This window comes from Podarcis pityusensis (assembly GCF_964106645.2).
Source record: "Podarcis pityusensis genome assembly, chromosome: 15".
Classification (NCBI taxonomy): Eukaryota; Metazoa; Chordata; class Lepidosauria; order Squamata; family Lacertidae; genus Podarcis; species Podarcis pityusensis.
In genome coordinates, this window is record NC_138040.1 from 34,695,633 (window position 1) to 34,839,811 (window position 144,179).

The following is a 144,179-nucleotide window of genomic DNA, read 5'->3' on the forward strand; positions in this document are numbered from 1 at the left end:
AATAAAACTGCCACGCAGGCCTGTGTGCCTTTTGACAGCCCAGACGAAGACTATTAAACTCCCAAGGGAAGTCCATTGGGTTTCTAGGAGGCTTGGGGAAGTAACTTGAGAACTACCTCTTCTGTTATGTCTGCACAGCTGCTGGAGGTAAGCTAGAGACTTACCATTTCAGTTTCTTATTATTCCCCACCCCCCAGCTCCAGCAGACTGTTCCTCCAAATTGCTGTGTTGGCCTAATGCTCAAGCCCTCGCCCCTGCTCTTGCCAGCATTGATGCTGCTTGGGGCTACCAGAGACAGGCAAACCACAAAGATACCAACAAGAAGCAGACCGGCACTGGTGGTACCAACGGCAGGATGCAGACATTACCTGCCATAACCCGCATAACTGACCAGTGCTTTTAGAGGCTTATTTCGGGGGGGGGGGGTCGGATGGAGAGCAGGAAGAGCAAATAGTTATGCACACATTTCACAGGTGAAAATAGGGACAATCTTGTACTCTCCCAATTGTCAAACAAAGGTCACATTCACAGCATACATTGAAAGCACTGTGATGTCACTTTAAACAGTCTTGGCTCTCCCCCCCCCCCCAACAATTCTGGGAGTTGTAGTTTGTTAAGGGTGTTGATCGGTGATCTCTATTCCCCTCCCAGAGCTACAATTCCCAGAGCAGTTTAACAATCAAGCCCTCTTCATAAGGAATTCTGGAAAACCATGCCCTGGTTTGGAGGGAGCCCTTAAACCACAGTTTCCTGGTTCATGGGAAACAGTGGCTTAAGAAACTAACAGGGTCGTTCCTGGGCTGACTTAACCATGACGTTTCAGACCAGGATCGTTACAATTGAACTGAGCCAATGGGATGGATCTAAAGAACAGTTTTCAGAAAGGACGCAGCCCCAGAAATGTGCTGCAAACGCCTGAGCAAGAATTTTCACAAGCATATGCTAAATGTTGTAATGGTATTTCTTACACATCCACTTGTGCAAGCATTTGACAGGCAAGAATCTGTACTATCAAAGGCACATCCTAGAATTTAGTTTCACTTTTTCTTCAAGCAATTCTTATGTAGTGCAAGGTGTAAAAACAGCCCTTCCACAACCAGGAAGCACCTTCTGTATGCAGAGGGGTATACTCTTTTTCTTTTTAACCATCCCATCCTCTGCATGAACAAGTTCACAAACACTGGGTTGGTAGTTCACACTTCTCAAATGCTATAAATAGCACAATCAGTGCCACAGGCTCCTCTTGGGAGGACTAATGTTGTTAATCTGCTCTTGATGTTTTAGCATGCCTAAGAGAATAGCAAACTTCTTGGGAGGTTTAGGCAGCAATCCTGTGCATGTTTACTAATGAGTAGATCCCACTGAAGTCAATGGGACATGCTTATGAGTTGCCATGCACATAGGACTGTGCTGTTAGAGAGCCAACAGACACAACCTATGATGCCAAGAGACAATGATGCCTATGGTAAACATATTAAAAGAGCTAAATTTCAGGGCCAGTTTCACAAACGTTACAAGTCTAAAACCATTGTGTGCTGTCTTTTCCCCCCATCAATGCCATTAAATGCTGAAGAAGAGCCATAGGTCTGTAGAGAAAGTCCCAGGCTCAATCCCCATCAGTCCCCTACCTGAAAACCAGGGGAGCTGATGGCAGTCAAGTGTAGACAATTCAAAGCTAGATGTCCCAATGGTCTGACTCAATACAAGGCAGATTCCTAAGTGGATCACCAGGAAGAGTATCCTACAGCTTCATCCGGGATGTCTCTTCAATGCCACATAACCTGCCTAATTTGCTTTCATGGAGATATCACACACAGACAGTTCCTAGTGCACATACACCCTGAGGTTCTGCACCAGCTTTCACCAATCAGGTGCCCTCCTGATGTCTTGGACTACAACTCCCAACAGCCCAAGCCAACCCTGGCTGGGACTAATGGGAGTTGTAGTCCGAAACATCTGACGAAGGCTGTTCTACACACAAGCAGAATGCAGGAATACTAAAAGCAATAGGCGTCAGATAAATAATACAAGCTAATGAGAACAATCATTCCAAAAGCAAGAACACAGGACTGTTATCACCAAAACACACAAATGGTATGAGCTTTAGAAAACCCTTGTTGGAGATTAGCAGACGCTTCTTGGAGGAGGCTTTGCAAGAGAACATTTTATGTGCGGCTGCTACAGCTGCTACTAGTTTTCTGGGGCCCGCAGGCCTCTCTCTCTCTTGGTTGCTGCTGTTGAGACAGGCTCCTTACTGTGTGTTGGATCTGGCTAGTAATTCACTTCCTGAGCTGTGACATCAGAGCTCTGGCTGGTTTTTTTCGTCCTCTATGAAAACAATGAAGTGTTGTGTTTCCTCGCAACTCACCTGAGAATTGAATTCTATTCAGTTCAGAAACATAGGGAAAGTGCCTGAAGGACTACTCTCATAGGGGCAGTGCCCAAGCTGCAAAGCCAGTCATGAATGAAATCATGTTATTCAGCAACAACTGGGATATCAGAAGCTGCAGAGAAATAGCAAAGGATCTAGGTAGATCTTAATTTGTCTTCATTTGGGGGGTGGGGGCAGGACGCTCCCTGCTTGGGATGTGGTATGAAAAAAGGCTCCAGAACTTGGAGGTAACTCAACTCAAATGGTAACCAGTTAGGTTGCAGTTAAACTCTACAGATGCTCTTTCCAATGAGAGCTGTGGACAGCATCATCAGTAAAAATCCAGGATTCATAGAGTTAACATGAGAAAAGTGCAGTACTGCTAAGATTGAGATGCTGCTTCTGAGCTTTTGAAAAATAACCAGCCTGCCATTTTTAGTATTCATCTCTGTAGGTTCCCAGCTTACTAAATAGTAAGACAGACTTGTTTGGGTTGCCTGGTTGAAAAAAATGGCAACCATACTATGCCACTTTCGTGATCAGCTTAAAGGCAAGGGAGTGCCTAGAACAGCTTCCCCCAATCTGCTGTCCTCCAGATATTTTGGAGTGACAAACACAAGCCTGACTATCTTCTTAAATTAACTGGGGCAATTAAAAGATGTTTTATTACTGATGCACTGGATGGAAATCTGATATGTGGAAACGTACCCAAAGACATTTGTACCTGGTAGACTGGAAATTTGTTTTCTTCCACTTCCTCTTCTGAAGGAAAAATACCAGTCCAAAGGTGGAGCACCGGGCTGCTCTAAGTGCGAGGAGCAAAGAGAGGAAGAATGCAGGGACTCTGTGGGCCAAGCAGCTTTTCTGAGGGTGTGAGACTAGAGAAACTTAACAACTAAGTGACTTCATGCCATGCTTCCTACTCCAGCCGCTCCGGAAGCAGACAATGTGCTCCTTGGCACAAAGCAGAGCTGTGGGGCTATTTTGCCTGTTGCACCCCTTTAGCTGGTGGAGAAGCCGGACCCAAGAGAGCAGAGGGGCTGTGCAAAAATCCTCCAAACAGATGTTCTTTTCCGTATGGGAAAATGCAGTGTAAAACAAAGAAATATTCTCCTGCTGAAGCCCAACATCTGTTTGAAGCTGTCTGGCCCTGGGTCAGACTTTAATTATTCTGACAGGTCGCTTCATGCCCTTAATTTTCCATGAAATCTGATTCAAGAGGCTGCTTGTCTGCAGGCAGCTCTTGGGGTTCTCAGAGCGAGGTTGCACATGACCCAGGTGCTCCTTGCCAAACAGCCAATGTTTTCTTGAGACAAGACTTCTTCTTTTCTTTTCTTTATAAAAATCAACTTGTGCTTCTCAGAAAAAAAGGCCATTGTTGAACGGTTAACAACACGGAACCCTCGAATCCTGTTTTCTGTGGAAAAATAAAAATGATGGAGACACACACATACAGTTTCAGTAGCGCTTGCTGGATGATCTTCTTGCCAAGGTTTTGATTCCTTCTTAAAGCTGCATCCCGAGACACTGTAGAAAATTCAGATAATTTGTTCCTTTGCCTCTGGACCTGGCTTGTTTCTTCTTCTTTTACTGAAGATCAAATTACTGATATACGAAGTTATTCTGCTTCCTTCCTTCTCTCTCTCTTTCAGCTCTTTCTTCTATCAGGTACTTTTCTGAGGCAATAAATCACAAGCCCTGACATGCAAGTGTGCTCTCTGCTTTCTCCCCCTGGTGTAACTGGCAATGAGCACTCATCTTTTTCAACCTCAAAATCCTGGCTTGGGTAAGTCTCATCTTGCTCTAGGAGCATGAAGAGCTTTCAGGAGTGGCTTTCTTTTGGCACAGAATGAGTTTCAGAGTCTCGCAGCCATAAGCTTGCACACCGAAATTCTTGGCAGAAGCCACTGAAATGCAATTTGGAAAAATATCCTTATAAAAGAAGTAGCTATAGTATCATATTTGCCCATTTGCAGCCCTTCCAAAGTGCCAGGCTAATAAAGTATTTCATTAAAAGTGGTAAGGCCAATTCACCCGACATGGCCAAGAATGCAATCCTGCAAAATCTTGTAACATTAAAGAAGTGGAACCATACCTGCAAACATGGGAGGGATTCATGCCATGGCCAATCAGGTCTCGTGTGTGTCCAGCATGTGCCCTCTATCTAGGTAACAGGTATCTACTGGGACACACACAGCGGACAAGTAGGAAACTGGCTGTTGTGAAAAGTGAGGCTCATTTTCAGAGGGTTAAAACTGCCACGAAGACTGCAAATCTCCCACCCACAACAGGCAAACTTGAGCAAAATGACCACAAGGTTACTCCCTTCCCCGCAAAACCTGTACTCACTTTTAGCCAGGAATGCCTGTAGAAGAGGTGATACTTTACTACCAGGTGTCACAATCGTAGATTTTCACCTTGCTGCAGCCTTCAAAAACACTGCACATTTTCTAAATGGAAAGCACTTTCTAGTACAACTTTCTAGTACTATGTCAGCAGATTCCCCATGCATAACAAGCACATGTATTTAGCTACATACAAATACAGCAAGGAGCTATGTGGTACCTGATGGTCCAAGAGTGGATCGTTACTGGAGAGACAGATTGAGGGTAGCGGAATGCAGCAAGTACTGAGTATAGAGAGTGGGTAAGCTGTTAACACTGAAGAGCTGGCAAGCAGTCTTGAACATTCTGATAGCAGTTTGCTTTCATGCTTAAAGGAGCCAAAGCAGAGTCTATGAGGTAGATTTCTACTGGGCAAACGCTCTCTGTAGAAGCACTGTCACCTGGCCAACTGCACTGGTGATGCCCAAGTATAAATGGATAGCTGGCTAATAGCTTTGCCTTCTGACGGCAAAACAAGGCACTGGAGTCTGCTTATCAGACTCCCTATTTCAAGACCAATTACAGTTTTCCCATGTACAATAACTCTGCAAAAGACACATGTGCAGTCACCCCATGTTGCAATCTACATACATTTTCCACATGCTGTTTCTAAACGGAAGTGCTTTCTGCACAAGGAAGTCACAGCATATGAAATGCTCCTGCTTTACAATTCTTCATGGCCCAGCCTGCAATTAAAATGCTGTGCAGACTGAATCCAAATCTTAAGTTTCATTTCTCAAGCCTTCTAGCCTTCTTTTAGCCCTCCAGTTAAGCAGCTGCGGACCAGAGGAGTATTGGGATGGAAGGCCACTGGGAACCTCGCAGAAAGCACTTCTTGACATTGCTGAAAGGAGAAAGAGAGAGCTACACTGAACTAACCCAGCCTAGCTTTTAAAGCAAACAAACTATTATATGCTAGTCAATCAATTATATTCATCTTTGGTACCAAGCTACATGACTTTTTAATTTAAAGAATTCAAGTAGTAATTTTTGTCCAGTTGTGAGACTACAGCACTGTAGTTGCGGGACTACATTGTTAAGATCAGAGATAAGCCTCTGTAGACTTCCATGGATCAAACTTTGAATGGTAATTAATGGATAGGTGCTTGTTAAAAGGGCCTGCAGAAACTGGGCCAGTTCCAGGCTAGATGCAATTACCCACACTTTCTGTAGTCAACTGAGATACATTTTAGGCTGTGGGGTGTGCATGTGTCATTTTACAAAGGGGCACTTACATGCAATATATTACTCACTTGATTGTACTATTAGGGTTGGAGAAGAGTGGGAATTCAAATTGAAGTCATTTTTTCTTTCTTTAAAGAGAACAGTTTTACATTACATAAACTGAGTAACCATATTTAGTGATTAATAAGATAGAAGAGTAGTCACAATCTAGAATAAATCACATCTACCAATACCCAATGAAACAGCATATGTGTGCATGAGGGAAATCCTCTTTTTTTGTGCTTAATACTCAAGTCTGTATGATGAAAGATGTTGTCTAAGAATGTTAAGGGGTAACTAATGCAAGTTAAAGCAAAACGGAGTGAAATGAGAAATTCCCTAATCTGGCACATATTATTTAAGGCTTAGTTATAGTTCATATATGGTAAACTATTATGGCTTTGCAGTAGAAGGCTGCCTTGCCAGGTAGTTACTGGAGCCTCATTATCTTTCAAATGCTTGGTGACCGCTCAGGCTCATTATCTTCCTATTTACATAAATAAAATGTAAACTAATGCAAATACCTATTAGTGCTGTTCATACTGGTTCAAACCTGGCTGTAGCTTTTTTTTTATGGCTCATTAGTGCTTCCTAAAAAAAACTGCAAGAATACCAGGAGGCAAAATCTATTCAGTGACCCTTGAGAAGGGTAAGACTAACCTTTCCAAAACATGCCTGGGTACTGCACCTATTCTCTACTAATTCTTTCTCCTTTCATGTAGCCTTTGAAAGGGAGATTTACAGTGGTGCCCAAAGCAAACAGGGAGAAGGATGTAACCTAGTTGTGGTTCTTGAGAATGAGGGGAAAGGGGTTCATCACTTCTGGAAAGGGATATGACAAATACCCATTATCTCTCTACGACACGACTAATGCAGATGCTGGAGAGAAAACTGTTGTGGAATATTAGAAGAGGAAGAGCAAATAAGAAGGAAAAAATGCCAGTGGTCCACAGGATAAAAATAATCAAGGCTACACCTAGAATGCAAATGGAGTACAGGATGGAAATTCTTCCAAGTTCATGTCACTTTCTCATTGAACACTCGCACACAGCAAATTAAGATGCAGATTTATTTTCCTTCGTTAAAATAACAGGCGATTCCCCAAAGCCTTTTCCCCTACTTCCTGCTACACAAAATAATTCTGTAAGGAAACAGGATGGATTGTCCTGCCATTTTCACGGATCACTCCAGAAAAATATAGGAGCCTCCCCAAGGCTGGGCAGATCTCAACATGACAGCGAGGCACTGTATTTATCTGGTATTGTGTCTTCTAGTAAATGTTGGAAGTCTTTTATAAAAATGATGGCACTGCAGGGTGGCTGGAGCAAGTAGGTAAAATCAACACTTCGCCTGGCCAAGGGAACGGGGAATAGTAAAAGCAATATAACAAAACATGCAAACACCGTTGAGAGATGATCCATCTGTACAAGTCCATGTGCCCAGGGGGCTCTGACAGGAACATAAGGCTTGGCTTTCTTTCTTTTTCATCCTGTTCAGGGTTTCATAAAAAAAAAATTGTGGGGTTTTTTTTGTTTCTGTTTTTTATAAAAATAAAAAAATGGTCTTTAGATAGACTACTGAAAACAACTCTGAGAGTAGAGCACTTTCTTCCTCAAGAGTCACCTTCTGGAAGAGTTCAGAAAGGGTCAAATATTGACCAATAATGGCTTGTCTGCTTTGTAATCTCAATTGCGGCTTCAGCAGGGAGGCGGGATGGAAATTCTTCCTCATTCGGCCGGTTTGGTTACCAACGAGAGCGGCTGGGCCTGCAACATAGCCAAGGCAGCTTGAGGAGATGGAATGGCTGCAAAGGAAGGAGGCGATGTCAGGAGGGCGGTGTGGGGCATGGAGGCAAAGGGAAGGGGCCTCGAGAGGAGTGACGATTGGCTTGTCAGGCTAGAGGAGGAAGAGGAGGAGGCAGCCTTGCTTGACAGGAAAGAAGCAGAGTGCAGAGACAGCTGGGCTCTGGCTTCAGGCTTGGTAGTCAGGGAGAGAGGCTGAGCCTGTTCAGAATGGGTGGCAGCAGGAGCTGCAGGTGATGCCAAGGCTGTGGAGGGAGTGGCTGGAGAATCCAACATGCTGCCATGAGAGGATGCAGGGCTGTCACAGGATTTGTCAGCTGGCAGGTATGGCACACAAGGCTTCTTGCTCTTTGACACCACAGAATCTGTTAGTGACAAAAAAGAAAGTTATTTATCGGTTAATTTCTATCCTACACGCCCAGTGACTTGCTCATGGCTGCCCCATGAGCGACATATGGCTGTTCAATTCCAAATGCATTACTGTGTTGACAATGCTAGATTAAGCGGCAGATAAATGCCACTTCTATGGCCAGGTAGTAAAAGTAGCCAAATGGTTAGATGAGGGAAAGTTCCTTTGCTACAAAAGCCTATTTCGCCTGTATTTGAAAGAAGGTATACCCAGGCAGTGTTGCAAACCGGTGTAGGGACTGGCTTGCATCAGAGCAGTCTTTCCACAACACCAGAAATATTATTCTCTGGAAGACTCTCTAGAAGGCCACACTGAAAGCCCCTTGAATTCAACTTCAAGGATGCTAGACAGTTTTAGGGATTTTGTGAGTTTCCTTAGCTTTATCTCATAGAATTGTAGAGTTGGAAGCGATCCGTCAGGGTCATCGAGTCCAACCCCCTGCAATGAAGTAATCTCAGCTAAAGCATCCATGACAGATGGCCATCCATCCTCTGTTTAAATATCTCCAAGGAAGGAGAATCCACCACTTTCCGAGGGAGTCCATTCCACTGTTGAACAGCTCGTAAAGTCAGAGAGTTCTTCCCAATGTTTAGTCGGAAGCTCCTTTCTTGTAACTTCATTTTATTGGTTTGGGTTCTACCTTTTGGAGCAGGAGAAAGCAAGCTTGCATCACAAGTTTTTGCTCTCACAAAAGCTAAAACTGGTCTACAATTTAAAATGTACAGATCCTGGAAGTTCTTGCACGAACTCTAAAAGGTTTGGAATTACCGACTTCTGCACCACATTCAAATCTGGTTTCTTGGATTCTCAGTTATTTGGAAGTGGCAGCCCTTAAATAAAATGAGAGCAACTGTTCAAAAGTTCAAATGTAGCCATTTGATATTAAGTGCATATCTTGTTCATTATTCGGCGGGGGGGCGGACTTGATCAGTGGCTAACTCTTTTCTCCTCTCCACCTGCCTCCTCCATCTGCTTTTCTAATAATCCTATTGGCATCTTGCTATCCCTGTGTGTAGAAGGAAGCTATATAATGCTTGTTCTTAAGTGTTTGTCCTAGGATGGGAGTAATTTACACTTCATTTTCTATTTTACAAGGATTGGAGAGGGGACTGACAAGCAGTAGCAAATATTAGGAATTCCAGACTCTCAGTTTCCCTTCACAGTGAGGGAAAAATTAGAATTGTCACGCCCATTATGGACTGGGGCCAGACTACAGAAGGGCAAGGCATTGGTACTTACTCCCTGTTTCTTGGATTTGTTGCTGAGGTTGTTTCTCTCTTTTTCTCTTCTTTTTCTTACCCTGAAAGGGATAAATTTACAGAAAGTTGTGAAAGGAAAGGAAAGGAAGTCAAGAATATATAAGACTACTACAGAGTTTCTCTGAGTTGTAAACTTGAATTTTAAAAACAACAACTGTGGAGTATAGATAAAGAAAGATAGCAGAGAGAAATACTAGGCCATTAAGAAGGTCCACATACTATCATAACTACATTTATTTTGGTTATAATTATGCTTGGAAATCCAGCTGTTTTTTGCTTAAATAGGAAGAAGACTGCTATGACAAAGAACCGCCATCCAACTGGCAGCATACATCTTGAAGAAACTGTCTCTTCACAAGGACAATTTCTTCAAGATGCATGCTGCCAGTTGGATAACGGTTCTTTGTCATAGCAGTCGTCAATGTGGAGTTCCAAGGAAGCATTAAGCAAATGCTTAGACAGTAGTTAGCTTAATCCCTTTACAAAAACCCTTGGAAACGTATGTGCAAGGGTTCAGCAAACACTTAGAGGTGATGGTTACCAGCAAGGCTTTGTTTCCAGCTGGAACTCACTGGAATTCAGTTCCGGCACATCTCAGGTGGGCACCATTGCCATTATAAGACGACAAGAGAGTCGTTCATGGTGAGTTCCACCACCTCTTTTTCTAGAAAAATAGCACTGGCTACAAGGGTTATCTTCCCCCTCTGCTACTATTCCATCCCGTAATTGGCCATCTAATCCCATACTTCCATTTCCTTATTTTAACATTGTCATCATTCCTCTGCTTTCTCCTTGTTCCACTTCTCTCTCCCCATTTTTTAAAATCTCTCCAATAACAGCAGCAGCAGCAGCAACAGCAACAACAACAGTGACAAAATCCATGAAATGCAGCTTAATTTGTATGATCACAAAGGCACATAGATTTCCTGGAGCCAATTATTTATTTTTTGTAACAGAATACATACATCCCTGATTATAAACTTACATAGTTATCTCGTGCAGACCAAGTTGGGTAGAGCTGAGAATGAAGTTGTCGCTCCTTGCGGGCTAGCTCATAGTACTTGGCTTGCTCCTCACGGGACAGCGAATGCCACTAAAGTATGATGTTAGCAGAAAAGATACTGTAGAAAGTCATCTAATGAAATTTGGGGTGCCACCTCCCCTCTCTAAAAACACGACTGAAAACTTTCCTTTCTACATAGCTACACAGTTTGAAACAATATGCTATGTTTCGCTCAAGGCCTACATATGAGCAACCATCTTTAACTAGAAGCTTGTAGCCAATATATATATATACGAAAGCCATCCACCGCCCTGCTTTTTTGTTCCCTTTTCCATCTGGATCATCAGATCACAACAGTGCAGCAACAACTGGTAGAATGACTGCTCTGTGCAACTCTTAAAGGTACAGGAGCCCTTCAGAAGCTATATGCCTCCCTGGAACTCAGTGCCCAGCCTTCCTAGTTTGTCCACATATTTCCTGCTGACAATGCACACCTCATGCCTCTAGGGCCTCTGTGAAATATTGCTTCAGTCATATATTCTCTTTGATCTCTCTTTTCTTCGATGTGGTCTCTGTAACAGGTCCCTACTTTTCAGAATCCTGCCTGCATTGTCCCATCTTAACATTTTCCACAGCACCCCATCCCTCCACCCATAGCCTACAGGACCTCTAGACTTTCCATACTGTGAAGTTTCTCCAGGGCTTCCATGTGCCCCAGTTCCAAGCATCCTCTGCCATTTTCCTCAGGTTTCTCCCCCCTCCCCCCCCCCACACCTAGTTTTCCTTCGGGTTCTCTCTTTGGTCCACATTGCCTCCTCCACACCCTTCCTTCAGTCATGTTGCGATGGATTCCCTGCCCCTGGGGACTCTGTCCTGGCCTGTTCCACAAAACCTCTAAGGCTTATATGCAAAGTCTTCATCTCGGCCAAACTGACAAAAATCTGCCTTTCCCCACAAGGTGGACTTCGAACATTCTAACAGCTTGGTTCCCTGAACAGTTCCTGGACATCCTAAACCAATACAGGAGCTCAGCAAATCGGTACGTGAGAATCCATTGTCACAAGAACAATAGAATATGGATGAAACTGCAAGCCAACTCTGCGCATGCAGCCCAGTAGCCTAGATGTCGAGTGAAGAAGCCAATAATTTGTTTTGTACCCTTCTTCCTAGAATCTGGTTGATAGCTGCACTCTCTTTCAGTGTACACTCTGCCACCACCTTGGCCCGCATCTCCTTCATGTACAACATGAATGCATTCAATGGTTTTTTTATATGGGGTTTCTTCTCCTCCTCCTTCTTCACAATAACAGGTGTTTTTCTGCAATAATAATATCTTTCATTACTGTCCCATAGTCCCAGTCATAACCCACAGGCTCTCTCCTACCAACCATGTGCAGGCAACAAAGAATAAGATGTTCGGAGTGAAGAATGCTCTTTCTAACAGGCAAAGTACAGTGGTACCTCTGGTTGCGAACAGGATCCGTTCCGGAGCCCCGTTCGCAACATGAGCAGAACACAAACGGCGTCTGTGGGTCGTGATTTGCCACTTCTGTGCATGACATCATTTTGAGCATCTGCACATTTGCGAGCGGCGAAACCCGGAAGTAACCTTTTCCGGTACTTCTGGGTCGCTGCGGGACGCAACCTGAAAAGACGTAACCTGAACCGAACGTAACAAGAGGTATGACTATACCTCTACTAAAAACCAGTCAGGTGGTTAGATCACATGCATATTGTAATGCTCTTTCCATTTATTCCATATCTGTGAATTAAGACAGCACGCTAGCAATGGAAATGGCACCCTTGCAGCAAGTCGCCTATCCCTCAAGTGTAACATTTAGGAGCTCTAGCTGTGTGAAGTATAGCAGTCATGTTTTGAGAATTCTTGCTCTTGGGTGCAAAAGAAAAATACATGCTGCATAATGGCTGTAATCATATGTAAGATTTAATAAGTGTTACAGCTGGAGTTGGGCAGAGAGATTGTGCATGTGGGCAGAACTTGTCGCAAGGATGCAGTTCTTTTGCAATACCTCCATGGGAAGAGTAACTTGTGCTCCAGTTCATGCACACTCCTTCTTGCAAGACCAAAACCCTGCTGGTTGCTATCCTGTGATATAAACTAACTGAACAAGCAGCCTGCATGAACAAAAATCTCTTCACCTACTGCCAAAAATAACAGAGAGAAGGCAAGCCTCTAGGGAGGCTATTCCATGACTGGGGTGCAATCACTTTACAGGTCACCCATCCCACTTTGCTTGATTAGGGCCTCCAAAGAGGATATGTGTTCTGGAATGTGAATGCCTCTGCCATGTGTCAGTTGCTTCAAACATCTTGTATAGACAGATCTTTTTTGCCCTGGCTTTCCCTGACCCGTACAATTTGACCCTGTTACTACTGAATTATTATATTATTTTTTTGAGGAAAAACCTACAGTGTAGCATAAAAAATGGCAGTGATAGCAGCCTTCCACAGCTAGACTAAGTTGTAGTGACCTTATGAGAAGGGGTGGAAATTCAAAAAAATAAGGTACATTGAGAAATAATAATTACACTACAGTGATAGTGGCCCCTTTCCCATTATATCTCCTGACAAAATAAAGTATCCAGGCAGCACCTGGCTAGTCTATTACTTACGAGCTTCCTTCAGGACTCAAGCTGGGTTGTGTAGGCTCTTGTTTTACAATGGGTGACACAATGGTGGGATGTGGGATTCCTGAGGGATGAAGTCCATGACCAGGAGGAGGAACCATATGAGGAGAAAACCTGCTAGACATCAAACTGGAGCACAATTGCAAGTGAGATGCTGAAAGCAAATACCTCTAAGCTTAACCATTTCAGACTCTAAACATCATCCTCATGCTCCTATTTCCTCATGCCCTGCTTTCCAAAAATATTGAGTGTCCTAAACATTTCCTATCTCTCTTTTTCGCGGTACCTTGCCAAGCTACTAGAGAACAGTGAAGCAGATGACCCAAGGATTATGCAGAAGGTCAACGGCAGAAATAGGAAGCAATACTATAAACTATCAACTTATTACTGCCCCTACTGAATCACAGATAACTTTCATCAGAGCTAACACTTGAACTACCGGGGGGGGCGGGAATGAATATACACCTGTACATTCTATCTTTTTGCCTTTATTCTGAAGCAACTCCATACATTTCTCATACTGAATATATTTGAATGCTAATTTATATCTGTTCTGTTGATCTCTGTTCATTCTTAGAAAAATGTGTTCATTTTCCTTTACAAGCCTCACTCACTGTTAGTCAAGACATCTATCTGTAAATGCATGCAGTGCTCAGCATGCCACAAGTACAAAATTGCCATTGAGTATAAACACAGGATCATGGGCTGAAAAGTGTTCCAGTTTCTCTATCCCTGTGGCTTTATTTCCCATTCAGCATGCAGTCCTTTTGCTGAAATGACAACCCCATGCAATCTAACAGACAGTAGCATCTACTAGAGAAAATGGATGATTTACACACACATGGAACAGCAACCATTTCTGTAGGTGGGAGCTCACATGTCTGAATGCTCCTCCGTGGGGGGGGACGGGGACCCTTCACAGAGAAAACAAGATGCAAGGCAAGAGACACACAGTTTTTCTATGTGCTGAACTCTTTTTCATGAGAAAGCATGTCCCCATGTGAGCTCTTCCCTGCCATCTAAAGTGGTAGGTGCCAGACATAAGTTCACCACCTCAGTGAGAATAAGGCCTCTTTCTCCTACTTGAACCCACCTGGACATTGAGGCATTCATAGCCAAGGCAGGGTATGGATGTCTGAACCCACCTGGAGGAATGGAATACACTGGCTGTCCTTGCCTAAAACAAACAAGAAAAATGAAATCAAGAGCAGGTTCTGCAATGCAATTGCCAGCCACAGATCCAAATACATTTATAATCCAAAACTACCCAAAATTACAAATTTTTATCACTGTCTATGAATTTAAGCATCAATCTAGAAAATGTTTGTGTGTTAAACTAAGATTAAAAAGGTAAAGGTAAAGGACCCTAACCCTAACCCTAACCCCTGACAGTTAAGTCCAGTCGCAGACAACTCTGGGGTTGCGGTGCTCATCTTGCTTTACAGGCCAAGGGAGCTGGCGTTTGTCTGCAGACAGTTTTTCTGGGTTATGTGGCCAGCATGACTAAGCCGCCTCTGGAAACCAGAGCAGCGCACGGAAACGCCGTTTACCTTCCCACCGGAGCAGTACCTATTAATCTACTTGTACTTTTTGGCGTGCTTTCAAACTGCTAGGTTGGCAGGAGCTGGGACCGAGCAACGGGAGCTCACCCCGTCGCAGGGATTTGAACCGCTGACCTTCTGATCAGGAAGCCCAAGAGGCCTGTCAAGATTCTACCCAGCCATGGAACCACTGAATATGCATGGAATCTCCTATCAGGCAACAGTTTTTCTTATTGAGAATCACAGCTTTCAATGTTTTTAAAAATATAATTTTTGCAAATAATGTGGCAGTTGTTTTGACTTGGAAAATATGGTATTAATGGCCAGGAAAGGCTTTTATATACATTAGCTGTTTGTTTATATATTGTAAGTTGCTTAGAGTTACTTGGGTAAAACAGTGACTAATAAATTTAATAAAATAAAATAAATAGCTCTCCATATACTCAATATAGTTAGTGTTGCTGATCCTATTCATCATCAGACTCCAAACCACACATCTTGCCTCCCACCTCAACTTCAATCCTCTCCACAACCACATTCCATGGCCGAAATGACAAGTTAAGTGAAAACCTGAATTTTGCAAACAAAACTTATTATACCAAGTAAGTGAACATATACATTGACACATATATACACTTACGTAATTTATTCCAAACACACTTGCTAAAGCAACTATCACCTCCAGCCAAGGACTCCTTGAATATATGAGAAGCCCAATACACATACAGAGCTTCCACAGATACATACTCTATTCACTTCAGTGAAGGGGGTCATTCCCTACATGCAAAGGAATACATGCATAGAATACTCATGGAACTCGGAATAAGGGCACTGTCTTTTAACACTTTATGGTGTCTCCCCATTGAGCAACACGCTCAGTTACAGCTACATCAAAATATTGGATTTCTCCACTGATTTAAAGTGAACATGTCTCATATCCTTTATTGGGGGCATTTAAAAATAGTTTCTCACTGTAAATGAGGAAATATCCATATTAAATTGTTTATTCTGTCCTTTTTCATAAAGCTATGCCTCTTTCTCCCTTTCTAGTTACTCCATTCCATTTAATTCCACCTTCTCCTTGGTCCCCAAGCTTTCAGGTTGTTTCCCTTTTAGTCAGTTAGTATCCCATGGCCAATGAGTCCTTCCCTTGATTATTTTTTCCTCACTGAAGATTTTTCTTAATATTCCTGCAAACCTCAGAGTAACCCTGAGTCTGCCAATACCTCCCTCTTCTCCGTGAGTAGTACCATTTTTGTTACATGTGGATGAGCACGGGAAAGCTTGAATCGAAAACAGAAGAAATGATGCAACAGACTCAAAACTTACCATTATTTTTTTTTAAAAAAAACACCACCACTTAATGGTCACTTCTAACATTTTTATAACAATATTTTATTCTTTTTTCCATATAGAAAATTACATTTGTTACTCAACAATTATATTCTAATTCAACAAAACTAGTGACTTCCTCCTCACCCAACATGAACTTCTGACATTTTTATTGACAGGAAAATAATGACTTTCTTGACAGATAAGTAATTTGAAAATTAACACCTGTAGAAGGCAATAGAAAGACCACTAGCCATGTCAAAATATAGCAAAGTAGTCTTTGTCTCTAAATGCTCTTGATGATCAGAAATCATTTTTTCCCATGAATAAGGGACTGGGCTGGCCTAGTCTGTGCTGTTCCAAAGCTCTAGGGAATTTTGGAACCTTCAAATCTTCAATTACTCAATTGGGTGAAGAAAGCATAGGATACAAATGTGATAAGTAAATAAATAAAATCTAGCTCATCATATTAATCTATAAGGTTTAGTACCTTATGCATGTGACTCATCCTAACAAAGCAAAAACCACAGAGGTCCCTTGAGCAGATGAAGAGCTAAGAACCAGAGATTGTGGTTTGATGGAACTGCAACAGAAACTTATTTCAGATGCTCGCTGATCATTTAAAAAAAGGGGGGGGGGGATTTCCACAAGACCAGAGAGGAACAGTTCCTACTGGGCAGGGGAGCAAGAAATGAATAGATTTAAACTGGTGGTTCTTACTGTGGTACGAGCCACCCCAAGGGATGAGGAATTTGCCCAATGGCACCAGGAGACAATGGGTAATACGGAGACAGCTCTGAAGGGTGAGGTGGTCGTGGAATTCCTGGTGATGGAAAAAAACCAATGGATGTTAACACAGTTGTGATGCCCCCAGTCCAACTTTCAGTTTCTAACTGGAATCCTACCTTACCTGAATCTAGAAAAATATAAACATGTTTTCCCCCAGGAATTTCACACGGTACTGTTCAATAAACTTGCATGCTTCTTTTGACTTTGTTCTGCTTCAATTCACATAACTATCTAGTTAACAATTATCTGGCAATTTACCACATGCTGGGTGGGGTTTTTCTGGGGCGGAGGTGTTTCCGCACGTTCTTAAAACTCACCTGTCTTAGGGTCAATTTCAGGGGAGAGATGGGAAGGTGGTGAACCTGGCGAGAAGTGGTCATTACTGTAGGTGATGAGTGGCGTCAGCGGGTGCATATGATGTGGATGCTGCACTACAGGAACTTTGTTTGACTACAAGAGAAAAGCAGGACTTTAATGCACAATTTAGTTGCGTTTCAAAATCTTCTGTTACCTTAGTCAGCTGAGAAGAGAAATAAGTAACTTTTATTCATACCACACTTCCTGTAATAATATAGAAGAACTTTTCTCAGGTAGAATGTCCATTATCAGCCTTGGCAGGGATGTGTGCACTATTAAAATGGGCTATATCATTTCAAAGTATTTTGTCATGTATTAAATATAAAGTAAATGTTTAAGTTTTCAAAATGGCAAAGAATGGTTTTATTCAGCTAAAATCAGTAATCTAATTCTTTTCTAAAGGACAAAATTACCCAGTTTGGAGAGATCCTTCTGGACCTCTTGTAATCCACTAAGGTTTTCACAATCCTGAATCTTGCCACCAACTCCAGATAATTTATGAACAAGTTAAATACTACCAGTCCCCACATATATCCTTGGAGAACTCCACTGCTTACTTCCCTCCATTGTGAGAGCTGTCCATTTACTCTTGTCCTCTGCTTCCTGTTTAGCCAATTACAAATCCATTATCCCATGACTGCTAAATTTATTCAGGAGCTTTGGCAAGGGACACAGTCATAAAACTTTTTGGAAGTCAAAGTATATAACGTCTACCAGATCCCGGATCAGCCCTATTTATTTGCTTCATACTCTCAAAGAATTCCAAAAGTTTGATGAGCTGGGTTTTGTAGAAGTCATGCTGATTCTTCCACAGTAACATTTGTCCTCCTGTGTGCTTAATAATTCTAGTTTTAATGTTTTCCAACAATGTACTTCAAGCAGACATTATGCTCACTAGTCTGTAATATCCTGGCTTCCCCCAACTCCCTTTTAAAATTTGTTATGTTGGCTAGTCTCCTCTGGCAATTCTTTCACTCCTTTGTCATCTAGTGGTTCAACTGCATACATTCTTTTTCCACTTATTAATTCAAATTTACTTTGCCATAGTTTGTGTTCCTGTTTATTCTCCTTGCTTGGACAAGACTTCCACTTTTTAAAGGTGCAAGCCTTCTTGGCTTTCAGTATCTCCTCTACTTTGCTCATGAACCTCACTGGCATCCTCTTGAACTTGTCCATACCTTTCCTAATCTGTACAAGGCCTGCTCTGGAGATTATCCCCTAATTCTCCTGCACAATCCAGGAGTAGAACTCAAAATGAGACCTTAAAATCACTTCATGAGAAAATCATGAAACCAGACAAAAAAATTGGGAAGAACTTTATACAGGTTCCTTACAACTGGAGATGAACTGAAGTATAATTTTTTTAATGTTCCACCTACAAAAGAAAATGAGGATCATAACCTGCAATACTCATTCTCTTTAAATCAACCTGCTCCTGGTAAAATTTGGGTCATTTGACAAAAACTGTATAGAATATGATGGAAGAACTTTTGCTTTCCAGTTACTAGCACACTGTAAAACTGGTTGAACAGCACACAATATACCAGTCTTGAAACAACTCTGTCCACTTCTGAGCACAGTTCAGTACTGGTTCTCAAAATCCAAAGTAGCTCAGGACTTTAAAAGACACCTTCTACTGCATGAACATGCCTAGGTTTTGAGATGGTTTTTGCAGGCTCTGTACCATATTCATCTGTCTTTGGAGGCAAGGCAGGTGGTGACCAAAGTTAGGACCTTTTCAGTGGTGGTATCTTGATTTGGAAGTTTCTGTCCAGGAAGACAGTCCTGGTACAATGCCCTTACAATGCTGAGTAAAGGCCCTTTTATTTGCAAATGTTTTTAAATATTTAGTTTCACTTTTCTTTTATGCAGTAGGTTTCGTTTGTTTTGTTTTAATGATTTCAATCATTTTACTGACATTGTTTATTATCATTTTAATTTTTAAAAGCTGTTTCTAAAGCTCTTTGACTGAAGAGAGGGTAATCTAATCAAGTAATTGTAATAAAACAAAATGAATATCCCTCAGTAACTATTCTCTTGCAGTACTCGGAAACGGGATCCATGCCAAAAGACATGCACAACTCCAGAATTGTGCCACTCAAGGTGACTGCCATGACTGTAACAACTACTGCGAAATCTCCCTGTGATGGGGGTTTCTCCATACTATTACAAATTTCCTAATGATTATTTTATTATTACAACTTTACTAATGACAAAGGGTGCAAAGGGTTTTAGGGGAGGGGTAGTACCTCTGTCAGGGGGCACACTGTGCTCCTTCTGGAATAGTTTGTCCACCTTTGGTCCCCACCCTGCACTCAGCTCTCACCTGTGTCTCCTAGAAACTGTCAGCCTGCAACAGCAGCCACACCCTGGGAAACATCTTTGACTGGCCTACTAAACCAGGTGAGGGTAGTCAGTGGGTCTCAAACCCTTGGTGAGTTAGGGACTTCCCCTGTATGCGAAGACAGGCTCCAGTGGATTGAGCAGACAAGACCAATAGTGGGCCCAACGGTCAAGAAGGAGGTAACTGCACATGCTGTAGTGAAAAATGAGGGGCAGATCGGGCTCATCAACCTGGGAAGGTAGCCCATCTGGTAGAAGGAAAACTTCTGCTGCCTTGCAGCTATTACTCATTCATGAAAAAGCCTTCAGGAACCCTGAGGAAAAATCTGCACCTGCTACCTTGTGGGACATCTACAGGAGAAGAAAAGGCTAAGGAGTGAACCCTATAAAAATCTGGAGTGAAGTCCCTAAGACAGCTAGATGGCACCTTGTATGCCTCCTCCTAGCAACTCCTGCAGCCAAGCTGGTGCCAAACATATTGCTCTGCTTTCCTTTGGACCACATCAGCAAGGCTGAAAGTGGGGTATTGTCATCTGGGCAGCCCAGGACCTCCATACACCCTGCCCAGGCTTGCCCCCCAGAGAGGTCACTTTGGTGCTGCTAACACAGTGGTTTGACTTCACACCCAGAGGCACACTCCGCTGTCTCAAGACAGACAGATGCCAACAGCAAGTGCAAGTATGCAGCATGAATTTGTGCAATTTCAGTTTCAATACAATGTAGTCAATACTTGTGCTTTCTCAAGAAGGTTGCATAAGGCAACAATGTGATTTTCAAGGAGACAAACAATCCCTATATGACAGTAATGGTAAAGGTAAAGCTAAAGGGACCCCTGACCATTAGGTCGAGTCGTGGCCGACTCTGGGGTTGCAGCGCTCATCTTGTTTTGTTGGCCGAGGGAGCCAGCAAAGCCAATGAAAATAGTTTGTCCACACATATATGCCATGTGGCATTTATCTATATGCTTCCAACTTTCCTACCACCAAGCAAACATGGATTCCTGATACTGGGTCAACAATTTACCAATTTTAAAGATGGGAAAGTGCCTAGTTGAGCGTTCCTAGTTCAAAAGACAATCTGCTAACTGCATAGCACAGAGGTTTTCAACCTTTTTGAGTCCACAGCTCCCTTGATCAACTACATTTTTCTGCGGCACCCCTGTGGGGCTCAGGAGCCCCATTATGTCACCGCTTGCTTGCAGAGCTGTCAGCCTCTCACCCTTTTTCGAACACCCTCCCTTTGGGAGTGTTTCATCAGCCTCCTCTCCCATCTCCTTGGGAGTCCTCTGGGCAGCCACAGCTGCCGCCCCTGGTCTCTGAGATGCTCCCCGTCCCAAAGAGAGGTGCCTCCTCACACTGCCCCACAGGGGCCTGGGACTTGTTTGTCCATTACCAACAGCAAGGGTTGGCAGGCTGGCTGGGCTCCCTCACTCATCTGCTTGCTTACTCCAAAGGCCACCTCAGCTCCTGGCAACCAGCACCCCTTGGCCAACACCAGAGGCACCATTCACCTGGGGAGCATGTAGCCAGGGCTGTTGCAACAAACAGCTGTGCAAGCCTTAGGAAGGCAGAGACGCAAGAGGGCAAAAGAGGAGGGAGGGAAGGAAAGACGGATAGAGGCCAGTGTTGCCCTGCAGCACCCCTGACGATCATTCAAGGCAACCCAAGGTGCCACGGCACACTGGTTGAAAACCACTGGCATAGCAGAAACCTCAAAACCAATGCAAAGTAGAATCCTCAAGCGAGTGAGCCAATAAAGCAAACCCACAGCAAAAACCTCAAAACTCTTTCAGACCAAATCACTCCAGAAAGCAAGCTACATTATCCTCAAACTGCCAATAATATGCCATTATATGATCAAGGAATAAACCTCCTGAAAACATTTCTGTTTACATGCATATTGAACTTTCATACTTACATGTTCTTCCCCTTCATACAAACACTCCTCTTCCTCCACTCCCACTCTGAACTCTCTTTTTGAAACCCACTCAGCCAACATGGTTCCACATTTCTCAAGCTTTACCTATCATAAGCTATCGTAGATCACCCAATGCAAAAGGTAAAACTTTACATTAAGATTTAGTTCATGGCGGGATTGGACCTATTACAAGTGGTGATTTTAGGTGTGGAAAGTGTTCCGGCTGTGCACAATCTCAGTAACTAAAACAATCCACAATCCTAAATATGGAAAGGTCTTTACACTTAGAAATTCCACCACGTGCCAATCCATTAATGTAAAATATGAGATTGTGTGCCCTTGCTCCTTGGTATATGTAGAACAAACGAGCAGAGCACTAGGATTACAAATCAGTGTGAATATAAAAGTAGAATTAGAACCAAGAATATTGGAGACCCCATTAACAGAATATATGAAGTTCATAGCTTCCGAACAGATCCACATATGTACTCATAAAGAGGAAGCTCAGCTTGTCAGCAAAAAGCATGTTTAGATTTCCATGTTACAAAAAATAAATTTAAATGGTATGAATGAAAACTTTAATCTAATCAGCTTATTTATAAGGAAATTATTGATATTGCATTAAATTCATGTACCGTTTTGGTCATCAGTCTGCTGTGGTTGTCTTGCTCACAATAACTGCCACCACTTGACACTAAAAAGGGATTGTAAGGTGACCTGAGTAAGCCTATCTTCATTGCCAGTGCTTCAGATGCCCATTACAAGTGCAGAAGCTACTATTTCCTATGGCTTTTTAAATTGTATTGGGGGGAGGCATTGTTTTTGTTTGTTACTATAGTATCCAATTTTTGTGTTTTCATATTGTAAACTGCCTTGTGATCCTCGGACGAAGGGTGGTATACAATATTAATTAATTAATTAATTAATTATCGGTTCTGTCTGCTACAGTGGTGGTAGACGTGTGCATAAAACAAATACAACATTTTGAAGTAAATAGGGAGTTGAAGGTGTGAAAATGGTTCAATCCCACTTTCCCAGAAAAAGGGAAAAGAGAAACAGCGATAAAAAAAATCAACCAAGCAAGTAGTTGCATGCCTCCCCATCTATATCATTTATTGGATCAGGAGGAGAATAGCACATAGGCACAGGTTGCAATATAAATTGCATTTATGCAGAAGATGATAAAGTAGTCTTTCAAGACAAACTCAGGCCAACGAATGTGGACTTGGAGAATTTTGAAATAAACTGCTTCACTAGCGAAGCTTATGGGTTGCCTGAATGGGGAGTATGCCTCTTTTCACCCTTCAAGAAGGGTGTTGATGTTGTTGTTTTGGTTGGATCAAGCCATCAACTTTTCAAACCCCTCTTTTTAAAGGCAGAATTTGAAAGTTTTGTACCCATCCTTTCTCCACAGTAAAACATCAGTAATATTAATTTTCTCAAACAGTTTCGCTTACTTTTTTATATTGATTTTAGATTAATTGGCAATGGACTACAGCTGGGAACACCTCTCTCAACATAAATGCATGGACTGCATTTGTCAACAGGTTTGCAACTGTAGTGGATACAACAAGCAAGCAAATAATGTCTGTGAGGATTGGCGCAAGAGGGCTGCGGGAGAACTAAAAGGTACTTTATATCACTTATATTGAGAATAGAGGGGTGGCTTTTATCATTCATTCAAACAAAGCTTCCAGTGATGTTTTTGCCTCATGAATTCCCAAAGCCTAAGTCAAGGTATCACGGCTTGGGAATGAAGTGCCTCAGTTTTCACTCTTTTTGAATACTTGTGCTAACTTTAAAAGTAGCCCATGAAGTTAACTATTGCTGAGAAATGGTCATCAATTATTTTCACATGGGAAACTCAGGTTCTGTCTATTCTACCTTACTCTGTGGTAAGTGCGGGGGGCGGGGGGGGGAGAGAGAGAGAGACTGAAATGATTATCACAAAAGAGGAACCTGAATGCTTAGCAACTTATTATAAGTTTTCAATGACTTTTACTAAGCATTGGTACCTTGTACTATACAGGCTCTTGAAAAAAACAGCTAAAGACTGCAAAAGAACCCTGAATATTCACCCAAATGTCCAGTTCAACAACAACTTTTTTGTTTCTTCTAATTTCTTGAATTATTATTTGGTGGCAGAACTTAACAATTTAATTTAAAACAGCTTTTCTATAGACTGACATTCTCTTTTATCCCTAAAGAATCAGGATTTGGGTGCTCCCTCAACAAAAGCAGACGCTGAAGAAGAGTGTTTTCAGCTTTTCTGTTGTATCTGTATCTTTGTGCAAGCTCCTAATACTGTCAAGATCCAACAACGATAGTGATTCTAATCTGACAAACCTTCTGATTTTCAACAGTCTTCTTTTTCTCTCCTTTAGGCAGAAACTCCTCCAACTTTTTTTAGTTTGCATAAGAGTATTCCTATAGATACTGTCTGACCAGGAAGGGTTAACGCAAAACCAAGCAACAAACACTTACCAAGTGTGCAGGAGAGGGCGACCTTGCATCCTTTAGTGTAGCTCCAGCTGGTACATCTAGAAGTGGCCACTTTACCTGCAGATACTGAAAGATATTGAAATAAAGAAGATAAAGCCACAAAAAATCAAATTGACAACAGATTTCACAATAACTTCATGGCCCAAGAAACCAAACAAATGCAACTTTCAGCATTGTTCAGATACAAAAAGGCTTGAAGCGCAGGATTATGTTTTTCATATCAAAAACCTCCTCACTAGTTATGATGCCCTTTTAGTCCATCTCACAGGTCACAAAGATGGCATCATAGTAATGGGAAATCTCTTATGGTTGCCTCCCAGATCACCTTGGTAGCATATGGAAGCTCAGATCATATGGTTTCTTCTTCCAACACAAGCTACGGACACTGGATTGGAAAGAAAAAATGTGACTGGCCCAACTCCATATATTAAAAAGGTCTAAAATGTTGCAGATAACACTGTGTCTAAAATATGTAACCCACATGCAATGACATTAAGGCAATTTCACAATTAAAATGCCGCTGATGTTTGTTTGTTTTTTACCTTCTTGCTCATCTGTGATTTATTGATCAGCAATGCTGACTAACACACACATACACAAATATACACAGAGAGATTTGCAAGATAAGGATGGAAGTGTAAAGGAAGAAAGAAGGGGGAGCATATAACCAAACTTATTCCCAGCAATATTAGTGTAGATGAGCTACTGACACTAACTTGAGAATAATACCGTCCCATTTAACTCAACAGGGCTTCTGAGTACAGGCACAGTGTCTTGTGAATGTGCACAAGTATTGTGAGTATAACACAATGATCCAGCAAATTCTTGTGTATGTTGGCGCTTCCACAGAATTTAAGATTAGGGAACTCCGTATCTCAAAGACAATAAACGTGATTTTCCAGAAAGTATTTAGTTGATTATTTTTTAACACCAACTATGTAAAACAATCTGCCAGTTTTGTTTTTTAAAACACTGACATTTAATACAGCATGGCACTAAATTTAATTTAGACCAGTTTCAATGTAGTGCTAACATGGAATTTTTATTTTATTTTCCCGACACTTTGCTAGGAAGAATACTAAAGCAATTTAAATTAACTTGCACCATTGGATCTCTCACACAATCAGTTCCTCTAACTGTAAGACATAATGCATCTTAGAATTACTAGGTATTTTGTGTTTTTAGCAGAGGAAGAAAATTATTCCATGCCCTATAGCTGAACGCAGTATGTCCTGTGAAATGTGGAGATTTGGGAATGTGGAGTGGATGAGTTGCAGCTGTGCTCTGGAATTTCCCTAGCACACAAATCTTCATGATGTAAAACAGCTGGAAGGAAATCCCAGCATGCTCTATTTAGAGGCAGAACAACCAATAATTTAAATGGAAGATTAACCCTTCAACTTAAAACAAACCTTCACATTTCCTCCAACATATATTTCTACTATCTGTTGCAAGTAGAACGTGATGAATAAGTGCTGATCTGTTACAACAGGCCATCGGAACAGATTCAATCCTAAGAAGGCCACTATCTTCTGAAAAGCTTAAGTTTGGCAATCACAGAACAATACAAGAGAAGCAAAAGCTGTTTTGCTTCATCAGATGGGCTGCATTTGTCCTGCCACCTAGCCCATCCAAAAGACCACTCGCACTATACATTTAAATCGCTATATCATTTTAAGCAGTCAGGGCTTTCCCCAAACACAAAAGAAGCTGTAGATTGTTAAGGGCACTGAGAGTTGTGCATAGACCAATATTCCCCTCATAGGGATACAATTCCCAGAGTATCCTGTCAAAGGACTGTTAAACCACTCTGAAATTCTAGCTCTATGGGGAATAGGGCTTTTATGATGTGAACTGCCCATAGAACTTCTTCTTCTTCATCATCATCATCATCATCATACCTTATAGTGCTCCTGTACAAAAAATTGTGCTTGTAATATACGCTGACTTTTGTAGTGCCAGAGACAGTATGCCTTTCAGTATCAGTTGCTGGGAATCACAAGTGGAGATAACGCTGATGTGTTTGTGTCCTGCTTGCAGGTTTCCCATAGGAATCTGGCCACAATGAGAGCAGGAGGATGGACTAAATAGGCCAGGTATGGGGAACTAGATCTAGTTTCCTCCAATAAAATCATTTCTCCCATTGAGGTGCTTGGCTCATGAGATAAAAAAGGAAATGAAACAAGTAACAAGAAGTTGAATTAATAACAGCAATATTTTACAATCTGTACAAGTTATCCTTTTTTGGTTGTGGAGACACTTTTTGCTTGAAATGCAGTAAAGGGATCACTGCTGTTGTGCCAATGCTGCCACCCACCACCACTGCAGCTCACCCTAGACTATTCCTCTGAATTTGCTTTAGTTGCTTTTATGTGTTTTACACTGCCGCTTTATTGAGTTTTAGGCTATACACTGCTTAGAGATTTTTGAAATATTAAGCCTTTTATCAATGCTTTTAATTAATTAAAAATATACAGGCCTTTCTAGCAGAAGAAAAATGAGGTAGAGCAAATTTCTGATGTGGCTCTGACCCCTTTTGAACCCCTCTTTCCTAACAGTACCCACCTTCATGCAAGAAACTATGTGGAAAATGAGAGAGGGCTGCAAAAGACAAACATATCAGCACATCCTTGTATATGCACAATGCTTTAGGAGACATCTAGGGTTATACAAAGGATAGCTAGCACTCAAAAAAACAAAAATAGTTTTCACCCTCTTGCAAGAACCCTCCACACACTGCACTGTGCCAGGAAAGGCATAAAAAGTCCAGAGGCCAAGCTAATGATCCATCTGGTTTCACTCTGTGTATTGGGACAAAAGCAGGAAAAAGACAAGAGTTGTAATGATGCAACAAGCCTAGAAGCAGAAACTTACTGAAAGGGTGAACAAATAACCTTTGGGCTGACCCATGAAAAAAGTCCAGAAAATCAGGTGGCTGGACAGGAGATTATCTGGGAGTTGAAGCAAGGGCTTCCCATCTTGAATCAGCACAGGGCATAGGTGGAAGAGGCTGTAACAGAAGTTCCATCTCTCCACAAACAGATGGGGGAAGTTTTAATTGTAGCCTAGGTGTGTTTCTAGTGATTTCTCAATATTTCCCCCATATATTCTTATTCCACTTACCTTAACCTAAAATAAAACTCCAAAATGTACCATGAAGAATGAAGTGGCCTAGACTGGGAGAGGGACAAATGTGGCTTCCCTGGGAGCAAAGGTCAGCTAGGTAAAGGCTTGAGTAAAGCTTCAAACTTCAGACCCCAAGTGATATGATATTTAGGAGGGCAAGTGGAAGTTCAATTATGTCAAAGTGGATCTCCCGTATTAAACGGCCATCTACTGAAAGCAATGGGAGGATGATTATTTTGCAACTGCTACAGACAAAGGGAACCCATTCCTTTACACTCTGATTAGGGTCACCAGAGAGACGTTGATACACTCTCCATTTGTTCTTTACATCACTCAGCCAGTGTGGTGTAGTGGTTAAGAGTGGTAGATTCGTAATCTAGTGAACCGGGTTCAAGTCTCCGCTCCTCCACATGCAGCTGCTGGGTGACCTTGGGCTAGTCACACTTCTTTGAAGTCTCTCAGCCCCACTCACCTCACAGAGTGTTTGTTGTGGGGGAGGAAGGGAAAGGGGAATGTTAGCTGCTTTGAGACTCCTTCGGCTAGTGATAAAGCGGGATATCAAATCCAAACTCTTCTTCTCTTCTACTGTATTCTGTGATGTCTATTACTTAGTAGAAGGAGAAACACTGAAAAACATTGCGGGGTGAAATATTTATCCATACACCCTGTTCCTGTAATCTGAAATTTGGAAGAAGATGCAGAAATATGCATTTTCCTCTGCAAAAAGGAAGCGAGTCCAAGGCCAAATATGCATGGCTGTGAAATGTTCCCAAGACCCAAACAACATTACACATGCCATGGAGTTTGACAAAAACATCTGGTTTGGGTTGAGTTATAGCGCATAAGACATATGAATGCTCCTGACATTGTCCTTACAATGTATGCATCCCTGCCATCTTCAGGCAATGATCTGGCTGTGACATAACGTCAAGAGAGAACATGCACAATGTTCAACTCCAGCCCAAGCAAAATTATACAACCAATATTACTCCATAAATGCTATTGTGTGTACTGAGAAGCTTGATGACTGTTATGGTGCTTGAGCGTGAAAAGAATGGTACAGCTACGCTGACTGATTAATAGGAGGCATGATGTGTTGGAACTTCCTGTTTTTCTGATTTAACGCAGCCTACCAGAAAGGTGAATATTGGGCTTTTCTAAGGTTTGTAGTGGACAAAGACCTCTCTGTACTTCTGAGATGTAGTAAAGATATAGTTAACACCTCCACAGCAGCGTTGAGCTCCTATGGAAGGCTGCTTTATTTGCTAACATTTGCACCGTATCCAGGCCAGATTCACATTCCTCTGCAGGAACAGAGCAAACATTTTAAAATAAAGAGCAATTGCCAAAGGTTTCCGAACACAGAAGATTCTGGATTCCCCCCCCCCCCCTGCTTTGGAGATTGAGAACAAAAAATTGGAAGGCAACCAATATACCAAGCACCTTTGGACAAAGGAAGCAGGATTTGTGTACGTTTGACATGGAACAGGAAGAGAGCTTATCTCATTCCTATAAAACATACAAACAGTCCACTGTGACAGACCAGTCTTGCCCACAATGCAGAACTGTTTCCCTTCAACCTTTTACATTTTAACTGTAAAACTGAGCCTCCAAACTCAAAGCAGAATATGGCCAAAACTAACAACTCCATAGCACAAGTGAATGAAACATACAAGCGAGGGCCCTTGCCCTGAAAGAAGGAAAAGACAACTGTAACAGCAGCCGCTGCCACCTGTGAGCCAAGAGGAACGTTTCCCGAGACAGAGAACTCTGGAAAATATTTAAAGAGTACTGTTCACATTTTACAAAACCTGTCTTCCCTCAGGAAAAAGACAATGCAGGCTACTGCATTAATTAGACCTTATTCATATAAAATTGGCACCATTGACACTTGTAAGCACTGGTTTGCAAAAGCTTAAGGCAGAGCTTTCCAAACTGTGTGTCGTGACACATTAGTGTGTCGGCTGCAGTGTGTAAGCGTGTTGCATGAACGCTCCCCTCACTCCTCTTGGGGCTGAAAAGGGGTTAGTTTAATCTCCGGTTTGCTGGTAAAACTGAATTACTGTGTCGCGAAATGATGCATGTCTAAAAAGTGTGTCACCAACATGAAAATTTGGAAAGCTCTGGTTTAAGGAGATAGTCTCCACAACTGTATGTGTGTTCTCCTAATTCACTCACTGCAGTGATTTACAGAAGCTAGATGTCTGGCTGTACAATCATAAAAAGTAAATACATATAATCTGGCAGCCTCCAAATATTATCCCATAGTCCTTCAAAAGCTTACTTGCTATGTGCTGTTTACTCACTCACTCGCCTTAAGAAGGTATATTGTGAATGTTAAACCATAACTCAATTTTAATCCTACATACATTCCCATGTAGAGTATGGAAATTCAACATGGGCACAGACACTACTTGTACATCTTATGCTTTAACCCAGTTGTTCCAGCAGTTTTTGTATATATATAATTCCCTGCACACAAAAGCACAAACTGTGGAATGTATCCATGTAACCGAATCCCTACCTCAAGATGTGTGTGGTTAAAGAAAGTTCTCAATACACGGTGGCTCAAATCATATACTATTATTGTTAGTATTACAGAGTATATTTTCCAAGTTGCCCTTCTCCTACTACTAATTTGGTATTTCTGGAAATGGTTTTTCAATTGTTTAAGTTTGATTTATATGCTTTTATTGCATTTTTGTCTATTGTTAAATCATCTTAATGCTCTTTTTAAAAAGAGAGTACAGTCCATAACAGTTAGGCAGAATGAAAGGAGCAAATACTTTAGGCCATTACTTTATGACAGAGTGGAGAATCCGTAGCCCTACATATGTTTGCTGGACTAAAATTCCCATCATCCCTGGCCACGGCCGTGCCAGCTGGGGCTGATGTGAGCTGAAGTCCAGCTACATCTGGAGGGTCAAGTTCCCCACTCCTGCATTAGGAGGACAATGAAGTGAGAGAAGGAAACGATGCATTTGCCCACTGGAAAACTGTGATAATAAAATGTTACTGCGAGATTCATACAGCTAGTGTTGAATTCTTGCCCTTTACATAAAACTGGGCTGAGGATCTGTAATCAGATCTTATTCTTCAAGGCTCCAATAACAGCCAATTGTGGAAAAGGCAGGGAGCCAGGGCTGTCATCTGTACAAGGAGTATGTTTGGTATGCAGCTGGCCCCATGACCCCCAACTAGCTAGCGCAATGACCTACAGTACACTCTGGGCTCTGAGTACAGTAGAAGTAGTTTCCTAAATGACTGCCTTTGATCTGCTCTCCAAGCCCGAAGATCAAAGCATCTGGTTAGATTGGGGAAGTCCCTGGATCTGGCTGCTGTACAGCTCCAATCTGTTTCCAAACATTGAGTGGTGATGTGAGCTCACTTGCAGTTTACTGCAGAGTCATTTTCAAAGACACTCACACCACCCATAACTACTAGGACACAGTGTGCACCACCCCATTTGGTGAGTCAGCTTTCTAGGAAGCACTGGCAAGAGCTGAGAAGCCATGAAACCCAAAATACCCACAGAAGACGTGCAGAAAGTTCTACCCAATTAAAAGTTCTCTGTGTTGTCGTTTTCCAGCTGGTTTATTTTATGCTCCACCCTTCAACACTCTTGGTCACAAAGGGGGCTTTCTAATCCATTTGGTAAGCAGAGAAGCTGCTGGCGAATGAGGCGGGGGTGCCTCTATGAAGGTTGTATAAAGGCTCCTTCTCATTTTAAACAATTTAAGAGGGCAGCATGTGGGGGTGGGGAAACACTCCGAAAAATATACAAGGAAAGAGACTAAGCTAATGGTACAGGGGCAGTGTGGAAAACTGAGCACCCCTCTAAGTGCAAGACTGTGCCTCAAACAGACGTTCACTGTACAGCCATGTGTGTATAAAAAAAAAAGAGTTAATGGCATATTGAAGCTATAAAAGTTTCAAAATGGTTACATTCCAGAGAGATTAGAACAAGCCCTGGTTGCTTGTTACCTTCCCTCCTCCTCTGCAAGTGGGGGAATGAAAAGGATTTTAACCATTTCTCTCCCACATGCTGTTGTGCCACACACACAGTACAATGCACCCTGCTGTCTGCACATTAACCTGCCATTTGCCAAATAGCTTCCCCTCAGCTGGGGATTAACATTCATCAATTCAAACAACAATCCAGTGGTCCTGCAATCCTAGGCAGGAACAATGGGGTGCAGACAACAGGCCTTGGCTTGCCCAGGACTGCTGTAGTCACTGCATGTCAGCAGTCTCTTCTTTTGGCGAAGAAGCCTGCAGCAAACCAGGAGGCGGAGGAAAGGAAAAACAAAAGAAGAGTTGCTACAACCAATTACAAACGTTAATGACCAGATTTCCTGCCCTTGCTACGCACATGGCGTAGATGTTATCTGGACATGAACAAATTTTACTCTAGTTTTAAACACCCTAATCTAGGGTATTCGGATCTGATTATATATGTTCCTCTCTGTGTAGACCAGGCACTCACAAGCACCATTCACACATCTCATATTGTATGACATTTAGTATTATTATTTTTTGCAAACAATTTTAATATTTCTCTCATATCTGTCTTCACAGTTGGGCAATACTATAGATTTTGGAATTGTTGAAAAAAAACTCTCTATAAAAGCCAGTTCTCTGTGAAAATAAATGTACTTCGCTTGAGTAGTGGGGGCAGAGGAAAACCTCCTACTGGCAGCTTCAACAAAAATCACTGGGGAAGAGGATTGTCCATCCTTCAGGGTAACTGCAGGGAGTTGCATAGGGAGGCAAACTATTTCAAATAGTTTATCATTGTTTTCCCCCATTCCCATCCCAAATACGGTTTCCTATATATCACAAGTGATACTTACAGGCTCTCCAGGGCCTAAAGACAGTGTTCTGTTTGGAAGTAGAGGGAACAATGAAATATTTAGAAAGCAGGGCAGAAACCTGCACTGCCAGTCTCCTGAAAGAAATATGTACTCAATTACACTGTTTTCAGGATAAGATGTGCCTGGGGCTTACAGTATTCTGAATGTTGGCTGATGAGGATAACTGGATTACTAAATTGCTACTGACTCCCCTTAGTGAGTGAAGATGGTGGCAGTTCCTATGGGGTCTTGCTGGGTCTTCCCAGTTTCCACGCCTCATCTATTTTTAGTGCTATTCTAAATTATAATAGCCATTTTTGCTGCAGAGTAAGATCAAGTGATGTAACCTGGCTGATATAATCTAAGAAATATGTATGTATAATAGAAATAATTACATTAGGTTTCCCTGTTTACCCCTGCTTCCCCTCCCCCCACTGTCCCCCTTGCCCAAATCAAATCTAGATTGCAAATCCTAACTTGGATGCACATCTATGAAGCGCTGTATGAAAAAACAAACAGCAACAATAATGCTTGAAGACTTTGGAGGAAGCTGAGCTTTTTTTTCAGGAATACTAAATTAATCTGCCCAAATTCTTGCCAGATTTGTTTGATTTAGTTGCCCAACATCCCTGTACATGAGTGAAATATGGAATCACTTTTCCAGATGTAATTGTTTAGAGGGAAGGGCTGAAAACCAATTCAGTGGAAGTTAATATAACAAGTTTCACCAAGCAAGGTATTTCTGTGAGAACTGCCCTCAAATCAGAAGTGTAGATAGGACTGGTTTAATTCACTAGAGAAAACAACATCACTGGTTGCTAACATATCTCAATTGGTTGCTGGGGGGATGAATTGGGGTGGAGGGGGGGAGGTTGCATCTCCAAAAATGGCTGTTGGGGGAGAAAGGCCTACCACTTGTCCAAATGTCCTTGGCGTTTTAGCCTCGCCATTCATTTATGGATACATCTTTTCTATACATCATGGTTTCTATTTATTTGACCCGGCAGAGGAAAGAGATTCACCACTGCTAATGGTTTTTTAAAATCATCTTTCAAATTAGCACTAACACACTCTTTCAAGGGATATTACATAAATGTTTCAATATATTTTAAATATTGCCAGGGAAGCATGTAATTTAAAAAATTGGTAAAAATTATTACTGATGACATGGCACCAACAGGAAAGCTAACTCTTTCAAACTAAGAACCAGTAAGTGTGAAGATGTGCTGAGTGGCAATAGGTTCATTTCTTGATAATGTCAAATACGTATGTTGAAATCCCAACCTTTTATAACAATTAAACAAAATCACACTAAGGCTATAGACACAAAGAGAAATCACGCCAGCTTCCAGTCTTCTAAACAAAAACCCAGAGTTTATGCAGTCCAAGAAAAGATGGGAAAACCACAGGAAACACAGAAGGACAATGACTGGATGGTGGTGTTATGTGGAAGCCCCATTAAAAATGAGTGAACAAACCTTGGCAATTCCATACCAAAAGTCTTGTGTAGAAGTACCCAAGTCTTTAACAAGCCAACAGCAGAAAAAGTGAGGATTAACACTCTTTATAATAAAATTTATAACCAGCATTTTCTTCTCCAAATGGAACATTCAAAACAGCTAAAAACACAACATATAAAAAGTAAATCCAGTCAATTAAAATACAAATGCATGCACTCGCACCGAAAAATGATTTTTAATATAAACCCAGAAAGCCAGAGCTAAATAAATAAATAAATCACAATTAAACAACAATAAACTTGAACTGAACTGGAAAAGAAATGTCTTCAAATGCCAGCAGAACACAAAGAGAAAAGTCAAGGTGTTTTACATATGAGGTGCTACCACAGTGAAAGCCCTTTTCTGCAATGCCATCAACTATGCCTTGGAGAGCAGTGGCAAGCACATGATGTCATCATCATCAATCTTACGAAGGTGGGCATGTTCACATAGAAGGAAGTGGTCCTTCAAGTAGCCTGGTTCTAGGTTGTTAAGTACTTTAAAAGGTTGTTAAGTAGAACTTTGAATTGCACTTGAAAATGAACAGGCAGCCAGTACTGCTGATATAATAATAAATGGGTCACATGATCTCAATGCTTGGCACCAGTCTAAATTTTCACAGCATCATTCTGCTCTGATAGAAGTTTTTAAATGGTCTACATAGAGCATGCTGCAATAAAACAGTATGGTTTCAAGTTAAAATCATTCTCCTTCCTAACACCAAAAACAAAGGACAAATGCAAACCAACAGTACTATCAAGACATGGCAAAAGATACTGGGTTGTATTCAACAATGGTCACACAACGGTCAATAGATCTGCTGACATTAATAGATGTGTCTAACTTGGGTCTATTAATTTCAATGGGTCTATCACAAATGCAAGTTAGCTGGATGCAACCAATATTACACAAAGTTTCAGAAAAAGCAAAGTTGGTACACTATTTTCTAAAATAACAGCCATAATTTTGCAACCAAATTCCTATAAATTTCCAGTGCACTAGTAGGGACAAAGAAGTGATTAGGAATTCAATAGCTTTGCAAATTAAGCTATTATGTTTTTAAGCAGCTAGCCTAAAACGTGTCCTCAGTGCCTTTACACCACCCAACCCCCCACACCCACAAGAGGCACTTTCTTTGCCTGTTTACATAGCTACAGTATTAGCTGCTGGGTCACCAGGTTTTCACCCCCACCCTTAACAATTAAATAAAGCATTTGGAGAGGGTGGCGTAATTCAGCAGAGCATATTTGCTCCTTGAGGGATACAAGCTAAAGTTTAAACTGCAGTTTGTTTGTTGATGTAACGTGACAGATCACAGGTCTGCATCCTAACAGCTGCAAGAGTTCTACCAGGACACTCTGCCTCGGGACTATTAACCCTAGGAATGAAAATGTTTTAGAGCTGTGAATTCCAAAAGCATAACAACAAAAGAAAAACTTTTCCAAATTGGGTTATGTGTGAGGAAATGCAAAATTCCAGGTTATAAACCCGCAGAGTCGCTTACATTCCTTAACAACAGCAAATAGACGGAATCCTTGCGCCTCTGTGGTTGTTCATATTTAGACCCTGAAGAAAATAAGTGTGTGCGCCTCTCTCTCAGTTTTCCATTATGGACAGCATAGACGCTTGTTTTTAGATTTTCCTCCCCACCTCACAAGACAGTATACCATGCTCAATTGCACTTGCCTCAAATGAGAGAAAATGTTTGCCCTCCCTGCAAATGACTGTTAACTTCTAAGGCAAAACAAAAACCCTCCAAAGGTTTCACAGCAACTATCCCTGCTGCATGTCAAAATTAGGTCAGCTATTAAATTTAATATCAAATCCGCTGGGTGAAGTGAAAAGCTTGTCTCTTATGTGCAATGAAAGGGCTGTATGACCTATGAGGAGAAGATACACTCACTGGGGGAAGGACTGAAAAAACTGATGTTGTGGCCATAGGCAGAGCTGCAGGAAGCCTCTGAAAGGCAACAGGGCCTCTCAACCCATGGGAAAAGTGAAGAGGCAGAACACTGGAGCTTCAAATCCAGGCATACCAAGGTTGAACAGGATGGTGGCAACAAGTGGGTCAAAGGTCAACCAGCCAGCCTGCTCTGGTTTCCATGGATATGTGGCCTATTCATACAGTGCACAGAGGGCTCTTCACAGCCACTTACACACAACTGAGCTTCTACTCCAAGCTCTGCAGGCCTCGTCTTGGTAGCACAGCACATTAGATGGTAAAGTTTAATGGAGTCAATTAAAGCAGAGAATTAGCACTGAACTAGTCCTAGAGAACTACAGAGACACTGTCAGAATTGTCTCATCACAGGAGAATGCCAGTGTAGCGTGGACGGAATAATCTGAAGATTTTACTCTGGTATGATATTACCTGCATGTTATGTGTTAAAACCAAACCTGGTATCATCAATAGCAATAAGTGTTTGTGGGACCCTAGACCCTGGTAGAAGGCATTTTTTGTGCCTTGAGAAAAGCTTTCTTAAAAAATGGGGAAAAAAATATTTAAATTTTTAGGCTGTTTTACAAACATCTAAAGCATCTCACAAAGGAAGTATGAAGAGTGATAAAATTTTGATTCTAATATACAACACAAAAACATTTCCAACATTTTAGTTCATATTGAAACAAAAAGAATCTTAGTTTTAAGAAATCTTGGGAGAATAAAAATGTGTTTACAGCAAACTCAGGAAATTTCCATGGGGAGGGAATTACACAATGAAGGTGCAGTAGCTGGGGGAAGCTATTTTTCTATTAGATGTGAAACTTATCTTCCAAACCAGGGTTCTAGAACCCTCTTAGGCCTTGTGGCTCATTTGAAAATCTAAGAAATGCTTGTGGGCACCACAAAATACCTATTTCACAAAAGAAAAACTGGTGATACTAAGAACAGCCCCAACACACACACACACAACAGGCAGAACACCTACACATACACACCAAAGGAAGTAAAACAGACAAAAAGAGAGAGCAAGCAAACCCCCAAATCAAAAGAAAACCAGGAAGCCCACATTCAAACAACCAGTAAAAAGCAAAAGCCTCAATTTTAAAAAAATTAATTGGGAAGGGGAGGGTGCTTTGGCACATGCCATGAAGAATGTCTGAGAATTCTGTGGTGTCCACCGGTGCCATACCGAGTTCTTCAACTCCAAACAATGATTGCACGCAAAACATGTCTCCTGCAGAGGAGTAGGGGAAGAACCTATATGAAATCATATATTCCTTTTAATATCCTGGGCCCATACCATCTAGGAATGGGGAACCAGTGGCCCACTGATGGCCATCACCCTCAGACAGCTTGCCCAACAACCAAGGGTGTTGGGAGTTGCAGTCCAGCAACATTTAGAAGGCCACATGTTTCCTACTCTTGATTTGAGCCATTAAAGATAGCACTCTGGATTTTTGGATCAGACTTCCAAAAAGCAGCATTTTCAGTTCAGGTTTCATGCAGATATTCAAGAGACTACAGTACAGTACTCCAGAGATTAGGTCCGAAGCTTCAAATGTCAACATTTTTTAAGCCTACACAAAGCTTTCTCCCAGGGACCATGGATCACGTTTTTAATCATATGTTTGTATTTAAGACATTAAAACAATTAAAATTAACCCAATGAAAGAGTTTAAGACTTCTGAAAAAAACGTAACATATACTTTAACAAGCTACTGGTGCATGTTTACCTAGTATGCCTTTGCAGCCTGCAAAATACAAAGCTCTTTAGAAGTGCCAAGTCCTAAAATATTTGCTAGACTTTAGCAAAGCTGTCACTTTTCTTGATTAATCAGGAAACAAATCGTAAGCGGCAATTAAAATTTACCCCCCTTCATGTCCTTTACTTATCTCCCCCTCTTCCCTATTTTAGACCATACATATGTCTACATTGCCCCCCTTCCAAAGCCTTTAATAATCCTTATCCTCTCTCCTCAAAAGAGGAGAGCTTGTAGTTGTCTGTGAAATTCACAATTTCACAGACAGCACCGGCAGTAGGGAAACTCTATTATTTCCTTTCAGAGGATTTTGCAGAGAAACATTCATGCCAGTATCATAGACCCAGTAAGACTTCATGATCCCATGACACTGTTAAGCTCTCTGCAACCTCTCGAGAAGCAAATGACATTTACTACCAGTGAAACAGGAGCAACAGAAAGAGCCTCCCTCCACTTCACCCCAGCTGAGAGAATGTGCAGTACTGTGGGCAGCTTCAATAAACCACCATTTCCAATCCTGTAGTCGGTTTTAGGCAGTAGGATTCTTGCCATTCCAGTCACAAGATCCTCCTGAGATAAGGGGACAATGAGAGTACACCCCTCCCGTCCAAGATATAGATTGCCCCACCTCCTCATTCAAAGCCTGGGGAAATGTCATTCACATAAAGAGGGACTGCGTCTTGCATGATTCCCTTTTGTTTTATGAAGAAAAGGCATCATGGTACACAAGCAGAAATAAATACATACCAGTGCTGGGCCTTAGGCAGCAGCTAGGTGAGAGCCAGGAACCAGGCACCGTAGGTATTATTTTGCACATGTGAAGACCCAGGCTCCTTGGAAGCCTTTCCATTTCTTCCAGGTCAGGGGAGATGCACTGCAGACCTTATAAAACAGGGTCGATTGTTTCTGAACTACAAAACCTATGATCTGACCACAGGCCATGCTGGCTGGGCCCTGTGGGAGTTGTAGTTCAGCAACATCTGGAAAGCCATAGGCTAGCCACCTCTGCTATAAAACCACTTCACCCCACAAGAACTATTCAACCTATGTAGTGGCTGACTACACAGGGCATTAAAATACAGATCTATAAGTTCCATATTCAAGTACAGGCAGTTCTTGACAGCTTGCCACTTTCTTGAAAAGCTGGTTTTTCTCAGATCCAGAGAGCTGTAGGGGTGTGGGGAGTGGGTGAGTGTATTACTCCCCAAAAATATGACCAAACCCCACTCCATTAACACCTCACCTCCCCTTCTTCCATTAAACTTGGCTGCAGCAATGTTTTGGGGGGTAAGCTTCACAGAACAGCTTGCTAAGCTGTTTCCCCTGCCCAGTTAAACCTTCCTGCAGCAGCGTTTAACAGGAGGGGAGGTGTTTCATACAACAACTTTCTAAACTGCTGGGCTCTTCACCCTTCCTTGAACCTTGCTGCAGACACATTTAAAAGAAGAGAGGGTGCTTTACAACCCCTCCATTAAACAATTTGGATGGGCTGTCCTGCTATTCCTCAAGCTGCAGTTGGCATGGCCACCTATTGGTGGCCACATGAGCTGCAGAGCATGACAATATTTTACATTTTTATGTATATAGGAAAAGAACATAAATCAAGGTTTCGTTTATGTGAACACTAATGCCACAAAATCATGTTCTAAGTTTCTTTAGCTATTGATAGTTCCTCATCTTGAAGGGTAACATTATTTAATCCAAGTAAAATTATTTCAGTTTTACATAAAATATTTTTGCAGCCAGATCACAGAATCAACCACACAGAGCTAGAAGGGGTCTTGTAGGCCATTGAGCCCTAACCCCTTAAAATCCAGGGCTAGAATATCTCCAAGAGAGAGTTGTCCTCTACTTCAGGACCTCCCAAAAGGGTCTGCCTGCCTCCAGCTAATTGATTTCATTGCTGTGCTGCTTTTACTATGAAGACATTTCTCCCTAAAGCCCATTAGATCAAGCCCTGTCCCCTGGAACAGCAGAGAAACAAGTCTTTGCCTTCTTTATGTGACAGCCCTTTTTGTATCTGAAGAATGCCACCACATCTCACATCTGTATTTCCTTATTCAGACTAACCATACATATCTAGCTCTTTTAATCATTTTTTAGTAAGATTTGTTTTCAATATTGCTGACCACCGTTGCCTTCCCCACCTAAACCCTTTCCAAATTTACATTCTTAAAGCACAACACCCAAAACAAAACACAGTATAAGGGTCTGGTGACTTCTGTTTCAGTGTATCTGAAGAAGTTTGCACGCACACAAAAGCTCATACCAATAACAAACTTAGTTGGTCTCCAAGGTGCTACTGGAAGGAATTTTTTATTTTGTTTCGACAGTATTCCACATTAGGTTTAAGTAGTGCAGAATGAAATGGAAAGGTTGCATCTCATGGCATGAAAAATGCGGTTCTATGAAGGCAGCCTTTAACCTAAAATTATGTTTTTATATATGCTATAAGCCGCCAAGAGTGGCTGAGGAAACCCAGCCAGATGGGCGGGGTATTAATAAATTGTTGTTGCTGTTGTTGCATTAGCCTTTTTTTCAGCCACATCGCACTACTGAATCATACTCAGCTTATGATCAACTAGAATCCCAAAAAACCTTTACACCTAAACAGATTAAACAGACATTACATATGTATATAGTTTTTATTCTATTAATGTTTAATTGTTTTTAGTTATAGTTTTTTCTATGTTTTTAGAGATTCTTGTTTTTATCTGTAAGCTGCATTTAGTCTGGTCAGAGGAAATGGCAGGGTATAAATATAAATATAATAATAGTTATCCTTTATTAGGCATAGCAAAAAACATAATAACCCAGGTATTCTCCATCTTATAGCAGTGCTTCCCCCTGCCACCTGCACTAAAATGCAGAACTAAAATGCAGAACACTTATCTCAGCTGAATTCTGTTTTATTAGTTTCCGCACAGTAGTCCATTCTATCAAGTTCATTTTAAATGTTATTACTTACTTCTAATATTCCTTACTTCTACTTACTTCTAGCTATCCCTCCTAGTTTTGTGTTATTTGAAAATGTGCTAAGGATTCCCTTTGTCCTCTGATCTAACCTGTGGTGGGGAACCACAGGCCCAGGAACAAAATCTAACTGACCCTTGGGACTCTCCCTAGGCCACACCCCTCACCAGCTCTGTTCCACAACCTCCTTCAGTAGCTTAAATGGGTGAATTATAATGCCTCTTGTTTGTCTGGGTGGAGAATGGAGAAATCTGACTTTTGTGTAGCTGGAATGTGGCCTACTTTACAAAGATAAGCATATCTTCCATTTCTCCACCCACTTTTGCCTCTGGACCCACTCTCCATAGGTATATAGTTCCTGGAAGGGTCCCTATGAAGGAATGTGGCCTCCTGGGCCGAAAAAAGTTTTCCCACTCTTGGTCTAAACTGCTAATAGAGAGTCCTGAATCACCCCAATTAAAAAAAACCACCTCTCCTGTTTAATGAGAAACCAGTGATGAGCACTATTTGAACATGGTTTTCCAGCCATATGTGAATCCATCTGAAAGTATAAAACATATAACCCTGTAAAATGTTTTTCAAAAAAAAGATACTCCATAGTAGACCCACAATCTATTGCACTCATAACCAAATCTAAAAGGGCTATTATTCTAGCAGAAATTGACAGATCTATCCAATTATCAATGTGTTGTTATCATTGTAAAGATGCTAACAAAATGGACTCCCTTGCAGCCTGTTCTAAGAACATAAGCCCTGTTGGATCAGACAAAAGGCCCTCTACTTCAGTATCCTGTTCTCATAGCAGTCAACCAAATGCCAATGGGAAGCTAGCACACAGGTCTTGAGCACAACAGCACTGTCCCATCTGATGTACATCAACAACTGGTATACTGAGGCATCCTACTGCAGGTAGCTCACAGCCATAGTAACTAGTAGTCACTGATAGCCTCATCCTCCATTAATTTGTCTAAGCCCCATCTAAAACTATCCACATTGGTAGCCAATGCTACATCTTGTGATAGGGAATTCTATGATTTAACCACGCACTGTGAAAAAGTACTTTTGTCTGTTCTGAACCTTTTCACATTCAGCTTCACTGATGACTGAGAGGGAGAAAAGCTTCTCTCTATCTGCTTTCACCACACCATGTATAGTGGTACCTCAGGTTAAGTACTTAATTGGTTCCAGAAGTCCATTCTTAACCTGACGCGTACTTTCCCATTGAAAGTAATGGAAAAGTGGATTGATCCATCCCAGATGATGAAAAATACCCCTAAAACAGCAATCTAACATGAATTTTACTGTCTAACAAGACCATTGATCCATAAAATGAAGGCAATAAACAATGTACTTTACTATAAAATAAGTAAGACAGTATTGTAGATGAAAAAAATTAACATTTATTTTATTTCTTACATGCACTGATGATAGTCATTGTTTGGATGGGGGGCTTTTATCCATTTCTGCAGTCACACAATCAACCAGTAGCTGAACTGGGCTCCACAGGACCCCAAAAACAATGGCAGAAGGCACAGTCCCCCAGAAGTCCCCCAAACGAAGAAGCAAAGCAGAGACAAAGACACAGGGCAGACTCACATAAACAAATCCCCAAATCCCTTGCAGAATCCCAAAATTTTCCACACACACCCTCCCACAGGGAAGGTGGACCTACCTGGCTAGGTGCCACCCATCTTGCTACAGCTGGGGGTGGGGCAAGGGTTGGTAAAGGGCTTTTCAGCCCAGGCTCATCTTTGTTTTCTTAACAACTTCACTGCTCTTGGTCTTTGTTAGGTAAGTGTTCCTTACCTAACTTTGGGGCTTGGACGCGACCTGCTGGGCATCCTGCGGATGTCGGGGCCTGGCTTCCGGCATTTGCAGAGGCCTTGGAGTGCTCCCGCTGCTGGAGCCCAGTTGCGGAGCCTCTGTAGGCCCCGCGGATGTCCGGGTTTGGCTCCGGTCAGCGGCGAGGCCTCCAAGAGCTCGGAACACTCACTTCCAGGTTAAAAACGTTCGTAACCCAAAAAAAATGTAAGCCGGGGCATTCGTAACCAGAGGTACCACTGTATAATTTTATGGAGCACACTGCACAATCATGTTCAAATCACAATTTAGTTTAACTGTGACATAAAAGTAAAGCACAAGCCAGGCCAATGCCATGTCTTACTTTTCAATTATTTCCAAAATAACTCAGGTGAATGCATCAAGCTGTATATTATAACTTTTTTAAAACATTTTCTTCTGCAATTTTATTTAAATTTAACATTATTTTTACTGGACTAACTCTCTGTGCTTTCCTTCCCACAGAGGAAAACTTGATCAATCTGATTAAGAGCATCTAGATAGCACAATTATTACCTAAAAATGCAAATTTGGATGATCCTGTGGTGCAATCTAAAAACAAAATGGTGCAATCTAAAAACAAGATAATTGTTTTTTAATACTCTGGGGACTCCCTAAGTAAGAAGCAGCATGTTCATTAATAAATTAAAAGAAAACATTGCTATAGGTACTTAAACAGAGGATGGATAGCCCTATGCATTCCTGCACTAAGAAGTGGGTTGTGCTTGATAACTTCCCTTCAGAGCCTACAATTCTATTTTAAAAACTTTTGAATATTCTAAGGAATATTCCAAGTGTTTTTGCACTAAGAAAGAAACAGCTCAGACCAGACCAGAATTTCCAAGATTTTTTTGTACAACTTCAGCATTTGTAAGAATCAGTGCGGGACTTCTATTGAAGTTCCACCCTTTTTAATACAGAGAAAATATTTTGTCTCCTAGTAAGAAAAGCCTGTATTATAGCCCCTAGAGCAGGTCTGAAATCCTTCCAAGGCCAAAACAATACATCAAGGTTGCCAAACCATTTTGCAGAGTTTCACAATAACTGAGACACCATCACAATGTATGGAGGCCTGCTTGCTGATATATACAGCATATGATCACAATGACCTACCTCAAATCTTTCATCCTTTTCTAGGCCTCAAACCACAACCTGCCCACAAAAACCTGGCCTCTGGTGTTTCTGAATATCAGATTCCTTCAACTGCACTTGGCGGTTTACTGCCTGAACAAATTACATTAACAATGCAGAGAAATGTATACATGGCCTTAAATACACGATTGAGCTGGGACCAAAACAAAAGGCAACAGTAACCTAGCAACAAGCCTGAGCCTGCTCCCTACCGGCTGGGTTTCTGGACCCTGCTATGAATTGGGAACCATTGAGTTTCACTCTTTGCTGCAAACAATTAAGGACCGAGAAGTCCCAATTACAGCTGGGATTTACAGCCAAAGAAACATTCTATAAATCACTGCCCCAGTCCCCCCCCCCTCCTTCCCAAACCAAATAATCTCATCCAGATGTTTAGCTACAGCTGTCTAAATGTGTGGTATATTGTTAATCAGTAAGACTGATTTTCTCTGTAAAATGTCAAGGACTGAAGCACAAGAGCTTCATATAAGGAGACAAGGTTTTCTAAGCCTGAAGTCATCAGCTACAACATGTGGCGATGATCGAATACTTATCAGCATGGCGGAAAGGAAACTTAGTTATGTTTTCCATTCTCAAGTAACATAATGTAACTAGTCCCTGCTGTAAAGAATGCTCCTATAGCCTCTTCAAAAACTATTCAATTGTGCTAATCCTTCAATCAATGGATACAACCAGGGCTCTAAAAAAAACCAGGGCTTTTTTTTTTTTTTAAAAAAATCTGAATCTAGAAATCCGATTTGTGACCCAAGAAATCAGAATTTTGTAGCAATTTATGCAAGCAATTTCTTACTAATTTCTTGATTCATTTTGCACATTTCTTCTGATTTTGCTAGTCATGAGAAGCAGTAAGAATATGTAGCACACTGAAGCCACATTCCCAGACACTGGGGATCTTATTCTGTAACCCCTTTCCAGTCTACCTGCAAGATCACCTTACCTCATCCATAAATACCCTCTTGAGCGCGTCAATCTACAGAACTGACACTGTTACAAGTGCCACAAAATATCCGTTTTGCATTTATAAAAAGTCAATGTTTTAGTGTGGTGGCACCAACACTTTGGAACTCCCTGTCTACTGACATCAGGGAGGCAGAGGCGGATGAAGGGGGCTTCGGTGGGGGCAGGCAGCCCCGGGTGTCACCACTGAGGGGGGGGTGACAAAACACCAGGCGGCACTCACCATGGAGCCTGCAGCGTGCCCGAGCCACATGTCTCTCCTGGGAGTGACGTGGTAAAACTTGGGCGCCCGCAGGCTCCATGATGCCCCAAACGGTCCACCCGCTGCCTCCCCCTTAGCTGTAGGGTGGCTGAGTGGGAGGAGGCAGGCAGACTCCTCGGACGCCCCGCGGAGTGTCCTGCCTCAGCTGGCCCTGTCCCCGTGGGCGGCTGGCCCTGCGCGCAGCCCCAGGCGCCCGATTGTTTGGACAAGCCTACTCAGATATTTAGAATGCTGATGTATTGCTAGTTTTAATTTTATATGAATGTTTTAATTGTTCCAACTAATGATCTTACTGTTTTATTCTTTTTGTAAACTTCTTTGAGGTTTTCTACAAGCGGTATATAAATTTATGAGGTTCTTTTAATTATAATAATTACATTTATGAGGTTCTTTTAATTATAATAATTAAATTTCTATCCTACCCTACCTCTCAAAGGAGCAGAGGGCAGCAAACATCAACATGTTAAAACATTTTTTTAAAAAAACAGTATTTTCTTTAAAAAACATTAAAAGTAGTTGAAAAAAGAACAATTGATGCTCCAAAAGGTAAACTCTGGACCCAGTATCACATTCTGCATTTTTTCCTGTTTCTGTAAAATCACAGCATATGCAAGTATCTGCCTATAGTCAAGCCCTTTATTGCTCAAGCTAGTCCATTAATACAAAGGTCCTAAACACCACCTAATTCCAAATGAACTTTAGTCTTTAGTCATTCAATAGTTTGCACTTAGTCAGCATGTCCTGTCAGTCTCTCAGCTAGATACTTAAAATTTCACTAATTCTGCAACCAACAACTAAAAAGCTGCCCTTAAGGTGTTATCAGGTAGTAAAGTATTATCAAAACACTAACACCCGCAAAGCAATGAGTGCTTCCAATAAGCACCATTAAATAATACCACAAATTTCCTCCTCCCTGGCCGTAAAAGTAAAATTGATGGTGATATAATGTTCCTCCTCCTGCTAATAATAATAATAATAATAATAAATAATATAAAAGCTAACCGTTTGCTACTCCTTTGTTCGCTTAACTCAATAATTCTCAAAGTGGGTGGTACCACCCCCTGAGGGGCATCAGGAGTAACTTGGGTGGTGCTAAGAGGCAAGGAAGTGGCAGGGATCACTGGAAGTGTAAATGGCTATCCCTTTGAAAAGCTGGTATCACCAGATCAAGTTCATAATTTTTGTTGACTTAATTAAGCTAAATAGTTTTAATTTGATAAATGTGCAATTAATTGTAACTGTTTTGAATTTTATTGTTTTATTATCTTCCTTGGAGGATCGTGCAAACTGCTATTCTGAATAATCCTTTTTATAGTGTAAGGGGGCACTGGAGAGGAATTTACGGAACAAAGCCGGAGGTGTTTCGGAATCATTGATTTATGGGTTAAACCACAGAGCCTAGGACTTGCTGATCAGAAGGTCGGCGGTGAGTTCCTGTTGCTCGGTCCCGTTGCTCAGTCCCTGCTCCTGCCAACCTAGCAGTTCGAAAGCACGTCAAAGTGCAAGTAGATAAATAGGTACCGCTCCGGCGGGAAGGTAAATGGCGTTTCCATGCACTGCTCTGGTTCGCCAGAAGCGGCTTAGTCATGCTGGCCACATGACCCGGAAGCTGTATGCCAGCTCCCTTGGCCAATAAAGCGAGATGGGCACCGCAACCCCAGAGTCGGACACGAGTGGACCTAATGGTCAGGGGTCCCTTTACCTTTAATACCACCATATACCCAATATTTGCAGCACAAAACGTCCAAAGGTTTGGAAGATATGACAAGGTTGGGGGTTTTGGAGGCAGCGCAAGGTATGTCTGTTGCATGGTTGTGAGTGCTGTCAGAAACCTGCGGGTTGTGGCTCAAAACGTGAGCACAGATTTGGAGGCAATTTGACAATGTTGTTTTGGGGGATTGCATTAATTACAAGCCTCAATTTGATCTGTCTCTACACACTTGTTTGTTGTGGCACAAAACCAGAGACTTGAAGCAGAAAAAACAGCTCAAAATTTTGTCATAGTTTTGGGGGGAAACAAGATGTTGGGTGTTGTAGTTAACACAGCTCTTTATATGACTTCCTTAAGACAACTTTTTGTATTAAATGGGGAACTTCTTTCGGTGGATGGGCAAAGTGAGAAAGAAACTTGGGGTTGGGGAACCCAGAGACACTTTTAACACACCATTAATACATGACACGTATGGGGGGGAATGCTTTCTGGGGTGGGGTAGCAATCATGTGGGCAGTGTCAATGAAGTGGGTCTTTCCCACTCAGCAGCTGTGCAGTTAACCACAACTGGGTAGAAAAAAAATTACATTATTAGCCTTGTACATGTGATTGTTTCATTCCATACTCTCCTTCCTGACAAAGCAGGAAGATGGTGCATGTGAATGGGATTCAAGGGACAAAACTTGAAGCCAGATACATTGAGGCTGGGGGGAGGGGGCAGAGGAGGTATTGGGCCTGTGAAATGAAGAACAGCATAGAGTATATGAATGAGGCGAACAGAAGGAGGCCAGAAAGAGGGTTATTGTGAGCAGTCACAATTATGGCCTCTGTTCTCCAGTATCAGATTTAATGGCAGAGCTAGATATTGACCTTAGACTACTTTCTTAAACATCAGGATATTCTTTTCCTATCAGTCAGAAGCAATGAATTCCTTTCTAATTCTAGCCGAGGCCATTGTCTCCAATGAGGTTGGCAAACCCAAATGATGGAGGCTGAATATCTATGAATTTCTTATACACCTGATGATGGGGGGGCCAAAGAAAAAAGAGAGGAGGCAACAACCGCAGGGAAAGAAAGGATAGGAGAAGCCTTCAGGAGGACAGGAGAAAGGTTTATTTATTGAAAGCCCAATGCATTTTTAACAGTTGTTTTTCCTCAGGGGTATAATAAAGAAAACAATATAAAATCATAGTACAAAGATTTGTCCAAGCTTTGCTCATAAAGCTATACACTCTCTCATGATTTCAATAAAGCAGTGGAAAGGGACAGTCAAAGTATTTACCATTTTAATATACCAATATTATGTTTTAAATAATCACATTAAAAGCAAATTAAAATTCAGACAACATGTACCTTACCAACAGAAATGCCAATAAAATGAACTATGGAACAGAATATAAATAAAGCAAAACATAAATGGCTCCAAATAAACAAACATTGATTGCTTTTTTTAAAAAAATCTCCATTACATATCATTCTTATATCAAGACTGAAAATCTTCTGAAAAGATTGAAAACCCTATTCTGAAGCTAGTATTTGCATTGGAAGGAAACTTGCACTAATGTGTAGCTTGGCCAGAAAGTTAGGTCTCATAAGACAAAGTAAGAGTTAAATTTCCTATCCAAGCCTGCTTTCCATCTCCATGACTCTTCTGATCCAGTGAATTATCAGTCGCTGCCCCCCCCCAAGGTGATGCAATTTGCATTTCAAAAACAACAACATCTGCACCTTAAATGCAAGGCTTTTGCTGAATATATTGTCTCTGCTTCCTGAGTATCAGGTAACTTACACTAAAGACACTTGCAAACTGGATTAAGTGGGACATGTATTTTATATTTTCTTTCATTGAGAGTTTGTCTATCATTTCACATAGTTGCATATTCTCTAGCAATAAAACTATTTACATAGATGTGAAATCCACATTTTATACAGTTAAAGTCTATACAAAAAATAGGCACCAATATAAAGTAACCAAATATTTTGAAGAATCACAGCTGACAGTATCACAGAGGTCCTCTAGTCCAACTACCTTTTTCAGTGGAAGATGCACGTACAGCATCCCTCACATATGGTTGTCCAGTCTCTGCTACAATACCTCTCCTGAAACAAAGCCTATCAACCCACCAAGCAGTGTTCTACTGTCAAGACAGCTCTTGCTACAGTGGCAACCATTTAAACAAAAATTACTAGCAAATGACTGTTTTACAACATCAATAATGTAACTGTTACACTGAATGCAATGAGGAAATTATGCCACTGTGTCCAGGTGAAGCAGACTTTAACTTGTAGAGATAGCAGATTGCACAGATATAAAATTTGGCTCAATAGAATATTTTAATTGCCTCAAATTATCAGGGCCTCAATTTATCAGAATGTCAGCTTTGGGCACTTAAAACAGCTCTCAACCTCACACTACTAAGTACATTCCAAACATAACTTTTTACACCATATAACTGAGTCATTAAAAGAGCTGACATATTTATAGAATAGGCAAGTTGAGTCTAGGCACACAGAGAAAAACACCTTTAAGACTACTATAGTACAGGTTGTTGTTTTTTTTAAAAAAAAAGGTAATGTCATTTTAAAAATCTGGTAGGTGAATTAATTTACTTACTAGAACTGTTATGAAGTTTGAAAACATGTACAGTACATAAATCCCTAACCTCAGAACAAAAAAGAAATCACAGATCACATTCAAAATATCACAAGTGGTCCCAAAAATATCTGCGTAGTTCCACTAACTTCTATGGAACTACTTGTGCTGTTATGTGTTTATGTCCAATTGTAATCCAATAATGAACTTCACTGAAATATTTAAATGGTAAAATGTGTTCATTAACTCTACACATTTGTTTTAATACTATCAGGGTGACAAGAAAAACTGGAAGAATGGCAGATGAAGGTGATGGACTATATGGAATTGGCGGAAATGACTGGCAGAATCCGAGACCAGGGAGAAGAGTCGGTGGAAGAAGATTGGAAAAAGTTTAAAGACTATTTACAGAAATATTGCAAAATTAATGAATGTTAGAATGATGTTGGATAGAAATTAAGTATTTTTTAGCTGTAATACTATAAGGGAATATGAAAAATGGATTACTAATAGGTAAAAATTTAATGTTACAATATTTTAAGATTAAAGACTAGGATAAACAAAGAGGGGAAGGATTTGCTGAACTAACAAACTGAACTGGAATACAAAAAAGGGAGGCGCGAGGAGGTCCAGGAAACAAGCTAATGAAAGATAAGTAACGGAAAGATTGAGTTGTTTTTAACTACTTTTATTTTGTATTTTTCTTTTTTCTTTTTTCATTTTGTAATGTCTTGAAAATTTTAATAAATATCTTTTTAAAAAAAAGAAAAACTGGACAAGAAAAAATTTACTGAAACTGATGATCCTATTAAATGTCTTCATTTGCTATTTAACTATTATTATTTGACTATTGCATTGTTATTATTCCTGGGATTTATTTATTTTTGACTGAAGGTGTGGGGTACAAATAGTAATGTAAATAAATAAGACCAAGTACCCTTCCACTAACAAAAGCCTCTTCCACTTATAAAATGACTGATTCCAACCTAATGGAAGAACACTGTGGGAGAAAAGTGACCACAAATCCAGAAAAGCTACTGGATTTTCCCAGGCTCTTTCAGAGTCTGTTTAGAGGCCTCTAAAGTTCATATACTACAGTCTATTTCTTCTTTATTCACCACATATCTAATAGGCTGTGTCTGTGCATTAAATCAAGTTTAAGCATTATGAGGATAAGCCACAAGCAGCCTTAGGTATTCATGTTCTTCTCTTTCCACATCCCAGCATGGCCATAATAATGAAAACCATAAGCTTCCACTTCCATTTCAGATTGTCTTCATTTTATCAGGGCACCCCAACCCTAAAATGAGTTTGATCTTAGCTACGGTTCATTGAAACAAGACAACTTCACAATCCATGGTTTGAAGTCAAAGCTCTGGCACCTGTGCATCCAGAGATGGGCAAGATCAGGGGTAGGAAGTGGAATAAAGACACATGAAACAGTATTTTAGGTTAATGGGCAAAAAAGGCCACAACTTTATTGGTTGCAGAATGTGAGTGGTATTGGCTTAGGCCAGGGGTAGGCAACCTAAGGACCATGGGCTGGATGCAGCCCAATCACCTTCTCAATCCGGCCTGTGGATCGTCCGGGAATCAGGATGTTTTTACATGAGTAGAATGTGTGTTTTTATTTAAAATGCATCTCTGGGTTATTTGTGGGGCATAGGGATTTGTTAACCCCCCCAATATATATATATATATATATATATATATAGTCCGGCCCCCCACATGGTCTGAGGGACGGTGGACCGGCCCATGACTGAAAAAGGTTGCTGACCCCTGGGCAAGATCCAGGAGAATCCCCAAACTGCATACTTGGTTCTTTAGAAGGAATGTAACCCTGTCCTTAATAGGTTGCATACCTCCATAGTGCAATATATAATCTATTTTGCACTCAAAGCAAACAAAGGACTCTCTTTCTGTAAATATAAAAGATAACTGCTGGATACAGATATATAAGAGGCTTCTCAAGAGGCTTTCTATAGCTTGCTCCCTGACCCCCAAATTTTTACTTTTTAAAAAAACGTACTGCTCTCATAGGAATCCCACTGTGATTCAAAAGATTAATATTGGCCATACTTACTTTTACACTCCAGCCACACCCACTTTTACATTCAGCTCTTGGAGGGTTATGACCCTTAGCCCAGAAAAAGCTGATCTCACACATAGTCTAAAATATAAGCTACAGTTCATCCAATGTTCTAAAGTAATTTTTGGGGAAAGTTGTGTGACACTCAATCTTGAATTTGCACAATATTACATTTTGGGAGATCTAAACTACTTTAAGACTGACCAATTAGCAAAATAAAAAATGAATTAAGTAGGTAAGTCTCATTGGTCTCTCACAATCAGGTGCATAAGAAATCCATAGCCATTCACAATCCACTGTCTCTCTTTGCCAAAACACAATGGGAAAGGCTCAGCTATGATTAGAAAGAAATTCACTGCTTGTGTGTGATGTGAAAAGAAAACTCCTAATTGATAAGGAAGCAGTCTGGGTCCAGGGTCAATCTATGCTCTGCTGTTCTTCCTTTCTTGTACTTGCTATTTTCCTTGTCTGAAGCCTCCTCTGCCCCCTCACTCTTCTTTCTCTTTCATAGTACTTTATTTTTAAATTACACCCAAACTGAAAATGCTACACTTGGAGATACAGATTGGGGCAGGAAAAGAGAATAGGCAAGAATGCAAGAATGTTCAAGGTCTCCAAACAAGCATCAACCTTGAGACTGGGGCTCATAGCTGCTAACTTACAATGTACAGTGGTACCTCGGGTTAAGTACTTAATTCGTTCCGGAGGTCCGTTCTTAACCTGAAACTGTTTTTAACCTGAAGCACCACTTTAGCTAATGGGGCCTCCCGCTGCTGCCGCACCACCAAAGCACGATTTCTATTCTCATCCTGAAGCAAAGTTCTTAACCCGAGGTACTATTTCTGGGTTAGCGGAGTGTGTAACCTGAAGCATATGTAACCTGAAGCGTATGTAACCTGAAGCGTATGTAACCCGAGGTACCACTGTATTTGGTAAAACTCCTCTCTGGTGACAGGGAAGCTGCTCCAGTGTGATCCTATCTCAAGGAAAAACGATACAATGGTATCTTGTCATATAGTGAAATAATCCTTTGCTCCTGCTTCCTCAAGAATTTACATCAACAATTTCCTTTGGCTCGCAGGCAGTACTGTAGATTTAGAGAATCTGTTTACCATCTAAAAGCTAAAAGGACTCACAGGCATGCAGCAGACGCAAGGTAGCTAATCCATAATTTACTTCAGATATACATACACATGTAAATTGCAAGTTGCTGTGCTTCCCTACATAAATAGGGTTGTAGCAATCAGAAAATGATCGGAACTGTGTTCCCGTGTTTCAGGGAAATCCAGACATTTAAACATTTGCTGAAGTAATAGTACAGAGTATGAGAAAAAATGTGAGATAACTTTTAGTATGAAACCTACATTTTTTTTCAAGCACCCACCTACATGTTCAAGCACCCGTTTCATATTTCTTTGAAGAAAAGCCTTGCATTCCATCAGTGTGGGTAGAGAAATAGGTTTTAAGGACCAACAGGTTCTACAGAAGCTTGAAAGGTGCTTCTGTTGCAGAATTACTGAAGGTTACATGCAAGGTTACATTGGCCGATACATGCAAGTTTTTCAGTTAAAAAAGAAAAGGTAAAACTCAAACATTTACTCAGAGCTTTAAATTTCAAATGTTAATTTTCTACTATTACATAGCCCTTGATAACAAAGAACTAATATATGAACTCCTTCAAGAATGTCTACCTGAGTTCACCTATTGCCCAGTTTGTACATCTCAGTCAGTAACCAACCCATAATTAATGGCTTTCCATAAACATGGAGGAGGCATGCGAGAGGCAGTGGAAGACAGAAGTGCCTGGCGTGCTCTGGTCCATGGGGTCACGAAGAGTCGGACACGACTAAACGACTAAACAACAACAATAAACATGGAGATCACTCCTAGTTTGCTCCTATCCCAGAATTAACAGGATCAGCAAACCCCAAACATAGCTTAGTATTGTGTTCAAACCAGGGATTGCTGTTTGTTGCTCTCATCAGCACTAGGGGAGGACTAAAATGGTTTTCTTCTGCATACTTATGGAAACTATGGCAGGGTTGGGAAACATCAAATCTAGAGGGCCAAATGCAGCCCTCCAGGCATCTCTGTGGACTTTCCATAGACCACATCTCTTACTCGCCCTCACTCTACACCTTCATTGAGTGCCTTTTGCTCAGTGGAATGCATTTTTGAACAGTGTTAACACTTCTTGCTTCACACACACACACACACACAGTGGGGTACTTGACTTTTGCATAGTTGTAATGTAGTTTATTGTACAAAAGTTACATCTGTTGGTCCACCTACTATTGCCACTGTCCGCTGAAAAATGTTCAGCAACTCTGAACTATAGTACAGTGGTACCTTGGGTTAAGTACTTAATTCGTTCCAGAGGTCTGTTCTTAACCTGAAGCACCAATTTAGCCAATGGGGCCTCCTGCTGCTGTCGCGTTGCCGGAGCACAATTTCTGTTCTTATCCTGAAGCAGAGTTCTTAACCCGAGGTACTATTTCTGGGTTAGTGGAGTCTGTAACCTGAAGCGTATGTAACCCAAGGTACCACTGTATGTGCAAACATACCAGGTTGAACATCAGGCTGAAATACAGGCATATAGTGTGGTTTTCTTTTCCCTCCTCATACATTGTGAATGGCAAACTAATGTAATTCAGATAAATATATAGAACAAGAACAACACAGTAATAAGGGCACAAACACCTGCTTCAGCTGCAACAGCCTTGGCCTAAAAAAAGAGTTTTATTAGGAGCAAGTCATATGCTTGTTGGATCTCCATTTGCTCTGTCCCTTCTCTTCTCTGCCTCTGTGCCTGGTTTTGGCAAAGATGTCCTGACTTTTTAAACTGCAGTTCCCATCAGCGCTGCTGGTGTAGTGGTATCATGCAAGATTCCCATTCTTGTGACCTGGGTTCAATTCCCGGGCAGCGCAAAAAGCATTTTATGTTTCAAGAAAAAAACTAATCAAAGTTAAACTGCAGTTTCTAATGACATCCAAACAATCAAATTCTGATTTGGAGGGAAATTTAAACAACAGTTTCTCAATTTGGCTTTTACAAGAAAGTATAGCTTAGGAAATCTCAACCAAAGCTGGATGTACAAGCAAGGAAGGGAGGGAATGAGGAGATGGAAGCATCCAGACACATGGATTATTCTTGTATGAACTGGGCAACAGTGTCAATTTTGCATGTCCAATGAAGAATTTTGTTCCTTTCTGTAGTAACATGCTTGACAAGTAAGAACAAGCGATCTTCTATCTTGAATAAATTGTTACAGCATAATTACATTCTGAAAACTCAGTAAAATATTATGGCGGGGGGGGGCGGAGAGAGACTTCAACTCCCTTTCCTCAGGGAGGCAGATTATAAATAGCTTCATTCCTGCAAACTACAGAAAACAGATTAAGGAATGTCAGATGGTGAGACAGCCAGACAGCAAAACAAGCAACTATATACTATCATACTTAAACTGTGTACCCTTGTGAGAGGGTACAAATTTTAGAGTTATTTGTACACTCAGACAAGTCCACATTTAGACTTTCAGGCATGTGAGAATCATCTCTCATCAAAAATCAAATCTCTTTTAAATCACTTTTTAGTGATATGTCAGGCAAACACTAATCAGCATTAGCCACAGAATGCTACTGGCAGCTGCTTTTATTAAATATTATCAGCCACTTTACAAGACATCAAGTTTGCCCATTCTGTCCCCCTGCGCGCACACACACACACAAACACACACCTCTCAGCTTCTGCATCCACAACTGATTACATCATTAGCTACCTGCCATGTCCATTGCCTTTTCTGGGTGTGGGGAAATGGCATCAACTCAAAGCCCCAGTAAAGCTTGTTCACTGTTCTTTGTTGTTTATCATCCTTGCCTTGCTAAGGCCTAATGCTGAAGCTGCTAGTTCTAGTGACTGCCCAGTGGCTTTTGTGTGCAGCTTTCAGCTCTTGTCCATCAACTTGAATGGCTCTATTCATGCCTATTCAGACATTGTCACTATCCAAGCCAAACTAGATACAATCAGTTGGAAGAGCCTTGCCCAGCAAATGGAAATCCCACCAGCCAAAAATGCCTTCAGGAGTCCATGATTGTTACTCTGTCTTCAGTTTGTTAGATAAACCAAAAGGAAGTGACAGGGAATGAACATGTGGAACCATAAACAGTTTACAAATCATGTAATAGCTCTTTAAGAATTCTGTATCAAAGAAAGTAGAAATTATTAAGAAAAATATCCCTTCACTCTAAAGACAGCAATAAGGTGTGTGCTCAACCTGGCAGCTGAGTAAAACCACCTGTATAAGGCTATATTAGAGCATTGTGATTATGCCTCCATTCCAGCAAGTGCTGAAGTGAAGTTTTGTTATCTTTCACTCACATACAATCCCTCCCTATTACTTTTTAGATATAAAAATACAGAATAATTCAATTTTAACTGGTGCATTTGTGAGAGATATTAGGCTTAAAGGGTTCTCTCCTCCCCCCCCCCCTCAGAACGATAAAAGACTTTCCATCAGTATAAACAGAAATATTTCTTGGATCAGTAATTCCATCCAATCTTGTCCATCAGCATTTGACATACAGAATTCACGGGCTAGCTCAGTTGGTTAGAATGTGGTGCTGATAATGCCAAGGTTGCAAGATCACTCCCCATACGGGACAGCTGCATATTCCTGTATTGCAGGGGTTTGAATTAGATGATCCTCAGGCTCCCTTCCAACTCTACAATTATATGATTCTGTTTATTTCTCACAATATTTAGTTCTCAACTCTTATTTCCCTTCTACAACATACTCTTATGAGAAAGAGCTGCATCACTGTGGTTTAGCAGAAAGAGTGCTGGACAAGGAGTTGGAAGAATGAAGATTCATATTTTTACCCTGACTTAGATTCTGTTGGTAGCCACCTTAAAATAATTACAGGAATATATTTTGTAAAATTCATACCATTTTCATTATTAATAGAGACAGAAATAGCATGGGGGTATCTTCCCCAACCACAGCCTTCAGTTATAAGAACAAATAAGTTATATTGAAGGTGATCTAGCTTTTCGCTGTGGATTTCTATTTATGAATAGATAGATTTCTGTTCTTAGTAGAAAACCTGTCTGCTATTTCATATGAAGTTTGTTTGTTTGTTTGTTGAATTCATATAACGTCCTATACCTGAAGATCTCAGGGCAGTTCACAGAACAAAATCAGAATATAAAACCACAAAATATATAATCAAAATAAAAACAGCAACCCAATAACCACCGCCCTCCCAAAAAAACACATTTTAAAAGGGCATAGGATTGAAACTGTTCGACAGTGGAATTTGCTGCCAAGGAGTGTGGTGGGAGTCTCCTTCTTTGGAGGTCTTTAAGCAGAGGCTTGACAACCATATGTCAGGAGTGCTCTGATAGTGTTTCCTGCTTGGCAGGGGGTTGGACTCGATGGCCCTTGTGGTCTCTTCCAACTCTATGATTCTATGATTCTATGAAACCTACTGATCTGGTTTCCAAGCCCTATAAACAATTTTCATGCAACTCTGTTGATATTCTACTAGCAGGATTCGGATACAAAACTGAAGTAAAACCCTCAACCAGCACCCAAATCACTTGATCAACTGGCATTTTGAGAATGTGCATTGAGTGGGACCCAGAAGCGTGGGTCAATGGGTGAAGAAGTCACATAACTGCCTCATTGTGTTCCCAGCTGTAACTACTATTTTTATTTAGAAGACTCTCAGAGCCTTTTGCAAAAGCTGTGCTGTTCTCAAGGTAAAGCAAGGAGTCAAAAGTGGTAAAGATTCAAGAAAGACCTATGGAAAAGGCAGGAACCACCCAAACAGTACACAGTATCACAATACTATGTAGGCAAGTTATTATTGCAAATTCACCTAGATGTGACAAGTGAGCCTCTTTCACACTAATTCTGTTAGGCTTTTAAGGACAGACTAGCCCATAGTAGTGTTCCTAAAAAAATTACTCAGCGATTTCACCAATAGAATTGTGTCTTTATTAATCACTGATCAGTTCCATTAACTGACCTGAAAGTTATCTTGGCAATGAGGGATGTACTGCAATGTCATATCTTCCCTTGCCACCAGGGTAATAAGAGAAGCCTAGAAGATGGTAGAGAACTCCTTTTACACCCCAATATAATTCCTCTCTCTTAAGATGAGACTGACAAATTCTCATTTCTGGACTGCTGGAATGATTAGTCCATTTTATACACTTGTTTCAGGATACTCCAGAAACAATAAATGGTTCTTTTGAGTTCCAAAATAAGTAATTGTATTCTCCAGTTCTTCTTTCCCTGCTACCAAAGTCAGGCCAGGAGAGAAACATTGGCTGAGTTAAATAATCTAAACCAGCTGCACAGAACAACACACATGCACAACACTCCTCTAATGAGGCCGCTTAAAGTGAGGTACAATGAAGGGCAGCCTGAAGCACTTTGTTGCTGTAAGCTGAAATAGAATTGGGGAAAAACATCTTGTAGGTCTTCTTTAGCCAAATGTTCAAGGTAAATTTTTAACCAACTAGCATAATGTAACAGCAAACAAATGTTAAATAGCAAGAAACATCTAAAAAGTATCAGCAGAAGTTTTCACCTTCTCTACAAGAATTTCAAAAGGTAGTTAAAAATGACATATTTCTAAAGTTCAGAATAACAGAAAAAGTCATAGAAAATTCAGTGTGATAAACCTCCACCAAGAGCTCTGTGCAAGAACGCTACAACACAGACGTGAACTTAAAATTAACATCCCAGCACTCACAGGCATAAGGTACTGATGGGATTACCCATTCAAACCCCTAATAACTTATGACACAAAAACAAAAAGTGGCAAAAGGACAAAAGAAACCTGACAATTTCTATGCTGTTTGATACAATTTTATTAATTATGTAAACAATGAAGCATATGGCATGGCATTACCTGCAGTATATAATATTTGATGGTATGTATAAGTCATCCTACCCTTCCCTGCTTTTCCTTTTTTTTCTATCGCTTCTTTATTTCTGTTTAGTTCAACTATGTGCAGTCGACAATTAAAGGATGGAAATTAAAATATGTAAAACCAAATTACTGAAGGCTTAAACTACTGCTTACCTGTGGTCACCAATCTAAATGTAATATGCTACAGCACATCATATCGTAACTGCTCCAACACTTTCTCATGATCCAGTTTACAAAACTTGAGAATTTAGTTTTATTTTAATTTTTCTCTGTTTGTTGTTGTAAGTTATGTTGTTATGCAACTAAGTTCATATAATTTGCAAATAAAAGCCAATAAAAATAAATTTAGAAAAATCAAACATGATGGTATGTTCATGCTATTTCCTACGGGAAAGAGAAAACCATACAGGAAAATTGTCTTGTATAGAGAAGTTTTAAGAACTTTAAATACTTTTTTTGTAACTTATAAAAGATGCACCATTCTATCAAAAATATTCACCACAAGAAATGCAAGATATCTTATGGTCTGATGGGGACAGAATGTAAAGGTGACAATTTAAATGGCTGGCTCCAAGTACGATAAAGAGTTGCTTCACCTTATTTTGATAGTTTTCTGCTGAACAACAATAGCGTTTTGCTAAACTTGCAAATTGGTACATTAATAGTTACAGTATCCAGCTTACTCAAGCTGTCTTGACAAATACAAGACGGATTCTGTCTGTGATGAGGATTCCAGGAGGGAGAGGTAGACAAGCAAAGACAGAACTATGAGAATGCTTCTGCTCCAACTGGACTGCTTTTTCTTTTAATGGTATGGCTTTAAATGTATTTGTTTTATAAATGTTGTGAGCCACTTCGAGGACTCTACTCAAAAAGTGGGATATAAAGCAAAATAATATTTATTTTAATTCCCCCAAAACCTTGTTTCTAAACATCAATATTCTCAAGTTCTCTTAAACAGAAAAAGATCAGCCAGAAGGGGGGGAAAGGTATGCACCACTTACAACACATACTCAGGGCTAGTTACCCCAACAGCTACTCTTGTCTAGTCTCAACCTGTTCTCCGAAAGCCAGATCTATATTGTTCTCAACTTAAGATAATAACAGGTGATGCCCATGTTATTCATCACTTGGCAGAGCTATGTTCATTCCCAAAGAGAGATTGTTCTGTTAACCTCACTGCCGCAAGATAAGTAAGCTAATCTATTTTACTTGCAAGAGGAGGAAATACCAGAACAATGGAGAGAGATTTGGAGAGTATAGTGTGAGTAACACAATATTTCCACACTGCCAAACACCTGAGCTCCTAAGCATCACACATTAACCCTCCATCAACAACAAATGCTGCTTTCAGATATGATTCCCAAAGGAGGGTTTTTCTATTAAGCTCTTCAGTCTATAAAGTCACCATGGTACCACTGTACTCTTAAGCAACACCGGCCTGGTTTGTATGTAATGGCAAGTCAAAACCATGGTTTCCTATGAACAAGCAACGCACTAATGCGAGCTCCTTTATTGCGTTCACCCCTTTTCTCCCTGTGCCATGAGGAAACAAACCAGATCACTAGCTTAGCATTACAAGCAAACCAGTGCTTGTGATTTCTCCCTAAACAAACCACAAGTGGCAAGCCAAGAACAAACCTTGACTACTACTACTTGTGGTTTGCCTGAAAAGAAATGAAATCATGGGCAGGTACAATAAAGGAACATGATCCAGCACAGGGCTAGTTTTTTGTCTTTTGTTTAGCTACGTTAGTTTTTAGTCTTCAGTCAGATAAGTTTTTATACAGTTAATCTGACTCTGGTACTTTTTGGGATGCTTTGAAATACCTCAAAGACTATCGGCAAGGTCAAACAGCTCTGTGAGCAAGCAGAAGATATCCTCCCCTGACTTGGAGAAGATGAGCAGTAAGCCAACACTTAATTATCTGAGTTGCTTTAACATTCATATCTCTTGGCCAGGAATACACAAATCAAAGTGATGGTTCAGGCAGGCAAACAGGAATAGAATTGCGGGGAGGCGTGTGCCATGAGCAACAGCAGACCCTATCAATTCTACACAGGGCTGGTTCAAGTCATGGTTTGTTTTAGACCATGGCTTACCATTACAGAGGTTGATTTAGGGCACTGGGCGCCAAGCTTAGGGAGGCGCTACAGGGCACCGCAACTATGACGTAGTGAATTGAGCAGAACAGAAGGCAAGAGGCAGCGGGGCACTGAATTTTGACCTCACACAAAGTGCCACAGAAATTTGGAAGACAAAAGTCCATCCCTGACCGTTATGTGCTAACTGGACCACTGATGATGTTAGAGTCTGCAGAACTTCAAAATGAATTCCGATATTTTCTCTGAAAGCCGTATAAGCAAAAAACTAGCATTTGTACCAGACTTATAAATTGTCATGATCCAGGGAGTGAGCAGCAAGAGTCCAGGGCCAGTAGGCCAGAACAAGGGTATGGGCTGTGGTGCTGGTAGCAGAGGCAGTCCAACTGGCAGGTCTGCGGTCAGGAACAAGTCCAACAGAGGTCATGGACAAGAGGAGATCAGCATGCAACATAACTGGACCGCAGGACCTGGACCTTGGCAGAAGACTGCGCTGGTATGGCAAAGGCCAAGGGGGAAATGCAGGCCTTATATAGTCCTCCTGAGCTCGCTCCCAGCTGCAGCGCATCTCATCACCTGACTGCGCTTGCCGGCCTGTACCTGATTCCCATAAAGCAAGAACAGCCAGAGCCTGATTCCTGCAAACCCTGACAGGTTTCACATTATGTAAATCACCATTTCTCAGATCTCCTGTGGCAAGTAAAAAACAAACGAACTTCCAGGTGAGCAAGTAAGGAAGTTTTTAAGCTATAACCTAGTTTGTTGGATTTTTTACCTTTTAAGTTATCAATGTATAATACCACAAATTACTAGTGTAAGCATGTGTAAGTAAGCAGACATAAAACTTCTGCATGGCAGGTTTACACATAGCACTAGAAAAACATTTCCATTATATAGATTCTAATATCTCCTAGAAATATGCTCTTGTGGCCACTGTAGCTCAGTGGCAGAACATTTGCTTTGCATGCAGAAGGTTCCAAATTCAATCTCCAGCATTTCCAGGTAGGGCTGGGAAATTCTAGAGAGCTACTACCAGCAAGTGTAAGCAATACTTAGCTAGGTGGACCAATGATCTGACTTGGAATAAGGCAGCTACATGTTCCTATGTAGAGTAGTACAGAAAAGGATTGCAAATATGACTTTGAACAAATGTAACTCTCCACACCCTTTCCCAACTATAGCCCACATGGGATTATATTAGTCATAATCCTACGTCAGTGAAGTTTACAGAAGCAAAGAGGTTGAGTGAGGGTTGTAGAAAACAATAAAATAAATTATTACCATTGGCTATGCACATCCACCACCCAATTTGAGTTACAGGAAAATATGTACTGAACTCCCTTGACAAAACTACATGTGAACTAAGGTTTCAGAAGATGGGGAGAGTTACTAGTATATTACTAGCTGTGAGAATCATCTGCATTTATTAAAACTGCTATTAATAGAACAAATTGTGAACAGAGAGAAATGTAAATAAGAACCATTTCCTTCCTCACCCAACCAACCCACTACTGCATTTATGAATTGGTCCAGCCCCTGCGCAGACTCTCCCAATTCTGATAACAATGAAAAGGTGATCAGTATACTGTTGGCACCACACACCCAATTCCTGATTATTTCCCCCACAAACTAGTGTTGAAGAAGCTGTTTGAACTGCCCTCACAGTCAAGAGTCACAATTAGGATGAAACTGATCTGTAGAAAATGTAACTTCAAAAAAGAGACATTGCACGTACTTTTGTAAACCAAGAAATCTTTAATAAAAATACATTTTTTAAAAAAGTCACAATTTGGATTTTCACTTTTTGAAACACGGCAACCCTGACACAAAAGTTGTTGAGCTGTTTTTGCAAAATCTAAAGAAAAAATGAAGTTTTTGAGCTATTTTTAAGGAAATCTACACTTCCGGACATATCGCACCCCTAGTCACAATTGTTTTCTCTTTCCCAGTGAAATTGTTCAGCAAACCAACCAAGACAGTTTTGATCCCCAAACCAGATCTGAACCCAGAATAAAATATTCACGTTCATCCAACAGTGCCTCAAACAGACCACCACCACCCTTCAAGCACTTGTCCAACAGAGAACATAATTTTAACTACCAGATTGTTTGCATTTAAGGCCATTCCAAAGAACGCTATTCCAGCAATGTTTCCTTCTGCTATATAAAAAGAGCTATGTAGTCAAGAAAGAAGTAACAGAGAGAAATTCATCAGTTGATTCTGCCATCTCTGACAAATGTCCACAATCTTTCAATACTGTCTAAATGATGACTATAACAGGTCAATCCATTTTCACTTCTTGGTTCTGCAAGTCCCATAACATTTGTTGTTCTGGCAAACCACTCTAACAGGTGGGTGGAGCTAATATGTTGACACCACCTGGTATCATGTGACCCATTCCCCCTTTGCAGGCCACACTGCAAAGAAAAATATCAGCTGATCCGAGTAGGGCTTTGAGTCAGTGCCAATGAATTGACTAGCACTGACTTCAAGAAATGCTTTTGGAAGGGAACTGCTCCACTCAAAAGCTCTGTTTAGAAGCTTCCAAGTGGAACCAATCCCAGCAGGGCTTACATTTGGCACCCAATTTGAATTGAACAATCAGGAACACTATTTGCTGAGGAGCAATCAGGAGCTCATTTTAAAGTTCCTGAATGTTTCTTTGCAACTATATATTTACCTATACTGTATGCCACCTTTAGCTCCTTGAAGGAAAGGTGGAATATAAATGATGTAGATGTAGTAGTAATAACCCATGACATATCAGGTGTGAGGTGGGTGTGCATGGCTTGGGGGAATTGCCTTACAAGTCAAATTAGGGCCCCTGTCAGGCCTGCAGTTTGGAGGTGCCACACTACTGCCCCATACGTTGGGTACAGACTTCTCCCACACCTTTCTACATTTACTTCTACTGACCTCTCCAGCTAACTTGACTACAGAAAGTTAACACACTGTCCAGTTCTTTTGAGTTCACCTCCTGCTCCTCCCAGATTGAACTTCTCTCCCCATTAGTCTATTCAGACAGCATCCCCTCACAACTTTCCACAACTGATACTGTGAAATAATCATCCCCTTTAGGAAGGCTTAAGTGTCTCTCACTCCCAGCTGGCAGGAAGCAAGTACATGGCCTGGATGATATTCAGGAAGCCTAATATAGCACAGCCCTGTTTGTTCACAGGGCCTATTTTAGTTATTGGGTCTGTGGAAGGAGAAGATTAGCACCATGCTTGACTTGGCTAGTGAGGAAAGTGCTGACTTCATGAGCATGCATCTCCGCAAAGAAGCACACCTCACAATTTGAGAGCCTGGTTTATTTATTTGACGTAAAGGAAACCAGAACACTAAAGCACCAAAATCCCACATTATTGTGGAAAGCTTCGATTGCATTGCTATGCTGCAAATAAATATTTATCAAGAAAGGAGTAGTAAGCCAGCATTATGGTACTGATAGAGAACCCTTTTAGAAAGTTGTTAGAAACAATGTTAAACTATCTGCTTTACCAGAAGTAGAGGTTCCTTCCACACAAACCGACATCCATGCATCCAAATCAGAGTCTTAAGTTACAACAGAAAAACTTTCCCAGAGCACCCTCATTCTGCATTTATTAGGTAAGAAAGCAGCTGCAACTCATCCCAAAAAAAATTTTTTTTAATGCTACGCAGAACTTGGGGTTTATCTAATGCCTGAAGCAGTTACAGAAAGAATAAGAATGTAACAAAACAATAACTCTAAATAAGAAACAGACTTTTTACCATGGAAAAAGAGAAGGCTTCCCTGGAGACAAAGCACTTAGGCTTCTATCTAACCTTCTAAACCCTTTCCCAATGCGAGGCACTCAAAAGAGCAGAATAAATTAAAATAAAGCAGCCAGCAAAATCAGCTCCTCAAAGCACAGCAAGGGACTTAAAACATGGATCAATTCCAAGTTCTTCTATTACAGTTGCTCAAAAAAACCCACCAACTTTGTCACTTGCAAATGACATTCTAGTGGGCTCCAGCTACGTATCAGTGCCACACATCACACTATCACTACATATATCCTAAAAGTTTTTCTTTGAAGGTATCTTTGGGGAGAAAATCCTCAGAATTCCGCCCTTCCAATCCTACATAAGCAACTGCTGACCGTGAACCCTTTAACAGGGTGAACTGATAGGTCAGTAGATGCAGAATATGAGGCCATTAGAGTTTCAGAGATGTGTACATTCTGCTACTCTTGTAGGCTTGGCAGCAGGGGTGCCAACTTGATTAAATATTGGGGAGCTCAGGTAAGCCCCGCCCAGCATAATCAATCACATGACACGGTGCACGCACACCATTTGAATGGCAATGCCATCATTTGAGGGTCTGGCCCCCTCAAATATTTTATTGGGCGACAAAGACCCCTCGGCACCTAGGATTTGGCTCCTATGCTTGGCAGGGATCCTGTATAGGAAGGATATGAGTTTAAGTATATGTGGTTGTAATACTGTTCAGTGTGGCTGGTTTTGCTATGAATGCTTGGCTGGTAGAGTTACTGTAGGAGACAACGAATGTTGTAGTGATTGTGTAAATGAACGATGTGTGTGACACTGTGCAAGTGATTATTCTTCATTAGACTTGTTAGTCTGCTGCAGAGTTTTCCAAGCGACTTACAACATATTTTAAAACATATATGATTATATTGATACATTCATAACAATACACATGCAATTCATAAAAATATATACAAAATCCCACCTCACAACAGTCGCAAGAAGCTTTGGCAGCCCAATGCAAGCTTTGAGGAAAGATATGTTTTTACCTGGCTTTGAAAAGATTTCAGTGAAGGGGCTATGTGAACCTCATTGGTTGTTTTAATAGTTTGTGTTATATCTGCTGAGAGTTTGTATCATGCTGCTGAGTAGTTTTCTCCAGTCTTAGTTATATTGATATGGTTTTATGGATATTGGGATTTATGTATTTTTTGTAAAGTAAATCAGCTAAAATTGCACTTCCTATAAATCTTTGTATTTTGATTTTCAACTCACAGAAAGGCTCTGCAGAACTTCCAATGGCCAGAGGGGTAAAGCTCTTGCATGCTTAATGTAATTTTCTTTAAAGTGGGTTTCTTCTTCTAATTGAAGGTAAGGGACATTGCAAAATCAAATAAACATGTGATCACTCAGTTTGGGCATTAACTTCTATTCATAGATGAGAGCAGGAGCAAAACAAATAGAGGGATCCATGCTGATTGTCAAGCTTTGTCCCTACATAGCTGGAATTTTAGTCAAGCAGTTTCCAACTACTGAGGGATAGCTCCCCAACCCCTAGCCAACATCTTCAGTGTCTTTTGTCATGTGCTTCTGGCTCTAATCTATGCCAAATTATTATAAATTTTGTGAAAATGAATGTATGTTTAACATATATTACATACTGAACACAATTGCAGTCTTAATATTTATAACTTATACAACAGTTTTGTTTGTTTTGTCCATAAGGCATATAATGCTCAAATACTTGCAGAACCAAAAATCTAAATGTTAACGGACACAATCAGAACCAATTTCATGAAATTTCTTTAATACTAGATGCAGTGGTTCTCACACTGGTGTGGTAGGATAGGGTGGCAAGCGTGACAGGAAGATTCAAGGACAATCAAAGAAACATTTTAAAAAATCAGTGTAGTATATTTTAGTAAACTACAGTATCAAAAATTTCTTTTGTTTGCAGACTATGGATAAATATCTTTCCAGAATGAGATGAAAATCATCAAGTGATACTGACAGCAATCCTAGTTGTGATCCAGAATCACCGTTCAAACAGAGAGCTGAAGACTCGTTTAATTTGACACCAGTAGCAGGCCCACGCAAACCTCCCAAAAATAAAGTTTGTAGACAATATGTGGCTAGCTATCTGAGTCTCAGGTTCACATAGACAGGAGATGAAAACATTCCTCAGCCTATGTGTTTGATCTGCAATTGTCATTTTACAATGTATTTCTTATCAATAAAAAATTCAGTGTGACATGAGCAATTTTTTATTTTGAAAGTGGCCCAGAGAAAAATGTTTGAGAACCACTGCTTTAGAGACTGCTAGATCACAAATGTGACTGCCCAACAACTTGCTGGGTTTCATTCCCTTCAAAATCAATGCTCCTGCCTTTATTTCCTTTTCTAGATGAAACCAGCATTTTAAGTTTTGGTATGAATGTTTTCTTTATTTCTTTAATGCAGGGAATATAATGGTTGTACATGCTGGTACCAGGACATTCATGAGGCAGCAGATTCACTCATGTTAGTGACAGTAGAAGCTGCCTCTACTGTATCAACAAGGCTAACCAGACATACTCCTTTATGGCAATCAAGGCAGCCAGACCTCCTTCAACTTTCAACTAAGAAAATAAGGTAGGTAGGTAGTTTAGAGACTTTATGGTACAGCAGGAACAAAGCCTTACAGTACTGAAGAGTGGTTTCTTTGACGTTTGACTAATAAAGCAGGTACTTCTTTCCAACATGAGCTACCAAAATTGTAGAGAATTGATCTTATATTATTGGACCTGCAGCAACAAATTTTGCATTGCAGTGTACTAAGGAGGTGCAGAACCACTATAAAACAGCAAGAAGAATTAAACACACTAGGCTACCTGTATTTAAGTGATGTAAATGGCAATCCTAACCACACTTTCCTACTAATATGAGCCCCAGACAACCTAACATGACTCACTTCTGAATAGACATGATTTTCCCATACTGTATATTTTATAACTTCCCAGTAAGCAATCAAATGAGACTGCCTGCATATTTTCACCAATATCTCCATTAAAATATGGCACGAAACTTAATTTATCCACAAAAATGGAACATCCAGGGAAGAAAGCCTAAGGCTCTTTTTATCCCTGCTAAGTATCCTGATGTTCAAGCTTCTATCACATTTATTATATTTTTATCCCACTGTTCTACATGGAGATGTGTCTCTCAGGAGGCTAACACATTTCCATTAAAACAATTGCAATAACTATACAAATAAAATCATGATCAACTACCAGCAAACAAAAGAACAAAAATAGCGGTAGCATCTGATGCATGAAACTGGGGGAAAAGTTCAAAGTCTGGCTGCCATGCCACCACTGAAAAGACCCAAATCACTCTGGCTACCTGCCTTATCTCTGAAAGGCAGGAGCATACTAGGCAAGAGCCAAGTACAAGATATTAATATATGGGCAAGTTCTTGTGGGAGTAGGCCTGCTCCCAAGCCATTTAGCCGTTAACAATAATGTAAAAATGCAATACAGTGCTACAAATTAACACAGTGTTTCCCACTAATAATACTCATACAAAACTGGCAAAATTACTATAGGTTTCCAGCATCTGTTCATTATTGGGGATAAAAAGTTCAATTGATTAGGCGTTATAACAAATCGATCAGCTAAAAAATTCCTAGATGACTTGGGCATATTTTGAAAAGTTATATTCAATATGAGTACTGTACTTAAAATCTGTGGATACCTGCCACCATCTTAAAAGCATTCCCCCCTTTTCTTACACACAGGGGCATGCTTCTGGGATTATTGCTTGCTATAACACATGCCTACATCTTATTGAAACAAAGAAAAGTACAGTATACATACATGGGGGTCACATTCCAGTGATCATGCCTAAACCCAAAACTGCATGTCGTCAAAACACATTGGGTTCAGTCGCAGATGGAACTGCCAAAGTCTTTTTCCTGGACACCCATCCCTTTTCTTTCTTTCTTTTCAATTTGCCATGTGTGTTCAGCTGAATGTGTATTAGTTAAATGCACATATGTTGCAGGCTTAGGCACTATACTTTTTGCCCCAGAGCTACTGCTTCTACCCATAAGAAATGTATGCAAATGAAATTGATTAACTCATTTATTCAACTAATACTCATGATTAAGCTACTGAGGTTTCTTTAATTGAGTGACAGGCTTATTATTTTAAAACTTTCTGGCACTACCAACATCTCAAGAAACAAAATAAAAAATTAAAAAAATCCTTCTAGTAGTACCTTAAAGACCAACTAAGTTTGTTATTGGTATGAGCTTTCGTGTGCATGCACACTTCTTCAGATACTTGTAACATCTTAAGATTTATGGATTAGTCTAAAGGGAATTTCTTACTCTTCAGAATGAAGCAGTAAGGCTGGTGATCTTTGATGGGAGAACATATTACAGATAAGGTGTTCATTGCACAATTCAGAATAATAATAGGTTTTTGTTTAAGGACGCAGGCAGGGAATCCCCAATGGCCATAATACACAATGAGCTCCTGAGGGTTATGGCATTTGCAGAGTTTGGAACTGGAGTTGGGACATTTGGATTTGTGCTTAGGGGGATTCAATTTGCTGTCTAACGCTTGGTCAATTTCCTTAATCACTTCTTTTAATGTTGGTGAGGACACACAATGTCAGCCCATTAACAGCTTTTAAAAGTCTTAAGTCTCCTGCTTAAATGAGAAAAGCAGTGCAAACAAGAAAAGAAAGGTTGCAGTTAAATTTGCCACTGTGTAGTAATCCTTTTGTTTGTTCCTTTCCAATCAAAATTTACAGTCAAATGTTAAGTCATTACAAAACTTACTTCTCTACCCCTCCAGAAGTGGGGAGGGGACAATTCAAAATATGGCAGAGATTTTCTCTTTTAACCACTCACTAAAGAAATCTTTTAGCAAAAACAGCCAAGTCATGTGGCACTTTAATAAGGAAGAAATTCTTTATAATATATTCTTATAAAGTATTATAATAAATTTACTATTCTTTAAGATGCCACAAAATTATTTGTTGTTTTTGTTAAAGATATGCTTACAGAGCTGTTTTGATGGGGCTTCTTGGTTTCATTTTTTGGCCTTTTGTTAAGCAAGTTTCTACAGGACATAAATAAAATAGTAATTGCATCAAGTTCAAAAAATATGCAAATTTGCTATATAAATCAATGTCAGTGGAACACTGTAGTTATAACTGTGTGCAACACAAGCTTTAAGGAAAGTAACTTCTTTTAGAGGAAGAAAGCATTAATAATGAGTTTATGACCCATAGAATCATAGAACTGTAGAGCTGGAAGGGATCCCTGAGGGTCATCTAGTCCAACCCCCTGCAATGCAGGAATCTCAACTAGGTCATAAATGACAGGTGACCATCCAACATCTGATTAAAAACCTCCAAGGAAGGAGAGTCCACTACCTCTCATGGGAGTTTATTCTACTGCTGAACAGCTCTAGATAAAGCACTACAACAATATAGCCCGTTCTTTTTCTATTTCTGAAGCATTTATATTGATTCATTTTGTCTTACATGAAATATGCATGATATAAAAACTAAAACTCAAATATAAGGAATGAAAACAGCTTTTGAAATTCACAGAATCAATGACTTGCAACTTTAATTAAAATTGATAAAGGCTATCAGTGCAATATTTCACTTCTGTTCTTTCAAGGAAATATCCTACATGCTTCAAAGTTATTTATCATCAAAGTTAATACTCGAAAGTGACCAAACAGTCCTCTGGAACACTGATGGTTACTCTTTGTGTGACTATTGCTATGTTTCAAGCAGCACCTAGATTTTGGTGCTTTGATTGTTTATTTTGAATTGGTAATATTACATTGAAATTGATAAGCGTTTGGTTTCTTGTATTGATCAGATAGTTGTTCACTTGCTGCCCCTCCAGATGCTTTGGTCTACAATTCCTATCATCCTGACATGATAACTGGGGTTGATGGGAGTTTAATCCAAAACATTTGGAGAATGCCAGATTGAAAAGGCTGATGTTACAGTTAATCTTAAACATAGTAAAGTCACTTCCTTTCTTGCATACAAATTCCTATTTTCCATCTATCAGAATGTACCATGATGTAGCATTACATCTGTAGTTAATTTGTTTTAAACTGTTTTTAATGCTGTATCTCGCCCTAGGACCTTCTGGTGAACAGAGTGTAATAAATGTAATAATAATAACAATGACTAGGATTAGCTTTAAAAATAACTTGCAAACCAGCTCACTCTTGGTCTATCAATGATCAGCAGAGTTATATCTGCATGAAGCCTTAGAATACCCTGCTCATCATTATCTGTAGTTATAACAGTTGTTATTGATTGATATTAGGAGGACTGAAGCTTAGTTATACAAGGCACTTCTTAAACCCTTCTCCCAATAGGCAGACCTTTAAATCCTGTTGGAGAAACTTTACCTCCAATAAGCACAACTAGAGATTGTTTCACTAAGAAAGTAGCTATAATTTTTGTTAAATAAATATAAGCATGTCAAAACACCCCTTACGCTCATGCAACCAAGTTGTCATAAACAGCAAAGCAATCAGAGATTCTTATGCCATTCAATGTTTTTATGTGATCATATAACAAGTGCAGGTACTCACTTCCAGACACTGCCTCAGCAGATCATGTTAATTAAGCATCTTTGGCCACCCACCATGAACTAGTCTAAACAAGAACCTCCATACATCCAGTTTAGAACACCTGGATACACAGCAGGGGATTCTAGATGGCTTGTTCTAAGAAACACACATATTTTACCCAGGTCTGTTGAGAATCACTGTTAGGATGCAAGAACCGAGAGTGCATCCCAAAACATACGCAAAACTCCTCTGTTGGTGCATAATGTGTGTGATGCACAGTGATAGCATGTTCCCCAAGATGGCATGCCTAAACTAAATGAGGTTTCTTTGGAATGCAGTTTGAAAATGAGTGCCATAGAATAATGCTTCTAAGTTAGCTGATTTCATGGCAGATAAAATTAGCATCTCATATTTGCACTCCAATAATAACAAACTTCCTCTCTAAGCCTATCAGTACCTAAATAGACTTTAAGTGTCATTCGCTGATATTATTTACTTCAACAATGCCAAGGGTAACTTCTCTTAGATCTAATCCTTTCAACTGAATTCTAAATGGACACACGCCCACTCCTTTCCCTCCCCAGAACTCTGATCACAAATAAATGAACTCCACAGAAAAATTGAAGAAAGATGATGAAATTCGCACATTTCTTGAGCCTATCAACTCTCTGTAGCAACAGCCTACACACTCATTTAAACAGTGAAATTGGGTGGGGTAGGGAGAGAAAGGATAAAATCCATTAAAACAAAATTTATCTTCAACTCAAACAGATGAAAACTCTTCAGCACTGTAAATCATTAAGTTGAAAATGAGCAGAGAAATTATTCAGGAGATTGCCTATCTCCAAACTTCCTCACTGGAAAAGAGATATCTTTAACATTCCATGCAACAAGAGTTCCCCTCAAATGATGTTTATTATTCTGTGATATCAGCAGTAATGCAGAACTCTTCAGTGGGGCAAAGGGGCATAAAGGAACACCATCTATCACAATTCACCTTTATAGAAGAGGAAGGAAAACTTTAATCACACCAATATCTCAAACCAAAACAAAGCACTTACTGTGCGAGCACCACCTGGGGACAAGGCTCCACTGGGCAGGTAGGGGCTTCCTAGCTCTGGGATCATCAAGAAGGGATAACCTGGATAGTGAGTCCCTTTAAAGAAGCCTCCATCTTGCTGTCTTCTGATTACTAGGGAAGAAAAAGACACTTAGCTACTCAGAGTAAAGGCTGCAAACACAGTGTTTCAAAATGCAGCCCTAGGGATTAAGGAAGGTAGGGTTAACTAGAATTACAGAACAGAAAGAAATAAGATGTGAGATTTGCAAACCATCTAAGGCATCTTATGTGTATGTGCTCTATTTTGCAGTCAATATAGGACTCACGTCTTACTTGAATTGACAGTACTGTATTTACCTGCAACTGAATTCATGCCCATGCAACTGATGTACACTTTTGTTTTTACTTGGGGGCAAAACAAAACTTCCAAGTAAGAACAAAAGTATACATATACTTCTGCATGTGATATTAAGCACCTACTTCAGACTTGGTAACAGCTGGGTTTCTGTGGTTAGTAAACATGACCTCCAGATGACCAAGCAAGGAAGCATTACAAAAAGTAATGGGGTGGTTGTTGCTGTTTTATTTTTAGGTCATAAAATACTAATATGGAATGCAGGGTACTGAAAACCTGCTATGTACAAAAAGGTTACTAGAAGACAATTGCAAAGCTGACTTGCATTATTAAGTCACAATGAAATCAGGAAGATATGTGTCCATGTAAATATTTTTTAAAATCTGTACTAACAAGTAGATAAAATTACACCACTGCATTACAGGTTAAATCTTTCAAGAATAACTGTTTTCTTAGATATGAGCAAACACTGATGTGGAAGAAGCAAAGAGAGATGACATCCCAAAAGGGTGGCTGAAAGAATATAAAGCATAACCAAAATGATTTAAGGCAACAATCAACAAGGGAGTAATTCCCACTGAATTAAATGGGACTTATTTGTTAGTAAAGATGCTTACATTGGGTTTTTAATTTTGTTTAAAAACCAATCTATGTTTTCTTATTCAGAAGTAAGAACCATTGTTTTCAGTGGAATAACGCTTCCAAGAAAATATGCTTTGGATTGCAATCTTAAATTGTCTATGGGTTGTGACTATTAAAAAAGGCTGAGTAACCAAAAAGTTATTTGGTAAGTACAAATATTGGTGTACAAATTCCTACTCCCCCAATCCAAGATCTCCAATCTTTTTTTTCCTTTCGTAAAACTTGAGTTTCTGTATCTATATGGAAGTATATCCTCCTAAACCCAAAGGGGCTTGTTTCTATGTAAACCTGCAATCCCATGTTTACTTGAATTCTGTAGAGCTTGCTTCTACATAAACATGTATAAAGTTCTGCTGTACCTCACACTAACCCTAAATCTGTTTATTCAGAAGAAAAGCAACAGATTTGGCTAATCTGTTATAGGAAGCTCAAAGAATGATAGACTTACTACACACTCCTATATGTTTACTCGGAAGTAAGCCCCACTGTACATAAACGGGGCTTATTCCCAGCAAGTATTGATAGGACTGGAGTCCTCCTGTGACATACGTCACAATAATCTTGAGCAGTAGCACAAGACCTTCTATTTGTGTGTTTTCCCAAAGGCAAGGACTTCAACAGGTCTAACTCCAGAGAAGCTCTGCCACTTAATGCTGGCTAACAGTGGCCCCAACACCAGCATACCAAACCCGATCAGGCCCATATAATCCCATTAATTCAAATATCCCTGGGTGCAATCTTGCACCTACTTCCTTTACGGACTCATCTCCATACAATTCAGCGGCTGTTATCTGTGGAATCCAAAGTAAATCCCGCTAACTGGAAATCTCTCTCCCCGTAAACAGGATCGCAGCTCCGCAGTCAGATGATAGGCGGTGTTTACTCAAACGCAAAGGCCCGCCGAGAATGCCTCGTTAAATTTTATGGCAGCTCAACTTGCGAGCAAGAGAACTTCAGGACGGCGGGGGTTGGGGGGGGGGAGAGAGAGAGAGAGAGAGAGAAAGAGAGAGAGAAGCAGCGACACACATACAAAAGCGCGTCGCCCTGATTTCGAATCTCGACTCGCGATTCAGGGCCTCTTTCGAGTCAACACAGGATCAGGGCCAAAAGGGGGCAGCAACAAAAGCCAGCGAGGAGACGGGACGGCGCGGCCAAGGGAAGCTCCTCCTCCTCCTCATTCCAGAAAAGTGAAGGCGAGGCGGGGGGGAAACGAGGAGTCGTCGCCGCGGGTCCTCCGTCTTCTGAGGAGAGAGCGCCATCTCCCCTTCTCCTCCGACCCCCGCCGCCCCACAACGCTGCCTCCCCCCCCCATTTCGAGGGGGACGCAAATATATATATATATTATATAGAGATAGATATTTAAAGAGGGTTCCTCTACCTTCGACTGGAGAGTCCCGCGGCTTCTGGAAACTTTCCCGGGGCTGCTGTGGCGGCCTCTCCGCCTGTGGGGGGGAAAAAGGCACAAAGGGGGGCGGGTTGAGGCGTTTGCCTGGGACGAAGCCCCCCCCCCCCGCCGCCGCCTCACAACAGCAGCCTCTTTCTTCCCCCCCCCTCACATTCGCTCTCTTTTGTCGCCCCCCCCCCTCGCCTTCCCTCCGCCATCAACTTTTTACCTCAGAATCGGAGCCGGAGGCGCTGCCGCCGCCGCCGCGGTTCTCGGACTCGTGCACGAGCGACGACTTGAGCTCGTCCAAGTCGCCGTGCGCCGAGCCGCGGCCCCCGGAGCCCTTGTCCTGCTCGTCGCCTTCATCCTGGAAAGGGATGAGCTCGTCCGGGGCGCCCAGGTCGTCGCCGCCGCCTCCGCCACCTCCTCCGCCGGCCGGTTGCAGCTGAGGCATGGTGCGGCGGGGTCCCGGTGCGGCGGGGGGCCGCTCCCCGCACCCCGCCTGCCTCAGCCCGGCCTCTCGACGCAGCCCCGTCCCGCCGCCGCCGCCGCCGCCTCCTCCGCCCGAACAAAGTTTTGACACTCTCCGGAAGAGAGGAAGGCGCCGAAGAGCTCCTCTTCTCCTCCTCCTCCCTCTCTCTTTCTTTCTCTCCTTCTTTCGGAGTCGAGGGAACGGGATAGGCGGGAAAAGGAGGAGGACGAGGGGGAGGCGGCACCCCGGAGGCGGCGTGGGGGGAGAGAGAGAGGAAGGAAAAGGATCCCGAGAGTTGCTCCGACGCAGCCGCTGGCGGGGTCCCCTGCCTAGCCCACCCGGGGAGGGTCGGGAATGCGAGAGCGAGGGGCCGGGAGGGAGGAGGAGGAGAAGGGGAAGGGAGGGAGGAGGAGCTCCCGCTGCAAATTGACACCCCCCCCCCGAGCCAGCGGTGGAGGAGGGGGAGGGTTACGCCCCCCCAAAGTGACGGCAAGTACGCCCACCCGCCCGCTTCACACGCCCCCGCGCGATCACTTTCGCCCAGGGACCCCCCAGCTCGCCTTCACTCGGGTTACTCTGACCCACTCCTACGAACGCATGTTCTCCTTCCCTCCCCTCGAAAAAATTATTCTTTTTATGTTTTTGAACTACTATAGGGGGGTTTCAGGGGACGTGCAAAATAAAGTGGGTTCCAAAAAAAAGGGGGAGGGAATTGGAGCCCCTTCTGTTTTTGTAAACGCCCCTCTTCCCGCAGGGCGAAAAAGCCGCCCCCTTCAAAAAAAAAAAATATGATGAAGGCTCTTCTCTGCTGAGTATTTAAATGAGCCATAACCAGGGGACTTTAGTTAAAAAGGAAAAATTGTTTGCAGCCCCATCCTGGGCTTGGTTGGTTTCAGAAGTAAGGCGCAATCCTAAACACGCTTTACTCCCATTTAGTTTAGAGAGGTTTGCAGCACGGTCCTGACCGTGCTTACTCAGAAGTAAATGCTATGGAATTAAATGGGATTTTACTCCCTTGTCTGTAAGGGTTAAGCTTGCAGCCCTGCTTCCCAGTAAAGGGAGGGGCTTTTGTTCTGCAAGTCCCACTATGGCTTTCAGTGGGACTTACTCGGAGCTAAGTTTGCATAGGATAGGTGCTTGGCAGCCGGATCATCTGCATGTTTCTACAAGACTTGAAGTCTCAATGTGAGGCTTCCTTGCCAAGTACATGTGCTCTGAATTGCAGACATAATCCCGCAATGTATCTGGCAGTCCTGTACTTATACCTGAAACTCTCAAGCACATTCCCCAACATGTTACTCACTTCACAGGGAAAGGTGGTAGGGACACAGTCTGCTGGCATTTGTGCATCTTGCATGTACATTAGAATCAATAAAATATATCCAACTTTTTACTTCTAGAGACTTGTGGGAGTGGGCTAGAATAATTCTGCTGCAGGGTATGTCTTGGAAACCAGATTTTTAAAAGACATTCCCCAAAGTCAAAACGGGCAAAGTTTTACAGGTGACAGATACAAGAACATGAGATTCTTCCTAGAGCATGCACAAGTGTTGTCTCCCTCTCCTTGCTTTCCAAACTCGCATAAAAAATAATTATTTCTTCCCTTGCTTTGATTTATCTCTTCAGACACCAAACACACAAGGCTGCTTGTGTGTTTGGTGCAAGCAACTGCCTCTTGCCACACCATTGATTATTGAGAGGTGCCCCAACTTTAAACCTCCAGCACCTATGATTTTAATCGGATTTCCTCAGCTTTCTTGCTTCCGTTACAGGGGTTATGGGGAACCTGTGGCCCTCCAGATGTTGCTAAACTACAACTCCCATCAGCCTCAGCACGCAGAAAGCCGCTAAGGATGTGGCCAGCTATAATACACATGGATTCACTCCATTCCAAAACTAATTCCTGGTTAGGTGAGCTGGCTCACACAGCCCCTTGGAATTCGATTGCTCTTTATTGTGTGCGCTGTTTCACTCGCTGCTGTTTGCATTCCCATGTAGGTCCTCTGAGCCGCCTCATTTAAATGGCTCTCACTGAAGATTCAGGCCTAAAGATGAGCCTCGCTGCTATTTAGAGCTAAATTGTATACATTTACTCCTCCAGATTACATTTCGGAGTTTTTCTACTTTGTCACAGGTTTACTTTGGTGTGTCAACAGGTTGTTGTCACACAATAATCTCTTTTCTTCTTCTTCTTTTGCCTTTTACGCAGGGAGAACACTGAAGCCACAAAGATTTATTGGTATTTTTGCCACGTGTGAAATTGCAGCACAGTGTCCAAGACAAATAGTGAAACAGTTTTCCAACTGGCAAAAGAAAGCAAACATGGTATCCTAGCTTATCATGTTCCAGGTGTAACATTTTGCTGAATAATGATGGCAGGAATTAGCTGACTATGCATTTACTTCATTTTGGCAGTGGGCTTGTTCTAGCCTTGTCTTTTCAACCCATCTCTGAAATATTCGGGGTGAGGAGTGCCCACTGAGACCCAAGGTTGTACAGGCTCTTAGGCCATGACTGTATATTTTAACTTTTACTTTCTATGGAAGAAGGACTGCTACTTAAAACATTATTTCTATAGTGCCCGATGTGTCTTTAAACCATTTCTACAACACTCTGGAAGTCATGTCTGTCTTCACCTGGAGAGTAAAGTGAAAAAGTACTCAACGCTTTTAGAGCCTGTTAAGAGCTGGGGAGGTATCACAGCTTAACAGAGCACATGCTGTGCATGCAAATAGGTTCGATTTCTGACATATATATTTCGGTCCTAGGTGATGTGAATGTTTGCATTTCTGGAGACAATACTGGCCTAGATGGACAAATATTCATAAAAGGCATGAGGTATAAACTCAAATGAAAATACCGTTAGGTTCTGGGCAGGGCACTGAGTCTAAATGTTTGGAATTATGGTCATGAAATTATGTTTAATTGCTTTTTTTTATTTTTGAAAACCTGGCTAGACAGAATAAAGTACTTTTTCAATGCAGCCCATAGTTAAATGCTGGAACTTGCTCCCGCAATAAGTGGTGATGGGTGCAAATTTGGGTAGCTTTAAAAGAGGGTAAGACAAACTAAGGAGGAGGGGGATGTCTATGTTCTATCTCTGCTGTCAGAGGCAGAATGCCACTCAATGCTAGTTGCTGGAAATCACAAGTAGAGAGAGTGCAGTTGGGCTCAGGTCCAGTTTGCAGGCTTTACATAGGCATTGGATTGGCCACTGTGAGAATAGGTTGCTAGACCACATGGACCAGTTGACTGATCCAGGAGGCTCATCTTACATTTTTTGTTTGCTTATTTTTAATGTTGGTAGGTCAGCTGGTAGAGCATGAGTTGTGGGTTCGAGCCCCATGTTGGGCAAAAGGATTCCTGCCTTGCAGGGGGTTGGACTAGATGACCCTTGTTGTCCCTTCCAACTCTCAGTTCTTTGATTCTATGATCTGCCCCACACCCCTCGGTATCAAAGCTCTCTACAGAGCTTGCAGTTTAGAACAATAACATGTTGGGATTTGATTTTTTTAAAAAAGTGATGCTTTACGTTGTGAACTTTATCTGGAAAATGCCTTCTAAATATTTTTTACAAAATTAAAAAGTGGGCGCACAAATATTCTACAAATATTTTTAATAATTAAATTTATTCATTTAATTTGTGTGCTTTGAATCTAGAAACGGTTTCAAGTTCAAACATAAAACTTTTGCATCAGTGGTATTTGTCCTTGACTGATAAACATGCATACACTCAAGCTGTTAGTTAGCTATAAGAGTTCAGTGATATTTACTCCTTGCAGCCAATTAAGATCAGACTTGTTTCACATTTGGTGGAACTTTCTTGTTTTAAAAGTATTGATTAGTAATAATCCATACTGAATACAAAATGGCAGAGGATTATATCCAATTCTATGTCCAATCAGAGGAGACCCATTGAAGTGAATGGCCATGACTACCAAGTTCATTCATTTCAATGGGTCTGTTCTGAGTAGAATTTAGTTGGATACTGTGCTATGTATACAGAGGAGTCCTATATATGTTTGTCTACGATTGCTGCTATAGATGAGAGTTCAGGAAGTGTTTTTTTTTTTAATCTAGTTGCCAAGTGGTGGAATAGCCAGAGACAAAGCTTTGGCAATGTATCTATTTTACAGCTGCAATGATTTTCTGGGCCAGGCCCTGGACATAATCACTAGCTCTTAAAAAGCAGTAGAAGAGGATGCAGCAGTTTGGGAAACAACGGCAGTGGAAAAGCCAATCAACTCATAGGAAGGAAATGGATCAGTGGAGGAATTTTGGAAAAGTTTACAATGATTGATATCAGGTGTGAGGGGGAACCTTTGGTCCTCCTGATGTTGCCAAATACAACTCCCATGAGCCTCAGCAAGCATAGCCCACGACCAGGGGGATGGGAGTTGTAGTTCAGCAACATCGGCCAAAGTTTTCCCACCCCTGATACATATATTGCTGTTTCTATGTATGATACTGTACAAAATACAAGAGGGCAAGGTCCCTGTCGTGAGATAATAGCAATCTATCAATCAACATGGGAGAAACAGGAAAATGAGAAGAAATGGAAGCAGGGGTGAAGGTGTATGGTCCAGGTTAGGGAATCTGCAGTCCTCCAGCTGTTTTGTTGTACTACAACTCCCATCATCCTTGACCACTTATCCTGCTGGTTGGGGCTGATGGGAACTGGAGTCCAACAGTGGCTAGAGGGTCACAGCAGCACCACCCCCCCCCCTTGCACACACCGAGGAAGAGGACTGCAGCCTTAGGCTTCTTTATGGCCGGGCATGGGAACTTGGGGATTGTGCCACAGGGTTCACAAAACAATGATCACACTGGAAGGGCAGTGTTGTTCTTGGGCCATATTATGTTTTGCTGATTTATAGGCTTAGTAGTTGATGCTGTAGCTTTTCTGCATTAATAATAAAGTACAAAGAGTCAGACTTTTGCGGGGAATGCTCCCCCCCCCCGTTTTTTTGCAGAAACAGAAATGTATTTGCTTTCCAACACTTTTGAAATGTTAAATATTTTCATTTTTGAATATTTATTGTTTGTATTTGCATTTGTATGCTCTCATGAATGCCGTAGCTGAGATTCCGGCATAGGAGGGAGTTGGACTAGATGACCCTCAGGGGTCCCTTCCAACCCTACAATTCTATGGTTTTTTTTTTGCAAATATACATTTTCAGGTATCATAGGCTACATGCATTTTCAGACATGCACCACTACCCCCTGCTGGCCAAATTATCCTCTTCTGACAAGCCTTACACAAACACACACACACACACACACACACACACACGTGTACGTTCATAATGTATACATATTTTTAATGTATACCTTGCCTTTCTACTGTTTAGGTGTTTAGGGTGACTTCCAAACTTAATTTGAAACTGGTATCAATCTTAGTCGGGCAGGCAAGTGAACCTTCGTACTGCCCTAGAACAAAGGAACAAATTCCCTTAAGTCCATGCCAAACGGATCAGACCCACTGAGACTTTCTTCTGGTGCATAGTGCTTGTGCCACCTCAGTGTTAGTAGCAGGGCAAAGGCGTAAGACGTCCTTTCTGGAAGCACCCACCCTACGGACCAGTTTTGGAGCAGAGCACATACAAACATCTGGGTTGGATTAATTGGGCAGTGATTAGAGGCCCAGCTTGGCTGCTGCCACTCATGTCTTTCTTCAGACAACTGTCTTGATGTCAGGTATTTATTTACATATTGCACTTATATTCCACCTTTCTTCGCAAGGAGCTCGAAATGGCATACATGGTTCTCCCATCCTCATTTAATCCATACAGCAACCTTGTGAGGTAGGTTCAGCTGAGAGGCAGAGACTGACCCAAGGTCATGGCCGAGTGGGGATTTGAACCCTGGTCTCCCAGGTCCTAGCCCAGGGGTCGGCAAGGTTTACTGGCCACGGGCCGGATCACTCCCATGGAGATCGTCTGTGGGCTGGACTGGTGCAGTGCGACGCTGGAGAGCCAGTGTGGTGTAGTGGTTAAGAGCAGTGGACTTGTAATCTGGTGAACTGGGTTTGCTTCCTCGCTCCTCCACATGCAGCTGCTGGGTGACCTTGGGCTAGTCACACTTCTCTGAAGTCTCTCAGCCTCACTCTCCTCACAGAGTGTTTGTTGTGAGGGAGGAAGGGAAAAGGAGATTGTTAGCTGCTTTGAAACTCCTTAGGGTAGTGATAAAGCAGGATATCAAATCCAAAAAACCGCGTCTGTGCATGTCTGCAGCACTGGAAATTGCTTCTGCGCATGCCCGGATGCAAAAAATTGCGCCTGCGCAGAAGCGGTTTTCGGCGTCTGGACATGCGCAGACGCGATTTCCGGTATCTGGACTCGCCAAGCGAGCGGCTCGGTTCGGGGACGGCTCGTGGGCCAGTAAAACAGTCTTCGTGGGCTGCATCCAGCCCACGGACCGCACGTTGCCGACCCCTGTCCTAGTCTGACACTCCAACCATTACACCACACTGGCTCTGCTATTGCCCTCTTCCTTCCCCAATGCCAGTGACAGTTCTATCTCTGTTCTGTTTGTGCACAATACCAGGAAGCTTGGTTTTGCTTTGTTTATCCCTTTCCATGGGCTTCATTTGGATCTTCTGGTACTCTGTTGCACCTGCTATATTAAATGCCAGTACTGAAAATGCCAGTTCTAGCACCGCATCACAATTGCACAGCAGCAGCCTTTCCGCTACCAGTTTCTCCCGAGTTCACCCAGACGCTACTTAATCAACTTACAGATGTAAACTGGTTTAAAAACTGGATACTCTTGGGGAATCCTGTGGATTGCATGCAGGAGGGAGCCTGAGGTTCTTAGGAATTTAATGGGACATAAGTTACTTGCTGCTAAGTTGTTCTTTTGATTTCAATGGAACCAAAAGAAAGAAAGAAAAGATTCAGTGGAACTGTAGTTTGTTAAGAGTGCTAGAAGCTGTGGCTTTGGGAGTGGTAAACTACAGTTCCCAGGATTATTAGGAGGGTACTTTAAATGTATGACGTGTACACAGTCTATATCTCCGGATTTGGCCCTAAGAGGCTTTCAGCTTGAAGTGCAGCACAATTTTTAATCAGGAAAGGCTAGCCACACTCATTTTTGCAAGAAAGCAAGTAACCATTGTACGTTGGCCTGTAGTTTTTGAAGCTTAAAAATAGGAAGTTCAAGGAGAAGTGAATTTGAATCGGCTTCAACAGCCTGGAGTAACCTTCCACCCCACTGTAACCATTTTGGTCACTGACCTTAGCTTTGAAATAACTATTTTCCCTGCCCTCCCTTCCTCCATCATTCTTCTTTTCCTCTTCTTCTTCTCTTTGTGCTTAACAGAGTTTCCATAATGGACAGGTTCTGCAAATAGTGCCCCCTTCCTCTGCAGATGTAAATATAAGTTTTGAGCTATGGGGGGGGGGGTGGATAACACATGTAGCACTGACTGCGTCTTTAACTTGATAAGCACTCTGGGGAGGGGGTGGGAAGGGAGAATCAATTTCTGTTCCTAAGGTTATTTTGTGGTGGGTGGGTATGAGAGAGGCGCTCTCACAGAGCAACTGAGCGACAGCTTGAAACCGCACTATTCCTTGATCTCAGGGAAAAGAACAAGACAGGAGTCCCAAATCCCAGCTGCGCAGAGCAAGGATCAGAGTGCTAATAATATGACTGTAATGATACATGAGGGAGTCTTTTCCTGGTCTCAGAGAGTTCAGCATTCCTTCAGAGAAAGCAGCTTCTCAATCCCAAGCATCATGTACACCTCTGGCTGGCTGCAGCGGCTGCTTTGTTACATGGACTGTTTTCTTATTTGGGGTGCGTGGGTGAGTATGGCGGGGGAGAGACATGTTTTAGGCACTGTTTGTCTGCACCCCTCCCATATCCAGAGGCTAGAGTCAGGTAGAAAAAGCATTTGGTGTTGGGGCGACTGTCAAGAGCGAATCTTGATTGACAAATTGGGGCCCCAACGGAGCTCATTAAACCCAACCTCAGTTCTCTCCTGGGAAGCCTGAATACTAGACCCCTGTTTTTCTGCTATTAGAATATTTTGACTCCTCCGTTGATCAATTGAATGTGCCTTTTCTTTTTCCCCCTCCAGTATTAATTCAGTTTGGAGTCGCAGATGATTTTCCTGCTAATGAAGAAACACTGCATGCGGTCATCAGGAAAGGTGAGGCCGCCTTTGCTAGAAGACCTCAGGCAGAATACAGCGTGATTATTCATGAAGACCTCTGTGCCTGTAAATACCCTTCTTGCCTTCTCTCCAGCGGGTCTCTTTCATCCTATCTCTTGTCAATTGCATTTTATTTTTTAACATGAACAAAAACTTAGAAAACTACATGAAGAAATGAAGAACAATGCAAGCCGGTTTCATTTCAAAATAATTTTGGGTAACATTCATTCTGGCTGCTAGCAGCAAGCATAGCAGGGGGTTGGACTAGTTGACCCTATGATTCTGTGAAATGGGCTACCACCAGACGGCATTTAGTTCACACAAGAAAGCAAAGGCAACTGTGTTGGCCTACACAAAAGATTCTGAAATCCACAGGAGGATAATACCTTTATTAGTCTAATCAAGATGTTGTGAGATCAAGAGCCAGGAAGAAGCAGCACATAGTTAATGCAGCGTATAGTTGAACTTTGGAACTCACTGCCACATGAGGCAGTGATGCTCACCAATTTAGATGGGTTTAGGATTAGGCAAGTTCATGAAGGATAAGGTTCTCAATGGCTACTAGCCACAGCTGGAGAAATCCCAGTTTCTGGAAACCATAGAGTGGGAGGGAACAGTGCTCTTGTGCTTGGGTTCCTGTTTGCAGGTTTCCCACAGGCATCTGGTTGGCCACCAAGAGGACGGGATCCTGCACTAGGTGGGCCGTTGGCCTGATCCATCAGACTCTTAAGTTCTTGTGTTTTCATACAGCAAATGGCTATGGGGTCTTGCCCAAACACCAGTTCACGGTACTTACCAAAGCTCGAACACAAGGCCGTAGCTGGGTGGTCCGGAGTAAGGGATTGTGGGAAAGGGTCCACATTAGCCCTTATGGAAGAGGAAAATCTCAATGCACACACTTTCTCTCTCACACACACATGCACAGTTCAAGCCCAGTTCTCCAGTGAAGATAGTTCAGTGGCTTCCTGCTCCTGGTCTTCCTTATATTCCTCACATATTGCAAGCACAGTGAAGATCATTAAGTGTGCAGGAATATCTAGACTGACTAATCCTGTAAGCAATTAATACTACAGTGAGGGGGGAAAGTATTTGATCCCCTGCTAAATTTGCCCATTTGCTCTCTGACAAAGAAAGGACCAGCCCATAATTTTAATGGTAGGTTTATTGTAGCTGTGAGAGACAGAATAACTATCACTATCACTATCTGGAACAACGGCAAAAAGAGAACTCAAAACAAAAGCTCGTTCACTATTTTGTGACGTTTTAGTTGGCCTAATAAAAAGCACTGTCCTATTTATGTTTTGCAATCATTTGGTGTTAGCTTAAGCCTTAACATATAAGAGTGGCAAGGAAGTGGTTTTTTTTTCTTTTCGTGGTCCTGAGGACACAACCGAAGGCTCTTTTAAAACATAAATCAATCTGTATAGGTATATCCGAGTTTCTGTAGGTACAGACAGATTGATTTATGTTTTAAGAGAGCCTTCGGTTGTGTCCTGAGGACTTGGATTCGGAGGTATCTAAAATTAACTCAACATGTACAGCTGTGATTCTCAAACTTTAGGTCACCATGCCCTAATGGGGAGGTCAGTGGCAAATCACATACTTTCCATGTAGAAGGCCTCAAGGTCAATCCCCGGCATCTCCTGCTAAAAGATCCCAAGCAGCAGGCTGGGAATATCTGCCAGATAGTGTGTGAGGTTGTTTTTAGGCAACTTCTTAGAATAAATTAGCTGGGTGGGTGCTTAGGAGTCTCGATTCAAAACACACGAGGCCTTAATAAAAATAACTAATCCCCACACACCTTTTCTCTAAGCCTCCCCTTGATGCCAGTAATAATAAGCTTATATATTCTCCCTACAGAGGAAAGTACGCCTGGCACCATCATTAAACAGCTTCCGACGAATGCCAAAGACTCACCTGTTTACTCTGATTTTTGACACTCGGGGTGTATGCTTTTAGGGCGCACCTTATTTTTGTGATCGTAATTTGTTTAAAACTGTTTTTTAATATTGTGTTTTACTGTTGTAACCCGCCCTGGGACCTTAGGGTGAAGGGTGGGTGGTGAATAATAATAATAATAATAATAATAATAATAATATCTAAATAAGTATAAGGAAGCTCCTTATACTTTGTACTATGTTGTACTAAAACATTTTGTGCCCCATCTACACATCATGGTTTACACCTTCACTCAACCTGCCTTGTACCACCCTATATTGCTTCACCTCCACTCTAAGGGGCTCACGGCAGTCAGGGATTTGGCAGTCTCATTCTGGCAGGAGGGAACTGGTTGTTTCTGAGACACGAAAGTGGCTTTAAAAAGTTTTGCTTCCTATGCCCCGCACATACCTTTATTCTGTCTTGTGGTTGTTTTGAGTGCAGTGTGAAAAACCTGCTTACCCAAAAGCAACGCAGAAACCTACTTACCCATACAAAAGTGGGACAAGTGCACTTACAGCAGGCATCAATCCCACTTTTACACCACTTTCAACTCTCTAAAAGCAATCACTGCCTTTGTTTCCAACCTCACACTAATACCGTGTACAGGTGTTTGTTTGTTTTTTGGAACATGCTCTGTGGCGCTGTGGGTTACACCACAGAGCCTAGGACTTGCCGATCAGAAGGTCGAATCCCTGCGATGTGGTGAGCTCCCGTTGCTCGGTCCCTGCTCCTGCCAACCTAGCAGTTCGAAAGCACGTCAAAGTACAAGTAGATAAATAGGTACCGCTCCGGTGGGAAGGTAAACGGCGTTTCCGTGTGCTGCTCTGGTTCGCCAGAAGCGGCTTAGTCATGCTGGCCACATGACCCGGAAGCTGTACGCCGGCTCCCTCGGCCAGTAAAGCGAGATGAGCGCCACAACCCCAGTCAGCCACGACTGGACCTAATGGTCAGGAGTCCCTTTACCTTTAATGTAACCTCCCAGTGTGATCGGAAGTCTGTGAAGGCTGCTTCCCTTTGGGGCAGGAGGCAGGGAGGATGACAGTAGGTGGCGCCAGAGCCAACGACAGGCAGAGCCAGCTAGTTCTAGTTTTGTACCCATCACCCTGCTGAGTTCCACTAGGATAAAACTGAGACCAAGGGGGAGGAAGAGGACAGGTATTGCCACCCCCTGGGCTGGTGGTAAGCAAGAAGGCAGGCAGGTAAGGGGTGAGCTGAGGGCGGAATGGGTTTGGTGGGGCAGTGCCCTCTTCACCCAAATGGACCAGCCTCTACTGCAGCTTGCGCACTCACTGACACACCCACACACACAGAAGCACCAAGGAGGGGTGTCTGAGGCTGCATGGTGCTCACCCGCACCACATTTGGGGACCCCAGAAGTCGACAATACTAGGCTAGATGGACAAAGAGCCTGATCTGGTATAAGCTGGGTTCCTGTGTGGTGGTGTGGTTAAGAGCAGTAGTGTTGAAATCTGGTGAACCGGGTTCGTGTCTCCGCTCCTCCACATGCAGCTGCTGGGTGACCTTGGGCTAGTCACACTTCTCTGATGTCTCTCAGCCTCACTCCCCTCACAGAGTGTTTGTTGTGAGGGAGGAAGGGAAAGGAGAATGTTAGCTGCTTTGAGACTCCTTAGGGTAGTGATAAAGCAGGATATCAAATCCAAACTCCTCCTCCTCCTCCTCCTCCTCCTCCTCCTCTTCTTCTTCTTCTTCTTCTTCTTCTTCTTCTTCTTCTTCTTCCTGTGTTTCCAACAACATGAGAGCATCCATTTTTAAACCCTTTTTCTGTCCTCACATTTGTCATCCGCCACCAGCTTGCTTCATCTTTCAGGCACGACATTCTAGGTATCATCTATATGTGGATGATACCCAGCTTTACCTCTCTTTCAAATCAGAACCAGTGTCCACTGGTCTTGAAAGATCTACACTGGCTCCCAGTACGTTTCCAAGCACAATTCAAAGTGTTGGTGCTGATCTTTAAAGCCCTAAACGGCCTCAGTCCAGTATACCTGAAGGAGCGTCTCCACCCGCATCATTCTGCCCGGACACTGAGGTCCAGTGCCGAGGGCCTTCTGGTGGTTCCCTCGCTGCAAGAAGCCAAGTTACAGGGAACCAGGGCCTTCTTGGTAGTGGCGCCCACCCTGTGGAACGCCCTCCCATCAGGTGTCAAGGAAATAAACAACTATCTGATTTTTAGAAGACATCTGAAGGCAGCCCTGTTTAGGGAAGCTTTTAATGTTTAACAGACCACTGTATTTTAATACTTTGTTGGAAGCAGCTCAGAATGGCTGGGGAAACCTAGCCAGATGGGTGGGGTATAAATAATAAATTATTATTATCATTATTATCCCCAGACAACCTGTTTGGCAGAGGACCATCATGAACCTTGGGAGGTTGTGGACTCTCCTTCATTTTTAAAAGCAGAGTTTGGATGGGCATCTGCCACACATTCCTGCACTGTTGGGGGGTTGGACTAGATGACCCTCAGGGTCCCACTCTGCAATTCTAAGATTCTACAAAGCCTCAAGATATGCTGTGGACCAGGGTGAAGAGTCGGTGGAAGAAGATTGGAAAAAGTTTAAAGACTATTTATAGAAATATTGTAAAATTAAGGAATGTTAGAAAAATGTTGGAATGAAATTACATGGCTTTAGTAGAAATGTCATAAGGAATTAAGTATAAATAGATTAATAGAAAATTAAAGGAAAAGTATGGCAAGAATGTGTTAAGATAATTATAGAACAGAAAACAGAGTAAGATGGAAAGGAACTGCTGAAACAAATAATAGAAGTGGAATACAAAAAGGGAGGTGTGAGGAAGTCGCTGGAAATAAGTGAATGAAATATAAGATATTGAAAATGTTTGAGATGTTTTTAAATTGTTTTTGTTTGTTTTTGCTTGATTTGTTAGTCCATGTAGCGTTTTTGTATTGCATTCGTATTGTTTTTTGTTTTTTCTTTTTCTTTTTGTTTGTAGTGTTGTGTTGGAAATTTTGAAAAAGTAATAAATATCATTTAAAAAAAAAAAAAGATATGCTGTGGTTCAGCGGTGGAGCATCTGCTTTGCGAGTGGGAGGTCCCAGGTTCAATCTCCTGCAATTCCACGCAGGTCTGGGAGAGACTCCCTGCCAGGAACCCTGGACAGCCACTGCCAGTCACTGTAGATAACACTGAGTTATATCAACCAATGATCTGACTTTAGTATAAGGCAGCTTCCTATGTCCCTATAAGTCCTGGCTGGAGTGGTGATGTTAATGGGGAGGTCTAGGGGGCCTGAGCCCTAGGTCTTTTGCCCTAGATCTCCTTTCCCATCTCTCTTAAAAAAAACCCACAACATTATCGCATATATATATTTGCTTACAGAAATCCACTTGTACAATAACGCATGCACATTTTATTCAAGTTTTATTTAAATTTGTGTAATGGGCCGATGCGCTGAGCCGGTTAAGTACCTACCTAGCAATCCCGGGGGGGGGGGATTGTTGGAGGTGTATTTGACTAGAAGAACATGATAGGAATCAAATCCCAATTCTCTTTTAGGCAGTGCTTTTTTTTCCCTAGAAAAAGACATGTCAGTGCTCTCCATGAAGCAGTTACAGGAAGTGCCACACTTTTTAACAACGAAAAGGAAAGAGGTGCTGGTACTGTGTACCTTTGAGAATCCCCGGGGGGGGGGGGCGGGAAGGCACTGTTTTTAGGCATTAACTCTAGGTCCCTCCAGATTTCCTTTTTATAGCATATCCATGAAGATTTGTGTTCATGGAACTACAGAGGATTCCCATGGGATCCCATTTCCAATGCTTTCCCCCCCTGCACAAGGCAGCCAGTGCCTAGCTTGCAACTTCCTGCCAAAATGCTGGAACTTTTCGTGCCACAGGCTTACTCCTGTCCTGCTTCTGTTGTGCTGTAGCCCCTCCGGATGACAACAACGTTGTAGTAGTGGAGAAGCATTGCTGACTGAACCCGCCACTAACGCACGGTTATTGCGTCAAGAACTGTGACGTTAACATATGAGAGTGCTGGAGGGGAAGTAGTTAAACAGGTTACCCAATCAGGACCCGGGGGTGGAGTCAGAGGGACTATAAAACCAGCTCTGGGATGGGCGGAGGAGAGAGTTCGTTGGGAGTTGGGTGGTTGGTTGGAGTGGGAGTGAATTGGGATAGAGTTTATGGGTATTTTGAGTTAGTGTAGCGAAATAAGCTGAGTCAGGAATAGTTAGGGGCTAGGAAGACAAGTGAATTCATCATGCGAAAGGCTGGGCTGGGTGAATCCCTAGCCGGAATTAAGATTGCCAGAAGAAATATCAATAACCTCAGATATGCAGATGACACAACATTGATGGCAGAAAGTGAGGAGGAATTAAAGAACCTTTTAATGAGGGTGAAAGAGGAGAGCGCAAAATATGGTTTGAAGCTCAGCATCAAAAAAACGAAGATCATGGCCACTGGTCCCATCATCTCCTGGCAAATAGAAGGGGAAGAAATGGAGGCAGTGACAGATTTTACTTTCTCCATGATCACTGCAGATGGTGACAACAGCCACGAAATTAAAAGATGCCTGCTTCTTGGGAGAAAAGCAATGACAAACCTAGACAGCATCTTAAAAAGCAGAGACGATCACCTTGCCAACAAAGGTCCGTATAGTTAAAGCGATGGTTTTCCCAGTAGTGATGTATGGAGGTGAGAGCTGGACCATAAAGAAGGCTGATTGCCGAAGAATTGATGCTTTTGAATTGTGGTGCTGGAGGAGACTCTTGAGAGTCCCATGGACTGCAAGAAGATCCTGGAAAAGACCCTGATGTTGGGAAAGATGGAGGGCACAAGGAGAAGGGGACGAGAGAGGATGAGATGGTTGAATAGTGTTCTCAAAGCTACCAGCATGAGTTTGACCAAACTGTGGGAGGCAGTGAAAGACAGGAGTGCCTGGCGTGCTCTGGTCCATGGGGTCATGAAGAGTCGGACACGACTAAACGACTAAACAACAACAAGGAAGACAAGTAAATATCTGAGAGGTGGTTTAGTGAGTGAGAGCAGGTAGCGGAAGTTATAGGTCTGGATAGGCACCCCATGATTGTAATTGACCGATACCGTTTATGAAACCACACGCTTGTTAAACTGTAATAAATAAACAAAAAGTTATCTTCCAATTTAACCCTGACTGGACTCAGTATTGTACCAGGTAGGGCCTGGGTGGTGGCAGCAAGAAGTAAAGTGGTGGCACAGGGATCAACAGACGGTGAAACGTCCGGGGGCCCTGTGTGATCGCCACAAGAACATGCTGCAGAATACACCTGCAATAAAACACCAGTCTGGAGGGTCTCTGTGGACAGCGTTAATTTTCGGATAACTTGTTATTTTAGGACATGGTGGCATAGGATACAGTACTTTTCAAGAGTCGGCTTGCTCATATAGAGCCTGGCGTAGTAGGGACTAAGAGACGGAGCCATGAACCAGGAAGTCTGCCCCAGCTTGAATCTCTGTGAACACGCTGTACTTTAAGTAAGCCCTTAAGCAAGCCGTTCCCACTAAGCCTCAGGTCCCTGCACACACACACACACACACACACACAGAGAGAGAGAGAGAGAGAGAAAATTATAGAACCACTTGTTTACTAGATGACATGAAATATAGGTAGCACTTCACTCACCGATGGCATTATACAACTGAACTTGATTTAAACTTTCTAAATAGCGCCCAGGAGGAATTTGAGGAAACCATTAAAATGTCTGGGGAAACCGGGGCATATGGCAACCCATGTTGGAAGTGTTTATTTTATTTTTTTAAAGGTAAAGGGACCCCTGACCATTAGGTCTAGTCGTGGCTGACTCTGGGGTTGCGGTGCTCATCTCACTTTATTGGCCGAGGGAGCCAGCGTACAGCTTCCAGGTCATGTGGCCAGCATGACTAAGCCACTTCTGGCGAACCAGAGCAGCACACAGAGACGCTGTTTACCTTCCCACCGGAGCGGTACCTATTTATCTACTTGCACTTTGACATGCTTTCGAACTGCTTGGTTGGCAGGAGCAGTGACCGAGCAACAAAATAGCTCCAAAACTTCAAAAACAAAAATATGGCTCAACACCTTTTGTTCACGGATGTTCACTTTTTGAAATACGGCAACCCTAGGTTGTAAAGAATGTCTGGGTTCGACTGCAGCAAAAAAAACAATGCGTACAAAACGCTTGTCCATGCGTCAGAGTTCTGTTCTTTATGCATTTCTGTGCATAGCACCACCTTGTGGCCACCCAGTCACATAGCTTTGTGGTGTCACACCGCTTTATGGTATGTGTGTGTGCTTGGGAGAGGATTTTGTCTCTCCCTGTCCTTTACTCAGATCCCAGGCTTTCCTTTCCCTCCACGGTTTTGTAAACCTTGCAGATGGCCGTCATCTCTCATTATTTGATCCTTGGAAAGCGCTGCTCAGGATGTTGGATTTCTTTTTGATAGGTATATACGCCCAGAGCTTTGCCTTCTCTGCAAAGCAAACTCTGAGGGCTCTTAACCGTTCTTGTTTAGGAATAGTGTTTGAATAAATATCGCCACTTAGCAGCTGTTTGTGTCTGGTGGTTCAACTGTCCCCCAGCTGTGTGTGAAGGCAAAGCATTAGGAATGTTAATCCTTTCAAAACATCTTGTCAGCAAGAAGAATGTGCCTTTTCATGTAAGCATTGCAGCAAATTTGTCTGGTATTTATGAGGGGCTGGAGACTTTCCCAAACAAAAACCTTGGCCTTTCAGAAACTTTAGGCCAGACGGGAACCTAATTCTCACACCTCCAGCATCACAAGCAAGTGGGCAGTGTGTAAATCAGCTTCTTCTGTGGCAACTATTATTTCTGCTGGGTTGCAGGACGGAACCTACTATTAGTTTTCTAAGAATTCTTGGGCGAAAAATATGAGCAGGGAGTGCTAGAAGTCTTTTTCTCAATGCTATACCATTTGATGCAGCTTTTAAGATTTTGAGAAACTGTTTTAAAATTATTACCAGGTGGCATTCCTCTGCGGAGTTCTGAATTTGCCCTCTCCCTTGCGTAAAAAATGAAAAGAAAGGTGTCTGTCCAAAGCACCTGCCAAACTAGGGTAGGAATCTGAGATGTCAGAGATTTGGGCTGGATTGTATGTACACTTAGGACATTTCCAGACTGCTGTTGTTTTCAGGTAAATTTCCTTGGAAATTTAGGTTGTGCAATTACAGTGGTACCTCGGGTTACAGACGCTTCAGGTTACAGACACTTCAGGTTACAGATCCTCTAACCCAGAAATAGTACCTCGGGTTAAGAACTTTGCTTCAGGATGAGAACAGAAATCGTGCAGCAGCGGGAGGCCCCATTAGCTAAAGTGGTACCTCAGGTTAAGAACAGTTTCAGGTTAAGAATGGACCTCCAGAACGAATTAAGTTCTTAACCCAAGGTACCACTGTATAGTTGTTTTGGTGCTGCTGTGCAACAAAGTGACCTCCCCAAAAGATTGGACTTCTTCGACGACAGGGAAATGTGCTGGAAAGTGTGGGGTAATGCTTCCTTTGATGCAACAGTCATGTCTCTTCCCCCTAAACAAATCAGAATGGATGCTCATTAAATAGCCAACATTATCTAATCTTCCTGCAAACAAATAACGATGAATGCTCAATAAGCAGGTCATTTGGAGGCGCTTAGATCTCATAATTACTCCGACAGGGTTTTGTGAGAGCACTGTACCCCTTAAAGGTAAAGGTAAAGGGACCCCTGACCATTAGGTCCAGTCACAGATGACTCTGGGGTTGTGGCGCTCATCTTACTTTACTGGCCGAGGGAGCTACCGGGTCATGTGGCCAGCATGACTAAGCCACTTCTGGCGCACCAGAGAAGCGCACAGAAATGCCGTTTACCTTCCCGCCAGAGCAGTACCTATTTATCTACTTGCACTTTTGACGTGCTTTTGAACCGCTAGGTGGGCAGGAGCAGGGACCGAGCAACGGGAGCTCACCCCGTTGCGGGGATTTGAACTGCCGACCTTCTGATCAGCAAGCCCTAGGCTCTAGGTTTAGACCTTACTGGGCTACAATTTCCACCACCCTTAACAAACTACAGCTCCCGTGATTCTTTGGGAGAAGCCATGTGCTTTAAATGTTGGTGTGTACTCAGGCCTGGTCTTTGGCTGTGTACACACCTCCATTTACTCTGCATCCAGTGTACTCTCGACACTGGTTTCGGAGGTGGCCTGCATGTGACTAGCCACAGTCCATACCTATTGTGCATTTTTGTGTGTGCTCCCAACAAGGGAGGTACAGAAGGTGGCAACATGAGAAAGGACCTTTTAAGTGGTGGCTCCCCATTGATGGAATACTCTCCCCAGGCTTGATTTTATTTCTCCAGGCCTTCAGCTATTAGTTTAGGAGGCACTTAGGTATGTGTATGGCCTCTATTTTGAGCTCATCCATTAATGCAGGGGTCACCAGCCCTCAAACCAAACATGGCACACTGGCCCTCTGCATTGGGCATGCTAGGCTGCTTTCAGGTATGGGGCAGGTAAGGGTGGTATTTCAAAGGAACAACCGGGAGCTTAAAGCTCCCGGTTGTTCCTTGGATCCAGGAAGGCATGCTCCTTTCTGCCTATCAGCTGATGAAAGGATTGGACCATGTCTTCAATCCTGTCCCTGCTGAGCATCTCTTCAGACCACTGATATTTGAAGGGAGGCGTTGGGTGATGACAGGCCAGCTTTGGCTTACCAGGGTTGAGGGAGATAAATAAAGCTCTAGCCCTCTGGACAGAAAAGGGTCCCTGATCTGGTTCTGTGGGTTGGATGTATCCTTTTTCATATATACCCTTTCGGATCAGCGTTTTAGGTCCTTGTTTCATTGCTGCCCTTACGCGTGGCTTTAAATTTCCTTGTTCCTCCATTTCTGTCCTTGCCTTCTAAGTCTAAGTTGAGACACTTCTGTGTGAAAAGCAGCAAATGAATATAAAATAATGATAAACATTCTCCGAGAGCACCCATTTGGGCTGATGGGAGGAGCAGCTTCCAAGCTCCTCTGCTAGATGCTTCCAGAGACAAGGTTCACACACAAAGCCCTCAGAGCTGCTGGACCTGAATCACGAGCAACTTCATTGATGTGGATATTGGCTTAGACTACTGCAACGCACTCTACGTGGGGCTACCTTTGAAGGTGACCCGGAAACTGCAATTAATCCAGAATGCGGCAGCTAGACTGGTGACTGGGAGTGGCCGCCAGGACCACATAACACCAGTTCTGAGAGATCTGCATTGGCTCCCAGTATGTTTCCGAGCACAAATCAAAGTGTTGGTGCTGACCTTTAAAGCCCTAAACAGCCTAGGTCCTGTATAGCTGAAGGAGCATCTCCACCCCCATCGTTCAGCCTGGACACTGAGATCCAGCGCCGAGGGCCTTCTGGCGGTTCCCTCATTGCGAGAAGTGGGGTTACAGGGAACCAGACTGCGGGCCTTCTCGATAGTGGCGCCCGCCCTGTGCAACGCCCTTCCATCAGATGTGAAGGAAATAAGCAGCTATCCTATCTTTAAAAGACATCTGAAGGCAGCCCTGTTTAGGGAAGTTTTTAATATTCAACGCTGTACTGTTTTTAACACTTGATTGGGAGCCACCCAGAGTTGCTGGGGAAACTCAGCCAGATGGGCGGGCTATAAATAATATATTATTATTATTATTATTATTATTATTATTATTATTATTATTAGGGTGGAGGGGGGAGAGAGAGAGAGAGATGTCCTTCAGGGCAAGACAGTGGAGGCTGCTCTATTAGGGCGAACAAGACCCTGCCCTACGAACCCCTGTCTGCCCTCAGCCAGTTCCCACCTGCCTATGTACATCCAGTCCACTAGGGGGCACTGCCAGTCAGCTTCCCCCTCCTTAGTCTCCTTGCAGAACTCAGCAGGGAGCATAATGGCGGCAAGAGTAGAATTACCGTATTTTTTGCTCTATAAGACTCACTTTTTCCCTCCTAAAAAGTAAGGGGAAATGTGTGTGCGTCTTATGGAGTGAATGCAGGCTGTGCAGCTATCCCAGAAGCCAGAACAGCAAGAGGGATTGCTGCTTTCACTGCGCAGCGATCCCTCTTGCTGTTCTGGCTTCTGAGATTCATAATTTGTTTTTTCTTGTTTTCCTCCTCCAAAAACTAGGTGCGTCTTGTGGTCTGGTGCGTCTTATAGAGCGAAAAATACGGTAGTTGGCTTCTGCCTGCCACTAGCTCTGGCTCCACCTTCTCTTGGTCTTCCTACCTTCTGCCCCACCAGCCTCACTGGTTACCTGCCATCACAGTGGGAAAAGGAGTTGCGGTCGCTGGGTGACAAGTGTTCTGGCCCAGCCCTGTATGAGTGATGGAGCTGCAGATCTAATGCTTGAAAAATCGAGGGTGCACTGTGTCTTAGTTTTCACCTTACGTTTTGAATCAGCATACACATTTCAGCCAACAGTGACATTTCCATGCATGGAAGTGAGAGCTGGACCATAAAGAAGGCTGATCGCCGAACAATTGATGCTTTTGAATTATGGTGCTGGAGGAGACTCTTGAGAGTCCCATGGACTACAAGAAGATCAAACCTCTCCATTCTGAAGGAAATCAGCCCTGAGTCCTCACTGGAAGGACAGATCCTGAAGCTGAGACTCCAATACTTTGGCCACCTCATGAGAAGAGAAGACTCCCTGGAAAAGACCCTGATGTTGGGAAAGATTGAGGGCACAAGGAGAAGGGGACGACAGAGGACAAGATGGTTGGACAGTGTTCTCGAAGCTACCAGCATGAGTTTGACCAAACTGCGGGAGGCAGTGGAAGACAGGAGTGCCTGGCGTGCTCTGGTCCACGGGGTCACGAAGAGTCGGTCACGACTAAACGACTAAACAACAACAACAATATCCACCACTGTATAGCTTCCATTTGTTGGATTTTAACTTCCAGAATTTTCCTCCCTCCCCCATTTTTCCCCCTTTTGCTCTCTTTCATTGGTGATTGTGTGCATCTGACTTGGCCTCTCCTTGGCCAGGCGAACTGTTCCAGGGCCAGTTAAATGCATTTCCAGATGGTATTAACTGCTGGGACTGGAAGCGTTCACACAGTTTCCCCCCGTAGTGGGGATATCCCTAAGAAAAAGAAAGAAAGAAATTCCTCCCTTTCTCCTGGGAAACTTCCTGCAGTCGGGCACACAGCCAGAGACTTGGAAAGCAGCTGTGTAGACAAGCCTGCAGAGCAGGGACGGCTAACCTTTCCTGGTGGCTTGAGGGCCACAATTATCTTGGGTGTGGCCACCCCACATTTTCTCTCTCTCACATGCAGGATGCACGTGAACACACAGCCCCCTTCCCACCCTAGATGATCCCTGCAGATCAACTGAGGGTGGATCCTACTGCCCCCTCCTTGCCTATCAAATCATTGATGACTGGGAAAAGGGATGTGAAATATACTCCGAGTCGAGTGTGGATTTCATGCTCTTTATTCAGCTCATAGTAGTGAGGAATGAAAGTTCCCCCAAAATATCTGCTTTATATACATTATTTACACAATGGACCGCACGGAATTGGCTAATTCCGGGATTCTCCCGTGGGCCAATCTGGTTGCGGATTCACTTCCACCTGGAGCTGGATTGGGTGGCTCCTGCGGACCAATCAGACTGCTGCATTGTTCTAGGACCAATCAGACTGCTGCATGCTGAATTCTATTGTTCTAGGACCAATCAGACTGATGCATTCTGAATTCTATTGTTCTAGGACCAATCAGACTGCTGCCTTTTGGATCCTATTCAACTCAGTACATAACAGGATGCTTTAGGGCATTGAGTGGAGAGGTTTAAATCTCTCTGCACAGAGCCTTGCGTCATGCCTACTTTAAATCCCCTCCTCCCCTTTCTTTTGCTATCACCACCACCAAAACCAGTGAGATCTTGTGGGGCCAAACACATTTGCTTGGTAGTTCAAGTCAGGCCCCTAATCCTACTGTCAAGAGAACGCTTTCATTTTCCTAGTGTGGTTGAGTCACTGCTAGAATCTGAAGGTTGGCAGCAAAGCTTTTCTCATGTAAATTTCCCAATTAAAAATGAAATGTCAGAATATATTGCAAAGGCTGTGGATATTTGGATAGGTATTAGGCTGCAATTCTATATCCATTTATCTGGCAGAAAGCTCCATTAAGCTCCATGGGACACTGAAGACATACTGGTTTAACCATCATTCCTTTGCCCAGAGAATCATGGGAATTAAAAAGAGTAAAGGCAGTTGTGTTGGTCCATGGAGGATGGGTATAAAAAATCCACAGGCAGGCAGCATCTTAGGACCAGCCAAACTAGCAAGCAAGCATTCCAGTTCTTATGAGTTCTCAATCAGGCTGTATGTTAAAGCAGGAAGAAAAACAGGCTTGATGTTAAAATACATGTTAAAGTCTGGTCAGCTTCAAAACAAGCTAACATTAAACCACATGTTATGAAGCTATCTTGTTAAACAAGCCAGAGTTTGTTATAAATCCACAACCCCTGGTTGGCACGCAGCAAGCCAAGAGTCAATGACAATTAAAAGAAAAACTGTTGAAATTATCATCCCTACAGTGTGCAAGATTTACTGTGATATGAGAATATGGCAATTTTTTCCTCCTCCTCCTCTAGTCCTGCTAAACCCTGGTTTAATGTGACATGAGAATGCAGCCACCCTCTCTCTCTTCTGTTCCTGTAGCTCTGCCTCTTCGTATTTGATTATTATTATTTTTTAAAGCAAGCAAATGTTCTGGTACTACTTTTTCAAGCAGGCTTCAGTAAAGCTGTGACTCACTGGTAGGTTCAAGTCCACTGGCTGAAGAGCAACAATCTGTAAAATCTTCATTTGTTTTGTGCTGTGTTGGTTTCCCTAAAAGTGATCGGCTGTTAATGTAAGAATGAAAGCTTGTCTTCTGATAAAGGGATTTGTCTCACTCAGACGCATACCGGTAATGAAGCTCTTTGGGTTCGCGCCAACATTTTGACATGGATGCAAAAGAGAAAAACTACTTTTGCCCTTCCAGTGGTATCAGCAGGTTGCAATTTATTGTGTCAGTGTTTAGAGGCCTACAAATGTCATGTTGAAAAGCATAGTAGTATTGACCCAGTACAAACCTAGACAGCATCTTAAAAAGCAGAGACATCACCTTGCCGACAAAGGTACGTATAGTTAAAGCTATGGTTTTCCCAGTAGTGATGTACGGAAGTGAGACCTGGACCATAAAGAAGGCTGATCGCCAAAGAATTGATGCTTTTGAATTAGGGTGCTGGAGGAGACTCTTGAGAGTCCCATGGATTTGGTCAAACCTCTCCATTCTTAAGGAAATCAGCCCTGAGTGCTCACTGGAAGAACAGATCGTGAAGCTGAGGCTCCAATACTTTGGCCACCTCATGAGAAGAGAAGACTCCCTGGAAAAGACCCTGATGTTGGGAAAGATGGAGGGCACAAGGAGAAGGGGACGACAGAGGACAAGATGGTTGGATAGTGTTCTCGAAGCTACCAGCATGAGTTTGACCAAACTGCGCGTGGCAGTGGAAGACAGGAGTGCTTGGCATGCTCTGGTCCATGGAGTCACGAAGAGTCGGACACGACTAAACGACTAAACAACAACAAATTGACCCAGTACGGAAAGTACATAGGGCAGAAGTCAGAGGGTGGAAAAGCTCTTTCTTACTTCCTCTTTCAAGGCTCAGATTAATTCTACTGGATCGGACATTGACCCAGATCTTTTGGGAAAGTGAAGGGTTCACACACTTCCTTCTTTTGTCTCTGTTTCAGGGAGGTGGTGGGAATGGTCTGGGGAAGAGACAGAAGTGACCAGAAGGGGTGGTGCCAACAGCAGTTGGTCAGAAATCCAAACATGCCCATGGGCCTAAGAAAGTTGGTGACTCTGAAGATGATGGTTTTTCGGAGCTAGCTGACCTGACTGGAAGAATCCGCGACCGGAAAGAAGAGGAGTTTCAAGAGGACTGGAGGAAATTCAAGGACTATTTGAATAAATATTGTAATATAAAAAATTAGAAATTACTTGAAAGAAACAAATAGGCCTAGGATAAATTAAGTTATAATTAAATAAATGGGATTCAGAATGTTAAGAAAAGTGAATAAGATGACTATAATTGGAAATTGTTTTAGTTTAATAATGATATTGGAAAGCTGTTACTTTTAATTACAAGGAAACTCAGAAGGGAGGGATTTGAGGAAGTCAACCAAGATGTTTAAAAGGTTGGATTTGTGAAGAATTAAGTTTGTTATTATTGTCTATTTGTTTATTGTTCCCCCCTTCCCCCCTTTCTTCTTTTTTCTTTTTCCTTTTCTGTTTTTGTGTATCATTTTGCTTTGTGGTTTGTGTTATCATGGTGGAAAATGTAATAATTTTTTTTTTTTAAAAAAAGAAAGAAAGTTGGTAACTCTGCCCCCCACCCCACATTGCTTCCCATTTATAATTTGCTTACTGCAACAACAATATCTCTAAACTGAAGGCACCAGCTAACCTCAGTTCTGAGGGCATGTCACTTCAAGGTTCCCAGTTTTACTACCACAGTGACTAATGAGAATGTTGCAAAACTTAGACTGGTGCCAAACTTGCTGTTTTCGCTTGTTGGAAAATAAATAGCATGACACTGTAGGAGCAATTCTGCCACCTAACGGACAGTCCAAAAGTTGTTTCAAAATAATGGGGGGGGGGAGGTGGGTTATGGGGCGCATGGCTAGATTTCCATTTGGTTTCCTTAGATTAACTCTCTTTAGGCTAATAGGCACGTTCAGTAATGATACAACCATCCAGCGAGAAGACAACCTTTTCTCTTAGGTTTTTATTCAGCTCCTAGCCAAAAGATGTTTCCTCAAAGGGCAATGGTGGCTAGAAAAGTTTGTTTCATCTGCTTTTGAGGACTAATGACTGCTTTGCTGGGAGTTAGACTGAAACCACTGGGCCACTGGAATATAGTGGGTCGGTGGGGGACTAGATGATTTGTAGAGGAACTGATGATGCTTTTAAGCAGCGATGGGGAATCTCAAATATGCCCCCCCCCCACCTCTGCATGCCTCTTAAGAGAGATGTTCTGGGGTAGTTGAGGAGCTGTTGTCCAATTGGCTGGCCAGCAATGCACGGGATCCTTTGGAATAATACTTTTATTTAATGAGTAAAATGACTGTAAGAATCCTTTATGTCAGGCATAGGCAACTCGGCCCTCCAAATGTTTTGGGACTACAACTCCCATGATCCCTAGCTAACAGGACCAGTGGTCAGGGATGATGGGAGTTGTAGTCCCAAAACATCTGGAGGGCCGAGTTTGCCCATGCCTGCTTTATATTAACAGGGTACAGTGGTACCCCGGGTTAAGAACTTAATTAATTCTGGAGGTCTGTTCTTAACCTGAAACTGTTCTTAACCTGAAGCACCACTTTAGCTAATGGGGCCTCCTGCTGCCGCTGCACCACTGGAGCACGATTTCTGTTCTCATCCTGAAGCAAAGTTCTTAACCCGAGGTCCTATTTCTGGGTTAGCGGAGTCTGTAACCTGAAGCATATGTAACCTGAAGTGTATGTAACCCGAGGTACCACTGTACTGCCTTTGAAAAGGCTCTTATTTCTTGAATCCGGCAATTTATTAGAACTAGATGCAACAGAAAAAGCAGATGTGCAAATGATTCATGCACCTCCTTTTGTCAGTGATGTTGTTGTGGCCAAAGAAATAAGTCATGCGCTTCCCCCAGGGAAGAGAAGATGCAGTAATATGTTGCATATCCCAACTTCCCTTTTTCATTGTTGCACCAGAAGCACACGGGGCAAATGAACTGAACATTATGACTAAAAACTGAATGAAGGAGGCTGGAGAATTCAGGGGTGCTTTTTCATATATCAGCTAAATTTAGGGTGGGGGGAAACTGACTGATCGCCAAAAAAACAAAGCTCAACCACTAACTTTGGTCTCTTAAAAAGAATAAAAAGCTCTGCCCCAGGGGCTGCCAGGGGTTCAACTAACCCCCTTCCAGATCCGGGCACTCGCATGACACACCTGACACATTAATATGTTGCGAACCACCGTTTGGAAAGCTCTGCCCTAGACCAAATGTATAATATTAATAAGCAAGATTCAGAGCACTGCGGGAGAGGATGTGTGGCATTTTTATCTTTTGTTGTTACTACTGTACGCCCGCCACAAATTACTATACTGCAGTGTGGAGTGCTTCCGCCCTTTCCCCGGATACTCCATTTCATATCCGCATCCTGGTGTTTCATTACCACGTACCTACAGGACAGCCTCTCTTGGTATGTCCTGTGGAGGACCTTAAGGTCCACAAATGACAACACCTTGGAGGTCCCAAGTTGCAAGGTGGTTAGATTGGTGTCAACTAGGGCCAGGGCCTTTTCAGTACTGGCCCCGACTTGGTGGAACGCTCTGTCACAAGAGACTAGGGCCCTGCAGGACTTGACATCTTTTCGCAGGGTCTGCAAGACAGAGCTGTTCCACCGGGCCTTTGGTTTGGACTCAGTCTGACCCTTATGTTTCCCTCCCCTTATAGTTTTGATCTATGGGCTACTATTAAAATGAGGCTGCATTTTAAATTATATTTTAACCTGTATTTTAAATTGGTTTATTATTATTATTAATTATTTATTGTAATTTTACTGGTGTTAGCCGCCCTGAGCCTGGCAGGGGTATAAATAAATATTATTATTATTATTATTATTATTATTATTACCCTACCCCACTGAAGTGATGGACATGAGGCAGGAGTTGATAGTGCAGGTGAGCTGCGCACAAGCAAGCTGCCGGCCAGCTCTGTGGAGCCTCCTTTTATTGACACAAATATGCAAACCAGGCAGATACATTTTGGGCTGTGACCTTTACACACCTACCAGTCCCGAGATCGTGAGATGGTACAAAGTTATTTTGGCACCTGTTTCCACCGCATCATTTCCCCCTTGCACAGTGTATGACGAAGGAGACAAAAGGTCTCAGAGACAAAGGTTACAGACAGGACACCGCAGACTACTGAGACCGCAAAAGGTTAGACAGAGGGTATGATGTTCAGACAGCTGTGGCTTTGTCTATGGGGGGGGGTGCTCCGCCCCCCCCCAGGTCACGCATGCAGGCAGACTGTGGCTGCCTGCGGGTGGGGTGTGTGCTCCCTCCGGACCCCACTCCCCACCCCGCGATCATCCCTACACCCCACCCTGTCAGTCAGTCAGCAATCCATGCTACTGAACATGCTTGGGCCCAGAGTGCTTTAAATGTATGTTGTGGGTGTGACCAAAGGGGTCACCAGCTGGGTGGAAATGACTGGCAGAATCTGTGACCAGGGAGAAGAGTCGGTGGAGGAAGATTGGAAGAAATTCAAAGATTATCTTCAGAAACACTGCAAAATTAAAGAATGTTAGAGTGATGTTGGATCGAAAATAAGTGGTTTCCAGCTGTTCAGGTTAAAGTTATTGATAGACTAAGATTAAAGATTAGGATTAAAGATGTTTAAGGAAATGGAAATTTGATACTTAAGAGGTAAAATTTTAATGCTATATTACATTAAGATTAAAGATTAGGATTAAAGAAGTTTAAGTGTTATATATTATATTAAGATTAAAGATTGGGATTAAAAAAGTGAAAAAGAAACTGCTGGACAAACAAATTGGACTGGAATACAAAAGAGGGAGGTATGAGGAAGTCCAGAAAATAAGTAAATTGAAAAATGGAAATGGAAAAGTGAGATTGTTTTTAATTGTTCTGTTTTTTGGTGTTTTTTTTTTGTATTTTGTTTTCTGTGTTCTCCTTCTCTTTTTGGATTATGTATTGTGTATTTTTGTACTTCTATTCTTATATTTTTCTGTCTAACTTTTTATTGAAACCTTAATAAAAATCATTTTTTAAAAAAAACAAAGGGGTCACCAGCTGTGTCTTGCACAAGTGGAACCTGTAACCATTCTGAGAGGGCGCTTAAACATACAGCAGTGCCAACTGAATAAACTATTCAAGAGCCCTGCCCTGCATAATCGACCACATGGCGTGGCACATGCACACCATTTGAATGGCAATGCCCATCAGCTTTGGGCGTGAGTGTGCCCCCCTCAAATATTTTATCGGGGTGCAGGTGGGGCGAAGGGACCTTGGCCTTTAGGAGTTGGCTCCTATGTAGACATAAAAGCTATACCAAAAACGGTAAGAAATGTTATTTTATTATAGCTGCCCGATTTGACAAAGCATCAACGTGGCAGCGTAATAATAATAATAATAATAATAATAATAATAATAATAATTTATTATTTGTACCCCGCCCATCTGGCTGGGTTTCCCCAGCCACTCTGGGCGGCTTCCATAGAAACCAAAAATACACTAAAATATCACACATTAAAAACTTCCCTGAACAGGGCTGCCTTAAGATGTCTTCTGAATGTCAGGTAGTTGTTTATCGCTTTGACATCTGATGGGAGGGCGTTCCACAGGGCAGGCGCCACTACCGAGAGGGAACTGCCAGAAGGCCATCGGCGCTGGACCTCAACGTCCGGGCAGAATGATGGGGGTGGAGACGCTCCTTCAGGTATACTGGGCCGAGGCCATTTAGGGCTTTAAAGGTCAGCACCAACACTTTGAATTGTGCTCGGAAACGTACTGAGAGCCAATGTAGGTCTTTCAAGACCGGTGTTATATGGTCTCGGCGGCCGCCCCCAGTCACCAGTCTAGCTGCCGCATTCTGGATTAGTTGTAGTTTCTGAGTCACCTTCAAAGGTAGCCCCACGTAGAGCGCATTGCAGTAGTCCAAGCGGGAGATAACTAGAGCATGCACCACTCTGGCAAGACAGTCCACGGGCAGGTAGGGTCTCAGCCTGCGTACCAGGTGGAGTTGGTAGACAGCTGCCCTGGATACAGAATTGACCTGCGCCTCCATGGACAGCTGTGAGTCCAAAATGACTCCCAGGCTGCGCACCTGGTCCTTCAGGGGCACAGTTACCCTATTCAGGACCAGGGAGTCCTCCACACCAGCCCACCCCCTGTCCCCCAAAAACAGTACTTCTGTCTTGTCAGGATTCAACTTCAATCCATTAGCCGCCATCCATCCTCCAACCGCCTCCAGGCACTCACACAGGACCTTCACCGCCTTCACTGGTTCTGATTTGAAAGAGAGGTAGAGCTGGGTATCATCTGCATATTGATGGACACCCAGTCCAAACCCCCTGATGATCTCTCCCAGCGGCTTCATATAGATGTTAAAAAGCATGGGGGAGAGGACGGAACCCTGAGGCACCCCACAAGTGAGGGCCCAGGGGTCTGAACACTCATCCCCCACCACCACTTTCTGAACACGACCCAGGAGGAAGGAGCAAAACCACTGTATAACAGTGCCCCCAGCGTAATCATGGATAAAACCTCCAGCCCATATTAAAGGCGTAATTTGGGATGATTTCTTAGGAAAGTGGCTCCCATTACTGCAATGGGATAGCTCAGTGGGTGGAGTGTGAGTCTCTTAATCTCAGGATCGTCTCTTAATTTCAGGATCGTGACACTCCCCCCCCCCCCGGTGAAAGATCCCTTGCATTGCAGGGGGTTCGGCTAGATGATCCGCTTGGTCCCTTCCAACTCTTAACATTCTTTGATTCCTTAACTACACAGAGGCCACCAAAAACAAAGCTCAGCCTTCAGTTAAAAGGGCTTGCTTTGCTTTGCGGCTCGATTATAATTTGCCTCCTGAAAAAGAAAAGAAAAAACCAAACCCGTAAGGACACAGCTTCCGCTTGGCTTGAATTATGTCCAAATATTTATTTTTCTCGTAGGGGAAGAAGAAAACAAAAACACACATACACTACAACCATGGAGAAAAAGTATTTTGGGAAACTGAAATAAACACCCACTATGGATCAAGCTCAAAATGAAATACAGTGGTACCTCAGGTTAAGTACTTACTTCATTCCAGAGGTCCGTTCTTAACCTGAAACTGTTCTTAAACTGAAGCACCACTTTAGCTAATGGGGCCTCCCGCTGCCACTGCGCTGCCACCGCACGATTTCTGTTCTCATCCTGAAGCAGAGTTCTTAACCCGAGGTACTATTTCTGGGTTAGCGGAGTCTGTAACCTGAAGCGTATGTAACCTGAAGCGCATGTAACCCGAGGTACCACTGTACTTACAACACTCCGATGCAATGAGGTTGAGGGTAAGTTTTTTCATAGGTGGTGGACCTGTAAAAGGGTAATAATTCATAATGAATTGGAAAAAAAAGTTTAAAACACTTTTCCAAAAACAAAATGAAACCCAGAGTCCTTTTCATTGGGGCTAATTCCTTTTTTAAAAAAATTAAAAAAAAATACATTTTGTTTGCATACATCCAAATACATTTTCCATCCTTAATTCAGGCTAAGCCTAAGAATAAGCAAATACATAAGATTGGATTGGAAAATGCATTAAGAAAAATTCAACAGCGTAAATACGTTTTGATGGATGCGATAATGGAATACTGAATGGTTTAGTTTATGTAAAATATGCAGGGATTTATGTTATGCAGACTGAACCAAGGAAAGAGAAGAAGGGAAGTTATTGATATCTTAAGGATGATTTTTTTCCCCAGAGAGTGGGATATAGACAGAGTTTATGTAAAAGAACATTGTCAAAAGATCAACCCATTGGCAGGTTTTGAGTGAGCTTCAGCGTGCAAATAGGATAATTGTATAAAACAAAATTTATAGTACGTCAAATAATATGGAGAAAGTAAAGTTTCGGTGCGTATTTAAGGAATTTGCAAGTGGAAGATCAGAGGTCTTAACCCAATCACAAACGGATGTACAAAGCAAGCATTAGCTAAAGAATGAATAACCGTTTATTTTTTATTTCTCATTTTGCCTACAATATCTATTGTGCACTTCTGTTACCAAGTTTTCAATCAATAAAGCACTCAAAAGCCAAAAAAGAAGAATATATTTTAAGGATGTTTAAATAGGTATTCTAAATGGCAGAGCAGAAAATTCAATAAATTTTAATATATTAATATTTTCAAAAATTTAAAAACCCCTCAAATTGGAATAACGTAGGTCTCCCCACCCGGGAGCTCCAGGCGGCGCGCTGAAGCCGGCAACGAGGCGGCGCCGACCCGCCCGCCTCCTGGGCCGTCCCCGCCCCACTGAGGCGGCGGCGGCGGCGGCGGCGGCGGCAGGTCTCCCTTTTCCGAGCGCCAGGCCAGGCGGAGCCGGAAGCCGGCCGAGGCTGAGCCAGCAGCGGCTGAGGAGAGCGAAGGGAGGCGGCGGCGGCGGCGGCGGCTCCTCTTTCCTCATGGCGCTGAACCTGAGCCGGAACGGGCCGGCGCTGCAGGAGGCCTACGGGCAGGTGGTGGCGTCGGCCAGCCCCACGGACTGGTGAGTCGCCCCTTCCCTTCGCCGGGGACCCTCGCCGGCTTCCACCCCGCCCGGCGCTGGGCTGGCGGCAGGGCTGGCTCGCTCCTTGGCGCCGGGCCTGCGAGGCGGCGTGGGGCTGGCAGGGAGGCTCCGGCGCGCAGGGGGATGGATGGCGGGCCTGGGGGGGGGGTGAGGCGGGAGGATGGGGCGCACGGGGGGGGGTGTCTGGGGCAGAGGAAGGCAAGTGTGGGGCTCAGGTGGGGCTGCCCAGCTTGCGGCTCCCTGGGGCGCTGCACCCACACAAGGGGCCGGGCACCCACACTTTTCGGGGCCGGGGCCATACACGTGGGGCTGACTAGGTTTGGGGCTGTAGGTGCCCGGCAGTGGCGTAGCGTGGGGGGTGCAGGGGGGTCCGGTCGCAACATCTGGGGGGGGGCGCGCTCGCACTCGCAGCTCTCTGCCCCTACTAAAATCCACGGGTTAGGGGGCGCAAATTACTTGCCTTGCCCCGGGTGCTGACAACCCACGCTACGCCACTGGTGCCCGGGCACCCACACATTCCGGCGCTGCACGGCACCCGACGCCCCCTGGCACCCACGATCGCAGTTCCAAGCTGTGGCACCCCTGGCACCCACGGCGTGGGGCCGGGCGACGCGAGCCTCGGGCTGTGGGTGCGGGGAGGAGTTGGGTGCAACTCTGCACGCCAGGAAGGGCGTGGTGAGAGAAGGAGAGAGGAAGGTAAGATCGTGCAAGATCGTGGTGGTTTTTCTTTTTGGGTGTGTGTGCAATTATGCACAGAAGGGAGCTGGCATATCTGTTATTTCGTGAAATTTATACACCGCTCAATTGGGGCGGGGACACAACAACACCCCCCCCCAAAGAGAAGATGGAGCAATACTATAGCGTGGCATGGCATTGTGGGTGCTGCAGGGAGGTTGCAGCATAGCTGTCAACTTTTCCCTTTCCTTGTGAGGAATCCTATTCGGAATAAGGGAATTTCCCTTTAAGAAAAAGGGAAACGTTGACAGCTATGGGTTGCAGGATGTGGGGTGGGGCAAGAGAGACACATGGGCTGGTGCCTTTGGAGTGGGGAGTGGCAGTGGGGAAGGGTTTAGCCTTCACAGGGATTGGTTTGTAGATGGTTGTCCTTCCTAGAATGGGTGAGGAGCTGGCTAGGGTTTGACCTGTGTGAAAACTCCGGAGATGCTAAAGGTAAAGGACCCCTGGACAGTTATGTCTGGTTAAAGGCGACTATGGGGTTGTGACGCTCATCTCACTATCAGGCCGAGGGAGCCACAGAAAGCTTTCCAGGTCATGTGGCTAGCATGACTAAACCGCTTCTGGCGCAACAGAACACCGTGAATGAAACCAGAGTGCATGGAAACGCCATTTACCTTCCTTCTGCAGCAGTACCTATTTATCAATTTGCACTGGTGTGCTTTCAAACTGCTAGGTTGGTAGGAGCTGGGACAGAGCAACGGGAACTTACCCCATCGCGGGGATTCGAATTGCCAGCCTTCTGAACGGCAAGCCCAAGAGATGCTGTAGCATGTGGTGATAGTTTAGAAGATGGGGCGGATGTAGCCTAAGGCTATGGGAAGATGCAGATTTGCACAGAAATGGGGGGGGGGGAGAGTGAGGAGCATGTGGATCACATATCCGGAGGGTGCCTTGCCTTGCATCTACAAAGTCCATAGCTGCCTGCACCTGTTTCTCCTCCTTAATTATCCCTGCCCTTTTATCAGTCCTTTCCAGGTACGCAGGCAGCATCGTCCATTTGCCTTACTCTACTCTTTGGAGTATTTAAAGGATTAGGCCTAGAGGGAGATGGCAAGCAAATGCCAAAGCAGTGGTGAGAGTGACAAAGGAGAGGGACATTCAAGTACGGTATAGGTGCCCACTGATGCCCCACCCCTCAAAATCTGCAGTTGACCCTATTTTTAGGGTGCATTATTCAATTGCTGATCTTCTAACAAAGTTAACTTGCCCATCGGGTCAGCCTCTATACCTGAGGGTTGGAAAATGGCCAGTGAAACCCGAGTTAAAAACAGCAACTATGAACCGGGGGACCCTGGAAATTACAGGCCAGTTAGCTTAACATCTGTCCTGGGGAAACTGGCAAAAAGTATTGCTCAAGATAAAATAAGCATATGGAAGAACAAGCTTTACTGAAGCAGAACCAGCATGGCTTTGGTAAGAGCAAGTCCTGTCTCTTCAACTTACTAGAGTTATTTGTGAATGTTACCAAGCATATAGAAAGAGTTGGTAGGTTTGAGAATAGTGTATTTGGACTTTCCAACAGCTTTCGACAACATACTTCCCCAACGGCTACTGAGTAAGCCTTGAAGTCGTGGAATAAGAAGAGAGGTCTGTTTGTGGATCAAGAATTGGTTAAGTAGCCAGAACCAGAGAGTAGAAATAAATGGACACTTCTCTGAATGGAGAGATGTAGAAAGTGGGGTGAGCAGTGAGGCGGCCAAGTTTGTTGATGATACTAATTTGTTCAGGGCTGTTAAAGCAAAAAGAGATTGTGAAGATCTTCAAAAGGGTTTCTCCAAGCTGAGCAGTGTCCAAAATCGGCCACTTGTGACCACATGAAGATGTGACCAAGTTAAAAATACGACTTTCGAGCCAACTGGCCCCCAAATAGCAACTAGACATTCTGTTTTGGCAACTGAACCCCTGGTTTAAGGACGTATTTGAGGCCTAGCTTATGTATCTTGAGTTTCTAACACTGAGTTAGTGAACAGAAAAAGAAAATCTTAATTTCACATATATGTTTATGGGATCTCAGCTGGTGATGACTGACCAGGAATGAGACTTTGGGGATATTGTGGAGAGCTCTGTGAAAATGTTGCCCTAATGAAAAAAAGCAAATTCTATGCTAGGGATCACTAGGAAAGGAATTGGAAATAAAACTGCTGATACAGTGCAAATCTATGGTGTGACTGCATTTGGAATACAATACAGTACTGTGTTCTGTTCTGATCGCCTCACCTCAGAGTGGATAGTTGGGAAAAGGTTCAGAAAAGGGCAACCGAGATGTTCAAGGGGGTGGAGCAACTCCCCTATGAGGAAAGGTTGCAGCATCTGGGGCAGTTTAGATTAGAGAAAAGGCTAGGAAGAACTGACATGATGGAAGTCTTTAAAATGATGCATGGCACTGAGGAAGTGGATAGAGAAAAGTTTTTCTCTAATAGCATTAGAACTCATGGACATGCAGTGAAGCTGAATGTTGGAGGATTCAGGACAGCTTTTTTTTTTTTAAGTACTTTTTGATGCAGTGTATAGTTAAGCTACAGGAGGCAGTGATGACCTTCAACTTGGATGGCTTTCAATGATGGTTGGGTAAATTCATGGAGGGTAAGGCTATCCGTGGTTACTAGCCATGAAGGCTAGCAGCACCTGTGGCCAGAGGCACTAATGCCAGTTGCTGGAAACCACAGAGAGGCAGAGTAATCTTGTGCTCAGGTCCTGTTTGCAGGTTTTCTAGCAGGATCTGATTGGCCACTGTGAGAGCAGAATGCCGGACTGGATGGACCATTTGCGTGAAACTAAGCGCTGTGGGTTAAACCACAGAGCCTAGGACTTGCTGATCAGAAGGTCGGTGGTTCGAATCCCCGCAACTGGGTGAGCTCCTGTTGCTCGGTCCCTGCTTCTGCCAACCTAGCAGTTCGAAAGCACCTCAAAGTGCAAGTAGATAAATAGGTACCGCTCTGGCGGGAAGGTATACGGCGTTTCCGTGCGCTGCTCTGGTTTGCCAGAAGCGGCTTAGTCATGCTGGCCACATGACCTGGAAGCTGTACGCCGGCTCCCTCGGCCAATAAAGCGAGATGAGCTCTGCAACCCCAGAGTTGGCCACTACTGGACCTAAAGGTCAGGGGTCCATTTACCTTTACCTAAGCTACCTTACCTATGAAGCAGGTGAAGACTTGGGTTGAGGCTGTGCCACAATGTGATGTGGCTGGACAAAAGGCAATTCTATTTTACTTGTGGTTGCAGAACAGTATGAGGTATGGAAACAAGCCCCTTGAGGCTGTTCCAAGTCAGCAATGCAGAGGATTTCTGCTGTTCAAGATTAGAATTCCATCTTTTTCTAGCCCTGCTTGAGGCTTCTGTCATGCGCAGTTGGGTTTCTAAAGGGACTTGCTCTGTGTTTTAATATAAATTGCAGCGCAGCACAGTTGCAGTTGAATTATGGCAAAGAATTGATAACGTCATGTTCATATAAGCATACAGTCCGTTGCTGTCTGAGAATTATTTGCAAACAATATAAATCTAAGAAAAAGAAAAAAAAACACACGCAAACAAAAGCATGTGCTCTGCACATTTTTTAATGTTTATTTGTGGTGGGGAGGGACCTGCTGACAAACCAAGTAACTTCTGAGGTAGATTGTCTGGTGTAATGTGTTCAGTAACACAGGATGCAGGACTGAGAAAGGTCAGATCGCTTGAGCCTCATCGGAAGGTAGCTGTTACTTCTCTTCCATTAGTGTATGAATGCCTTTAAGAGCTGCACAGCTGCAAGAAATGAAGTATGTGGCACTTTACCCTTTGAACCTTTGCCTGCAATGCAGCTATTGAGAGCGCACGAATCCTGTCAGAAAATGTGTAAGTCCTACATGGGAGCATCTTGTAGCTATAGAGTGGGATGTTTCCCTGACCATGTCATCCATGTGTTGGGGTGCAGGAGTAAGCCTGCAAGTGAGAATTGGCAGCAGGTCATACACTGGCCTTTAGATGTCCAAAGCTGCTGCGACAGGCAGTTCAGATGGGTGGCATAAAAGTTTTGTTGGGAATTACACATGGTGAAGAGATGCAGTAATAACACTGGACATGAAATTATTTATCATCATCTTCATCATGTATTTAATTTGCACTCCATCTTTCTACTAAATGGTGCTCAAAGTAACTCTGTGGCTGTGGCAGTGCTGGAGAAGTGGGTGTTTGTCAGGAGGAGGTGAGAAATTATGAGGCAGAGAGGTGATGGAGTAGTGGAAATGATGCGAGGAGTTGCAGATCCACAGCTGGAATAGGTCTGAAACCAAGGATCAACTTGAGATGGGGTGATAATGAGTATGTGATTGAATGCAGTGCTTTTCCAGAACCTTAAAGACAAAATAAAGTTATTTATTTTCATGAGCTTTCATGGAGTGGAATCCTCTTCATCAGATGCATGAAATGTTATCCTGAGTTAATCAGTTCCCTTTAATCTCATCCTTTGCCTTGTTGTTTTCAGGGCTCTGTTTACCTATGAGGGTAACAGCAATGACCTGAGAGTGGCTGGGACAGGAGGTGAGTGCATTTTGAGAAGTGTACCTTTTACTATGTAAGTGGCCTGGGGATTTTATTTTTGTGTTTGTCTGTGCTCCCGTGTTTATAGAGAAGATTGCATTTATTTCTCTGCTTGACAAGCTGCTTTTTGTTACTCAAATGCAACTTGCCCTGTGGCCCAGTTAGTCTTATCTCTCTTGACATTGTTCTAAAAGCATCTCCCTTTTCTGCATGCACCATGAAAAGACCAGTTTCTTGAGTGGTTTGCCTGTTTTTGCTCATTCAGAAACAAGCAGGATTCTGAGAAGTGTTCAGTAAAATGAAGCGTGGGAGGCAAAGTGAATGACACCTCCACTCTGTCAAGGGAAAGGAAGCAAGACATTTTATATCGAGCGTGTTTTCAATACAATGTGGAAGTGAAGCGGTGAGGTTAATAGTTTACATGGCCATTTTGAAAATAAATTAAACCTTTTGTGTGTGCTTCAGTGTCTGAAACAGAAACTCCAGAGGAAGAAAGTTAACTACTAGGCAGAATGCCCGACTTAAGATTAAATGCAGAATGTGAGGAATTCTGTATAAAATGGCAATTTCAAACAACTTAACTCCTTGGCAAGCTCACTCATTTTTCAGCAGTGCCTGCAAAGAAACCTTAAAGTAAAAGTGAGGCAGGCTAGGATCTCACCATGATGGGATCTATTGTCAAAATGGTGTAGATGTCAAAAGGCAAAACATTTCTGTTACTGGTGAAATTTTCACTTTTCTTCCCAATACTTATGCCCCGTGGCATTAATTACATACAGTACTGGAGGTTAAGGAAGCCTATCTGCTTTGCCATGATTTATGAATTGGTAATCCATGGTTTGTGATCAGCTAGCAAATCCAGTTGGTTCAGCCTGGGTTTGCAAGCTATGGCATACTTACTAGCATTCAGGCTCCCCCCCCCTTATGTATTATTGTAGTTTATTTCATTTATTGTAAATATTCTAGTCATGGGAGAGTTAATGCTATATACAACTGGTTAAAGTTAAAAGTTGGCTGCCTTTCAATTGGTTAAAATACAAGTTTAGAAGAGAGCAAGGCTTCAAACCTATCCGTACTTAGTAAGCACCATTGTATTCAGTGGGACTTACTTCTGAGTAGACAGGGAAAGCAAACACATTTCTAAATCACAATTTGCGCAGTGTTTTCACGCCATGATGTGGATTCTAAACTATGGTTAGGGCTAAGCCATGTTTTGGGTGTGTCCGAACCAAGTCAGACTAATGCTTTCAAGCCATTAACTCTTGATGGTTCCAATAAAAAAAAGTTTAATTTGCCTGAGACCAGTCTTTCTCGTGCTTTTAATAGGTGTGTGGGAAATAGAATGATGGAAGGTGCTATTTCTTCATTAGTGACTGTTTTATTTATCATAAAGCTTCAAGGACAGAAGCAATTTTCCTTCTGTAGCTATGAAGGGCAGAGACCACAGTTCCTGGAAATCTTAATAGGAAGGCAGTAGAAAAGGAGAAGCTCCATGTTGAAGACAGCTCATCTAAAACCTCTTCTCTTTCAGCTGTAGAAAAAGGGAAGCAGCTTTTTTTGGGGGGGGGAGGATTTGATGGGTGAGAAAGAATTAAAGTTCAGCTGTGGTCTGGGCCTGAGAAGTTAGCTTCTTCAAATTTGACCTGTGTTTTGAGATGACTGGTTCCTACATAAGGGAATTAAAATATGCGACTGTCAAAAGAAAACAGCTTTAAGAGGAACCTGTTACTGTAAAATTAAAAAGTTTCTCAAATAAAAGGTAACATATCTGATGATGAGGTCAAAAGGAGTAGCACTTCGTAGAAAAGTGAACTTTGCCTTTGAAATTGTTGCAGCAGCAAAATTGCAGGGGCAAATTATGAGTGGATAGACTTTGATTCTGAAGTGTGGGTTATGTCAACCGAACATATTTTTGCTTTGTTCAGAGCACAGAATGTGTGTTTCTGCCATATTTAAAAATGCCTTCACCCTGTGCTTCCCCAAGGGTTCAACTCCTGAGATCACTTAAACTGGCATTAAGTCCTATTGAATATGGTGAGACTTGCTTCTGCCAAGCTCTGCCCAAAGTCCTTAAAAATGCACACACTCCAGGTTCTGAGAAAAAGTGAATGCACAAATAATAGAAACCATCCAAATAGGTAGAAGGTGTGCTTTCTTGCTGTTAACTTTTTGTTAGTGGTGAGAACTGACAGGCTTAGTGCTAAACAGGGTGGTGCTGGTAGTAAAAAGGTAAGATCCTGCACCTCATGAAGCATGTCCTTAACTACCGTATTTTTTGCTCTATAACACGCACCCGTATTTTTCACTCTATAACACGCACCTGACCATAACACGCACATAGTTTTTAGAGGAGGAAAACAAGAAAAAAAAATCTAAACGAAACAGTGGATGTATGATTTTTTTGGTTCATGCTGTGGCCACAGACATGTGATCTGACGGTGAGTTTGGGGTAGCCCAATGCAAATACCCTGAGGATCCATGTGGATCCATGCTTTGTAACCACATTTTTGCACCACTGCGGCCCCAGGCAACAGTGGGTGTGTGCTTTTTTTGGTGCAAGCTGTAGCCATGGACATGCTCTGTGATCTGATGGTGAATTTGGGGTGACCCAGTGCAAAAATCCTGAGGATCCATGTGGATCCGTGCTTTGTAACCATGTTTTAGGTGGGGAGGGAAGGAAAAGCACTCAAGGGACAAGGAGCACGTGTGGGGTGTGTGGAGAAGGATGCTGCTAATAATGCAGAAGAGGGTATAAGAGGAGAAGGAACACGCGTGGGGTGTGTGGAGAAGGATGCTGCTAATAATGCAGAAGAGGGGTTTAAGGGGAGAAGGAACACGCGTGGGGTGTGTGGAGAGGGATGCTGCTAATAATGCAGAAGAGGGGTATAAGAGGAGAAGGCTCCTCTCCTCTCCTGCTTTGCTCCTTTGAAGCAAGCAGGCTCTGCTTCTCTCCCACGTCCCCAGCTTAGCGCTTAGCGATCTGAAAAACCTCGCTGCTATTTCGCGAGCTGAGTGGGGAGAAGAGAGGGACATGGTTGCTTTAAAGGAGCCAACCAGACATTGGCTCTCCCGCATTTCTACTTTGAAGCAAGCAGGCTCTGCTTCTCTCCCTCCTCCCCACTCAGCGGCTCTTCTCCCGCTTTGCTGTTTCAAAGCGAGCCACGGAGGAGGGAAGGAAGGGGAACCATGGATCCTCTGCTCACGACTGCAGCAGATCCCCCCCGCCACCCGCAGGCATTCGCTCCATAACACGCACAGACATTTCCCCTTACTTTCTAGGAGGAAAAAAGTGAGTGTTATGGTGCAAAAAATACGGTATGTTCTGGACTGTAGTGTTTTGCCCAACCTCCAAAGTATCTATAACTGTTAGATTCTGCTTCTGAATTGAGTTCCCCAAGCATTCTCTGCAAGAATTCTGGGAAAACAGCAGGATCCTAAATGTCTTCATGCTTTCAGCTAATGTGCTTCCTGAATATTTTATGGCGGAGTAATATTTCTAGACGGATGTTCCGTCCTTCCTCAGTGGTTCAATTTACCAACAATGTTCCTTTGGTTAGCTTGGAATTTGTATTTGCTCTTCCAATAGCAGCTTTCATATTGGCTTATTATTCTGGTAGAAATCAATAGGAGACAGTGACTCTGTTATCTTTTGTTTTAATTGTATGCTGAAAAGATCTAAAGAAACAACAAAATTTACGATTCCTAATACCATTGTTCTATCAAATTTATGTGACAGTCTGGCCTGGCAGGGAGTCCATTGTGACCCATAAGGCAGTTTTTTGCTCAGCCACGCCCGCTTGTCAATATGGTGACATCACCTACACCCCCTGTCAATCATCTGTGGTCATTTGCATTGTTTCTGCGTTGCTGCAGCAATGTCCGGTGTTGATTGCCCTTTCTGCTGCAAAAGAATGAGCCTTACATTCTCAGCCGTGTGAGGTAGATTAGGCTGAGAGAGACTGGTTTATTTTTGGTATCTTCCAGCGAGGTTTGTAATTGAACAGGGATTTGGAGCAGAGTTTCCCATGTCCAAATCCCAGCATTTTGTCTGCTACATTACCTCTGCGTGTTGTAGAAGGCCAATTGTGTTAGTAGGTTTATATAAACAAAGGCTAGGCTCCAAATAACCATGGAACTAGTTCTGTGTATCCAGTGGGCTTTAGACTTGGGCTTTCTTGAATAGAAGATGCTCTAAATTCTGCATATCAAGCGTTTTGAAACTGAATGGAGTGTCGAAAGCTTCAGTGAGGGCGGTTTTGTGAGCTGCATGGGGACCAGCTTTTCACAGCAAAAAAAGAAAGAAGCCACGCATTTCACTGCACTAATGCAAGTACTGTTATGAGCAGTCTTAATGTGTGACATTGCATTTCAACCCCTATTTATAAACACTTTGAGCTAATGGATGTTACCTGTTGTGCAGTGTGATTTAATCTTTGTCCTGTCCTTGCTTACCGGATTTTGTTGACAAAGTTCATCAGTTGCTTTGACTTCTACCTGTTACTGTTATTCTTCTCGTCAAACTATGCTATACAGATGGTGGCCTGGAGGAGATGGTGGAAGAGCTCAATAGTGGGAAAGTGATGTATGCTTTCTGCAGAGTGAAAGATCCGAACTCCGGCTTGCCTAAATATGTGCTCATCAATTGGGTATGTAGAATATGGTTCCGTTTGGCTATGGAAGTTAGGGGATGTAGCCTTCGTTATGAAAAAGATGAAGCCCTTTCACAGTAAAGCACCAGTGTTAGAAAATCCAACACCTAGATCCCAGCTGTATCACACATACCAATGCGGCTGTTCAGGTGCAACCCTAATCCAGGGTCTTTCCTCTTTTCCCTCATGCACAGAGATCAGTATCAATCCTAGTTTGTGACAGTTGTTTGCCGATTATCCAAACAGACTCTTTTTTTGTGTGTGTGTGCCTGCCAGCAAATGAATGTTTGGTCCTCCTTTGCAGGCAAGTGTGCTTGTTTGTGTGAAACATTGTTCTATGGCTTGCCACAAATAGGGAACTGGAAATGGCTAATCTCTGTGTGCAAGGGGAAGAGAGAACCCCCAGCATTTGCCTCGATGATGAAAAGGCCACCAACACTGGGGCTGCAATCCTGTGCAAAGTTATCTGTGATGTTAGTCCTATTTTAACTTAACTTTCTTAACAAAGATGTATAAAATCAAATGTTTTAATCGCAGTCACTATATATATATAGAGAGAGAGAGAATTTAAAATATAAGCATTCATTTTATATTGCCAAGTGGGGCCTTGCAAAGCTGCTGCAAATTCTCTGCACAAATGTTAAGGAAACTTCAGTGAAAGAGCAAACAGCTGACTAGAAGGAAAACAAGATAGCAGAAAGTGGGGCAAAAGTTGTAGGAAGTATGATCAGCCTTATGGAAACTGCCAGCCACTACCACTAAGACTTCTCTGGAAAAAACACATTAATATGAAATGTGTAGATGATGTCATAAACTAGGTTTTTTTTTCCAGTTTACTTATTTCGATAATTGGAAGTTTAGGTTAACATTTAGAATGGCAGAAATTATTAACTAAAACTGTTCCATTAACGTTTTAATCTGAGAATTTAGTGATATTTAGAATTCAGGCTTTGCAAACTTTCCACCTTTTTTGCCTCCTAGTTCAGACTGCCATGCATCCTTTTCACCCCATTCTTCCTGGTCTACAGTTGAGGAGCTGGATCTTGTAATGATAAATGGCTCTCTTAGAATAGTTAACATAAACAGTTTGTAGAGAAGTGCCATTGGAGTCCAGTCCCTTCAGTAATTCTATTTTGGTCAAACTTCAATGTCTATACTAGGACAACAGCTTATTAGGCCAGCCAAAAGGTCGCAAAAGAGTTTTCAAACTTCCTAGTTCACGGTTTCCCAAGCTTTCTCAGTTCATGGACCCCTTGATCAGTTTATAAAGTTATCATCAACCCCAAACCAAATTCTTAGGAGCATAGATGAAATGATGCCAAGAAATATCAATCTATAACCAACATTTATTAACCATAAATCACCATAGCTAAGAGTCATAACTTTAAAAAAATTAAGTACAACTAAAATAAAAAAGTAAAAGTGCACCTGTACACATTTTTTTTCAGTAAAGCAGCATGCTCTGAGAAAAGTGTTGTATTACAGAATCATTAAGTACAGAGGTTCCTCATTGGCAAGAGGGGAGCTCTTTGTACAGGAGCATATTCTTTATTTCTGAGGCTCGCGTTTCTCATTAATTTTTTGCACTGTATCTTGCAAACTTCCTTTCTACCCCAGGCCCTTTTTGACCCTATGGTCTTTATTCGCAGTCCCGTAGACTCCAGGGACTCAATCTCAGCTGCAGTACTTGGGGAAACATAGCACTAGATGATAAACCAAGCAGGATGGAGGTGAAAAAAACCATGCCTGCTGTTGAAGTCATGGCATTTGTTGCATCCGGTCATGGACTCAAGATGGAATGCCACAAGAGGCACAAGAGTCATGGAAAGGAGGCTCTGTTAGATGATATACTGGTTTCAGTTTACACCAAGACCTGCGGAGAAGAAGGAACATAAAATGATTTATCAGCAACTCCCCCCACCCAAAAAAGCTCTCTGGAAATATAAAATCCAGCTGTTACCCAGGTCTGTCTCCATGTGTGTTCAAAGTGTTTCTTTCCTCCTCCCATCTTCAGTTGCCAGTTGGCAACTCTGTTGGAGTAAAGTAAATAACCCTTGATATGTGGTGTGTCCCCCAGTCCCCACTTAAGCTCCTCATGTTTTCTTTTCATAGTTTGGTGAAGGCGTTAATGATGTGAGAAAGGGAGCCTGCGCCAACCATGTCAGCTCTGTAGCAAACTTCCTAAAGGTATTTAATCTTCCGTTTTATTTTCCATCCTCGTCTTTCCTTTCAGCTGAATGCCCTCCCATATAAATGGCTCTGTGGTCAAATGGTATCAGGAGTTTGGGGTGTGTCAACCTCTGTGCTCCCCGAATGGTAGGAGGTTTTGTGGGGTGACCTATGAGTCGCTTTTGGGGTGGGGGAGGACACTGGAGACTTAATGCTGCTCTGTAATTCCCTATTAGAAATCAAGCAGTAGGGAATAGGCAGCTACCAGACAGACGGTGCTAGTCTTGAAACCTAATTGGCCCCCAGCAGCAAAACTAGATGGAACTTTAATCTGACCTGGCAGCACTGCTCTTGCAACTCGAAATAGCCACTAACCAGTCAGAAGCCATTCAGTAAGCAGTGAGCAATATCAAGCCATACCAAAGTGAACATCCTTCCTGCAGGACAGCAATCCTCCATATATTTCCCCGTTATCACATCCACGCAGTTTGGGCTCCTTGAACCTTTCTTGCATTCATCTGTTTTTATTTCCTGACCCACATACCAAGCACTTGGGGTAGGGCAGGATTTATCCTTACGGATTTTTCTCCTTGCAGCAGGAGTGGATTAGACTAATGGTTTTAGTAATTTATATGTCTGAGCCCAGTTGCGCCCCTAACACCCATTGTCTTATGCTCTGGTAACCTCTAGGTTAGATTACAGCGGTTTGTTATACATGGGGCTGGCTCCAAAGATTGTTCAGAAACTTCAGCCGGTGCAGAATTCGGTGGCCAGGTGGGGCAAGGTGGTTTGAGCATTTGACACCAATCCTGGCCTGTCGGCACTGGGTTCCAAATAGTTCCCAGACCCAATTTGAAGTGCTGGTTTTGACCTCTAAAGCCTTAAACAGCTCAGGACCACAATATCTCCAAATACGTATGTGCACGAGATTGACATTTGTTGGAAATAGGTTCAAATGTAGTGAGGTTCTCAGACCATTACATACAGGCAACTTGCAATTTGCATTGGCTGGCTTCGCGGTTTTTCCTGCATCGTGATTTTTGCCAATTCCTGCTCTTGTGATTCACTTACCCCTGCAGGAGGCAGGGGTGAGCTGAGCTGGCAGAGTTAACAGGGGTTACGAGAGTCGAGAGAAACATTTGCTGGCTTTGTGTTTTTTCAGGCATTGTGATTTTTGCACAGCACACACATAAATTGCCATGTCAAAAATTATGAAACAGTTATCACGATACGGACTTCAAATGGTTTTGGACGATATAGCAATATATCACCCAGCCCTACTTTCATCACCCAGCAGCTCACCTAAAGCACAACGGGAACCTTCTGATTTCTCATCCCCAGTCTCTGCACAGTGCAGTCCTAGGGGATAAGGGTGGCTGAGACTACGAAATTTGCAGCTGAGTTACTGCTTATTGCCAGAAGTCAGGAATGCAAGATGAGATTAAAGTAGCGGAAAAGCTACAAAAACTTGGAGTTTATGGGGAAGGAAATACCACCTCAGAGCATTCAGATACATTTTGGAGGGGGAGGGAGCATGGAAACGACCCTAGTGAAATTGTTTTTATACAAGCCACCTTGGGGGGAGTCCTTTTGTGTTGAACGTTCTGGCAGAAAAGAGAGAGAGGGGTTCCAGATTGCCCTTCACTAGAGCAAGATTTAGTCTTGGACTGACTGATCGTGCTCTCCTGCCCTCTAGCTCTCCCTTCTCTGCATCTCATTTCAGGGTGCTCATGTGACAATAAATGCTCGGGCCGACGAGGATGTGGAGCCAGATGCCATCACAGAGAAAGTGGCCAAGGCTTCGGGAGCAAACTACAACTTTCATAAAGAAGGCAGCAAGTTCCAGGAGGCAGGTCCTCAGACTCCAGTGGTGAGTTGCTCTGAGCTCTTGGTAGCATTGGTTGTGGCATACAGGAGGAGGAACATTGTGGTGAATGGACTGGCTAGGCTGCTGAGAACTTTTTGTTGGCACCTGAGCTAAAATAAATAACCTACACCGAAGGCTAATAGTTTGTATGGCATGTGTTGCTTCACAGAAGCAGCTTGTCTTGGAGCTTTAATTTAGGAGCTTGTGTTGTGAAGAGACAAGGGATTAGATTTCGTCTCTTTAAAAAAAATAATTGGGGAACCTGGGGGTTCACAGTGCCTCTGGAAGGCCCACCTCTTCCGTTCCAAGTTCCAAGAAAGGTGTCCCAGGGAGAGCAGGTGTAGGGAAGAGCTATTTGCAAGGATGGAGTCTTCAAAAACAATGCTTTAATTTTTTAAAATTGGTTTCAGTAAGCATGCAAAAACAACAAACTAAAAGTGAAGAATAGCCATTCCACCATAAAGCCAGTACATAAAGAAATCTCTAAGGTAGCATTTGTTGCAGGAGGTTTAAATGAGGCAACTGATTTATTAACACAAGTGACAAAAAAAAGAACCATATAGTATCAAATCGTACCTTTTTAAAGCGAGACCCCTCACAGTGCTACTTCCCAGCCTCTTGATAACCAATTACTCAATGTAAAGCCAGCTCCTGTTTTCCACTTAGCTGCTGCATGGTTGGAAATCTCAACTGATAAAAAAAGCCACCAGGATTCATGCTTTCAAAAGGTATCTGTGCTAGAGGAGGGGAGGCTGCCCTCGCCCTGCTGGATGGAGAGGCCAGAGTGGTTTGAAAGATTGGATCTAGTTTGGTGTGTATGAATTGTATGTGTGTATGTTTGTGAGTCTAGGTTGAATGAGGGGTTGGGATATACATGAACGACTTGAAGGAATACCTCCTCCCACATCGACCTGCCTAGGTGTTAAGATCAGTAGGGAGGCCCTGTTGTTAGGGCCATTGCCCTCTGTGGTTTGAGGAGGGCTTTTTGTGCGGAATGCCTTTTCCTCTGATGTGTGCCCTCCGCCATAGTTTGGTTTTTCGCCATTGGTCAGGGTGCGCTTCTTTACCCAGGCCTTTTGGCAGATGTGTCCCCTCCTCCTGCGATGCTGCTGCTGTATTGTCATTGGTGGGTTTTGTGTTTTTACGGGTGGGTTTGCATTTCATTTAAAAACGTTCCTTTTTAATCAGGCCTTTGGTTGATTTGATTGACATCCTATGCCCTTTTTAAGATGTGGTTTTGGGGTGGGGGTAGGGGTATTAGGTTGTTGTTATTGTTATTGGTGTTGTTGTTGTTGTTGTTGTTGTTGTTGTTATGATAATGATGTATTTTGTGGTTTTATATTCTGATTTTATTCTGTGAACCATCCTGAGACTTGTGGGTATAAGGCGGTATAGAAATTCAGTTAATAATAATGCAAACTGAATTTGTTATAACTGTGACATTTTTGCAGCCCATTCTTTGGTGCATAGCAGGCTATACATACAAGTAATAAAAAATAAAATAAATATGTAGGGGGGGTTGTTTTAAGTAAAGTATCACCTTAATTTAAGAACACCCTCTATGCTCTCTCATTTTCTTAAGAATTTTTAAAGAATCTTAAAAAGAGAAATTGTGCAAGATAGAATGTGTGTTTGTAGGATGGTGTTAGTCTCACTTCCTACCCACATGCAACCGCTGACAATCACAAAGGAGACGATGCCTTCAGTGGGGGGTGGGGACTCACCATTCCTGGTTTTAAGGGAAACAGGTAGTTTTCAGAGCTCCTGAGAAATATAGACTGACATGACAAACTCTACAAGAATACGTTGGGATCTGATGGGTAGCATAACCTTATTTACTGTATAGAATTGGTTGTGAAAATCACCTTTGTCAGAGATTATGTTTTCATAAAAATCCAAGGCTGTTACTTCAGACAGGTGGAATAAGGGCTCCTGTCCTCTTCTGAAGATGCAGGTGAATGTGCTATTGAGAATAGGTGTAGAAAGATGCAGAAGAACACAGGATGCCTCGGGACCAGTATCTTCGGTCTTATTCAACATCTTTATCAACGACTTGGATGATGGACTCAAGGGCATCCTGATCAGATTTGCAGATGACACCAAACTGGGAGGGGTGGCTAACACCCCAGAGGACAGGATCACACTTCAAAACGACCTTGACAGATTAGAGAACTGGGCCAAAACAAACAAGATGAATTTTAACAGGGAGAAATGTAAAGTATTGCACCTGAGCAAAAAAAATGAGAGGCACAAATACAAGATGGGTGACACCTGGCTTGAGAGCAGTACATGTGAAAAGGATCTAGGAGTCTTGGTTGACCACACACTTTACATGAGCCAACAGTGTGACGCGGCAGCTAAAAAAGCCAATGCAATTCTGGGCTGCATCAATAGGAGTATAGCATCTAGATCAAGGGAAGTAATAGTGCCACTGTATTCTGCTCTGGTCAGACCTCACCTGGAGTACTGTGTCCAGTTCTGGGCACCACAGTTCAAGAAGGACACTGACAAACTGGAACGTGTCCAGAGGAGGGCAACCAAAATGGTCAAAGGCCTGGAAACGATGCCTTATGAGGAACGGCTAAGGGAACTGGGCATGTTTAGCCTGGAGAGGAGGAGGTTAAGGGGTGATATGATAGCCATGTTCCAATATATAAAAGGATGTCACATAGAAGAGGGAGAAAGGTTGTTTTCTGCTGCTCCAGAGAAGCGGACACGGAGCAATGGATCCAAACTACAAGAAAGAAGATTCCACCTAAACATTAGGAAGAACTTCCTGACAGTAAGAGCTGTTCGACAGTGGAATTTGCTGCCAAGGAGTGTGGTGGAGTCTCCTTCTTTGGAGGTCTTTAAGCAGAGGCTTGACAACCATATGTCAGGAGTGCTCTGATGGTGTTTCCTGCTTGGCAGGGGGTTGGACTCGATGGCCCTTGTGGTCTCTTCCAACTCTATGATTCTTCAGTTCAGATACTCCTGTTATCTCAAAGCTACCACTTGTGCAACCTACCCGTTTGCTGCAGCACAATCTGACTTTTCTCACTGAATTATCAAACTGAATACAATTGTACCTCGGGTTAAGTATTGTATTCATTCCAGAGGTCCATTCTTAACCTGAAACTGTTCTTAACCTGAAGCACCACTTTAGCTAATGGGGCCTCCTGCTGCTGCCGTGCCGCCGGAGCCCAATTTCTATTCTCATCCTGAAGCAAAGTTCTTAACCCAAGGTAATATTTCTGGGTTAGTGGAGTCTGTAACCTGAAGCATATGTAACCTGAAGTGTATGTAACCCGAGGTACCACTGTAAATAATAGTGCAAATAGTTAATATTGCAGTAACACATTAGTTCACTATTGGTATATTTTTGTTACAAAGCTGTAGGAAGTGGACTTAGAAAAGACACAAAAGAGGGCACATGGGAAGCCCCTGGAATTCAGTGTAACAAATTATATATTTAACCCGAGGTACCACTGCATTAGTATTCTTAAACTGGAAATCTGCCTCTCTCTCTCCCACTGATATGCTTCTAGATAGCTGCTGGCAAGTCTTAATTGATTAGTCATAAAATCCTCTCTGCGGGAAACAGTGTGCCACCTAAAGATCTTTCCTTCCACCTTTTTTGGGGGGGGGGAGGCAGGCGTAAGTGCCCCATAATTCTTGCATTCTGGTCCTTTGTTGGAAAAATTCATGAGGAAGCTTTAAAATGTTTAAATGCATGCATTCCTGAAAGGACTGTACTTGCATTTCGTTGACTAGGATTACCCTATATATCGACATCGCTCACTAGATGTTGGGAGCATTTAGCTATGCAGAAATTAAGACATCAGGTTTAGGAAGCGCTTGGTCAATAGTAAATTGCCTTTTCTTCTCTGTTAGGTTTCTATTTGTAATATTTTTTGGAAGATTTTAGGTTTTAAAATTAATTGCCTGTTTTAATCAACTTCTCACATGCTCTCAGATTAATTTATTTAATATCTGGACGAGTTATTTTTGAGGTTGTGTTAATGGGAGTTAAATTTGGCCTTCCAACAAACTGTTTTGGAAGATGAAAGTGATTGTAGGCGGAAGAATGTGGAAATTAAGTAGAAATTTGCAAAAGGGAAATGGACGTTTACAAATTTCAGAATCTGCATCCTAGAGAGAGAGAGAGAGTTTATCCTTTTGCTTTGTGACTTCTGAATGGATCTGGATAATGCTGCTGATCCTGTTTGGAGTTCCTAAGCGAGAAATCCGGGTGATGACACTGATGTCATTCAGATGGCAGCTCTCATTATTATTATTATGTTTTATTATTAGTATTTTATTATCTCTGCCAAGTTTTAAGTACTGAGAGTATTAACTTATCTGCATCTGGTTATTATTATCTTTCTCCCTGTCCTGACCATTTATATTTATAATCTTTCAATTTGGCTGATCTATTTACTTAACCGACCTGGAACAATCTACCAGAGAAAAGGCCGCCGCCCATGGGACAGAGGGTCATTGATGAATGATAATCCAGCTTTTACCTAGGGTTTTAATAGGCCATAAGATTGTATGGCAACTATATTTGTAATGTATTTTTGTCGGTGTTTGTCCTTCGATGCTATGGCCTGTTGGCTACGCAAATAAAGTCTTTGTTGTTGTTGCTGTTTGGAGTTCACAACTGCCATTGCTCCACATGTGTGCTCTGAATTGGCCGCTGATATGACTGATGGCATTTTTTAAAACCTTATTTGTACTGGAAGATTTGCAGAAAGCAAAGATACTTTTTCTTGATCATTGATCAGTGAAGCACTTCCCGCTGCAAATATTTCCTTCCTCCTTTTCTTGCTCTTTTGAAGTTCCGTTGCCTCTTCCCCTTGAAAAATCTTATCTCTGTTCTTTTCCTCTTTAGCAGCCACATTTTCACATCCCAGCAGACCACTAACCATCGTTTACTGTGAATGAGGATTGTGCTAATGCATACTCTTGAATTGTACTTGTTTGCAATCTCTAACCAGTCAGATGGGTGGCGTATAAATAATATTATTATTACTACTGTTACTATTACTTTTACTATGTAGATGGGCAGACTGGCTAGTAAAATTACTTGGTCCTGAAATTCTTGCACTTTCCTGCATAGCTGAGCTCACAGATGTGAGTTAAAATGTGGCTTAATGCATTCTTACTACCTCCTTCCCCAAGACCTTTGCAGCCAGGGAATATTCTCAATTTGAATGTCCTCTGTAATGGTTTGAGTAGAATATACGAAGTATTTTGTTAACACTTCCCAAATTCAGTATAATGTGGCTCTAAGAAGTGTAGACTTAGCAGCTTCCATGCATTTTATTTAACACCTAATAGCAACTAAGGATGTTTTTTAAACTCTGTGATCCTCTTACACAACAGGGCTCGGTCTACCAGAAAACTAATGCCATGTCTGAGATCAAAAGAGTCAGCAAAGATAGCTTCTGGGCCAAAGCAGAGGTATGTACTTAATTCGAACAACTTCCGTGTGCCTGTTTTTGCTGGTGTGGTCTTGCAGTTCCCTCATGTTTTCATTGCATGCTTTATCTCATTCCTTGCAAAGCAAAAGCAATTAGTTTCAAACCAGTGGAGCAGAGTCTATGTTTGTAACTAAGCTGCATCAGAGAGGCTGTAAAGCGTTTTGGTTACATTTTCATTTATATTGGTGCTTCCTGCCCAAAGTATTTCCTGGCATCCGCAGAAAGGGTGTTGTGCCAGCAGTCCCTTTGCACTGGCTTTCTGTTCACTTCCAGGCACAATTCAAGCAGCAGGGTATGACCCGTGGAGCCCTGAATGACTTAGACTCCATTAAAATCTCTGAGATCCACTCAAGTCACCCCTCTTAATGACAACAGCTCTTTGTCTGGTTCAGATCGAAAAGGTGAGAACAGCAGTCGGCTGTTCACTACTGACAGAACTCCCTTTTCAATGCAAATTCTCCAAAGTCCAAGCCCTGGACAGTTTTCGGAACACCGATTTTCAGAGCAGTCTAGTCTACTGAGCCCAGTAGACGGCCTAGTTTTGGGAGCTAAGTTTTAACTTGGGCATGGAGAGAGAAATCAAAATGTTGTGCAGATAAATTATTTGAGTGGTGGGTGAGGATGGAGCATTGTTGGAGAGCTAGTATGGTGTAGTGGTTAAGAGCGGTGGACTCGTAATCTGGTGAACCGGGTTCGCTTCCCCGCTCCTCCACATGCAGCTGCTGGGTGACCTTGGGCCAGTCACACTTCTCTGAAGTCTCTCAGCCCCACTCACCTCACAGAGTGTTTGTTGTGGGGGAGGAAGGGAAAGGAGATTGTTAGCCGCTTTGAGACTCCTTCGGGTAGTGATAAAGCGGGATATCAAATCCAAACTCTTCTTCTTGTTCTGTTTATATGTCCTGCACCTTCAGGATGTGATGGCCTATTTAAAAAATATAAATTATTTGTCCTACTGTGAAAGAGGCACGTTGAAGCACCTTCCAGGGGAGGGCCCTGGAAATAAAGAAATTACCATTCATGGTGGAGTTCTGTATTACGCTGACCTCATAGCATGAGTTATTTGTAAAGTGTGTTAGAATAAGGAGTAGAAGGTGATAAGTCGACTTGTCGGCATTAAAAATGGAAAAGAACTAAGGTGCAACCATTAAATACAACATAATTTTGAACCTCTAACTTGGCCACCATAGGCAAATTAGATGTTTCTCCCAGGCAAGTGGCCAGGCTGCCAGAAGAGGTATGGAAAAGCCTTGCACTTTCTTCTGCAATCCACTGCATCTCTGTGCTGGATAATGAAGAAGGAAGGATCCCTCCTTTTCATCTAGCAGGCTAACAGCGGAGACAGAAATCACCCCATCCTTTCTCCAGCAAGATACAGAGGGGGTGAAGCTCTCTCCTCCAAATCAAGCATCAAAACCAAGAGGGCTGCCATCAGCCTGCTCTGCTACTACGCTAGACACCCAGCAGGCGAACCTCTTGCACATCAAACATAGAAACATGCTGGGCTTATGCCAAAGAGACAGAACAGTCTGTTCTTTTACCACTAGCCCACTACTGCTAGTTAGTGTAGGCCAGTCTTTCCCAAACTTGGGTCTCCATCAGTTTTTGGACTATAGCTCCCATCATCCCTAGCTAGCAGGGCCAGTGGTCAGGAATGATGGGAATTGTAGTCCAACCCCCCCCCCATGGAGACCCAAGTTTGGGAAACCCTGGTGTAGACAATACTGACCTGGATGGACCAATCCTCTGACTTGGTATAAGGCAAATTTCTATGTTCCTGTACTGGACAAGCAGGATGCGACTTCACCTCATGTGCAGCTGCCATAGAAACAGGGCAGGCTAGTGGAGGAGGGATAGATCAATCCTTTCTTTGTTCCTATGCTGGATGCACAAGAAGGTGAAGCCCACTCCCACATAAACAGCGCAGAAACTCAGTGGGCTGGTGGCAGAGGCGCAGATCCCTTCCTCCATTCCTCCTCCATTGTGCTTCTACATTAGACATGACAGAGGCAAAGCTAGTAATTTTGAGGGGCTGGGTGAATGTTTTAACATAGAGTGTGAGTAGACTAAGATTCACGTTTGGTGGAAGGGGAGGAAGTAACCTATTCTTCAAAGGTTGCTGCTTTTAATTCGGACTTGTTGCGCTCACCCTTTCAGAAAGATGAGGAGAACCGCCGACTAGAAGAGAAGAGGAAAGCAGAGGAGGAGCGTCAGCGCCTGGAGAAAGAGCGCCGAGAGCGGGAATTGCAGGAAGCAACTTTGCGCGAGCGAAGATATAAGGAGCGAGCCAGTGAGATAGATGCTCAGAAGTGAGTCTGTTTAATTTTAACAAAAGCCACATTAATTGCTACCTCAGTTGAGCAGAGATATATTGGCACTCTAATTTCTGCGAAGAGAAAATTGCTGGGGAGAAGTACCACTTACGCCTCTGTGAATCCAGCCTGAGAATTTACGGCTTCAGTTGAATGATTTTTGTCTTCCAAGATTGGAGTCAACTGTATTCGGGATATACGTGGCTTATCTTCTCTGGGGTGCTGACCTTGCTCATTCATATCATTGCTCCTTTTCCCTCAACCCACCCCAAACCACACAGGAAGCCCCAAATAATGAGGCAAGCAATGCAGTTTGTGAACCCAAGCAAACACATTGACTTTTTTCATTTACTTGCCTAAGCGTGTTTCCTGTGAGTTCTGTTGTTACAGATCCGGAGGAAGTTGTCAATGCAATGGCCTATGCCAGTCTTTCTGATGCACTGCTTTCCTGTGACCGTAAAAGTCCTCCCAGTGTTGTCCCAGGAGCTCAGAGCAGTGCTTTAGCATCTCAACAATGATGAGACTAGTTGGGCTGAGAGTGTGACCTTCCAAGGGCCACACAGTAAATTTCATAGTTGGGGAGGTGATTTGAACTTTCACAACACTCTGCAGAAATATTTCTTTTCTCTTTGGAATAGAAGTGAGTGTTAAATATTTAAAAGATATACAGTATAGTCCTGGTTTTGATTTGTTTTTAAATCAAATTATCTCCAGTACAGATAAATTAAGATACAGTGGTACCTCGGGTTACAGACGCTTCAGGTTACAGACACTTCAGGTTACAGACTCTGCTAATCCAGAAATAGTACCTTGGGTTAAGAACTTTGCTTCAGGATGAGAACAGAAATCGCGTGGCGGCAGTGGGGGGGGGCATTAGTTAAAGTGGTACCTCAGGTTAAGAACATTTTCAAGTTAAGAATGGACCTCCAGAACGAGTTAAGTTCTTAACGCAAGGTACCACTGTACAGTGGTACCTCAGTTTTCGAGTGTCTTGGAAGCTTTTCGGTTTTCGAACGCCAAAAATCCAAAAGTAAATGCTTCTGTTTTTGAACGTGCCTCAGAAGTTGATTTATTTTTTTAAAAAAATTCTCCACTGAAATTGCAGGCCGCCCTTTGTGCCTCGGTTTTCAAACGTTTTGGAAGCCGAACAGTCTTCTGTAACGGATTATGTTCGAAAACCGAGGTACCACTGTACTTTAAAGAGGCGGCAGAATAGCATCTGCTATAACAGTAAGCAGCAAAAAAGAGAGAATCTCACACTCTTCAGAAAATGGAGCACTTACAGCACTTTCAAAAGAGTAGCCCCTTGAGGACACCCTGTGACAATCCCAGATGAAATAATGTCCTCCTCTCCTGCCGTGCCCTGCCGACACCAGAAGTAATTGTCTCTTGAGAGCAGGGCTTAGGTCAGATGGTATGTTGTTCCTGGCTTACGTCTCAGTGATGTGGCATCAAAGAGATTTGGGGTGGGGGATATGATGTTAAAAGTCCTGTGGTGTTCCTGTCACCAGACTTCAGTGAGCCCAGGGGAAATACCCCTGAAGTGTGCAGCCAAAATTATCCTGCCTCCATAGAGACAGATCTTTAGGGGGACTTCCTTGTAGTTCTTTTCAAAAGTATTTCTGCTGCAAAGGTTGAGGAAACTGTTATTCGGCATAATGCGCTAAAAATTGAATTTGAACTTGCTGATGGTTTTCCTGTTCCACTCTTTTAAGCTTAGCTTTGAGAAAGCAAAAAGTGTAAAATAAAAACAACATAGACCACAAAATACGTGTGCACTACATAAAAATAGCAAAATACATAAAAACTGAAGTATCTGGAAAAGGCAGAGTATAACTTGGTATAATATTCCATATAACCATAAAAATGTATTTTGGGGTTATAATCACAGGTTAGCATTGGAGTTAAGTGCAGAATGGGATATGGGATTATTACTGTGTGTGTTAACTTGAGCTGAATGTGCACAGCTGCAAGTGTAGGGTAATGTTTTATGGATGACATGGATCTATTATGAAAGAAAGAAGGAAAGAATTGCCATGACATTTGCAGTGTGTTGGATTTTATTCATAAACCATTTTAAATGCTAGTTTTCAGGATAGCATTCTCTTTTTACTGATACATGTGTGTGTGTGTGTGTGTGTGTGTGTTGTGTGTATATATGTGGTTTGTCTTGGAATTTGTATATTATGAAAATAAAAAGTCTGAAGCATCTTGGTTAAAAAAAGCAGCACTAGCAATTAAAAGCCTTCTTAAAGATCCAGTTCTGGGTGGGAGGCTGGTTTTCCTTGGGAAGGAATTCTATAACCATGGTACTCTCTTACTGAAAAGTCTTTTGTGCCCACTCACTTCATTTCTGAATCAGAGTTGGAAGGGACCCCAAGTGTAATCTAGTCCAATACTCTGCTAATGCAGGAAATCTGGAATGTAGGAAGCTCCATTAACAGTGAGTCATATTTTTGGCCTGTCTAGTCCAGAATTGTCTTTCTACCCCAGCAGCACCAGGAGGTGCTAACAAATTAAACCTGGGTCTTTCTACATGCAAAGCATTATATATATATATATATAAAAGTTATCATTGCCTTTATTATATTCCTCCTTCCCCCCCCCCCAAGGAGCTCACAGTAGTGTTCTTCTTTCCGCACCCCTCCATTTTACACTCACAGCAACTTGTGAGGGGTAGGTTAGGCTGAGAGAGAGTGACTGCTCCAAGGCCACCCAGTGAATTTCATGGCTGAGTTGGAATTGAGTTGAATCCTCGTCTCCCAAGTCCTAGTCTGACGCTCTAAAAATCACACTCTCTACAGTCTTTGCTGCGCTCAGCTGCAGTCTGTCCTCATCTACTATTACAGCACCCATGATGGCTGGTCATCCAGCCTCTGTTTTAGAGTCCTCTGTTGAAGGAGAGTCTACCACCTTCAGATAGCACACACCATCAGGAAGCTTCTCCTGATGTTCCTTGTAATCCACTTGTAAGAGGGGAGCAATGAGTTGTGCACCAGTGTATACATATGCAGAGATGAGGTAGTCCTCCAGTTACCTTGGCCCCAGTTCATTTAAGTCTTTAAAGCTTGACACTAGCTTCTGAAATGGGGCCTGGGGACAAAATTGGTTATGTTGGGTAATAGGAATGGGTGCAAACTCTTGGGTTTCTATCCCAGTTGAACGCCAGGTTGAGTCTGAATACAGAGGAGCACTTTTATGTTGAATATTTGAACCGTCATTGACATAACTTCGTTTAACTGTGGAGGTTTTTGTTTTAATTTGCAGGAAATTCCAGCAACAGCAGGAAACGGAGTCAGTCAATAAAGAAAAACAACAATGGGTAAGGTCTGAAATTGTCACTTTTCCTGTTGGTCTAAGTGTTCTTTTAAAAAGACTTATGAATACAGAGGAAGCTGTGTTGCCCACAAAGATCACACAGAACAGCACCAAGTCCTGTCTTGATACTTGCAGGCAAGCACTGGGTTCTCTAAATGCTTCTTATGCTGTTCATCATTCACAGCTTAAATATCCATTTCATTTTTAAGTGTGATACGGAGAGCTGGATTCGGTGGTGTCTGTTGGTCATCATTTTCTTAGGCAGGCTGCATGACTGGGCAAAGCAGTTCAGAGCAAAGGCTGATCTTCATGTTCATCATATACCTAAGTCTCATTTCTCGTGAGTTGGTTCCATCTTCCAGAGTGCAGACGTATAGACTCAGAACTGCCTCTGCTTGACCTTACCATGGGTGTAAGGGAGTCATCTTATATTACAGAAGGAGCAGGACGAAGACCTCAGCAAGATGCAGAGGGGTTTCCGAAGGAGGAGTGAGTCTGTGGAGAAAGCCCAGGTACATGGGAGAAAGATCCTTGACAGTCCTACTTCGTTCTTACACAGGCTTTGTAACTCCTTAGCATTCAGAGTGATCTGCATCTCCAAATTTGTTCTTTTTACATTGCTTCTCAATACTGGATCAAAGCAGCAATAGCAACTGCTTTGTTGAAAGGACTATAATCTATCTGTCCCAGTACACTCACTGTTTTCTACATTGCATGCTTCTGTCAAAATAAATAAATAAATAAAATGCTTTCTATACGAATCAGAAAGAATCTGCGTACCTTTTCGAAACCTCTTATTGGTTTGGAAAGCCTGATCATTCATAGAGAATCTTCCATTTTTTCTTATTTCTTGGTCTTCAGCACATCTTGAGGCAATAAGTTCCACAATCAAACCTGTGGTGGTGGTGGGATTTCTATGGAGGTGGTAGCTTCCAGTGTATTTTCCTGACCACTTATGAGTGTATATGCCTTGTATACAACTACTTTTTCTTGATTCACTTCTGTGGCCTCAGCTCAGTTTTGCAATTGCGCTTCTGGAGAAGCAAGGTACTAGTAGTCTTTGAGTGCTCAAATCATGACACACACATGCAATTTCCACCATACACTTCTTGGCCTTTGTGCCTTCCAAAAAAACTTGCATTTGAATTTTCGGCTGGTGTTGCAGAGAGCTGTTGGCCAGACCTTCACCAAGATTATGAAACCTTGGTTCTGTTCTTAAGAGTGACCACAACTATTGAGCACAACTATTTCTCACCTCATGCATTACTTGTAAACAAACCCACCAAAGTTACCAGCTTCCAGAATTCTTGCAAGCCTGCTTTTACCCACAAGAGGGTCTGGCTAGCAGAGCTCTCGGTCCCTTCTCTGCAAGCCCACCTTGAACTTTTGCAAGGTTAGTTTCCGCACTGAGTGTGCAGAAGGAAGAGAGTGCTTTGCTTTCTTCACGTCCAGTAAGAAATGTGGTGCCAAAGGGAAGAATGGAGTACTCTGTACCTCCTCATCCTGCAACTCACTGGCGGCCAGGCAAGTAGTGAAATACAGAACACTGTATAACTGCTGGGATGGCAGCATAATATTTTATAAACCATAACCTCAAGTTTGGGGATATTCCACAAGAAGTTACAATGCAGTAGCTATGCACACACACACATGTGCTTTTGCGCATACGTGCTTTTGGATGCTCGTTAGCATGAAGGTCCAGAATCTATTATTAAAGCCGTCCTCCAGTCAAATGGCTCTTGCAAACTTGTCAGCTGAACTCCCTGTAAGGATTACTGCCTGCACTGCTGTTCCGTTAGAATGACATAAGCTGGGTCTTCTCCTCTGGTGGTGGTCCTGGATGATATCTCTTAGCTGGATCCTCTCTCGGTCTCTTGGATCTCTTCTTCACCTTTTTGGAACTCTGACTTGGACTCTTAAGACTTGCCCAGTTGCATGTGGGGCTCCTGATAACTTCCTCTTTCCCTTTCAGAGGAGCATGGACTGTTTCTTGAGAAATCCCTTTTTAATGCTAGATGGCTGGTTTTCGCATGGGCACCTGTACTCCCTTTGAGCTTCTTGAACTGCATAAGTTATGCCTTCTTGCTAACACTCAGCAAATTTGTGAGGGTCTTTCTCTTTTTTGACAAGGTTGCTTCTGAATCTTCCTCATAGTGGAACTAATTCAAAATCCAGCTTGCTGCATTAAACAACTCCAAGTCAATCCTCAATAATGAGCATAGTTAAAGAATATACACACAGTGGTTGTATTTTGCATGAGAACCTCGCATTTCTGAGCAGCCTTACTATCTGACCTTGAAATAGTGAAATATCTTTGCAGGGCCAGGATAAGTGTGTACCACTGTAAAAACAAAGCTAGAACTGTGATGCATAGAAGTTTGCTTTTCATCAGGGTAATCGATTTAACCTGATAAAAATGTCCAGGGAATTTTAGCAAATCAACCTGTGAAAGTGTTTCCTCATTTTTTCCTATGACGTGCAGAGTCTTCTAGCCCTAAAAGAAACCATGAAGACTTTTCTAACGCATTCCTGTATCCCTGGATTTTGCCGGTAAATTGGTTAGCGATGATGAATGAACTGTAATATATTGGCAGCCAATGACAGCACTTCCCCTTGCATGTTGAAGTCAGGTGGAAGCATTGATGCTATTTCTAAATCCTGTGCCCTCTCAAATGCTATGCTTCCCCGGGACTCAGTAAATCTTTCTCTTTGTGCAGGAAGCAGCATCAATAATAGGACAAAGATCAGTGAATCCTCGTGACATCTTCAAACAAAAGGAGAGGTCCATGTCCACAGATGGTGCAGTCGTCAGTTCCCAGCCAGGTATCTGACAGAGCAATTCTATACTGTTATTACGCTGGGACTGGAGAATCATTGCAGATGTACCAGCGGAATGGCCTTTGTATCTGAAACATGCTTAGTCCCTTCAGCACATTGTGCAATACTTGTCTCCCCCACTCTCACAGACAGTGAGCAGGAGCCCCTACATGAGTCAATAAGCCCCTTTTGCTCTCCCCTCTCACTGTTGGCACTCGGGACTAGTTCAGTCCCCTGCTGCTTTGCATAGAAAGTCTTTCTCCTTCCTTTGTGGAATGCTCTATCTTGCCCCCATCCTATCTGCTAGAGTGGGGCTCAGCACTGGGTGTTTGGGTCTGGAGTCCCAAGGCAAGGTACATGTTGAGGTGAGGACGTGGGTGGCGCTGTGATCTAAGCCACTGGGCTTGCCAGTCAGAAGGTTGGCGGTTTGAATCCCTGCCACGGAGTGAGCTCCTGTTGCTCTGTCCAAGCTCCTGCCAACCTAGCAGTTTGAAAGCACACCAGTGCAAGTAGATAAATAGGTACCACTGTGGCGGGAAGGTAAACGGTGTTTCCGTGCGCTCTGGTTTCCGTCATGGTGTTCCGTTGCACCAGAAGCAGTTTAGTCATGCTGGCCAATGACCCGGAAAGCTGTCTGTGGATAAACGCCGGCTCCTTCGGCCTGAAAGTGAGAGGAGCGTCACAACCCCATAGTCACCTTTGATTGGACTTAACCATCCAGGGGTCCTTTACCTTTTTCTTTTTTTCTTTTACCTTTTACACGTTAAGGTTCTAGGAAGAGGTGTGGTTTCAATGTGCTCAGCTCTCTAGGCATGTTCCAGAGACCAGTATGTTTTGTGCTAGTGTTCTCCCTTTCGTTCTCCTCTCGCTTGTGAGCTCAAAGTGTGCACAACATGGGGACAGAAAGAGGGCACCTGGCTATATCAAATCTGAGCTATGACCTCTCTGTTCATGGGATTTATATAGTGGTGGTGGTGGTGTCCTTTGATTGGGTGTTGAGTTACAGAGTATTCTATATTCCTCTGGGTGATGTGGATGCGGCAGTCCCTGCTGCTGGGGCAGCTGCCTTTTTCTCATCCTTCCATTGAAGTCGATGGGAGAGAGTTTTCTAGGCACTAGGGAATTGGGCTGATGCAAAGTCACAACATTTTAGGAAGGTGTGACACTGTATTGAAGGGGTATACAATTTGACAATTGTGTCCTTCCCCCCTGTAACATCCAAGCCTTACCCACGACCGTTCCATTTCAGCTGTTCTCTTTGCCAGTGGAATGTTTTCCCTGGTAGACTGTTTTACTAGCATGGTATAACTGGTATAACAGGGGTTTACTCCAGATCCTATAGTTCCTCAGTATAGGATTGCACCCTTAAACAGAATCAGAAGAAGTTGGAGGCAGTTATTTTCCAGGACAGATGCTTTCCAGTATGCCATGCTACATACAGTTTTACTCTGATCATTCTGTATAAAAGCTAAAGAAATTTAACTATGGTTTGGCATAGATGTTATTGGGCTGCAGTTCCCATCATTTCCCATTGGGCATGCTGGCTGGGGCTGATAGGAGGTGGTGTGCAACAAAATTCAGAGCATTGTATGTTCCTTATCCCTTAATGGTTAAACAAGTATTTAAAAACAAAACAAAAAACAATGGGGGTTTTTTTAGACACAGTGTCTGAACTGGCAAGCCATAATTATGGGACCAGAGTGCAGATAGTAATGAAAAGAGCAGCATTCTAAACCATTCTATTTTTCTGTTTGTTTGTTCATTATAAAAATGTGGCTTATGTCTATCTCTGTAATAGCTGACCAAGACAACTAACAGCTATAAACTGATAACATCACAATCAAAAAGTAGTACGGCGTATACTAAAATGGTTATCGTGCAGGCAATAATGAACTAAATCACATGGGTTGTCTAAGGGCTGCTTAGTGAATGGTCGCGGAAAGATGCGTCTATCTCACCATTTTGTGTGTTGTATTGATGTGCCCCCTTTCCCAGGCAAGTTGCGGAGCCCCTTTCTCCAGCAGAACAGTCAAGCAGAGGCTCCCGTATCCCCTGTCCACCCTGCCGTGCAAGATGTTCACCCTCCTCCTGTTGTCCGTTCGTCTGTACACGATACACCTCCAGTCTCTCCCGTTCCTGAACTTGGTAAAGCTGATATAAGAGAGCTTATGGGTTCAATTCCTTGATTATGGCAGGTTTTTAATAGCTGAAGATGTTCAGGTAGTCACCCATGATCTGTTTGTCCCAAGCATAGTGAAGGAGGAGTGTATAACAAACACAACTTGAAATCTAGTTTCGTGGGGAGGTGTATACTTAAAACTCTTTTCGTTTCCATTCCATTAAAACAAAATATTTCCCCCCTAAATATTCCTTGGGCTACCTAGCCACATTTTAAAAAACTAGGTAGGTTTCCAAATCCTTTTTGTGCACACGCATGTGTGTGCCTGCTACTTGTATAAAGTGTCCCCATACCGCTGTATGTAGATCTTTATATTTTGCTCTAGGAAAGACAGTAGCTTTTGTAACGGGCAAGCTTAAAAAAAGAGCTGATTATTTTTCAGTTGATTCAGGGAATTCCCGACATTTGTAAGAGTTTTAGTGGGTGGCTAAAGAAGAGAGAATGGGAAAGCAAGTAAAAAGTTACTAACCTGCCAAGAAAGGGAGGGATATAACTGCATAGGCTGTTCTGCTAAATCATCTGCGAAAGCCCATATGCTCAAAGACTATGAGGGAAGCACTGCAAGTTAAAACAGAAACCTGGTGGTTCCCATTGAATCATTGGACTCATAATTGAGGCTGAACATTGTCTACAATCGTCTTACATTTCGCTATAAACATCTGTAAGCTTAAGAATTAGATTCACCATATAGTGGTATCAGAATAATTTTTTTTTTTCAAAAAAAAGTTGAAGGATACTGTCATCGTAAAAGAATTTTTATTTTTTGCAAAGGGTAATTCTATCTTCATAAAGTACTAAAAAATGAGGAGTTGCTATACATTACATTTTGAAAAAGACAGTTCCTTGGTGGCAGGCTTGCAATTTAAATACTTAGTCGAAAATAGGACAGGTGACAGTCAAAGGTCACAGCATGACTTTAATTGAGAGGAAGAAGTGAGGTGTGGCAAAGGTGAATCCGTATACCTATAGGGTGATCAGAACTGCAAAGCGATCCAGCAAAAATCCTTTTTAAAAAACCATGTCTCGACTGCTGCTCTAAGCATGGGAAGACTTTTACATTCATATCTAATATCTAATAACGTTTGGGTGCCATCATCAAGCCATTCATTAATGGATCCTAACCATTCCATTTGAGTAGCAAACTTTCTCCTGCATTCCTCTTGCCTGCTGCCTTTGAGATTGTGTGCAGTATTTGTGGCTTCTCTGAATGAAGACCCGTTCAGGAAAGATGAAATTGATAGCAAACCTAATGGCTGAAACAGAAGAGTGTGTTGTTCTTCCAGGTGATTCTGTCAGGCAGAACAACTACAGATCAGGCGCTCCGACCTACGAACCGGAAGAGAAACACGAAGCTGTGTACGAAGAACCCCCTAGTGAACGAGTTATCTATGATGAACCCCCTGAGGTTAGTCTCCACGAGATCATTTCCTGCGTTATTTATGCCGATCTGCTTCTTACATTCCGCTTGCGAGTGCTGTTGCATATGTAGCCAGAGTGGTGCTACTCATGTGCAAGGGGAAGGGATCGGTAGGTGTGAGGGAACCCAGAGATTTGCATAATCCGAAAAAATGTTTGGGGTGGTGGAAAACTAGGGGAGGATCCCTAGTTCGTGTCCCTGCACTCAGTTCATGATCCTGTGCATAACAAAAAACCGAGAGGGGGAAGGAAAGATTGTGGAAGACGGCATGGGTAACTTGCTGGAACTGCCAGCATTGTCAGTGGTCAAGGATGATGAGAGCAGATGTCTATAGCAGCCAGAAGGCACCCCATTGGTTACCCTCGAGATAGTGCTTCAGCTCATATGCTTGGAAGAACAGACTGAATTCTTTAATTCAGTATGTCAGTGATGGTGTCTCTAAAGACCCACCCATCACACATTCATCAGTCCTGGGATGGGTTATTGAGATACTTTTACACCACTTGCCTTTTGTATCCTATACTCAGTTTTTCTGTTTCTGTTTTGAGTAGACCATATGTTACTTGTATCTTGATGGAAGGTTGTCCTTGCTGCTTGGGTTTTTAAAATTTGTTTTCCTTTAAAATATCAATAAATTTAAATGTGATACACTTAGTATGCCCTAGCCTTTACTCAACCTCCTCTGAGATAATGATGGTTGACCCTCATAGTTTGAGCAAGCCCTAATAAACTCAATAATAGGGGAAAATAGCCACCAATCTGTTTTGCTCCTGCATAACATTGTTGTGCAAGGGAACATAGAAGCAGATTGCGGATTTTGTATTTGTGCAATAGTTTGCTCAATCTGTTGCATGATGGGTTTCTTCTAGTGCAGCTGTTGCTCTAGATTACCTGTCTGCTAGCACAAGAGCCCTTGCAGTAGCAGAGGGAGAATGTTTGCTCCAGACCCATATACAGTGGTACCTCAGGTTAAGTATTTAATTCGTTCCGGAGGTCCGTTCTTTACCTGAAACTGTTCTTAACCTGAAGCACCACTTTAGCTAATAGGGCCTCCTGCTGCCGCCGCGCCGCCGGAGCCCGATTTCTGTTCTTATCCTGAAGCAAAGTTCTTAACCTGAAGCACTATTTCTGGGTTAGCGGAGTGTGTAACCTGAAGCGTATGTAACCTGAGGTACCACTGTAAATGAATAAAGCTTGTATTCACATTACATCTGAACCCAGGGTTGTGGTTTGTTTCTCCCTAACAAGCCAGGATCTCTGGCCACCCTTAAACCACCCTGGGTTATTAGGGAGAGACATGCCACCACCTTGGGTTCAGAGGTTTAAGTGTGACTTCCTGGTTCATTTCTCCACTCACACAAAGGGAGAGATGCAGCAGGAGCTGTCTGGAGTTCAGGCTAGTGCACTGCCCATGCCTAAGAAACCATGATAAGCCGAAACCTATCGTTTACTGTGGTACATGAATGTACAGTGGTGCCTCGCAAGACGAAATTAATCCGTTCCGCGAGTCTCTTCATCTTGCGGTTTTTTCGTCTTGCGAAGCACGGCTATTAGCGGCTTAGCGGCTATTAACGGCTTAGCGGCTTTAAGAAAAAGCAAACAAACTCGCAAGAACTCGCAAGACGTTTCGTCTTGCGAAGCAAGCCCATAGGGAAATTCGTCTTGAGGAACGACTCAAAAAACGGAAAACTCTTTCGTCTAGCGAGTTTTTCGTCTTGCGAGGCATTCGTCTTGCGGGGCACCACTGTAGCCACTGCTGTTCTATCTGCTTCTTTCACCCTTCCATCTTCTTGCTCTGAATTCACGCTCCCCACCCCACCCCCAAGCAAGCACCTTTAACATGTATAAACTGGCTTATATTTGACACATGGGTTTTGTTTGTTGGAGTTTAGCTGGAAGATTTTTTTTTAAACTAATGACCCTTAGTAGCTGTCAGTACCATTTGACATATCCTGCTTCATTCTGTTAACTCTTCATTTGCAGGAACAGCCAGAAGATACTAAATATGACTATGTTGATAACTACCAACAAAATCTTAACTTGGAGGGAAAAGGCTTATGCGCTCGAGCTCTCTATGATTATCAAGCTGGTATGTTCTGTGTCGTTTGTTTTCTTCCATTAACCAAAATGCTTGCCTCTGGGCATAGTCTGTTCCCACTCGGGTTAGATAGAAGTTACAGGATGTGTTTTTCTCACATTGTGCCCCCTATAGAGTAGATTAGGTCCTGTCCCAATTTAGTAGTTAAAGGATGGACAGAACAATAGGCGGCTGGTGTGATGGCCAGGGAAGAAGGAACCAGAAAGGGTGAAGCATAACTATCCTTTATTCTGGCTACCAGAAGCCCACTTGAAACACACTCTTTCCTATAGTTGTTAGCATCTCCTTTTTTAAAAAAAGAAAAACATTGGGGAGATTCTTAGGAATTCTGATATGTGAATTTATTCTACCAACAGGAAGATTCCCTTCCTGTGCTGCACAGTGACAGCCACAGAGATGGGAACTGGAAGCAATAGGTTTTAGTCACAGCACAAAGCATGTGTTGTAGGAGAGGGTCAAAGAGCACTTCTCTATGAACACTTGCTGTCTCTACTTGATTCATGGCTGGTATTTGCAGCTGATCTCAAAGCGCATGGCAGCGTATGGGGGGGGGGAGGGATACAACCTCCTTCATATGTTGGGATGAAACCATTTTCAAAAGAGGGTTCCATAAGTAAAACCAGCCCCGAAAGGTAGCACAGACACCGGTGCACTGAAGTAATGTTTCATGCATCTAGAAATCTTTGATGGTTGTCAACGGCAGTCCCTTACGCAACGTATTTGTCAGATGGCTGTTGCGGTTGCTTGAGAGTAACCAGGCAGGACTCCGACCTCAGTTTTACAGACTTTATTTTGGTGCAGACTATTTACAGTGAAGAGTCCCAAAGCTCATGTCGGGCTCAATTGCTAGCAGAATCCGGGAGTGGTCTTTTTTTGGACCTCCCCCAACATAAGAGTTTCGTTACCCCCAACCTTCTCCTTCCCTCTTTGCGCCTTAGGCTACTGCGTAGGATGGGCAATGACAAGGGCGTGTTTCCCTCTTGTCCAGCTTGCCCAGGAGCGGTGTTAAGGCTCCCACCAGCATCCTCTGGTCCTTGCACCTCTTTCCCACTGGAGGTGAGGCTTTCCTCCTCCCTGGAAGAGGAACTGCTTCGCAAGATTTTCAGAGGCTCCCTGTAACACAACTGCCCTTCTATTTATTGCCTCTGAGCCAATGGCAGTTCCCTGACAGTATTACAGCAGTTTACCTTCAGCATCATAAATTTTCTAACTGCAGGGCTACTTCGCAAATGAAGCCTTAGCCCGCACTTACTTTGGTATCGAAAGTTCTAGCAGAACCTGGTACCAAGACATCAGCCACCTTTCTAAAGGATGATGGACATTCCTAGTTCAGGATGTAGATAGGCCAAAGGAACGTACCTCTGTGGTAGAGCTCTGCAGGCGGAAGTTCCCAGGTTCAGTCTCTGGCATCTCCAGTTAAAAATGGATCAGGTTGCAGGTGATATGAAAGGTCTTCACAGGAGACCCTGGAGAATTGCTGGCCATTGACACAATCACTACCAGGCTTAGATATACAAGTTGTCTGTCATGGTATAAGGCCTTTTCCTGTTTGGGTGGGTTAAGTTCCATTCTATGTCATCTCCTCCACCCCACTAGAATCCCTGCAAAGGCAGATATGCATTAATGTTGCCAAGCAAGGTGACATAGCCAGGATCTCTTAGCAGTTAAGGCAGGGGTCAGCAATCTTTTTCAGCCGTGGGCCGGCCCACCGTCCCTCAAACCATGTGGTAGGCCGGACTGTATTTTGAAAAAATATATGAATGAATTCCTATGCCCCACAAATAACCCAGAGATGCATTTTAAATAAAAGGACACATTCTACTCATGTAAAAACACCAGGCAGGCCCCACAAATAACCTAGAGATGTATTTTAAATAAAAGGACACGTTCTACTCATGTAAAACACACTGATTCCCGGACTGTCCGCGGGCTGGATTGAGAAGGCGATTGGGCCGCATCCGGCCCCCAGGCCTTAGGTTGCCTACCCTGAGTTAAGGCATAACTAAACCGTGTCAAAGTGGTCCTGAGTATTCACTCTTGCTGGGCTATATGCTCCTTAAACAAGTAATTGTTTTTCCCCTGAAATCTTGTCTGTTCCCACCTTTCAGCTGATGACACGGAGATCTCTTTTGACCCTGAGAACATTATCACGAGCATTGAGATGATCGATGAGGGCTGGTGGCGTGGTTATGGTCCCGATGGTCACTTTGGGATGTTCCCTGCCAACTATGTAGAACTCATTGAATAATTGGCCTTTGCCGGAGGAAGAATGCAAGCAATACCTGAAAGAACAACTCTCATCAAATCCAGTTCTTCAAGGTGGAATTGTGTGGCTTTTTAAGAGTGAAGTGCTCGTTGCTCTGTGCCCTTGTTGCTGGAGCAGTATCTGTCCCTGCCCAGTGAAGCAGACCTCTTCCTTTCCCTCCTTTTAATTTTCCTTAATGGGTACTTTTCAAGTGAAGGTAGGGAATCAGTCTTGACATTGCATAACACTTTCCTTCACTTTTTTTAATGGAAAAATTGCCCTTTAGCACACCCTCTTCAAACACACAGAGAGACGCTCTGAACACCAGTGTGGAGTATTTAGAAGATAGTGCTTAGCAGAAATATATTCCTAACCTACCCTTCTCCCCAATGCAAACTGATTTTTTCATTCCGTGTGTTGCAACTTTCTAAGATAGCATAAGGAGGTATCTTAAGAAACATCTACTGTGTTTACTTAATAGCCTGTGTAACTTGTCTGTGTGATTCGGGCCCACAGTCCACAGTTATTCCAGAACACTGCTTTGGAGAAAATGGATTGCGAGTTGCAGGCTTCTCTGCTCCCTTTTCTTTGAGATGCCAATCCACTAGGAGCTGCTTCAGGGCTTGCCCTGTCAAAATGAATGGTTTTGTGCGATCACTCCCCAGTGTTCTTGTGCAACTCGCCTTCCATTTCAGTGGAGTCAGTCCTGAATGGGAGATTGTGCCCTCGAACTACTCTAACCTTTGTGCAAGGACCAAGTTGCCTGGCTTTTAGGTTGTTAAGTCTGTGTGGAAAATTCCCCCCTTGCTTTTAAAGTAAAAGCTAGCCATGTTTCTTGAGACATGGCTTCAGAGACAAAACACCATTAAAGCAGGTAATAGACAAATGCCCTGCAAGCAGTGCTAGCTTTCAGCTGTGGTGCACATTGCTTTAAATACAATGCTCTGTCTGTACGTGTTTGTGTGGTTTGGTTCATATGTGAGGGACTTGATTTCTGCATTATCTTTTCTGGGGTTTTTTTTTTAAGCTTTATGTTGCATATACATAATACTTGGATTAATTCCTCCCCTCCCCTTTAATATTCAAATAAAACAGAACCTAAAAGAAACCTCAGACACAACTGAGCACTCAGGAGTGTCCCGGATTTGTGCTGTGTAATTGCGTGACACTGTGCATCGCTCTGACTGACACCAGCTAATAGTACTAAACTAGTAAGCGTGTTTGTGATTCATGCCTGGGTTCAGGTGCTGAATTTTAAGTGGCTTTCATCAAACTCCCACTGAGCATCACCTCTTCATGGCATACTAGCTTACAGGTGTATGTTGTTTTTTTTTAAAAACCAATTAGCCATTTTTTACATTCCTGTTATTTGTCTTGCTCAAGGCAGCCTGGATAGGATTCTCAAGGAACTTCAAACATGCATCCTGTGCAGGTATCTGAGGTAGAGAATGAGTATTATAAAGGTGGATCTGTTTGCTTAGGATGTAAAAGAAATGGCCTTGCAAGGTTCAAGCCCTGTCTCCCCTGCTTTTATGCATGATGTGGTGGTAATTATGGAACTAAGAGATTCTAAGGCAGTTCTCTGCTAGTCTCCCAACTAAGTTGTATTCAGTGGCATTTTAGAAAGTGACAGGTTGTTGTTTTTTTAAAAAAAAGATAGGGAGCAGCTTCCAGAAAGTGGCTGTTTAATTTCCACATGCTTCTTCGTTCTGGATCTGCAGAAGCTAAAGCTAAACTATCCATTCCATTTTAATTCAGCATTTCTGTCATTTCTCCAGGTAGTCAAAATGGTGTTTTCCAGATGCTGTTGGACCGCAACTCCCATCAGCCCCTGGCCAGAGTTGATGGGATTTGTAGTCTAGCAGCTCCTCGAGGGCACCATATTGGCTCGAGATGTAGTGGAAATCTTTCCAGAAGCGCTCCCCATGGTAACTCTCCATTCCAAATGAATATGGGGCCTCTTTTGCCCTGACAGCTTTGGGGAATATTTTGAATGGACCCCCCCCCCCTTAATTCCATCTTTCCCATTCAGGAACAATTAAGACATGTTCCCTTTGGGATGTTTGCAGCAGGCAAGCCATGGCTTCACAGGGAATTCTTTAGAGTTGATTCTTATTAGAATTGCTAATCATCACGCTGGAGGATCATTGCTATTTCGGTTGCTGCTGTTCACTGCATCTCCTGTTCATATCCTCCTTTTTGCCAGCCTTCTGCCGTGCATGAAGATTTGGGAGTGGGGAAAAGCTTGTGACTTGTATCAGGATGATCTGAATAATAATAATAATAATAAAATGAAGTGATTTAAATTACTCCAGTGAATGGTGTGTGTTTGTTTCATGTGTGGTTTGCTCCCTGCCCTTTTCAAGGTCAAAGAATGGCTTTGGTCTTGAGTTATCCATGTCCTCAACTGACTATCTAATAATAATACCTTTATTGTCAATGTACAAACTGTGTACAATGAAATTAACCGAGCCTCCCTCCCTCCACACAAACAGTCTCATTGCACTCTGTGTGCTTGTCGCACAACACACCAACCCCAAAAGTCAGTTGCGCTATATTATTTTCTGTTCAGCAGCCTAACAGCCCATGGATAGAAACTGTTTTTTAGCCTGTTGGTGTGACTGATTATACTTCTATATCTCCTGCCCGAGGGTAGAAGATTGAAGAGGTGCTGGCCGGGGTGTGAATCATCCCTGAGAATTTTTCTCACTCTCCTAAGGCATCGATCCCTTGCGATGTCATCTAGCGGGCTCGGGACAGCCCGTGATATCATGTGCTGTGTTCACCACATTTCATTCTGTGTTCATTCACTCTGTAAAGACTTTCTGTCCGTGGCTGTCAAGCCAACGTACCACACTGTGATACAATATGAGAGGACACTTTCTATTGTGGACTGGTAGAAGGAGGTCATCAATTGTTGTTTAACATTGTTCTTTTGCAAGACCCTGAGGAAATGGAGTCTCTGTTGGGCCTTCCTAACCACCTGAGTTACATTGTTTTTCCAAGTGAGGTCTTCACTAAGGTAAACTCCCAGGAATTTAAAGGAAGA

General features: G+C 42.7%; 2 protein-coding genes and 2 long non-coding RNA genes across 7 annotated transcripts; 3 read left to right on the forward strand and 1 right to left on the reverse strand.

Annotated features, from left to right (window-relative positions):
• Positions 1 to 7,034: 7,034 nt before the first annotated feature.
• On the reverse strand, positions 7,035 to 73,920 carry TCF7L1 (transcription factor 7 like 1). The gene is made up of 12 exons (XM_080982462.1): positions 73,681 to 73,920; positions 73,446 to 73,509; positions 71,072 to 71,202; positions 23,864 to 23,947; positions 17,080 to 17,212; positions 16,694 to 16,796; positions 14,194 to 14,277; positions 13,086 to 13,229; positions 11,611 to 11,770; positions 10,435 to 10,542; positions 9,430 to 9,490; positions 7,035 to 8,146 (listed from the first exon to the last, which is right to left on the reverse strand). Exons 1-12 carry the CDS (start codon positions 73,903 to 73,905, stop codon positions 7,707 to 7,709), a joined length of 1,737 nt encoding a protein of 578 aa, XP_080838588.1. The 5' UTR covers positions 73,906 to 73,920; the 3' UTR covers positions 7,035 to 7,706.
• LOC308463906 lies at positions 17,219 to 27,161 on the forward strand. Its single transcript, XR_013979810.1, has 3 exons — positions 17,219 to 20,276; positions 20,374 to 23,008; positions 24,202 to 27,161. It is a non-coding gene; the product is annotated as an uncharacterized lncRNA (long non-coding RNA).
• A 30-nt stretch (positions 73,921 to 73,950) lies between the features above and the next one.
• Positions 73,951 to 83,373, forward strand: LOC308463880. Its single transcript, XR_013979769.1, has 2 exons — positions 73,951 to 75,834; positions 76,133 to 83,373. It is a non-coding gene; the product is annotated as an uncharacterized lncRNA (long non-coding RNA).
• Positions 83,374 to 105,122: 21,749 nt separating this feature from the next.
• DBNL (drebrin like) lies at positions 105,123 to 143,439 on the forward strand. 4 transcript variants are annotated; one of them, XM_080982479.1, is made up of 14 exons: positions 105,127 to 105,323; positions 110,542 to 110,597; positions 115,131 to 115,243; positions 117,359 to 117,433; positions 119,139 to 119,285; positions 124,650 to 124,727; positions 126,902 to 127,053; positions 130,324 to 130,378; positions 130,812 to 130,886; positions 133,092 to 133,197; positions 135,187 to 135,336; positions 136,654 to 136,775; positions 138,771 to 138,876; positions 140,994 to 143,439. In XM_080982479.1, the coding sequence occupies exons 1-14, from the start codon at positions 105,241 to 105,243 to the stop codon at positions 141,131 to 141,133; spliced, it is 1,458 nt and encodes a 485-aa protein (XP_080838605.1). In that variant the 5' UTR covers positions 105,127 to 105,240; the 3' UTR covers positions 141,134 to 143,439. The 4 variants fall into 4 exon arrangements, with proteins under 4 accessions (XP_080838607.1, XP_080838608.1, XP_080838605.1 ...); XM_080982481.1 differs by lacking the exon at positions 135,187 to 135,336 and having other exon boundaries at positions 105,123 to 105,323; XM_080982480.1 differs by lacking the exon at positions 130,812 to 130,886 and having other exon boundaries at positions 105,128 to 105,323.
• Positions 143,440 to 144,179: the final 740 nt, after the last annotated feature.

Coding starts and splice junctions, on each gene's coding strand:
- DBNL (XM_080982479.1), top strand. CDS start 105,241: ATGGCGCTGAACCTGAGCCGGAACGGGCCGGCGCTGCAGGAGGCCTAC. Junction 124,728..126,901: donor GCTTCTGGGCCAAAGCAGAG/GTATGTACTTAA, acceptor TCACCCTTTCAG/AAAGATGAGGAGAACCGCCG. Junction 127,054..130,323: donor AGTGAGATAGATGCTCAGAA/GTGAGTCTGTTT, acceptor TTTAATTTGCAG/GAAATTCCAGCAACAGCAGG.
- TCF7L1 (XM_080982462.1), bottom strand. CDS start 73,905: ATGCCTCAGCTGCAACCGGCCGGCGGAGGAGGTGGCGGAGGCGGCGGC. Junction 14,278..16,693: donor TTGGGGTGGCTCGTACCACA/GTAAGAACCACC, acceptor TGTTTGTTTTAG/GCAAGGACAGCCAGTGTATT. Junction 8,147..9,429: donor ACAAATCCAAGAAACAGGGA/GTAAGTACCAAT, acceptor TGTCACTAACAG/ATTCTGTGGTGTCAAAGAGC.